General features: G+C 31.6%; 7 protein-coding genes and 1 long non-coding RNA gene across 15 annotated transcripts; 2 read left to right on the plus strand and 6 right to left on the minus strand.

Moving 5' to 3' along the window:
* Positions 1 to 5298: 5298 nt before the first annotated feature.
* Positions 5299 to 14388, minus strand: LOC114714821 (probable LRR receptor-like serine/threonine-protein kinase At1g53430). Its single transcript, XM_028899600.1, has 25 exons — positions 14255 to 14388; positions 12896 to 13070; positions 12476 to 12547; positions 12285 to 12353; positions 12072 to 12143; positions 11915 to 11986; positions 11703 to 11774; positions 11530 to 11601; positions 11096 to 11167; positions 10903 to 10977; positions 10753 to 10824; positions 10404 to 10475; positions 10237 to 10305; positions 9798 to 9857; positions 9664 to 9702; positions 9536 to 9582; positions 8936 to 9291; positions 8204 to 8402; positions 7953 to 8093; positions 7633 to 7745; positions 7273 to 7483; positions 6401 to 6638; positions 6094 to 6244; positions 5605 to 6007; positions 5299 to 5379 (listed from the first exon to the last, which is right to left on the minus strand). Exons 1-24 carry the CDS (start codon positions 14367 to 14369, stop codon positions 5642 to 5644), a joined length of 3000 nt encoding a protein of 999 aa, XP_028755433.1. The 5' UTR covers positions 14370 to 14388; the 3' UTR covers positions 5299 to 5379; positions 5605 to 5641.
* Positions 14389 to 23015: 8627 nt separating this feature from the next.
* Positions 23016 to 25944, minus strand: LOC114714826 (FK506-binding protein 4). The gene is made up of 3 exons (XM_028899604.1): positions 24956 to 25944; positions 23639 to 23756; positions 23016 to 23513 (listed from the first exon to the last, which is right to left on the minus strand). The coding sequence occupies exon 1, from the start codon at positions 25871 to 25873 to the stop codon at positions 25043 to 25045; it is 831 nt and encodes a 276-aa protein (XP_028755437.1). The 5' UTR covers positions 25874 to 25944; the 3' UTR covers positions 23016 to 23513; positions 23639 to 23756; positions 24956 to 25042.
* On the minus strand, positions 23298 to 23911 carry LOC114714807 (uncharacterized). The gene is made up of 3 exons (XM_028899577.1): positions 23907 to 23911; positions 23639 to 23756; positions 23298 to 23513 (listed from the first exon to the last, which is right to left on the minus strand). The coding sequence occupies exons 1-3, from the start codon at positions 23909 to 23911 to the stop codon at positions 23298 to 23300; spliced, it is 339 nt and encodes a 112-aa protein (XP_028755410.1).
* Positions 25945 to 27806: 1862 nt separating the features above from the next.
* Positions 27807 to 28793, plus strand: LOC114714809 (aspartic proteinase CDR1-like). The gene has a single exon (XM_028899578.1). It carries the CDS (start codon positions 27807 to 27809, stop codon positions 28791 to 28793), a length of 987 nt encoding a protein of 328 aa, XP_028755411.1.
* A 14150-nt stretch (positions 28794 to 42943) lies between these two features.
* LOC114714822 (probable LRR receptor-like serine/threonine-protein kinase At1g53430) lies at positions 42944 to 62093 on the minus strand. Its single transcript, XM_028899601.1, has 26 exons — positions 61959 to 62093; positions 59922 to 60099; positions 59521 to 59592; positions 59344 to 59412; positions 59140 to 59211; positions 58984 to 59055; positions 58768 to 58839; positions 58595 to 58666; positions 57863 to 57934; positions 57674 to 57748; positions 57509 to 57580; positions 57247 to 57318; positions 57082 to 57156; positions 56238 to 56297; positions 56105 to 56143; positions 55974 to 56020; positions 55329 to 55690; positions 54525 to 54726; positions 54278 to 54415; positions 53953 to 54065; positions 53601 to 53811; positions 53003 to 53240; positions 52430 to 52580; positions 52113 to 52323; positions 43117 to 43191; positions 42944 to 43019 (listed from the first exon to the last, which is right to left on the minus strand). Exons 1-26 carry the CDS (start codon positions 62071 to 62073, stop codon positions 42952 to 42954), a joined length of 3003 nt encoding a protein of 1000 aa, XP_028755434.1. The 5' UTR covers positions 62074 to 62093; the 3' UTR covers positions 42944 to 42951.
* Positions 62094 to 73838: 11745 nt separating this feature from the next.
* On the minus strand, positions 73839 to 74488 carry LOC114714830 (uncharacterized). Its single transcript, XR_003737483.1, has 3 exons — positions 74468 to 74488; positions 74043 to 74114; positions 73839 to 73907 (listed from the first exon to the last, which is right to left on the minus strand). It is a non-coding gene; the product is annotated as an uncharacterized LOC114714830 (long non-coding RNA).
* Positions 74489 to 98069: 23581 nt separating this feature from the next.
* LOC114714810 (probable aspartic protease At2g35615) lies at positions 98070 to 99973 on the plus strand. Its single transcript, XM_028899579.1, has 2 exons — positions 98070 to 99012; positions 99786 to 99973. Exons 1-2 carry the CDS (start codon positions 98070 to 98072, stop codon positions 99971 to 99973), a joined length of 1131 nt encoding a protein of 376 aa, XP_028755412.1.
* Positions 99974 to 114716: 14743 nt separating this feature from the next.
* LOC114714820 (probable LRR receptor-like serine/threonine-protein kinase At1g53430) lies at positions 114717 to 125298 on the minus strand. 8 transcript variants are annotated; one of them, XM_028899591.1, is made up of 24 exons: positions 125037 to 125298; positions 122927 to 123101; positions 122523 to 122594; positions 122342 to 122410; positions 122121 to 122192; positions 121965 to 122036; positions 121750 to 121821; positions 121577 to 121648; positions 120821 to 120892; positions 120630 to 120704; positions 120465 to 120536; positions 120204 to 120275; positions 120038 to 120112; positions 119209 to 119268; positions 119079 to 119117; positions 118949 to 118995; positions 118299 to 118660; positions 117497 to 117698; positions 117250 to 117387; positions 116928 to 117040; positions 116578 to 116788; positions 115981 to 116218; positions 115412 to 115562; positions 114717 to 115305 (listed from the first exon to the last, which is right to left on the minus strand). In XM_028899591.1, exons 1-24 carry the CDS (start codon positions 125149 to 125151, stop codon positions 114982 to 114984), a joined length of 2970 nt encoding a protein of 989 aa, XP_028755424.1. In that variant the 5' UTR covers positions 125152 to 125298; the 3' UTR covers positions 114717 to 114981. The 8 variants fall into 8 exon arrangements, with proteins under 8 accessions (XP_028755424.1, XP_028755425.1, XP_028755426.1 ...); XM_028899592.1 differs by lacking the exon at positions 122342 to 122410; XM_028899593.1 differs by lacking the exon at positions 121750 to 121821.
* Positions 125299 to 144179: the final 18881 nt, after the last annotated feature.

The raw sequence follows: 144179 nt of genomic DNA on the forward strand, positions 1-144179 counted from the left end.
TTCTATTATTCATAATAGGACATTGCCGCCAACATTGGGTTTCTGTCTTTAGAAATAGCAAAATGCATGGCTTCCGCTACTACCATCACCCCACTATTCTGCATAGTACTCTTATCGTCTTGGGTTTTTGTATAAAAAGAATAACCATTTATATCATATCCACCCCAACACAAAACCTCAAAAGAAGGCCCTGCAGCTAGCCTCTGTATTGTCTCAGAAGGATTGCCATCTTTTAACACTTCTCGCTTGAACCACTCTGCAAATGACTTATTATGTTCATTAGCTAGTTGCATATCACTCTTTCTTGGATTCAAGTTCCTCAGCATATTCTTGTGAGCATTTAAGTAAGGCAAAACTTCATCCGTGTTGTTTAAAATGTATAGATGTGCCTGCATTACAACTTCTCTTGACATAGACCTCACTATGACACCCCGTGTTCCCTTGCTTCTTCTCCCCTGATCATGTCGAGATTGAGGAAGACCAACTGCCTTTACCCTATCAAGATATGCGTTACAAAACTCAACTGCCTCCTCAACTACATATCTCTCAACAATTGATGCCTCAGGCCGATAAGGATTCTTAGAGTACCCTTTTAGGATTTTCATGTATCTCTCAAAAGGGTACATCCATCTTAAACACACAGGGCCACAAAGTCTTATCTCTCGTACAAGATGAGCTATCAAGTGGACCATAATATCAAAAAATGATGGAGGAAAATGCATTTCCAATTGAGAGAGTTCATTTTCTAATTCATCCAACTCAGCAGGATCAATGACTTTGCTGCAAATGGCACTAAAAAACATACAAAGTCTTGTAATAGTATTTCTCACATCGGTTTTCATAATGCCTCGAATAGCAAGTGGAAGTAATTGTTGCATCAACACATGACAATCATGAGACTTCATTCCCGTTATCTTCAAATCTTGCATTGAAACAAGTTTGCTTAAATTAGAAGAATAACCTTGTGGCACCTTAATACTATTGACAAAACCACAGAAACTTCTTTTCTCTTCTTTTGATAATGTGTGCGCAGCTGGATGTAAATAAGCCTTCTTACCATCTCTTTCTTGTGGGTGAAGGACATTTCTTATTCCAATTTCGACTAAGTCTCGTCTTGTATTGATTCCATCTTTAGTCTTTCCACTTATATGCAAAAGTGTACCAACAAGGCTCTCACATACATTCTTCTCCACATGCATCACATCTAGACTATGCCTCACATCAAGACTTTGCCAATATGGAAGATCAAAAAAGACAGATCTTTTTTTCCATATATTTCTCTCACCGACAGTCTTCTTCTTCTTCTTCTTACCGAAGACCACATTAATTCCCTCCACCCGCTGATAAACTTCTTCTCCAGTTAATGGTCTTGGAGCCATTTCATATTCTTGTGAGCCATTAAATGCCTTTTTCAATCTACGGTAAGGGTGATACCGACTAAGAAACCTTCTGTGACCAAGGTATACTGTCTTCCTGCCATGTTTAAGTTGCATATAGTGGGTGCCTTCTTCGCATATCGGGCATGCTTTATGCCCCTTAACACTGTATCCTGACAAATTTCCATATGCTGGAAAGTCATTTATCGTGGTGAAGATCATGGCACGTAAATTGAAGGTCTCTTGTTTATATGCATCAAACACATCAACACCTTCCTCCCATAATTTCTTCAGATCCTCAATCAAAGGTGCCAAATACACATCGATATCGTTTCCCGTTGTTTTGGCCCCGAGATCATCAAAGATAGCATGATATACTTTCTTTTCATACATAACCAAGGAGGCAAGTTGTAAATTACGAGGAGCACTGGCCAAGCACTGTGTGTGCTACTAAGATTACCATATGGGTTAATTCCATCCGTACAAAGCCCTAGCCGAAGGTTTCTTGGCTCGCCACCAAATTGAGGAAATTTTTGATCTATTGTTTTCCATTGAGGAGAATCTGCTGGGTGACGAAGCTTTCCATCACATATTTTCTCATCGAAATGCCATCTCAAGTTCTTTGCATCTGTGGCATTAGCAAATAGATGCTTAAATCGTGGTATTATTGGAAGATACCACAGAACCTTTGAAGGAGAACCTTTGGTCATCTCATTATAATCACCATCATCTTTCTTCATTTTGTATCTTGAAGTCCCACATTTAGGGCACTTATTCAACCCTTCATAATCATTTCTGAATAATATGCAGTCATTAAGACACGCATGTATCTTCTCATATTCCAAACCCATCGGACACAAAATCTTTTTTGCCTCATACATTCGTTTCGGAAGTGAATTCCCTTTGGGAAGAATATCACTCAGCAATTCAAGCAATTCCGTAAAACTAGCATCGGTCCAACCATTTCTTGCCTTCAAATTCATTAGTTTCAATACGGTTGTCAATCTTGTGTAATCATCTTTGCACCCTGGGTATAAAGGTGTCTCTGCATCACTACACAAAGTTTCAAAGGTGGAAGAAAACTGTGTAGAGGATTCAGACCTTATATCACGAAACATATCTGAAATTCTATCACCAAAGTCTTCTTGATGCCATATCCAATTTGTATACCTCAAATTTATCCCATCACAGATAAGATGCTCTTTTATCTCAGAAATACTCCGTCGACTATTGTTTAAACATTTGACACAAGACAATAGTACAATCCATCTTTTTACTAGGGGCATTTCTCTAAGCAAACTCAAGAAACTTTTCAACCCCATCCTCATATTCCTTGCTAATTCTCTTAGCTTTCATCCAACTACGATCCATTGTTCTACAGATTATTTAAACACTTTACTATCAATCAAAATTCATAACGAAGAAAAAAACCACAAAATAACAAACAGATTATTTATTACTAAATTCTTATATTTATTACAAGAAAATTACCAAAAATTCGAAATAAATATCAAAAAATTATAAAAAAATTTAAAAACTTCACAACTAGTAACTCCAAACATTTAAACATGTTTCTAATACAGTATATAAGAAGGAATTAAGGTTTTCTCACATCCAATACCCACCAATCAACACCAATCCACAGTTCAACCACATAGAAAATGCAAAATGAACAATACAAGCCAATCATAATGTAAAACTAACAAACTCATTTCATATATAACAGATTTTCATGGCCAAAATATTCAATAAAACAAAAAAAAATTGAAAAGAATGAAAGAAGAGGATACTCACAGAGAGCAGAGAAGACTCAAACGCGAAGTGAGGGCTTCAAACGGCGGCGGACGGCGGCGAACGGCGGTGGACGCACCACAAGCTCAATGCAGGAGTTTCAATGGTGGGATAGTGTGGGGTATGACCGGTTTTCGGTGGTGGGATGGAGAGGACCGCGGCTGAGCAAGAATGAGGCGAAATGAGAGGCGTTCGGACGGCGGTAAGGCACCGCAAGCTCAATGGAGGAGTTTAAACGGTGGGATAGTGGCGGGAATGGCCGGTAATAACAGTTTTTCGGTGGTGGGGCAGAGGGGGACCACGGCGCACTGAAGAAATGAGAAAGAAAGTGAAGCAACTCGAGCGCCGCGGGTTTAGAAGAACACACTTTCCATGGCGGTTTTCTTAAAAACCGCCGTGGAAAGTTTAGCCCCTCTTCATTTTATTTACAAAAATGACACCGCCTTTTTTTCCACGTCGTTTTTCTGCTTAACCGCCGTTATTTTGCAACGTTAAAAGTCTTTTTTCTAGTAGTGATAATATAATAATCTCCCATTAATATGGAAAAAAAAGACAACAAACATGTCAGGAAAATGTGGATGTGTGAGGGAGTAATTTACACTAAGTTTCCGTTAAATATTTATTTCAAGGATGATACGGACAGGTCAATGGTCAAAGTATTCGCCTTCTACGACAATTCTCTGGAGAAATAAATATGTACGATTACCATTAGATGGCTCGAGATTCTTTTTATCAAAACATTACGAGGAAATAAAACTCAGTATTAGTTTATAAGATGATGGTGTTAAAACTATTAAAATATAAAGTTAATGTAAAGTCATAATACTAATTATTATGATGCATAATTTTGCTCCTTTTATTACTAAATAGAAACGTTGAAGTATAGCTGGGGGAAAAAACACTCATAAAGGTCTAAACTCTAGCTGCTTGGGGTAAGTGCTAAGTGGACCTCACGCCATAAGTCACTCCTTTGCCTCTTTTTCTAATTACAAGTCCTTTGCGGTTAATCCATCCCTACTCATCTCATTGTTTCTTGGGATTTTTTTTTTTGCAAAAAAATTTATAAAATCTATTCTGTAGTGAAAAGGGATCTTATATTTAGAATTAGAGGGATAAAATACTATCTTAAGATACTTCATGCATTAATATGTACGTGGCCTATCCCTAAATAATGGAAAAAGTATAGATGTGAATAATTGCGATGATCATGTTTAGTTTAAATTTGTAGGTTATTGTTGTGTATCCCCTCTTAATTTGCAAGAGATGACGAATTTTGATTATTTACAAAAGAAAAATTAGCCATGAGTCTTGGATCAACCAGAAAAAGCTTGTTGCTTCTCAGTCGGTAGGTCCCACCCAACATTGTATCCAAATGCCAAAGGATGCTTCCCTCTCAATTATCACCAAATTTTAACGTTGTTAGGTTCTTTAGTCTAAAGTGCAATTCTTGCTTTTGATGTTCATGGAAAAGCCTCAACCATATTTAATTTGATAGAAACTTAAACTATTATTACATGTGAGATGCCAGTTGCCTTCTTTTAATTCTCTTTTCTTTTTGGCTGTCTCTTAATTTTTTCTGATTTTCAAAATATTATTTTCTTTTTTATTACCAAATTATATGTAAAATGAGTCACATTTAAAAGTTTATGAACAAGAAATGGTATAATTTTGAATTTTTTACATTTTTAAAGAAAAAATATTCTAAAATTGTTTAGTTTCTTATCTAAAAATCATAAGAAAAAAAATCAAAAACTACATTTTTTTTTTTTTGCCCATAAAATATCAAAATGTCATTTACTTTTTTTTTTGTTAAGAATCTAGTGACAAAAAGTAAGAAAATGCATTTAGGAAGTGATGAAAAACTAAAAAGAAGCTAAGAGGGAGCAGCGGACACCCAAATCTATGGTTACTAGGAAGGGCAAGAGATGTTGAAGGAACATATGAAGATGAAAGGGGTTTAGCTAATAAGGTTTATCATAGGTTTCTGATTGGGCTTGGGCACTCACTCTTTACCAAAAACAAAACTCTCCGTCACACAAGAAAACTAAACAAGAATGAATTAATTAGCATTTTGCATTAGGGAAGTTCAATAAGAAAAAAAAAGATATATATATGTGTGTATATATATATATATATATATAAAGACAATGCTGTGCATTGTGCTAATTACACATCACATTTAAACTGCAAAACAGAGGAACTAATTAGCACATGTAAATTCTTCTCCACATTTCACGTTAGATTTTCCTTCTTCAAATAATATCTACTCGTTTATGAAAGATTGCAGTTTCATGCTTGTTTTCCAACCTACATTCTAATCAAATTATATGGAGTTGGAATTCTTGAGAAGCCTACCGGATGAAGAGAAATCTTTATCACACGGAAGAGAAACAGAGGAATCAAACCATTGAGCCATCCATTACTTTGAACCCTTTCTTCACACTTTTATATGAGAATGCAGAAGCAGCTAAGGTTTAACTACTACAATTGTATTGTGATGATGCACAATCCGTTGCTTCAATCATTTGCTTCACATTTTCATGTGATTTTGATATAGAAGAAGAACTAAAGGTTTGGGTATGGCTTTCTTGAGATGATTGTATCTCCAAGGCCTTGAATCTGGAAACCTGTTGATCACTCTCTCGACGTAGGGCTTGGATTGGCAACTTTCCTTCAAGCATGCAAACGACAGAGGCCATGGATGGCCTCAGAGTTGGAGATGGGTTAGTACATAGGAGTGCCAGCTCCAGCATTCTCATGACTTCTTGTGAGGAGTAGCTTGAACCAAGACATGGATCCACTAGCTCAAGCAGGTTTCCTTGCTCTTGAAGAACATAGGCCTTCAATTACATGAAGGTATATATGCAGTTGTTAGAAATTCAATCAAACCATTGATTTTATAAAGAATGTTGTACATATCACTAACCCAGTCAAGAAGGTAAACAAACTCCTCTTTTGGCCTGTAAACTTGTGTTGCTTTTCCACTGGCAACTTCTAAGGCAACAACTCCAAAACTATAAACATCTGCTTTGTCAGTCAAGTATCCTCGCATTGCATATTCAGGAGCCATATAACCACTAGTAAGAAAAAACATACAATGTTAATAATCAAGTCATGAAACAAAGAATGTGCAAGGAAAGTGAAAGAAGAAAAAACCTATTAATATTATTACTAAACCAAATATGAGAATTATATTGATCCAGTGAAAAAGATGTAGTAGAATATATACTGACATTGTTCCTGCTATTCTTGTGCTTATATGAGTATTCTCATCTTCATTAAGTTTGGCTAATCCAAAATCCGAGATCTTGGCATTCAAATCTTTATCAAGTAAGACATTTGTTGCCTTAATATCTCTATGCACAATTTTCAGCCTTGATTCCTCATGAAGATAAGCTAATCCTCTTGCTATTTCTACGCATATCTTCATTCTTGTAGGCCAGTCTAAGTGCATCTTTTTTCCTTGGCCACCTATCATTAATATTAATGGTATATTAGTTAATAACAAACTACTATCAAGTCATTCAATAAAAATTAAATATTTGTAGAAGTTGTTTCAAACTATTAAATGTATTTGAATTAGGAAAAAAAAAGCCTAAAATACAGCATCTAAATTTTGTCTTTTAAAAAAAGATATAACTAAAAGTTGTTGGCAAATAATATAAGCAAGATTTTACATTTGTATGATAAGCGATGTAATACTGTAACACACACACACACAATAAGAGTATGTATATCAAAACAATTTTCTATTTGTTTATACTCAATCAATTTTATCTTTTCCTTATAATATATTAATACTAAATATATGGTATTCCTCTTATCCTTAATACAAAACCTAATTACTAAGTTAATTTTGGTCCTAAGTATAGATGTATTTCTTATATTTATCAATTTTTTTTAGATTATTCTATCAACCATAATTAAGTAGAAAAGAGACGGATGATATTAAGAAAGATAATTATGGTATTTTAAAAAAAATGCCATACTTCTTATAATTAACTAGTTTACTTAACTTTGTTAATCTAATCAAATTAATTAAATGGGTTTTATATGAAGGACGGGAGGAGTAATTTTTTATTGTAAAAAAAAATCAAGTTCTTACCAAAAAGAGCACTAGCAAGACAATTGTTCTCCATATACTCATATATCAGCAACAATTGGTTTCCTTCAACGCAACATCCATAAAGCTTTACAAGATTTGGATGTTGCAAAGCAGATATCATTCCAATTTCATTAACAAATTCACGATTCCCTTGCTTTGATTTAGAGGAAAGCTGTTTCACAGCTATGACAACACCATTTGAAAGTATACCCTGCAATTCAATGAATTATCTAGTCTCAATTTTCATAATCTTCCTTAGATCAACACACACCAAAATTTTAATCTCTTTATAAGTGTATTCGGTACGCTATTTAATCATGTAATCTTGGTTAAATATAAATATGATACATTAAAAATCACCTTGTACACCGGTCCAAAACCTCCTTCACCGATCTTATTTTCTAGGGCGAAGTTATTAGTGGCATCTTTGATTTGTTTCAAAGAGAAATAACCCGTCTTTAGATCCAAAAGTTCTGCATCAAAAATAAAAGTTACATAAATACAAAGCAAAATACATTGAAATTACAAGAAACTTGGAAATAATTATGTATATGCAAAAATCATTATTTATCCATTTGACTTGCATGATAGAATTCAGGCATATAAAAAAAAAAATTCACTATATTATACCAAATGATCAATAGATATACCAGTTTTGTTAATTTTGATTTTGATCTTACGTTTGTCTTTTGAATTGCTGCCACCTAGTAAGCCCATTTTTCGGAGGACGAATATTATTACTATTAGTATGATGAGGAACACACATGACCCAACCACAATTCCAGCAATGACTCCACCAGAAATCCAAGAAATTTTGAAATCTATATGACAAAAAAGTAGTAATAGTTATGATTCATATCAAAGTCAAAAGCATCATCTCTTAGCTTAAGCTAGAAAGAGTATAAACCAATAAATATGAGATTTGACTTACTTGGGGTGACTGAAATAGCAGATATAAGAGGTCCATACACACCATTATCATAAGGAATAGAGGTAGTTCCCTTTCCAGCCCAGTACAGATGAATCTCCAAGGTGTTATCTTTAACATGAACATTAAAGTCCTTGACAATGCCCTTACCAACGCCGCCAGCTTCCCTCATAATGTTGAAATCATGCAAATAGTTCTTACCCTGTCAAGATGTACATACAAAGGTTTCACCTTTCAAAACTTTTGTTAACATACGCAGTGAAAACAATTGAAAGCATGTTAAATCATTATATATAGTAATAGTACTTGTCTTTATAATGAGAAATTCTTGCATACTCCTCGAGTGTCACATAATCCATGCTCCATCGATGAAAATGCTCCAGGTGTCCTTTCTTATGGATCCCACAAATTTTTTATCATTATAGGTCATGGAGGGATAAAAATAATCAAGAGAAATTTGTGGGATACACTTGAAACATTTTCATTGGAGAGGGTACTGATGACGGGGCATTCCAAGAGGATGTAAGTATTTCTCATTTATAATTAGCCATTTGGCCACCCATTAAAGAGATAAATAAACATAGTGGTGAGCTTACTTGATAGTGACACGTCCCACAATATTTATTTCTCTTCAACTGTATGGCTTCATGGGTAGAGAGTCTTATTTTCTTACTATTCATGGAATTCTCTAATCATTAGGGGGAAAAAAAATAAATTCAACATAGTGAGACTTACTTGGATTGAAACATCAAATACGCGCCTTCCAGTGTGATAGAAATTTTGGTCAGAAGAATACATAATCTCAGCAAAATATAGCTTGACTTTATAATGTCCATTAATCATACAGAGGCCATGGTACTTGAGAGACAGAGGAGAAACGCGAGCTGTTTGGTAGAGGTCAGAACTAGTGTTGAGGGAATATATGTTTGTTACTATGTAACTATCATAGTAATATACTCCTGCTGTGTTGCTATAAGCCCATTTATCTTCATTAGGAAAGAATGAGTCATCGCCAGGATTGTTGTCTCCTTCATATTTATTCCCCTTATATTCAATATCTTTTCCTCCACAGTTTATGAACAATGAATGATCTACATATAGGGACAACCTCTTCAAAAATCACCTCTATAAGAGAATCCAAATGATCAAATTCATAAGATCATGATCTCTCTATATATATTGTCATATGATATTGATAGTCATTTTACCATTACGTTCACTAAAATCTACATTATTTAGTTAAAAATCTTGAAAAGGTTTGTGAAAGAAAAATAAAATACAACTAAAAAAACATAACGTCATGGGAAACTCCGAAATAAGCAAGAAGACACTCACATTTGGGTTTTCCTTTACAAGGAAGGCCCCTTTTTAGGCAAGTATGCCTGCAAGATGAATAAAAGTTACAAAACATGAATCAAAAGCATTTAGAATGAGTGAAACAAGAGCCAGAAGTGTAATCTTACGAGGTGTTTGCTGTAGATGATAGACTAGAAACTAGGTTTCTGTATAACCAAAAAAAGGAAAAGGCTTACAGTTGTTGCATAATGTCTTTAAGAACAAGAAAAAAGTAGTTTGGAGTTGGAGAAGAGGAGCTCACATATCTCCATACTGACAAGTAGTCGCAGAAGTCTCTAAAAAATTGTTGTAAGAGAAATCACTACAATAGAAAGTAGTGTGAAATTACACGTAAGTTTTTTCCTTTTTATATATACATATATACATATATATATATATATATATTATTAGCTAAAGTTTAGACGAGTTGGTTGGCCAGGCTCTTCTTCTTATCATTACATGCTGTTTTATTGTCATTGGGACTTATATTCCTTCCTTGAGATTTCATAACAATTCTCTCAAATTTTTTCATATGTCAAAGCTCAAATCAAAATGACATTATGCAAAGGGGATTAACTAAAAATGATGAGAGATTTAAAGGCTAAAGATGTTTTTGTCAATAAGATTTATGGTAATTAATTTCAAATAGGAATGGCATTGAACTATATTTAGTAATGACAAATAAAATTAAACTATTTTACTAATTATAATTTTGCCGTCGCAATATCCAATCAGGAATATTTCCAGTCAGAGAATTCTCGTTTAGAAACCTACATAAATAATTAATAAAGATCCATTAAAAAAAGAGCAATTAAGTTTTAAAAAAAAACAAAATCAAGTTATATATGTGTGTAGAATGCTCCCTTACATGTAATTTAGGTAGCTCAAGCTACTTATACTATTTGGGATTTTACCGGTCAACTTGTTGAAGCTCAAATCTCTGCAATTAATACACGGGGCCACAAATATTGCTTCATAAAAATAACTGAAAAACAATACTGCTAGTAATAAATAGTCCATAATAAAACTGCAATTAATACATGAGGCCACAAATATTGCTTCATAAAAATATCTGAAAAAATAATATTGCTAGTAATGAATAGTCCATAATAAAAGCAAGTAGCTCTAAGTTAGGAATCAGGTTGTCGATTAAACATTAAATTGGGAATAGTATTTAGAGGATTTTGGATTCGTAGTTTGAGGATGAAGTAACTTACACTTTATATAATTTTTCCATTTTACCAATATAATTTGGAATGGAATCATGGATGGAGCAATTTCTCAACACCCTAAGAGAAAAACAAAGTATGAAAATTCATTGAGAATATATATATAGCTCATTTTTTATTAACAAATTCTCAACTTACAGGTATTCCAATGACTTCAAATTTGTCAAATTAGGAAATCTCATTATCGCTGGTCCATGCAAATCAGATATCATGCTGAATCAAAAATTAAATAAAAAAAAGTATCAATGACAAGAAAATATTCTTCTGTTGAAATTGAATTTCATAACCATCAAGCAGTATGCGGATGAATTACAAAAGACCAAGTACTCACAAAGAAGACAAATTTGTTAAGTGAGATATGGTTGTAGGAATGGGGCCTTCCATGGACGTTCCCTGCAAATGCCTGCCCAAATATGTTTTTTTTTTTAGAGTTATTTGGGGTCCTAGAAAAATATATAAATCCAAATGACAAGTGATCAACATAAATCTATGGGCATTTTTCTACTAAATCTTATCACTACTCGTTGCTTAATTGTTGTTGTCTGAATTTTTAGTGATTACATTCTTTTGTTGGAGTCCTATAATAATTCTCTCTTTTTTCTTTGTTTTCAACAATATCCAACAAATTAAATAGAGCAATATAATGGAATGGAGGAGTAATTAAAAATAAAAGCACTGAACTTCATCAAGCTTGTTAATCAAAGTTCATAAGGTAGCATCTTATCTAAAAGGAAAGCATTATGATAGATAGTATATTAGACTCACATTGTTTGGAGTTGGGTCCAGTTCCCAATAAAATTGGGTAATTTTCCTGATATGTTGGTGCCATCTAAAGAGCTGCAAAAGTGTTAGGAGAGAAACTTTAGAATTTAAAAGAGACCAACACAACATCAAAAATAAAATATAATGAAATGATTAAATCATATTATACCACTCACATATATTCTAGTTTTTTCATATTACCAAAACTTTCAGGTATTGCCCCTAAGAAGTTATTTCCAGAAAGATCCCTACAAGTTCCAAATCCTTAGAAACAAATAACACATCCAAAAGCAATATGAAAAATTATCTATAACAAGACTAATGTCGTAGTCACAATGCAACTAATAAGATAAAAGAAAATTATTTGCACTTGAAATAATATTCTTACAACATGCGTAGCTGCGTCAATTTTCCGAGACTAGAAGGAAGAGTTCCTTCCAACAGGTTATCTTCCAAATCTCTGTAGAGAGTAGCAAAAACCATAAAATTATTTCTCAATACAACAATAAGTTTTTAAAACTCAATGTGTAATGATTTATACTTACAAAACCTCTAAAGTTGTAATTTCACCAAAAGCGTTTGGAATTGAACCACTGATTGCGTTAGCCGTAAGACGTCTATGACGTGTGTTTAAGAGATGAACAATGCATAGGGTCAAATAATTTGAGCTTGTATATACAGAAGCATGCATGAATAACATACATGAAAATAACCATATATATATATATATATTCATTCACAACTCCATGATTACTTACAATGTAACAAGAGGGAGTCTAGCAAAGCTCCTTGGGATTGATCCATTTAGATAATTGTGAGACAAATCACTGTGCCGTATATAAAAGTTACATTTTAGATCACAAATTCTCATATTTCAACTAAGCATACACACACACACACACACATATTTTAACCAATAATAAAATTAAAAAAAAATTTCATTACTTACAGTTCTTGCAGATAAGTAAGGAATCCAAATTCACTTGGTAAAAGTCCCGATAAATTGAGACCCGTGGCAATGCTATCATAAAAGAAAACACATTACTACAACTATTTACACAGAGCTAAAATAAAATAAGTTGTGTTATAATTAGCGCCAATATGTTGGCCAAAAAAAATAGCACCAATATGCATTTGAATATTAATTTTATTCCGACGCAGCCAGAGCTAACTTATTCTAAATATCATAGAAATGTATCTCAATATCAAATCAACTAGTTTCAAATCAAGAAAGGAATAAAAAATAATAGAGAAAACTTTTCGACATTATTTGTAACTCGTTAAACACAACTTATTAATTCAGATTGGAGCTTGATTCGTATCCAAATTGAAAGGGTTACATTATAACCATATACATAGATGAACTTACATATTTGTAACATGACAAACTTTGCCAAATGAGAAACTGCAATTGCATGTTACATTCGTCACGCTATTTGCTGTATTAAAGGCCTCATTTTTGAATCCTTCATCGACACAGGAACGGGGGGTCGCATTCCATTTCAAGTTCTCTATCTTCGATGATATTGTTTTTAGAACTTTCACTGCATCAAACACAATTCAGTTTTTTCAAAAAATAAAAAGTAAAAGTAAAAACCATGCACCATAAAGTAAGAACCTCAACATCTATATTTTATGTTCATAGACATCTGTAATCCTTATATGTATGTATAAAGAAATTTCAAAGTACTTGCCGTACGTGGCCCACTTCGTTTATTTTTGACATGTATTGGTATGTTGATATTGATGAACATGTCCAACAAAATTTGTTTTGGGGCCAACAACTTGTCCAACATATGGATCACGCAAAGATAGTTCAAATTCAATTTAAAATGCTAGTAATGGCTAAGCCTATAAACTTGAGCCATCGTAAATACCTATCTATTTTTTTTAAAAATCTTATCTTGATTCTTATCCAGAACAGCATCAGTGATGCCAAATATGAGAGCAGAAATCACGTTTTCCCTAATATGCACATCGACACTAAATATGAAAGTATTTTTTAATAAGCCAAAATACACAAAATTTCCTAAACTTTAAGTCAATTGCACATTACCTCCCTAACCTTTAAAAGTTTAAATTAAGGACCCTGATATTTAATATTTTGACCATAAACTCCCCTACCATTAAAGTTGCTATTAACATTAACAGTTTTTGTCAAGTCATATTTTTTATATTTTTTTATTATATACCATTTCATTTAAAAAAAGAGATTACTAAGCTTTATTCATCTATCCAGGTTGGCAAAAAAATATGATTGATTACTTATATATGGTTCTTTGAATGGAATATGTTCGTCGTTAGATAACCAAACTGTGCAAACGAGAAGAGTGAATTTAATCTTAGCATTAAATTAAAGTATTGACAAATAATGAGTAAAAGAAATCACTATAGTTTTCAACCATTGGAATCTTGTTGGCCAAAAAAGAAAAGAAAAAAAAAAAAGAAAGAAGGAAGGAAAACGTTCGAATCAATTTAATTACTTAGTTCCCTCTTTTTTTTTTGGTGGGTGGGATCAAGTCTCGAAAGTGATGACGGTTTTTTTTATCACTGCTTTGTTCAAGATCAACCATCATGTTCAGCCCTTTCTTTTGTGTGATTTTCTTTGGACAGTAAGAAAACAAATGGAAATGGAAGAATTGATCATAATGCTAAATAAAGTAATATATATATATATATATATATATATTAAGGAGTAAGAAATATAGAAAGGGCTTAATTAAGAAACCTTCATCTTCTGGTATGAGTTGAGCAGTGGATCCATAGTTTGTGAAAGCTTCCAAACCGAAGCATCCAAATAAGAAAAGATATAAAAGTTTAGAGATTGAGATCCCAAACTCCATTTATGTTGGCTGTTGCAGTTTGGAGAGAATAACTCTGTGAGGGAGCGAAGTAAGGAGGAGGAGGAAGAAGCAGCTTGCAGAATCACGTAGTAGCAAAGCACAAGAGATAAAAGGAGAAGCTAAGGATGTTGCAGTAGAAATAGTGGCAAGAAGAAAAGAAAAGCAAGTCAAGATTTCTACAAGTCTTCTACTTTTTTGCAAAGTAACAAAAGGCATTTCTCTTGTGTGAAAAAGAGGTAACAAAGCTGTTGATATTTTGGCAGGATGAACCACAATGAGTGGCTAGCCTATGCCCCGTCGTGTTTTTAGCTCATGACGCGACCAAAGGAAGGGAATCCAAGGGTAGTGTAGGTACTTGCAAGGCTCCAAGGGAAGGCATTGGCTGACGTGGTCCATGTTTCTTTTTCTTTTTCTTTTTTTTTTACCTGAATCCGTGTTTCTAGTTGGGTTCTAATTGTTTTTGTCTTGTTTGTTTTTTTTATTTCCAGTATTTTGTGTGTTTGGTTGTATCTTAGGTTTTTAGAAAAATAACAAATAAAAAAGGTAGAATATATGATATTTCAATTTGAGAAGTTAAGAAAATATAATGATAGAGAGGAAAATCCTTTCCAAATTGAAATTTTGAAATTCACTGAAATGATAAAAATACTTTGACTTTTTTTTTTAAAAAAAGCTCAGCCCCTCATTGGCGATCGGCCACCTCCGACGGTGGGCCACCGTCATAGGGAGTCAGCAATGAACATTTTGTCACAGGTTTTTTTTTGGCATGGGAGAATAATTCAAGAAAGTAGTGGGGGTAGGATTTGATCCCACTAACACTTGGTTATTTTGGCCAACAAAAAGAAAGATGACTATTGGGCCACCAAATATTTCTTAAACATATAATGTAAACAAAAATATAAGTTAACTCTTTTACTGTGACTCCAATCCGTGACAACAATTTATCTAGGGATGACAAGTCTTAATTGAAAAATAATAAGTCTAAATTTGATATTAACAAATCAACTTTTCCTAGTACATAACAAGAAGTAGCATGTACATTAATTAAAAATTACCATAATTTATTTGAAAATGACATGTCGTTACTGGAAAATGACAAGTCTAAACTTAATATTAACAATGTATCTTTTCCTGATACATAACAAGAAATAACATGTACATTGATTAAAAATGACAATAATTTATTTGAAAATGACATATCTTTATTGGAAAATAACAAGTTTAAACTTGATATTAACAAAGCAACTTTTCCTGATACATAACAAGAAATAACATGTACATTTCCAAATAAATTGTTGTCATTTTCCACTAAAGACATGTCATTTTTCAGTAAAAATGTGTCATTTTCAAATAAATTATGGTCATTTTTAATTAACATATATGTTACTTTTTATTATGTATCAGGAAAAGTTGTTTTGTTAATATCAAATTTAGATTTGTTATTTTTTAATTAAAACTTGTCATCCCCAGGTAAATTGTTGTCATGGGCTGGAGTCACAGTAGAAGAGTCAACTTATATTTTTGTTTGTATTATAAGATTAAGAAATCTTTGATGGCCCAAATGGCCAAGGAGTAATGAGATCAAATCCCACCCCTACCACTTTCTTGTAATATTCTCCCAAGTCAAAAAAAAACTATGACAAAAAACCTTCACCTGTGGCCGGCGCAGGCATTAGTAGCAATGGCCGGCCGCCGATAGGTAGTCGTCAGTGGTGGCCGGCCACTGGTGAGGGGCTGAGCTATTTTTTAAAAAAAAAAAACAAAGGGTATATTTGTTATTTCACTGAATTTCAAAATTTTAATTTGGAAATGACTTTATTCTCTATCCTTACATTTCTTTAGCTTTTCAAATTAAAATATTATATGTTCTACCTTTTTTATCTGTTATTTTCTCTAGAATCTTATGTAAAGTTAAAGACAAAAGATATACTTTTGTTAAAGAGAGACTTTAAAAAAGAAAAAAAAAAGCAGATGATAATAATGATCTTATTAACCAGAAAACATAAAGTTAATGAAAATTGAGAGCCAAGTGTCAATAGAGTGTACGCCAAACTCACCATCAACAATCCTTGCTTTCCAAAAGGGGTTTGCAAAAATCTTTGCTTTCCAAAAGGGATTTGCGTTGATAACAATGAGGATGGAAACACTCTAAATTTAAAATTTTTTAATTTGTAATTTGTGATGATAATAAATTTATTTTTTAAAATGATAATTATAAAATTATCTTTAGGGTTAATGTTGATATATTATATGTGTCCAACAGGCTAAAAACTAAAATATACTTTAAAATGGTTGATGCACATTCATTTAATGAATTTTTTGAGGACTTAATAAAAAAAATTAAAAATTGCTCCTAAAAAGATATTTTAAGAATATAATTGATTCTGAAAAAATCAATACATCAAGGGCGAAATTGTGCCATTAAATATTTTAGTATGCTAAAAGGCTAAAAACATGTAAAGTTGGATGAGTTACAAAATACTTTAAGATACTCGATACATCTAAAAAGATATGTCAAAATGTTGGACGCACATTAATCCTTATTTTTATTTAGATTTCATATTTATCAAAAGTAAAACTTAAGTTTTCAAAAAATCTGAAAAAATGAGTAACGTGAAATATGAAGTTGTCCAAATTTAATTTAAATAACCCCACATTCATGGTAAAATAATATGAAGCCACATATGTAACTTTCAAGGTATTAAAAATTGAACAAGTTGGATAGGGCAAAACAATGGTTCAATAATCAAGGCCAAGGTTTGGTCATTGTTAAAATGGACTTAAGTAATTTAACATATGTTTAATTATTCAAATATTAACTTCAATAAGATATATTTTAAATCATAATAAAAAGTACAATATAAAAACTAAGCCTTTATTTGATTTCCTTTTTTCAAAACAATTTTCTTTTATAATTAATTTTCAGTTAAGTGTTTTGTAAAAGTAATAATAATCTGTTTTTAAAAATAAAAAATAAGAACAATTTTTTCCATGGAATTGTGATGGAACTTGTAAATTTTTCTTATAAGGTTATGTTAAAAGACCAAACCGAAATCAATGGATAAGGTTTTATTGCTGTTATAATATGTTAAAAACCCAAAATAAAATTCACGGTTTCCTTTAGCATAATTTACTTTTGATTTTGGTCTTTTAACATAATGTTCCCCAGAATTAATCATATATAAATTATTAAGGGTACAAATTATTGTGCAAACTCTAAATAATTGAAAGATGCTTCTAGATTCTAATTTTTCTAAAAATATTTTATGATATTAATTAATCATATACATTTTTTAAAAAAAAATCATTAATGGAAAAAAAAAGGGTTAAAACTCATACTCTTAAATTGCATGCTTCTTTCTTGTTATCATGAGTTCTTTTACACTTCTTTGGTCCTTAATATAAGACCCAATTGTTGAGTTGGTTTTAGTTCTAAATAGACTTATTTATCATATTTATCAATTTTCTCTAAATTACCCCTATGGATACTCCTTCAATCATAATTAAGTAAAAGAGGAAGATAGGATATTAAGAAAGATGATTATGGTATTTTAGGAAAAACATGTCAAATTTTTTATAATTAACTAACTTACCTAACTTTTTTAATCTAATCAAACTAGTTAAATAGGTCTTATATTAAAGATTGGAGAGTACTTAAAATGCTATATCATTTTTGAGGGGGAAAAGTTATCCTTCTTGTGATATTTTAATGATTATTACTCTTTATGAGTCTGAGTTATTTTACGCCGTCATTTCATATGTTACCCTTCACAGATCGATTAAAATGAGCAAAGAATATAATTGGAAAAAAATGGACAAAAATATATGTATAGATAAAGCACAGTGCGAAAATGAAATTAACTGTCAGCAAAATATTTTTAAAAAATTATTCTTTTGTTCTTTCAAATTTTAACATAGTTATGACTCAGTTTTTTAAACTTTTAACTCATTAAAACTTAGTTGTTAATTTTTTTTATTTAACAAATTAATTAATTTTTATCATACATAACTCATCCTTGGGGGAAAAGAAGTTTTTGGCACTGTTAAAAAACAAGCTGACGTGTTTGTTTTGCTTGCATACCCTGAGCTTGAGCTGGCTCATGATGAATAACACTATTTTCTTAAATGAGTTTCTCATTTTGTTCAGAGCTGCGCGCAATAATTTCAACTTTTTTTTTTTTGACAAAGAGCAATAATTTCAACTTTAATAAAGAAAAAGGCCGTAGTTACCGACTAGTCGACGATATTTGTCTCCTTTAGTCAATTATGCTTGTTTGTTTCTTTTTGTAATTACTTTTCTTAGGCGGATAGTGGTTTACACTGGGCAGTGTTCTGTATTAATGAAACTTCTGTCTTATTCCCAAAAAAAAAAAAAAGCTGATGTGACTTCTAAGGGAGCCTAACATGACTGAGAATATAATTACTACCTCATATTCTCACACCAGAGTTAGTTAACTAATTTAATTAAAAAAGTAATTAAATTAATTATTTATAATAAAGAGTTATGGTTTTTTCAAAAATATTTTTACTAATCAAGTATCTTGATTAGAACTACTATTATTATAAAAACTATCTTAAAAAAACATATGAGTACGTCAGACAAAGTACATTACATTCTTTTATTTAGGATCAAAATAAAAACCAAACAACCTCTTATATTAAGGATTCTGCATCTGCTACGTGGCTGGAGATAATAGAGGGTTGTGATAAAATCAATTTTTACATATTTTATCCCACATTAATCTAGGATTTAAATGATATTTGGGCTTAAAGGTTTCTTATGTATTATTGGATTAATGGATTGACTTTAGGATTTTCATAAAAATTGAGATGGATTGAAAATATGAATATTTTGTGATTTTTTATTTTTTTCTCCGAATTAATATTGTCTATTTTTTTAGAAACAAGTCTCATATTTTTAAAAAAATTGATATTTGGAGAGTTGTACAATTTCTTGTCTTATTTTTGTGTATACCTAATATTTAATTTTGATGTAGATTATATTATATTTAGATATAATCTCTATTAATAGATGCATTTAAATTTTTGTTAGTTAAAGAAAAGCATATAAAAAATCTAATAGTGCAAGATTTTTTTAAGAATTCAAATACAATCCAATGATTAATATAAAGTGGATCAATTAATTATTAATGAGTTTAAATTTTTGATCCAAATTTTTTTTCCTCCCATTAAAATATTTCCTTCATTCCATGGCCAGCATTGGCGTAAAATCTCTCCCTTCATCTCCGTTCCTCTGGTCTCACGCAGCTTCATCCATCAATCTCTTCCTTTTTGCCATTCAACTCATTAAAAAAATATCATTTTGTCCCACTTTTCCTATTGCATTCGACACACGTCACGCACCTACAATTCCTGTTCTTGATTCTAGGAGGAGACCACGTCATCGTCATCTTCCGCTTTTCACTCCTCATGGCCATGGCTTTTGACGACTTTAGAGTAAGAAGGATAATTTTTAAGGTAGCTTGAGCTTTTTGAGAGACAATTTGGGATAAGCATAGAGGAAGCTGAAGCCTTGAACTAGCACCTGAAGATCACAAGAAAGTAATATTCTACTTATCTTTTTAATTCAAAGATTTAAGATATTTAGTTTTAAATAATTTTGAGTTGTATTTTTGTGAGACAATTTAATTCTGGATTATCATTTTTATTCTTGAATTAGATTGATATGTGAATTTTATTTGTGTTGAGATACTTGCTAGAATTTTTGTTTATGAACCTTTGTATTGTTAGTTGAATTTATAATTGAATTTTCATTATAAATTTAATTATCAATGTAATTTGAGTTACACATTTTTTACCTAAAAAAAATTACAAATTTGGGTTCTTTGGAGTCTTGATTGTTTAATTGAGTTAGTAAATTATCTAATTGTTTGATTGGATAATTTTAAGCATAATTTTCACAATTAATTTAAATTATTTGTCATTGTCTTTAATGAGTTTAATTAATCAAATTTACATCATTATGAGTTTTCTAATAGTTAAGGGTTTTTTAAATTAAAGGTTTCTTTTGTTTCAAATAGATAATTAAACTTATTAATTTCATTCTCTTATCACTTTCTTTTCGTCTAATTAATTGATTTAGATTATGAAAGTTAACTTTATAAAAATCTTAAGTTGTTTCCTTTACTGTATCTGAAGAGAAACCTCTCACTTTTATTTGTTAATTTTTTTTGCTTTCCAGTTAATTTTCTTTATTTATCATTTTAATTTTTCCTTTAAAAAATCCCCCCAAAAAATTGTATTTGCATTCATTTAGTTTAATTTAATTTTTATAGAAATTTTAGGATATTTGCATCTTGTATTTAGAATTGGAATTTTGTATTTTATTTTAGGTCCATGTTATTGCATTTTTCATCACTTATATTTTTATCTAATGAAACTTATAACTTGCTCCTTAAAAGTAACAACCTAAGTTGATCATAAATTACAAATTAATTGGGACCTATTCTAATTAAGTGCTTTAGTAACAAAAGCATCATTATTGTGTTTAGATTAGTTGTGGTAAAATTAATTTTTATTTCGACTGACTTTTGTAAATTTAAGTTATGATCAAAATTAATTAACATAATGTGGTTTATATTTGAATTGGTGTTTATAAAAAATCATTTGAAAAGTTGAAACTTGTTTGTATAGACAATAAAAAGTATATTTAAATGTAAAATGACTAAAAAATTGCATGAGTTTTGTTAAATTATTATGTATATAATATAAGAATTCTAAGAAAAATATTAAAATTAAGATTATAAAAACAGTTAATATATTATTGAGAAAATTTGAAAATATTACATATAAAGTATCAATTCATTTTATTTCTAACATTTATCCATTTTACCTCAAATAAGTTTATGGTGATTATACATACTAAGGAGTTTTTGTCAACAGGTAGTTTTAATATATATGATTAATAATCATATTTTAAGTAAGACAATATCAATTTATTATAAATAAATGATTTAACTATTTTTTTAATATCCTCAAATTAAGTCTCAGGCTTTTATATTAAAGATAGATAATATCAAATTATTAGGTTTTTTAAGAATAATTTTGTCCCTTTTCCTTGTCATCTTTCCTTATTTCACGGTGCGTTAGTAAAGTTCCTCGTATCAGTTTTAGCATTAGAATGCCTTTTATCGAAACACACGCTCTGAGTCTCACTGGGACAACCAAACAAATATTGACCGAGGGAGACCGTGCTGGCTCTTCTTTTCTTTCTCTTTCCCTCTCCTTTCCGTGAACCTCCCCACAATGGAGAAGGACTAAAGAAAAAGGCGAATTTATTCAAAAAAGAGAGAAAGAGAGGGGAATTTTTGGAGGGGAATGAATGAGTCGGAAGCACATGAGCTTTTGTTGAACAGTGTCAATAATCTCTTCTATTACCTTGGACGAGTTACATATGATAAGAATTAAATTATTGCCTGTCTGTTTGGTTGAGCCTGTAAAGTGACTTATTAACTATTTATTGACTAAAAACTAGATTGAACAATTTTGATTGTATTTGGTTTCACTTTTAACCCAACTGATTTATAGGCCAAAAACAGTTTTTTTAAAGTACGATTATAAAAATATCTAAAATTTACTTACGACTTTTGTAAAATTAATTTTTTTGAATCAAAAAGCATTTTTGACTCTATATTTATGTTCTTCTTATATTTTTCTGTGCATATTTCTTGTGCTTCTCAATCAGTTTTAAATTATTTATTTATTTTTATTCTCTTAAATGAAAATAATTTTGAACATGGTTTTTATAATGTTTTTAATTTTTAATATTATTTTTTATTTTATAATTATATAAATTGTGTAGAGTATATCATCGAATTAATTATACTCTTCCTATCATAAATATAAAACCTATTTTATCATGTAAATCACACATACTACAAAAAAATATCTTATATTTAGAATCGGAAGAGTATAATAATGCTTTATTCAAAAATTTTCACATTAATATGATTTCTAATTTAAATATATTTTATTCATTAAATATACTTTTTTATTATAATAATTTAAAATTATATTATGTAAAATCTTATTTTTAATCATTTTTTATTATTATCCATTCTGATCATTCTACAAACTAAACCTACTAATTCAATCATTATCAAAACAACTTTTTTACTTTACAAATGAACTTTCGTAAAAATCAATCCAAATGTAAATCACATCACCGTATCTAACTTTTACCCAATCTAACTTTTATCAAAACCAAATTGAAAACAAGTTATTTTTTTTAGTACCAATCCAAACAGACCCTAAATAAAAACAAAAGTAAGGACTGAGTTTTAACTACATTCATAATTGAGGGATTTTGATCAATTTACATCCATAACTAAGAAATTTTGACCAATGTTCCCAAATTCTTATATTTAAGAACTTATAATTCATGATATTAAGATTTAAACATTTCAATAAAATTTACCATAACTTGTCTTTCCTTTGGCATGAAAAATAAACAAAATCTACAGAGTAAGAAATGAGGAATGAAAGAGGCAGAAAATGATCACTTGCCTCAGCATATAAGTTTACCTCAATCTTAAAGGTCTAAACATTCAGTGCAAACAGCAAAAATCAGCTAACAGAGCAGACGTCCACATCCATGTCCCATCAAAAAATTGAAGGAATTCCAGATGTGAGAATTTTTTTTTTATTTATTAATTTTGCAGACATGGGATCATTTTTTTCTTGATTTGTATTGCAAATATAATGCTTGGCTAGTCGGAAAAGCAATCTTCAAAAGGATTTGTAAGGCCTGATTACATTTGCAACCGATCACAGATGAATCCCCTATAACTTGAAGGCTGTAATTCATCAGGTCATCACATGTTCTGTATATATCTTAATTCTTCAGATAAAATTGTGAGGTAGGGGGAAAAAGGCGTATCATTTTTGGTTATATACCCAGAACCATTATCATAAGGTTTTACTCAGTTTCAGAACCTCCTTTAGCAACTGGTTGACTGAATTGTTTACTTTATCTGGAACAACCAGCTGAGGATGCACTAAAGACAAGGCATAAGAGCAAATGACCTTCATTGCCATAGCCAGATCCAAATTGTTGCTATCAGTCCGCCAAACACTTTGATCCGCAAACTTGCATGAATCTCTCAGCATGCATCTACTGCAAACCTGACGGATAACAAAATTGAAAATTTTGAAGTCAAGCAATTACAGCTTTATATAGTATTTTCTTTTTTTTTAAAAAAAATTTTTTGACAAAAATGCAGAAAGTATGTATACAAGATGTGCCTTACAGTGTTCTCTGGAATCTTAAAAAAGTATCGCAGTCTTTTGCAAGGATTGACTTGAGACCTCTTGGCAGACGGGCAGCCAAACATTGCCACCTCTTTCAGATGACTTCCTGAAAGCCATCTGTAAAATCCAACTTCATATTAGCACATATAAACATGGACATATAGAACTCAACCTGCTTATGTTCACAATATGAATATATTTTGCACATATTAAATAATCACGTTGATACAACACAATTGGATCGTATGACCTAGATGACCAGACTACCGCATATCACAAGCAGGACTCTTAAACGTGCAAGTTTCTTAGCATGCAACAAAATTTCAATCCTTTATGCTTTTTTATTGCCAAGAAACTGCATGCAATATTTGCTTTTCTTACGACTATTTAGTCTTCACTACACTGACTAGATTCTTAGGCTGTGAGTACCAGCTTAGGCCAAGATGAAATTGAAAACTACAAAGCCACTGATTAAACATCAATATTGGCAGCCTCCTCCTGCAACAAATTAATTTACCTAACTTCATGCAAACAGGATAATATAACTTTTCTAAGTTCATCGGTTGAACAATCAGAACAGCACTCATAAATTATCAAAGAGTCACTAGCAGAAAGCTAGACTTAAAAATGTCAAAGAATTAAGTTTGTGATATTATTGATAGCTAGATCTACATTCATCTTCTTATTCTGAGGCAAGGTCAGTTTTGTGGATCTTTAGCATATGCTGAAGGTAGCAAAAGTATCACAATGAAACTGCACCAGTTAAAAAAGAAAAAGATGGAAGGAAAAAAAAATCATGAACCAAAGAAACTAAAATGGATAGATGCCGCAAAAAATGCTCCAACTAGATGTCAAACAAAATGCACATCTAGAAGTCTAGAACAAACATACTCAACTCATCAAAATACACAGAAAAGATACGAGGGAACCCTGAAATATTCATATTTCTGGCTTAACACAAGCCACGAAACCCTATATTCAGCATCAACCACGTTTGGATAAGTCAAGTAGTAGACCAAGTATATACAAAACGAAAAAACGGCCCATCAGGAAGAGTGGAATAGGGCAACCTTTAAGCTACTCCCTTACAGGGTTTAAGCCTTGAAACTCAAGCTTCTAAAATCCAAAAGATCATCCCTAATCCCTATGGCAGAAATAATTGACAATCAACACCAATAGTCAAACGAGTAAACTCAAGTATCACAACAGGAAAGAGATCAAGGCCAAGAACTGAAGGAAGACATAAGTTTAAATGTTCATATTCTTCTATATGCATCTTCTCCATGAGTCCAACAAATGTAAGAGCGTTATCTTACTTGGAGATTTCTTGCTTGTCTCTGCAGAACTTCTGCACCGCTGACAATGTATAATGCCGGGCGTATTCAATATCGAACAAGCTAAGATCAAACTGTTTTGGCATCTCTAAAATACCCTTCTTTGTATAAATAAGATAGAAACGTTTCCATGTCCAACGAAAGCTTCTTTAAACCAACTGGCTCCCTCTGTTTCACTTCTTCATGCGTTTCATCAACAGGAGTGATTCCATGACTTAATCTCCCCAGATTAGCTTCCTTCGATTCCTCCCCTTGACCAAACAAATCATACAATCTCTTTGGTTCAGGTTTCTTTGGCTGCTCCACCTTAACTACCCCCTCCTCCTCCTCTATGAATTTTACTTCCCTGGGTTTCTTCAATTTCTTCTTCGGCTTCTTCTTTTTGTCTTCTACGCGTCCAACTTCACTTTTCTTATGCTCTGTCTTCTCCGACAAACCCCCGGCTTCACCTTCTTTCGGATTTTCCTGGAGCTCCCCCTTACCGATCTCCTCCTCTTCTATGAATTTTACTTTCGATTGCCTGGATTTCACCAATTTCTTCTCCGGTTTCTTCTTCTTCTCGACGTCTTTTACGGTTCCAACTTCACTGCCCTTGCTCCCTGTTTTCCCAGATAAACCAGCGGCTTCATCCCGTTTCAATTTTCCCTTGAGCTTCTCGTTTTTCGGAACGCTTCTCCGTTCTGGAGGTCTCTGAAAAAGAGAATGCAACGACTTTAAGGCATGCTTTCGGTCTGATTCTGCGAGGGCTTGAGAGGAAGAGGCGAAGGGTCTGCGATGAGACGGAGGGATTTTGTAGGAGTGAGGAGGGTTTGAAAGGATAATGTGATAGACGAAGGCGACATTTTGGGGCTCCAGAAGCGAATGCAAGCGACGAAAGAGAAGGTTTCTTGCTAAGGCCATGGGGTTTAGCTGACTGAGCTGTAGATCACAGCATTTGAGGAACTAGGGTTTAAGGGGGGTTCTCACTCGGACCAGAAAGGAGCAAACTTGAGAATGCCTTCTGGGAAAAAAAATAAAAAATACAAATTAAAGCACTCCTTTCTCTTCAATAACAACTGGGCTTCTTCCAAAAAGCGAAATCCAAACATCCCTGGCCCATTTTAGATTTTTTTCCAGGCCTGCCTGCCTACCACTGAAGTGAAGAAAAGAGGCAACAAGAAAGACAAAGCAGGAGATGTAATGGACATACTGGTGAGAGTTGAACCTAGTAGAAGAGATTAATTTCTCACAAAATGAATATTTAAATTCCAGTTAAAAGAGGTGTCTATATTTAATATCTAATAATTTCTTGAGCGGCATTACTTCCAATAAAAAGATATATGTGTCTACCAAAATAAACAGAGATGTAATGAAGAGAAGAAAGTAACTTCTGGGGGAGTTGAGAAATGCGCTGCAGTGGAGAAGCAGTTTCACCCCTGGGGAAATGAATATTTATTAATTAATAAGTACTGGTTTTTGAAATTTTTTACCACTAGAATGATTTTAAAAAAAAGGTAAGATTTCCTCTTTTTTATGCATAATGAGATTTACTTTTGTAATATTAGTTTTGAATTTTCTAGTTATATTGTTAATTTATTTTTCAAATTATTTTTGCATAAAGAAAGATAATGACGTGTGGAAGAAAGATGACTCCAGGTTTCATCAAGCATTACCAGAGGGATTGTTTCCCCTTCGTTCATCAGAAGCGAGGATTGAAGCCGTCGCCGGTGGGAGCTCTAGTTTGGTCTTGGAACGTGATGCTGCATGTCTTTGCTTTGTTTTGTTTTGTTTTGTTTTTTTGTTGCTAAAGTATAGGTATTCTCCTATTAGAATCAATCCTATTCGATGTACTGTTGGGTACTAGGGATAATAGTTTACTAATTTGCAAATTGTTTTCTCACTACATGCTTAAAAAATTTCATATGCCGATTTATTTACGAACAATATCTCCCCTTACATATGGTTTTGTTTACCCAACATTGAGATATACACATTTAACCAATTGTTCATTGAACACAAAATGATCGATATACGCATCTCTGTAAATTCATTAAATAAATCAATAAACATTCACTTATCACATACTATCTAATCATCATCAATACATGTCCACCCACTACCTACGAAATATTGTTCATTGAATGTAAAATACAAACTTCACTTTATATATATATATATATATATATATATATATTTATTCATCTGCAAATCTGTTCACAATACATGTATTGGAAATTAGAGAGAAGCCACAAAAGATGATTGCCAAAAGACGGGATAAAGACTGATATAATAAGCATTCAACTGAGAAAATTCATCTAACAATAAAAATTTCACCTTAATTCACTTAAAAAATATTATAAAATATAAAATTACAACACCAACAAGATTCCATAATATATACTCCTTCGATCTTTGATATAGGATCTAATTATTGAGTTGATTTTAATCTTAAATATAAAATCGCTTTCTCATATTTATCAGTTTTTTCTAAATTACTCATATTGATACTCGCTTAACTATAATCAAGTAGGAAAGGGAGGAGAATATTAAGAAAGATAATTATACTGTTTGAAGCAAAACATGTCATATTTCTTATAATTAACTTATTTACCTAACTTTTTTATTTAATCAAATTAATTAAATAAGTTTTATATTAAGGATCAGAAAAGTGTGTATATATATATGTTCTCGCCATGGTCATCTGTCCAATAATATACTACTTTTGGTCCTAATTATAAGATTTTATTTGTAGACTATAAATGAGTTCTTATAATTAGGATAGGAAGCTAGTGTGCGTGTATATATATGTGTGTATATTCTCCCGATCGTCATCTGTCCAGTAATCACTAATAGTATGGCAGAAGCTCATAATCCCACTGTTCCTCTCTCCCTCTCCTTCCTCCTCGTCACCTGCATTTCTGGCTTTTTATTCCTTACCGAAGCAACCAACCATGGCTTTAGTGTAGAACTAATCCACCGAGACTCTGCAAAATCTCCACTCTATACTGAATCATCACAGGTGCAGAAACTTCACAGCTCCTTCCTTCACTCCATCAAACGAGCCAATTGCTTCTACCCTAATACTGAAACCGATGAAGCCGAGGAAGATTTACCAGAATCTGAAGTAATCCCTATTACAGGAGAATTCATCATGGCCTATTCCTTAGGAACACCACCTTTCAAAATCTTTGGAATAGCAGACACAGGCAGTGACCTTGTTTGGTCACAGTGTTTACCTTGTCGTAATTGCTATAACCAAATAGCCCCCTCATTCGATCGTTCTAAATCCTCAACCTTCAAAAACATCTCTTGCTTCGACCAAAAATGTACATCCATAGTTCCCCGTGAGGTTCAGACATGTTGTGAGGATGGAACAAAACTTTGTCAGTACGACGTACAGTACGCGGATCACTTAGTTTCAATCGGAAACATCACATCAGGCACACTGACACTTGGCTCTACCAGTGGTCGCCAAGTGGCGTTTCCTAACATTGTGGTTGGTTGTGGGTATATTGATGGTCCATTTAGTGAAACAACTTCTGGGATTGTTGGTCTCGGAGGAGGTTCGATTTCTTTAGTTTCTCAGATAAGTTCTTCCATTGATGGTAAATTCTCATACTGCTTGGCCCCATTGTCGAGTAATCGAACGACCAAGTTGAATTTTGGAGCAAACGGTGTCGTTTCTGGAGCAGGGACTGTTTTTACTCCAATGTTTTGGAAAGATCCAGCGGCTTTCTATTACTTTACGTTGGAAGCAATTAATGTTGGAGACAAAAGGATAGCCTTTACATCATCAGGTGATTCGATTTTATCTCATCAATCACTAATTTATGTTTGTTAATAATGAGAAATAAGAAAAAAAAAAATTAAGTCAAGATAGCTATCAATTAAGTTATGAATGCTTACCCATTAGCGATACACTTTTGGACATGTGAGACTCGTTTTGACAGTGGATATAATTTCTTTTAATGAAAAATGAGCGAGTAAATTGATGAAAATATTTGTTTTTAATTCGTAGAATTGTATATATGCACTGTAATAATTTGATCAGATAGAACTCATGTTCTTGTCTTATTCGAATTATTTATACCAGGTCATTAATTTGATTTCTTTGGTTCACGCCCTCTTCTTTAGTTACATGATCATATCATCTCAAAGCAATGTTTTAATTAAAAAAAATGGCCAAGGTTGACTTACAATTTGATCATACTGATTTGTTAAACGACACCACACACAGCAGAATTATCCATAACCATATATTTAGGCGTGATGTAGATTAGATTATAACCCAAATTTTTAATTTTTAATTAGGTGCATTATATTATTTGTGTTGATGCTATAAGAAAAGGACTTGGTTTGCATGTAGGTGGCTCAGTGGAGGGGGGGGGCAAATAATTGATTCAGGAACAACACTGACTTTGCTTCCACAAGACTTCTATTCAAAACTTGAAGCAGAAGTTGCTTCACAAGTGAAATTACAACGTGTTTAAGACCCATTAAAGATTTTGAGCCTTTGTTATAAGTCTTCGTCGCAAAGCATTGAAGCTCCCTTAAGGCTGCTCATTTTAAAGGTGCAGATGTAAGGTTAAGTACACTAACAGCTTCACTAAAGTTTCTGGGATGTGTTTTGTTTTGCTTTCCCTCATTTTCAAGTGGTGCTGTGTTTGGGAACATCGCACAGACGAACTTCTTGGTGGGTCATGATATTCAGAAGAAGTTGGTTTCCTTCAAGCCACTGGATTGCACCAAGCTTTGATTTTTATGTTTTCTGTCATTAATAATTATTAAACTGTTTTTCTTGGCCAGATTATCATGTGTAAACTCGATTATTTACGTGGAAATTGGAACTTTGTTTGTTTTGACTACTGAGAAGAATTAGTACAACTCGAACTGTATCTGAAGTAAATAATAGTAATATACAATGCCTAAACTGTGATTCTCTTTTTTTCGTTAATATTGACGACGTATATGAGAATATGAACTTAGCTCAAAATTACTAAATTCCAAATAAAGAATTGCAACAAAAATATTATATTTATAAGTCCAGTCTTGTCAAAACCTATTAAAATGTTATTATTAATAATTTCAGTTTTTTTTTTGTGTAACTCTTTTAATTTAAAACTTTATATGACAGTAGCATGATGGATTGAAAGACATAGCGTGAATCTTAACGACGAAACATTTTGATATGGATGATTTTGATTTATTTTTATTATTGAAGGTACTATATAGAGATAAGTGTAGACTAAAGTATATATTTACTTAAATTGCTGTTTAATCACCCAATTGATAAAGTATATTTTTAGTCTATTACTTTTAAAACTGTTAATCTTATTGAAGGAAAATGCTCACTCAACCAATTAGATGATAACATATGCAATCTAATAGCCACTAAACATACTTAAATTTTAATTATTTAATATAATGGTGTTTTTTCCGGTAAATATATGTATTTTTTAATTGGAAGCAATCCTATTGAAAGTACTGTTATGTACTAAATATAACTACTTCTCTTAACAGAAATTCAAACTTAATTTATCATATTGTGATGGACTAGCATTTTTTGCCGTTAGACTAACTCTGTTGGTAATATAACGATATGTTTTAAAATTAAAATATACAAATATGCAAATTTGTACAATTGAAGCCCACATTGAGGTCTTCGGCTTTTTGTTATTGGGCCCGAAACAATTATACTTTTGATCCCATAAGAACTTTCCAGAGAAAGGGGAGAAAAACAATCAAATTGGTGCAAAGAAGATAAGAACAAGTTCACGTGAGACCGATGTACAAGATCAATTAATGTTTGCCACTTTGCTTCTGAATATGTCACTGGTATGTAGCAGGGAGAAGTTTTAGTCCAAACTGTAAGTTATTTGTAATATATTTAATCTTTTTTTTTTTCAATTTTATCCTTATAATTTGATTCTTGTTGAAAAGAGCAAAAGAAGAGAGATATATGTCAATGATTTATAAATATAGGGAAAGTGAACGTGGACAATAAGGGAAAATTTAAAAAATCATTGCATTACTTAATACTCCCTTCAGTCAATAATATAATAAGTTGGTTAATTTTCTCACGTATTAAAAAATAAAATTTTAATAATTAAATTGTTTTTAAAATGACAGAAATTTTCCTATTTTATCCCTAAAAAATGATAAAGTTGCTTCTAATATTATATTTTTTATTATCTATCATCTCCCTCCTATATTTAATAGGAATGAAAGTGAAAAAATTATATTAATTGTTCCGACAAAGTTATATTTTTAGATCATAAATCATAATTTTCCTAACAAATTTCTTATATTACGAACCAGATGGGGTATATAAAAATGTGCTATACATAACTTGTATCAAGGATTTATAATATAATCAAAACAAAAGACGCATGCAGGTAGCTAGGTGCTATTAATTGCCCGTGTGAACTGTGGAAATTGATCAAATCTTTAAGAATAACACTGGATTATTGTTATGTTGCCCAAAAAAAAAATTGAATTATCAAAAGACTACTGAGACTGTTGACTTAAATAGTTAATGTATAAAATATGAATCAATCATTATCTATGTAGCTAATAATAAATAATCCTTATAAAGCTTCTCATAAAATATTGCTTCTAGCTAATAATAATGTTGGTTCCTCTTCCTGCCCAGCATAATAAATGAATCTCCAACATGTTATCATGGACATCAACATCAAAATTCTTCACAATAACACCCTTACCAGTGCCACCAGCTTCCTTTATACGTTAAAGTCTCTCAAGTATTTCCGACCCTATCAATACATGCGCACAAAAGCTTCAGATTTTAAGAAATTAATTAACATACATCGCAAAAGCCGCGTTGTTGAATTATATAAATCAGTAATCATTTGCATGGCTAGAGAGGGTCTTATTTCCTCACTCTTCATTGGATTCTCTAATCGCTAGAAGAAAAATTAGATTCACTCACTTGCATTGAAGTGTCAAATATACGCATTCTAATGCCGGTGAAATTTTGGTCATGCGAATACATAATCTCAGCAAAATATAGCTGGACGTTTGTAAACAATGAATGATCTGCATGTGTGGTGACAATCCTTAAAAAAAAAAAAAACAAGGAGAAGAAAAGGGTTCTGTCCAGCAACCCAAATATCATTATTAGTCCGTTACACGTATTTTCATTTTTAGGTTTTGGTATTAACTCTAAAAATAAACAACACTTTCATATGAAAAATAGAAAAGCACGAAAGACTAGAGCATCAAGAAATAAAGAACAGCACCTAACCAAGAAAAGTTAACAGCAAAAGAATGTAGCATTAACTATTAAAAATCAAAGACTAGAGAATAACATTTGCCGGAAAGAAGAAGAAGAAGAGAGAACAGCAATAATGCTCTCAGTCCTCAGAAGCCCATTCTTCTCCAATCTCTCAGTAGCTAATCTAAACCTCCACTTTTCTGAGGAGATTTGCTCTCAGAAAGTGTTGAGAGCAAAATCAAAAAACAGAAAAGCTTAGAGCTCGTAGGGAGGAATGGTGGAAGGTGAGGGAGAGATCAGCAAGGTGGAGGGAGAGTGACGAGAAGAAGTGGTGATGAAATAAATAACAAAAAAAATGAAAGAAAATAGAAAGAGATGGATAGGAAATAGAAGAACGAACCGGTGGAAAAGGAGGCATTCTCAGGGATGTTGAAGACACAAAGCACCTTGAGAGGCACTGTGAGAGAAGGGAATGAGGAAGGAAGAAGGCAGAGAGGAGGAATTTTGGAGTTGTGGGCATTTAAGGATAAAAAAGGTAACGCTATGGGATGGGATCTACCCACCGAATATTCTCTCCATGTTGTCCTAAATCTAATCCGTCTTGTTTGCTTGCACGAAACCTGCATGAAGAGAAGAAGCCTAGTACTCAGCTATGGCTTAGCCTTTTTCCTATTCTTTATTTGTTTTTCCATTTGAGATATAATCCTTATAATGCTTATCCCTTTCGAATTAGATTCCCTTCCACTACACTGCAAATCATCCTTATATAAACAAAGGGAATCCCCTCTAACATTCAGTTTTAGAACTGCCTTTAACAGCCTGTTGACCCAAAAATCTATTGTTTTTTTTTTTAGAGTTCATGTGGAACCTCTTGATCAATGCTGCTTTTTCTTACGTAATGAAATACTAGCAGGTAGTTAAGTTTTTCTAATGTTGTTCCTATTTAAAGCCATTAATTATGGGGGAAAAAGTAATACAAGTCTATAACTTTTCTACTTAAATATGGATAAAATAAAAAAAAATTCATTTGTAGGCAAAGCTAATAATAAAATAACCTCCCATTGATATTAAATAATTATTTCAAGGATGATGTATACAGGTCGATGGTCACAGTATTCGTTGATTTTATTTTTGCTTTCTCCTTCGACAATTCTCTAGAGAAATAAATATGTACAATTACTATCAGAGTCTCAAGATTCTTTTGATCAAAATATTACGAGGAAATAAAAATCAATATTAATTTAAAAGATGATGGTGGTAAAAACTCTTCAAAATATAAAGTTAATGTAGAGTGATAATACTCATAATTTTGATGCATAATTTTGCTCCCTTTTTTTTTTGTTTTTTGGTACAAAAGAGGGCAAAGCCCAATTAGAATAAATTAAATAAACTGGGGACTTAATCCATACTCTCTCTCTCTGCACAGTGTCCTCAATGAAAGCAGGACAAACCTTGTAAAGAACAGAATTTGTAGTTCCTTGCTTAGCTAGAGTATCCGCCACACCATTGCAGGATCGAGGTGCATAGATCAGCTTTAGTTCCCATGGTAGAAGAAGTAAGTAAGTCCTTGATTTGGACAAACATCATACTACAATTCCGAAGCATTCCTTTATACAGTAACCGATCCACCAACTCTTCAGCATCAGACCCCACTATTAGTTTCTTAAAACCAAGATTCCACGCCATCTTCAAAACTTTGAACAACGCCCACTCTTCTGCCTCAAATGCACTACACAAACCAATCTTATGAGAGAATCAAGCTATCCATGTTCCAGTCGGATCTTTGAGAACGCCTCCACACCTGCCATAGCTGATCTGCGATCCCTCGCTCCATCAACATTCAGTTTTCCCATCCACAAGGAGGTGGCTTCCAAATAGAGCTGCCCAAAGTCACCTCATTGCAACTCTTTTCACAATCCGTCCTCATTATATAGTTTTTCCAGCTGTTTTTAATTACCATCAACGGTTTCATTGGTCGTTGATAGTTCAGATCAAATTCCGCCTTGTTTGTCCAGCACCATAACTCCCAAATAATCACCCCCCCACAAAAGATTCCAGTCGGCCACTTCTGAGTTTCTTACATGACACTTCAAATTGACTGAAAACCAATCTCACAGAGGTAATGCAAAAAAATGCTGAATATTTGCGGGCTCAACTAAGTCCATCCAAATTTGCCTTGCAAAGCTACAGTCTCACAAAATATGGATGGTATCTTCATTATCTGTATGACAGTAAGAGCACTTTGGGGAATCTGTAGACCAGGAACTTCGCCACACTTTGGTTGGGAGCTTATTATTGAAAGCCCTCCATAAGAAAACTCTCACCCTCTCCACACCCTGCCAATTCCATATCAGCTTATAGGTCGGGTGGTAAAAATCTTCAGGATGCTGTTGCAGCAAAAAATAGGCACTTCTAATCAAGAATTCTCTGTTTGGATATGCTTTCCAACATATAAAATCATTGCCGGCCTCAGCCATAGGAGGAAGAATGCTTAATACTTTGAATAACCTCCTTTCTTACTGCAGACCTTAATTTCGTAAGGTCCCAGAAATTGTGGGTTGTCCAGTCAGCTAGCACACTATTTTCTTCTTCGCTGGTAATAGGCCGTATGCACATCGAATTGATAGTCTTATCAGTAAATAGCCAGCAATGGTTAAAGAAATTTACTAACTTCCCATCTCTTATGTGCCATTGGATCCCTTTTTCTGCTAGTTTGCTGCATTCACATATAAAACGCCACAGCTTCGAGGCATCATTGCTGTATTGGAAAAGATTTTCCTCATTAAGTAACATGTATTTCCTGGTCAAAATATTAGTCCACAAATCGGATCTCCAGTTAAAAGTTTCCAGGCCAGCTTTGCCCCGCAGCCGTGTTCAAAGCTGTGAGTTTTTTAAACCCCAATCCACCATGGGACTTGGGCAAAGTAATCTGGTGCCATCCTATAGGGTGATAGCCTCTCTTGTCTTGTCCATGGCCCCAAACAAAATTTCTTTGCAATCTTTCAATTTCAGAGTAGATCTGTGTAGGCACACGAGCAACCTACATAGGATAGACGAGGATGGTACGTAGAATAGACTTTGCAAGCATGATTCTCCCCGCCATTGATAATGACTCTGCCTTCCAAGCTGATAATTTCGATCTCACTCTATCCACCATATAATGAAATGATTCTGTGGTTATTTTACCCCTAAACAGTGGGAAACCAAGATAATTGCCAATCTCGCCACTAACTTTCATCTGGGTTATGTCCCTGATTTTGGCTTTTGTTCTTACATCTACTCTCGGTGAGAAAAAAAATAAATGACTTACTCTTACTCATCAACTCTCCAGAAGCCTCACAAAACAGATTGAGGCCGTTCATCATACAAAAGGCCTGCTGTTTTGAGGCAGCACCAAAAAGTAGAAGATCATTAGCAAACTGTAAGTGGGAAACACTAGGTCCATTACGAGTAACATGGATCGGCTTCCACTTATTCTCGCTCACAGCATCACAAATCAGGTGTGAAAGACGATCGATGCATAAGACAAATAAAAGGGGGAGTTGGATCTCCTTGCCTAAGCCCCCTTTGAGAAGTCAATTCCGTAGTCATCTCACCATTCCAAAGAACATTGTAGGTCACCGAAGTTACACAAGCCATGACTAGATTGATGAAATCATGCTCAAACCCAGCCTCAATAAGAACCTCTTTCAGAAAAGACCATTTAATTCCGTTGTATGCTTTTTCAAAATCAATTTTCATAGCAAGAAGGCCCTTCTTATCTCTTGACCTTTTCATTATGTGGATTAACTCTTGCCCAATAATAATATCATCCTGAATATGCCTTGCTTTAATGAAACTAACTTGAAAGGGGGAGATTAACTTGTTCATTGTGTCTTTGAGCCGCCTTGTGATTGTCTTCGTAGCACACTTATAATGAACAGCACACAGGGATATAGGTCTGAAATGAGCCACAACCTCTGGGTCCTCTCTTTTTGGAATTGAGGAAAAAGTTTTGTTTGCTTCCTTGACCTCTACTTTTTCCTGGAAAATGTTGTGAACAAAGGTGCAACCTGCCTAACCAACCACTTTCCAATTCTTTTGATAGAATATCGGGGAGAACCCGTCAATGCCAAGGGCCTTATAGGGACCCATAGCGAAGATAGTCTCCTTTATCTCTTCATTCGAAGGTGTCTCTATTAGACGATTCCAATAGAGATCATCCACTATGAGAAAATTCATGGTAGTACAAAGCCTAACTTCCCCAGAGTTGTCTTTAGTATAGAGCTTCTTGAAGTAATCCGTAACTAGAATTGTAAGCTCATTTCCATCATCGATCCACTGTCCATGATCATTTTTCAAAGTAAGCACTGTTTTGTTTCCTTCTCACACAAGTCTTCAAATGATAATAGCATGTATTCCTATCACCTTTAGCAATCCATTGAGTTCTAGCTTTTTGAAACCATTTTACCCCCTCTAGATGTAGAAGCTCTTCTAATTGCTTTTGAAGATCCAATTCCAGTTCGCACAGAAACTCAGAGTAAGGATAAGCATTGGAATTTTGTATTCCCTTTAATCTTGAGAGGATAATACTCTCCTACCCTTCTTTTCTCCATTCTCTGTGAGATTGAAGAGCTGATGAGAAAATGAAATTTCTGGGTTATGAAGAAATGGGAGAGAAAAAATGAAATAATGATGGAACAAGTAGATTAAAGCTTGTATAAGTGAGTTTAAGTGTTGCATGTTGATAATTGTGGGTGCATGTGGATTTCCTTGCTCTGTTTTTGTTGACCGAAACAGGGGTTAAAAGATTCATTAAAGTGGAATCGAATTGTGAGGGTTGAAGGAGAGGATATATGTACACACACTCATAAACCAATCTGCTTGAATGGTCACGGATACCTGATATATGTGTATGTGGGCGTGGTTGTTAAGACAAGGAATTTTTGAATTTGGCCTTTTTCTTTTTTGCGCTGCAGCGTCAGATTCCGCAGTGGGGGATGGAAGAAAGCTTAAATGATGAATATATGAAGTGTCGGATATGAGATATATAAATATATGTTTGTTTGTGATTAAAATGCTAAAACTGAATGATCAATATTAAAAAAATCTTTGGGACGGTTACTGTTTTGTGCTTTTAAATGCTTTATATTTATTGTCGATGGTCTAGCTAGGTGTGGAGACTTTAGAATGATGAATTAAATTTTGTTTTTGAGCTTTCTGGAAATTAGAAGGAGGTGCCGGAGAAATCAAGGACATTATAAGCTATGAAGATTATATATGTCTATTTCTTTAGGCCTTTATGGCAACTAAAAGAGGAAGAAGTTTGAAACTTATCAAGTATCCTTAGGTATTAAAACGTGATTAAAGTTTCTAAAGTGATAATTAAAGATGGCGTAATGGTTGGAAGCTTTAGAGATTGGATGGTTAAGTTGAATTAAATTAATTAGGCTGTAGTTTACATTGTTAAAAGTCGAATATAATTTGTTTATGTGTGTCAGATCAAGTTTGGGAGCATTTCAAAGGTGACTTAAGCATTGTTTGAAATGTGGAAAATTTCCAGATTTACGTAAGGGGTTGAATAGAGGAGTTACATAAAATCTTCATAGGAAATATAGCATAGGTTATGGTACTGATAATGTAAAACCGTGACGATGATAGTTAGGAAAGCTGAAAATTTTATGTAGCTTACTGTTGGGGTTTAAGAACGTTAATCTTAAAATATTACTGGAGAATTAGAAAATAATTAAGAAGCTAGAAATCTAAAGAATGGTTTTTGATGTTCTAAAGTTACTCAAGAAAATAGTGGGAAACTTATGTTCCATAATGAAAACTGAATAAAGGAAGGAAGGAGTTATAGATCAGATAAAGCTATGCCATAATTGATTGGTGAATTAATAAGGAGTGTATGTATGTATACATACACTCACTATCGATTAGTAAGCTTTTAGGGGACAATAATATCTAAGGGCTAATAGAGTCCTAATATACAAAGTTGTGAAATATGGTTAGAAGTTTATTAAAGTGCTGTGATGATGATTTTCAAAGCTGGAAATAATTTCCAGATTTAATATGAAGTGTTAATAGAAAATATTTTAAAGATAGAATGAAGTTGAGATTTGTAGGACTTGTATGTGTGTGTTCTTGGAAGTTAGGAAGTTCAAATAAAGAGTCAAAGGATATGAGGAACTTATTAGTCAAAACTTGGAATTTTGAGCAAGTATTTAAAACTGTTGGAATATACTTATAAATGTTGACATTGTTAAAGATTAAACAGTGTTATCAAGTGGGCTATGAGAAGGACACATTAAATGTCCATAACTATAGTATATAAAATAATATTTTCAACCAAGATGTCTAGTTACTAAGTAAACTAATTGTATAGGTTGAGATAAGGGAGAAAACTTTCCAAAGAGAGTAGTTTGAATAAAAAAAATTATCCAAGGACTAAAGTATAAAGATTAAAAAAGATTTGAGAATTAAAGAGATTTATTTAATTTATGAATTATAGTTTGACCAAACATTGATCTATCCTTACGAATACCATAGGTTTTGATATCTGCTCCAGCCTTCAAAGAAAGTAAAAGAAGAAGAAATTTGCAAGGTTTGATTTGGAGGGAAGCAGTCTAGGTAGTAATTCTTTCCTATCTTACACTTGCATATGATTGATGCATATCTGTTTGTGCCACATTGTTGTTTTAAAGCATGAGAACATGTAATCCTCAATTCCTTGCATGGATTATTTAGCCGTGATTACATGTAGCTAGGGCTATGCAAAAACCTGGTGGTCTGGTATGGTCCAGTCTAACTCGAGCAAACTCGGTCCAGTCTGGTCCAAAAAAAATTGGCCAGAAACAAGACTGGATCCTACTGGTCTTATCGAGCTGGATTGGACTAGGGACTAGCCCCTCCAACTAGTTAGTCCAGTCTAGTCTCGCTCGATTTTTTTCCTTCAATTCTTAACTGTTATTTATATAATTTTAATTTGTTTTAATTCTTCCATGTAAGTTTTTTGTCAATTCAAATAATCAAGATTTATCTATTAACTTTCTAAGTAATGAACATGTGTATATATTTTCTACAACATAAGATCTATATTAATGAGGATTAATAAATAAAACATCACATTATTGAGAAATTGAAGGGAATGATCAAATTTGATGAAGTTTGGATTCAAGTATGTGCAAAATTTTATATATTAAGTCACAATCTTGCCTACTATTAAAGAATTTTTTTTTTAAAAAATAAATTTAGGTCCTAGACTGGTCCACACAGTTCAGAGGACCAAGTCTAGTCCAACCTATAACAATGAAACTACTACATTTTTAGATTAATTGTTATTAAAAAGTTAACCATAATAGAAAAGAATAACCATGATAGAAAAAAAAAACTTTGTAAAACATTTAAAAATACTATCATGGTTATATAAGCATGCTAAATCACATGAGATTAACTATGATAGAAAAGAGTTAAACCAATATATAAATATGTCTATCATGGTTAAAAGAACCTTTCTAAATCAACTTCGTGCAAATCAAGATTCACAATGAATAGGGCTTTGGGCATTATGAATCCTGAATGTCATTTTCAACCATAAACTTATAACACAATTTTACTGAATAATACCTTTCATAACTTTTTAAAATAAAAAAGATCACGTGCAAATACCTAGAGGCCTTTGACCTTTTACCAGCATATAATCCAGTAACAATTATCAAAAGTATACTATCAAAATAATCAATCTCAAACATATCAGAGTATGTGGAATGGGCCTATTTTGGCAATATACATCTATCAAACATAATCAAAAGAATGGAAATGCTACAATTTTGCAGTAGTAACTCAAACTTCCGGAACCTTTCCTGACTGACCTGAACGAGAACTATCACCTAGAAAAGTGTTAAATCAACAGGGTGAGACAAAAGCCTTAATAACCAATAATCCTACTTATCAAGCATACAAGTAAGTGCTCATGAGGTGTCAAATGCGATAATTGCAAATTCATAGTATTTAAATAAATTTCATATTGTCAAAGCATATACCAAAGTACAATCAATAATCCTCTCACCTCCCTTATATCCACCCACCTTATATCCTCTGACTGAACTCATAGGCTAAATCCTCATCCATGTGACTGGTAATAATACAAGCTCACGGATTAAGTGATATGGACCAGCCAAAATATAATCCATAGAGCACAAGACCAGACCATGGGTTCTGCTTTTAGTCTACTAGTGGGATGTCAATGCCCTATAATGAGTAATTGGGCCAAAGGACCAATCAGTGTACACCTGATAGCCCTACCACCTTATATTCTCAAATGTACATAATTCACCCCCTTATATCCTCTTTGGTATGATTCCCATCATCAACATTTGCCATCCCTTACATATCAATACTCAAAATATTGTAGTCACAATAAATCATCAACACGTCAACATCTATTCGAATTTCCAATTCCCAATTAATTCATAGTACATGAGATCATCATAATCGTAAACACATATATTTTGTAAAGAAAGTCTTACAAGACAATTTCAATAACAACATAATTTCATAGCTCATATCATAATTCAATAATATTTCATAAATCCTGTATAATTAAAAATCAATCACAAAAAACCTACAAGTATGAATAATAAGTGGAAAGTGGTTACCTCTTATCTAACAGGACAAGGATTACCACAAGGATAACCCGTGCTCAAACAAACAATCCAATAATTTAATCTACATAATCAATACATTCACATATCAATACACAAGCTATTTAATTAATTACTTGAGCTAATACATATGTATAAGTTAAAGTTTCTAATTCTATGCTAAAACCCAAACCTCTCATAACCCATAATTAAGTCTTTTAGCACAAAAATTAATATATCCTAACAATTCATAATTTTCATTTAAACCTTTCAAAATATTTCCTTTAATAAAGATTTTTCTCAATTTTTTAAAAAATCTGAAATTAGCATATTTAAAATTCAAAAATCCTAACTCAAGTTTAAATCTAAAAAATAAACTATTAGAAATTCAATATACATCAAATACACTTAAATAAATAATTTAAATCAAAAGTTCCATAATAGAAATATCAGATTTTCCACAAATAAATATCTGTTTAACTAAAGTAATTCATTTAAAAATATTAGATCAATTAATAAATAAAACTAAACAAATAGAAATGATCTACAAAAATAATTCTATAATACTATGCTTATTTATCATCAAAACTCAACACTTGCTTCAAATCCTAAATCTGAATTTTTTTTTAAACAGCATAAAATTACCATCATTAGATAGATTTAGATGAGTAGAAAAACTTCTGTGAAGGGAGTTTGATTAAAAGAAATTTTTTGACTTACCAAAATGATTTGTAAATATCAAAATCCTGCTAAAAAAGAGAAGGGAACGGCATTGCAGGAGGGGAGCAAGAAAGACCACAAATACAAAACGCTGACTCTCTCACCCCAACGGTTAAAATATAATATTTGGGGTAAATTTTAGTTAAAAACCCCATATAAGGATGGGATAAAATTACAGTATAGAACCCTTTTTTGCATTTTCTTCTTTTTTAAATCCATTTTATTATTATTATTTAATAAATTTTCTTATATACTTTATAAATTTTATTTTCAATAATTCTCTTTTCTTAAATAACTAGAGAATAAAACTCATTTATTAAGCATTAAACTTCTTCTGAAATTAATTAAACACTAAGAATAAAAACTGGGATGTTACATAACTCAACCTCAGGTTGGTACTGGATTGGACCAGACCTTGGGTTATCTTTTTCAGCCTGAGGTCTCTATTAGACCAGACCTCAGGTTGATAACAAACCCAGTCCAGTCTGGTCCATGCACACCCCTATGTGTAGCTGATAGATATGGGATAGTATCTGCTAATTACTTGCGCATTATTTATTCAACTTGTCTATCTGTCATCACATATAAATTCTTAACCACATTAGCTTCCAAGGTTTTGTTCCACTTTGGCTTGTTTTGCATGTTTTATGTAGTCTGCATATTTGTTTGATGGAAATTACTACTACAAGGATTCTCTAGAATTTCACCCTCCCTTTCATGATATATAGCAGAGGCAAGCAACTCTAAGGGAAAAGAAGTTATATAAGAAGAAGGTAGGTTGATTGAAGAGTAGAGATGTCTGCTATATTCTGTACATAGTAGTAAAATGTTTTGATAAGTTAATATTTATACTATTATATATGTTATATGGGCAAGTAACTTTACTTGCTTTATATAAATATAATTATGTATACTTCATAAGGAGGAGAGCACTACTAGCTACAAGTAAACACCATCTTTTGAGATGGTTGCCATATTATAATGTGATATTATAGATTTAGATGGTTTGAAACAAAAAAAAATTGCCCCATTTTTCCCAAATTGGAAACCAGGGGTTAATGATTCACATCATTATATTCACTCTATTAATATATAGAAAGTTAGGTGTTGCAAAGCAAGGAAGAATGAATTAATTAGCATTTTGCATTTAGGAATGTTAATAAAAACAAGATTTATATACACAAAGAGGAGGCTGTGCGTTGCGCTAATCACACATCACATTTAAACTGCAAAACAGAGGAACTAATTAGCACATGTAAATTCTTCTTCACGCTTCATGTTATATTTCCCTTCTTCGAATAATATCTACTCATTTATGAAAAATTGTAGTTTCATGCTTGTTTCCCAACCTACATAGAATTCTTAAGAAGCCTACCAGATGAAGAGACATCTTTATTACATGGAAGAGAAACATAAGAATATAATCAAACCATTGAGCCATCCATTACTTCAAATCTTTTCTTCACACTTTCATGTGAGAATGCAGAAGCTACTGCAGTTTAACTACTATGATTGTTGTGATGATGCACTATTCGTTGCCTTAACCCTTTGCTTCACATGTTCATGTGATCTTGATGTAGAAGAAGAACTATAGGTTTGGCTATAGCTTTCTTGAGATGATAGTATCTCAAAGGCCTTGAATCTGGCAACTTGTTGGTCACTCACTACAAAAAAATATGTCAATTGTAGCGGTTAGAGTGATACATTTCTAGCGGTTTTAACCGCAACAAATAACATTTGTAGCGATTAACAAAACCGCTAGAAAAACATGTGCAAGAAAAAATTTCTAGCGGTTATGGCAACCGCTACACATCATGGTCAAAACGCTAGAAACTTTCTAGCGGTTTTTAACCGCTAGAAAATATCTGAAGGAGAAACATTCCTAGCGGTTATAAAACCGCTAGAAAATGTTCCCGGAATAAAATTTCTAGCGGTTTTATAACCGCTAGAAACATGCTAAACCAAATCTATTTTGCCGGGAATTAAATAATTTCAGTAGCGCGTGGAAATTTCTAGCGGTTAGGGAACCGCTAGAAATGTTTGGAAAATTAAATTTTCCCACCAATTAAATTTTTGGAATGGCGGCAAAAAAATTTTCTAGCGGTTTAAACCGCTAGAAATTTTGGCGCAAAATTTAAATTTGACGAAATATTTCTAGCGGTTTGGAATCGCTAGAAATGTTTACCGTGCCAGAAAAAAAAAATTTATGGTTTTTCATATTATAATTTTAAAAACCATTAAATAAATTATGTTGAAGAATTTTTGTTAATTTGTATAATTAGTTATATGTTACATTTTATATATTTAAATTTTGTAATAAACAATATGTAATTAAATTATGAATGTGTCAAAAGAAGTGAATTTAATTTAATAAGATAATTTAATTGAATATTTAATAAGATAGTTGAATTGAAGATGATATATTTTGTAATATTGAACCTATAGTGTTAGGTTGATGAGTATTTGAATCAGTTGAGGAGGGCATGACAAGTGTGGAGAAGAAAAATCTGAAAGAAAAGGAGAAATAAATATGTTAGTAAATTTTAAATAAAAACAAATAAAAGATATAATGAATTATAAAATAAAATTCACTTACCATACAGTAAAGAGAAAAAAACCACCATATGAGATAGTAAGAAAAAAAGAGAAATTATGAAGAAGAATAGAGAGGAAAGAAAAGAGATGGAGTAAATGAATGTAGAGAAGATATGGTATTTATAGAGATCAGCGACACATTTGTAGCGGTGTTTTTGTAGCGTTTTATTGCATTTTGTAGTTGTTATTCATTTTCTAGCGTATATATAACCGCTAGTATTTTGTAGCGGTTATATTTGTAGCGGTTATTAACCGCTACAAATTAATTTTTTTTTATTTTTAAAAATCTGAACGAATTTTAATTTATAGATATGTATTTGTAGCGGTTAATAACCGCTACAAATTACAATTTTGTAAAATAAATTTGTAGCGGTTATGTAACCGCTACAAATTAAATTTTTTTATTTTTAAAAAAACTGTACGAATTTTAATTTATACATATGTATTTATGGACGGAAAATTTTTTAATAATTTATTTTGGATGCTGCTATTCTCCATCATCATCCGGCTTGAAAGGACACATTTTAAAAAAATTTGTTAAATTTATAATGTATTTGGAAAAAATTAGTAATTAGTAGTTAATTATTTAAATAATTTAAGAAAAGACGTGTACCTGATAATTGGCAAATTATCATCTCCTTGAGGAAAGAAGTCTTCAAAATTCGAGGGTTGGAAGGGTTCACTGTCGTAAATAATGTCACCATCACCCATATCATAAAGATCCCGTGGCTTGAGGTGAACGACCATATTCCAGTCTTTATGTTTCTCGTCCTCGACATAGTAAATTTGGTGTGCCTCAGAAGCAAGGATATATGGCTCATCATCTTCAGATGCCCCCGTATGAATAAGTCTAGAGAAATTAACTGAGGTGATGCCCAAATGGTCAGTAGCGAGTCCCCGTGAAGTTGTCGTATTTGCCCAGGAGCACTTGAACAGTGTCACGGTGAAAAGCTGGTAACTCAACTCAATAATGTCAATTAGCTTTCCATAGTAAGTGACGCCTCCAAAGCGCATATCGCCATCACTACTGCTAGCATAACATCTCGTTCCAATGTCCCGCAAACTCCAGAGTTTTGTGTGAGCAATCCCTGATCACGTCCAACCGTACAGAACTTGAAGCCGTTGACATTGTACGCGGTAAACCTTCGTGCATGGTCTAACGGACCGAGAGAAAGAGCTTTGAATTCATCTGTGTATGGGCTGTTGTCATTACGTATTCGACGTGTAAACCAACTGGGAAACTCTTTGTGGACTCTTTTATCAATGTCAGCAGAACGCGCACGGCCCCGTAGCTGACGCCTGAGATAACTCCTAAACTCACTATAGTAAAGTGTAATTTGTTAGAAGAGTCAGTAAGAAACAAATATAAAGTGTAAAAGCTAGTGAGCTTATATGATATATATACTTACTGCATGAAGGGTTCAACTTGGCTGCAATTTATCAAAACGTGTCTGTGTGCCTGGAGTTTCTCTGTAGGAGTGAGTCTGAAGAATTCATATCCTCCAACTGGTTTCCCAACAGGAGGAAATAAAGTTGACGTGGAAGGACCAGGAGGAGAATCATCTACGCGACGCGGGCGGTTAAAAGATGTCTCCATGTCATCAAAGTACCTCGAACAGAAAGTTAGGACCTCATCTCCGGAATAACCTTCTGCTATTGACCCCTCAGGCCATGCCTTATTCCTAACATATGATTTTAATTTTCCCAAGTACCTGTAAGTTAAAATTGCATTAATAATTACGAGTAAATGAAAGAACAATGTGAAATTTAAAGAGGCGGGAATAAAAGATAATCTAGTACCTCTCTATAGGGTACATCCATCGATAGTGAAACTGGGCCAGCAACCTTTGCTTCTCGAACAAGGTGGACAGTCAAGTGAACCATAACAGTAAAGAATGATGGAGGAAATATCATCTCCAAGTGACAAAGTGTAAGAATAATTTTATTTTGCAGCTGATCAAGCTCTTCCGCTACCAAGACCTTCACACACAACTTCTTGAAAAATGAACATAATTCTACCAAAACCACCGATACATCAGAAGGAAGTGTGTTTTTCAAGGCCAATGGAAGTAACTGTTGCATAAGAACATGGAGTCATGACTTTTCAACCCAGTAACCTTTCGAGCCTGCAGATCGATACACCTTGAGATGTTGCTAGAATATCCATCTGGTACTTTTATGTTCTTCAACGTCGAGAAGGAAGATATCCTTGTTCTGCTTTGTCAAGGTGAATTTAGCTGGTTGAAACTTGTCGTTTTCATCAGGCCAAGCCTTCACGAATTCCCCAGGCCCGTAAATCTTTTCTAGCTGCGAGATGGTCTTTGGACTTTCCAGCTTCATTGAGCAACGTATATAGCACATTATCGCACACATTTTTTTCAATGTGCATAACATCCAAACTGTGTCGTAGCAAATTAGATTCCCAATAAGGAAGAGTGAAAAATATGCTTCTCTTCCGCCATTGCATAGGTTGCGTATCAGATGTCCCACGAGATCGTCGTCCCAATCGTTCGGGATCCACACTCTTACCAAACTCGACATGAACATCTTCTAACTGCCGCAAAATATCCATACCAGACAAAGTAACAGGAGGATCTCTCTTCTCCTGTTTCCCATCAAAGCGAATCCGTTGCAATCTAAGTCTGTGCTTGGAATCAAGGAACCGTCGATGTCCTATGAAGCACCACTTGCGACTGTGTGGAAGGCGACATGGCACAGAATCAAAATTGCACTCAGGACAGGCCAACCCAGTATGCACATTCCAGCCAGACAAAGTTCCCAAACCGGGAAAATCACTTATTGTCCACATCAAGGCTGCACGGAGATTGAATAGTTGCTTGTCATGTGAGTCATATGCCTCAACACCATTCGTCCATAGGTCGATCAATTCATGTATCAACGGTTGCAGGTATACGTCAATATCATTTCCTGGTGCTTTCTTGCCAGGAATGATCATGGAAAGCAAAAAGGAGCTCTGCTTCATGCACATCCAAGGTGGTAGATTGTATGGAATTAACACCACCGGCCAGATACTGTAACTTGTGCTCATGTTTCCGAAGGGATTAAAACCATCGGTTGCCAATGCAAGACGTACATTTCTAGGATCATTGGCAAAGTCTGGAAATTTCGCATCAAATGCTTTCCACGCCTCCGAGTCTCGTGGGTGCCTTAACCTACCATCTAGATTTTCCTCAGTCGCGTGCCACCTCATGTGCTGAGCCATTTTTGATGACATATACATTCTTTGCAACCGTGGTTTCAAAGGAAAGTATCTAAGAAAATAATATATTAAAAATTTAAAATACCAAATATTTAAATACTAAATATCGACTCAATTTAAAAAAATTGATGACATAATCAATTGTTTTAAGAATTTCAAATATCGAATATTTAGAGACAGAACAAGTAACACACTGTAATAATTTGTACCTGAGAATTTTGGCCGGTTTCTTCTTTTGCTTCTTGCCCTTCCGTACCGACTTATAGCGTGACGTCTTGCATCTCGTACAAATCTCTTTGTTGGCATCATCTCCCCAGTATAGCATACAGTCGTTTGGCATGCATCTATCTTCTTATAGTTCAAGCCAAGCTTGTTAATAATCTTTTTTGCTTCGTAAAAAGATGAGGGAATTCAGCTTGGGGGAAAGCATCTCCCAGTAATTCCAGCAACATGGACATCGCCTTGTCAGTCATACCGCACAAGCATTTGATGTGATACAGCCTCACCAAGAATGACAACTTCGAATACTTTGTGCACCCAGAATAAAGAGGCTTGTCAGGTTCGGTCATGAGGTCAAAAAATTCCCGAGCAGTTTCGTTTCTTAGAAACTCCGGTTGAGGTCCCTCTACTTCATCTTCGTTGGGATTCGGGCTTTCGTGAACACCAAAAGCATCACGTACAGCATCATTCACGGCATCGGCTTCATCCACTCGAACTCCCATCCGTGAAACTACTGGAACTGACTCAGCACCCATATCTAGTCATTCCCCATGTAGTTGCCAAAATACGTACTCTCGCGGAAAAGGCTTAAAGATTAAATGTTCCCTAACAATATCTTTGGGATGCCACTTTTTGAAATTACATTTAGGACAGGGACACTGAATCTTACCATTTACGGCAGCATTGGCGAAAGCAAAATCCAAGAAATAGTTTAGACCAGCCAAGTATTGCGGAGTCGACCGGTGCAAGTTGATCCACGACCTATCCATCACTAATAATGCTCAATTTCGTGAAAATATGACACAGGAAGCTCAAAGAGAAGTTAAATGGAATTCAATTGGAGTGCTTCAGCTTATAAAGGAGGCTGTCAATGTAGTGGAACGGTCATTTTTTTGTAGCGGTTACAAAACCGCTACAAATTTGTAGCGGTTTTAACCGAAAGTTTCATTTTCCAGCGTTATTAACCGCTAGAAATTCAAAATATCGGTTACAAACCGATAGAAATTTCTAGCGGTTTTAACGGGAATTTTGTCTCCAACGGTTTTGAAATTTCTAGCGGTTACAAAACCGCTAGAAAATTACCTAATTTTCTAGCGGTTTTGTAACCGCTAGAAAGTTTCACGATGTAATGAAATTCAGTTGAATTTTCTAACGGTTTTAGAACCGCTACAAATAATATTATTTTTAAATATTAAATATAAATACTGCACAATAAATTGATAACATTACAAAAATAAATATTTATTAAATTAATAAATGATTATAGAATTATTTTGATTAATTAACATGTTTAACGTGTTTATTAAATTGTAATGTTGATGTTGTAATAAATAAATAAATATTTCAATATTAATTAATACCTGACATAAATAAAATTATAGAAATAAATAAATAAAGTAAACAAATAAATATAAAATTTAAATAAATATCTAAATAGTATATAAAACCATAAAATCAAAATTCTCATAAAATCCCATACAATGAAAGCAAGATAAATCATGGGTGAGGGGCAGAAGCAGCATCATCGTGATCATCCTCTGCTGGATCCTCCCGCTGGGGGTGGGCAGGCCGCTCAACCTGCTGGAACTAGACTGGCGGATGGGGGTAGTGGCGGGACTGGTAGCAGGTGTAGATCGGGGATCTCAGGAATCGAGATGTTTGGAGCTATACTGACCACCACATGACGCAGAGCCGTAGCAGCTGCCAAGAGCTGGTCAAGCTGCCCCTGGAGCTGACGATCACGCTCCTGCAGTTGACGATCACGCTCCTGCAGCTGACGATCACGCTCCACGATCCTGGCCTCCATCCTGGCCTTGAACTCTTGTCTGAGCTCCTCTCGCAATTCCTCTGAGGATGAGGAACCCAGCCGCTTCGCACTCGCATGAGAGCTTCCGGCAGTATATGAAGGGCCAGCGCCACTTGAGCGGGGCAACCTAGTTGGTGTAGGTCCAAGTCCAAGCCCGCTAACTCGACCAGGGTGCTGCGGCCGGCCACGACCCGCTAAAAGTGAGGCGGTGGGATCCAAGGCAGACCCCTGAGACTCACACAACTCGGAATCGACCTGAGTCATCTGTGCCTACCAAAATTAATATAAAGAAGTTAATTATAATATAATGATATCTACACTGTGATATTATATTAATATTTAATTTATTACTTACCGCTATCTCCTCAACCTCATCCGATGCACGCCCGTCTCGAGGTCTATACACCATCGGCCACATCTCGCCATAAGTGGCTGTGTATCCCCGCTCCTGCCATATCTTTTCCCTCTGTAAATGAAATCAAAGAAATAATTAGTTACAAATTAAATACATATACATATTTAATAAATTTATTTCAAGTACTCACAATCTCGTCATAAGTGATAGCAAAGCTCCTAGATCCAGCCCTATGACATATCGTCTGATGCCTGACGCTCCCAGCATTTCTCCTAGAAAGAGCCTGAAGCAAAATGTAAAAAAATTAAATCAAATGAGTCAAGTCGGATAAAAAATAAAGAAATTATAATTAATACAATATTATCATACTATCTGGTCAGCCGTCATCCTAAAATAGACGTAACTAGACCAGTCTTGGTCCGGGACTCCACCAGGTACATCTGCCAGTATCTCCTGGAGGGGCCTCGTCCCGTCACCTTTATTCTCCCTCCACAGGTCGGCCCTCCTGTTCTTCCATGCCATCCCAAGCCTCTTGATCGTGTCAGCCCTCAACTCCTCCCCCAGAATAAATTTACTCTATGATTAAAATAATAAATTAACTAAATAACAAATTATAAACAAATAATTAAGCAATTTCAATAATAAAAAACAAATAATTAGTTTTTAACTAATTTAAGAATATTATAAATAAAATATAAATTAATCAAAAACAAATAATAATTAAACAATTAAGTAATTTAAATGAAAAAATATTTTTACTCAACTAAATTTAAAATTATTATAAGTAATAAATTAATGAAATCAATAACAAATTATTTTCATTTAACTACTTTTAAATAATTTAAATAAAAAATATATATTCATTTAACTACTTTTAAAAATATTATAAATAACAAACAAATTAAATAAATAAAAAATTATAATCAAACAATTAACTTATTTGAAAATAAAATATATAATCATTTATTTAAATTAAAAAAAATTATAAATAACAATTTTATATTACCTTCATCATTTCCCAACCTTGCTGCTTCTTGTCTGAGGTGATCTTCTTCCAGTCCTGCACGTAGATGGGGAACAGCGTCTACTGCTGACCAAGGAGGCGCACGTACTTGTTGTACAACTGGCCACCTTTCTTCGTCGGTTGGCCCAACTCATTGAGCGGCACAACCACTCGTCCGCTCGTCATCATAGACAGCTCTCTGGCTGTCAGCCTCCGATAGGACCTGTTCCCCTCAGTGTCTACAAAATTTAATTAAGAAATAAATTATATATCAATAAATTAATACAATTTCTATATAAATTAAATACTGATCAAAATTTTAAAAAGTTAAATAAATACTTACCGACAAATTCCACCTCAAAACCAGCCTGACGTCTCGGAGCAGGACGCTGCGCAGCCTGGGGATTCTCATTCCCCTGATCCTGCTCCTCCTCCTCCTCCTCGTCAGCAGCATCAGCATGGGGTTGCTCATCCCCAGTAAAATGAGCCTCCTCAGTCCGCTCAACATCATCCTGCTCCATAAAACTGAAGATATCCTCCTCGCTGAGATCGTAGTCATGAATGCTGGGGAATGGCTCACCAGCATCATGATGAACCTCACTGGGTCCAGCTCTCTCAAGATCAACTGGGTCTTTCCCGTGCTGACGACTCATCCTAATAACAACAAATAGTAATTATTTATAAATAAAATAAAAAGAAAAATTATTTATAAGCTACAACATAATAAATTAAATAAAATAAAACATAAAATAAAAATTATTTATCAATAAATTACTATTTTTACCTGAAAATAAGGATCTGCAACTGAATCAGAACTCGAATATGTTTTGTGGAGAAAATTAAGCAGAGCTTCGCTTCCAGAACGATTGAAGAAGTGAAAGTGGAGGGGGGTATATATAGGCCGAGAATTTCTAGCGGTTTTATCCAAAACCGCTAGAACATCCTAACGGTCACAAGTGCCTCGGGAATTGGCAGATATTACTGCTAGAAATTTCTAGCGGTTCTTGCCCGAACCGCTAGAAATTTCTAGCGGTTTATAGGGAAACCGCTAGAAATTGCTAAACTCCTCGGGAAATAAAAAATATTTCTAGCGGTTCATGCATCAACCGCTAGAAATTTTCAGTGTCTAGCGGTTTATTGGCCTAAACCGCTAGAAAATAAACGCTACAAATTTGGCGCCAAGTTCCTGCCAAAACCCGGGAAATTTTCTAGCTCTAAATTTCTAGCGGTTAGGTGGTAACCGCTAGAAATGTGCGGGCAATGGTCAAACCGTCTGTAATTTGCAGCGGTTTTTATAAAAACCGCTAGAAATGTTTGGAATTTCTAGCGGTTTTGTTGAACCGCTAGAAATGTTCTGCTGCTAATTCAACATTTTCTTCTAGTGACTCTCCTTTCGTTTGATTGCTAGGGCTTGGATTGGCAACTTTCCTTCAAGCATGCAAACAACAGAGGACATGGATGGCCTCAGAGTTAGAGATGGGTTAGTACATAGAAGTGCCAGCTCCAGCATTCTCATGGCTTCCTGTAAGGAGTAGCTTGAACCAAGACTTGAATCCACTAGCACAAGAAGGTTACCTTGATCTTGAAGAACATAAGCCTTCAATTACATGAAAGTATGCAAGTGTTAGAAATTTCAATCAAACCATTAATTTTATGAAGAATATTGAACATCACTAATGCTAAGCATAAGTAGAATAACTAACCCAGTCAAGAAGATAAACAAACTTCTCTTTTGGCTTGTAACTTGTGTTGCTTTTTCCACTAACAATTTCTAAAACAACAACTCCAAAACTATAAACATCAGCTTTCTCAGTTAAGTGTCCTCGCATTGCGTATTCAGGAGCCATATAACCACTAGTTAAAAAAAACATATAACGTTGATAATTAAGTGACAAAACAAAGAATGTGCAAGGAAAGTCTAAGAAGAAAAAACCTATTAACATTACTACTAAACCAAATATGAGAATTACTTCTCTGCTTCTATTTATAGAGCAAAGAGAGAAGATATTTTTTTGGTCATATTTATAGGGCGGAGAGAAATTTTTTATATAGATGTACAATTTTACCCACGATTTATTATTGTGTTGACTTTGTTTACATAAGGTTTACTGTATATTAAATAGTAATAAAATTAAAAAGTTGTTGAATTTTAAATGAGAATTAATAAAGTTTAAGATTTTTTTTAATCTGTATGAAACATGATAAAAGTGACTTATAAATAAAACTAGGTGAGTGTAATGATCCACTAAAAAATATGTAGTAGAATATATACTGACATTGTTCCTGCTATTCTTGTGCTTATATGAGTATTCTCATCTTCATCAAGCTTAGCTAATCCAAAATCTGAGATCTTGGCATTCAGGTCTTTATCAAGTAAGACATTTGTTGCCTTAATATCCTTGTGCACAACTTTCAACCTTGATTCCTCATGAAGATAAGCTAATCCTCTTGCTATTCCTATGCATATCTTCATTCTTGTAGGCCAATCCAAATATATCCTCTGTCCTTGGCCACCTAACATTAATATCAATGATATCTTAATCAATAACATATTACTATCAAGTCATTCAATAAAAATTAATTAAATATTTGTAGAAGTTGTTTCAAATGAGTAAATATGTTTGAATTAAAAAATCCCAGAATACATCATCTAAATTTCATCTTCCATAACTAAAGATACAACGAAAAGTTGCTGGCGAATAATATAAACACAATTGTACATTTGTTGTCATAGTGATGTAATACTGTAACACACAGAAGAAGAGTATGCATATCAAAACAATTTTATTTGTTTATACTCAATCAATTTTATGTTTTCCTTATATATAATAATACATATGGTAATTTTTTATTGTGAAGAATTCAAGTTCTTACCAAAAAGAGTACTAGCAAAACTATTGTTCTCCATGTACTCATATATCAGCAGCAATTGGTTTTCTTCAACGCAACATCCATAAAGCTTTACAAGGTTTGGGTGTTGCAAAGCAAATATCATTCCAATTTCATTAACAAATTCACGATTCCCTTGCTTTGATTTAGAGGAAAGCTGTTTCACAGCAATGACAACACCATTTGATAGTGTACCCTGTAATTCAATTTACTTTTAATCTCAATTGTGATAATCTGTCTTAAACAAAATCAATATGTCTCAAAGAGATAATCTCTTTATAAGTGTATTCAATCATGAAATCTTGGTTAAAGATAAGTATGATACATTGCAAATTACCTTGTGCACTGGTCCAAAACCTCCTTCACCAATCTTATTTTCTGGGAAAAAGTTATTAGTGGCATCTTTGATTTGTTTTAAAGAGAAATAACCTGTTTTTAGATCAAAAAGTTCTGCACCAAAAATAAAAGTTATATAAATACAAAGCAAAATACATTGAAATTACAAGAAACTTGGAAACAATTATGTATATGCAGAAATCATTGTTCATCCATTTGATTTGCATGATAGAATTCAGGCATATAAAGAATCATTTTTTTTTCACTATATTATACCAAATTATTAATAGATATACCAGCTTTATTAATTTTGATTTTGATCTTACGTTTGTCTTTTGAATCTCTGTCAGCTAGCAGGCCCATTTTTCGGAGGACAAATGTTATTATTAGTATGATGAGGAGCACACATGATCCAACCACAAATCCAGTAATGGCTCCCCAAGAAATCCAAGGAATTTTGAAATCTACATAACAAAAAGCAATAATGGTTACAATTCATATCAAAGTCAAAATCGTCATCATTAAGCTTAAGCTAGAAAGAGCGTAAACCAATAAATATGAGATTTGACTTACTTGGGGTGACTGAAATAGCAGATATAAGAGGTCCATATACCCCGTTATTATCATTAGGAATAGAGCTAGTTCCTTTCCGAGCCCAGTACAAATGAATCTCCAAGGTGTTATCATTAACATCAACATTAAAGTCCTTGACAATGCCCTTACTGATGCCACCGGCTTCCCTCATAATGTTGAAATCATGCAAATATTTCCTACCCTATCAAGATAAACATACAAACATTTCACCTTTCAGAGCTTTTGTTAACATACATAGCGAAAACAATTGAAAGCATGTTAAATCATTTTATATGGTCATAGTCCTTGTCCTTTAAGAGTTCACCTATGACAGATAGGGGGAAGCTCAACATAGATAGGGCTGGTCTTTATAATGAGAAATTCTTATATACTCCTGAAGTGTCACATCATCCATGCTTTATCCAATGAAAATGCTCCAAGTGGCCTTTCTTACCCACAAATTTCCATCATATAATGGGTCATCGAGAGAGAGAAAAAAATCAAGAGAAATTTATGGGTGTGAGATCCACAAGAAAGGACACTTGGAACATTTTCATTGGAGAGAGTATGAATGACATGCCACTCTAGGAGTATGTAAGTATTTCTCATTTACAATTAGCCATTTAGCCACCTATTACGGAGATACCTAAACATAAAGGTGATCTCGCTTGATAGTAAGACATGCCACAATATTTATTTCTCTTCGACTATATGGCTGTATGGATGGAGAATCCTATTTTCTCACTATTCATGGAATTTTCTAATCATTAGATAACAATTCAAATTCAACATAGTGAGACTCACTTGGATTGAAATGTCAAATATGCGCCTTCCAAGGTTATTGAAATTTTGGTCATGAGAATACATAATCTCAGCAAAATATAGCTTGACGTTGTAATTGCCATTAATCATACAGAGACCATGGTACTTGAGAGACAAATGGGAAATGCGAGCTGTTTGGTAAAAGTCAGGACCGGTAATGTTGAGGGAAAATCTGTTTTTTGCTATGTGATTATAGTATGTTGTGATTCCTACTGTGCTGCTATAAGCCCATTTATTATCACTAGGGCAAAAGAATGAAATACCCTGAGAATTGATGTCGCCTTCATATTTATTCCCCTCATATTTAATTTCTGGTCCTCCATAGTTTATGAACAGTGAATGATCTGCATCCGTAGGGACAACCTCATCAAAAATCATATCTATAAGAGAATCCAAATTAATTAATCAAATTCATAAGATCATGATCTTCATGATCTTCTCTTGTGAGAGTGTATATATTTATTGTCACATGACATTGATTGTTATTTCACTGTTATGTTGACGTTTTTTAGCTGATTTATTTGTTTTTAATTGAAAATAAAATACAACTGAAAAAAGATAATGTCATGGGAAACTCTCAAACAAGCAAGAAAACATTGATGTACAGAAGTTTAATTAACCACTCACATTTGGGTTTTCCTCCACAAGGAAGGCCCCTTTTCAGGCAAGTACATCTGCAAGATGAATAAAGGTTGCAAAAACATGAATCAAAAGCATTTAGAAAAAGTGAAACAATACAGCCATAAGTATAATCTTACGACATGTTTACTGAAGATGATAGACTCGAAACCAAGTTTCTATATAACAAAGGGGGAAAAAGGGCTTAGAGTTGCCCCATGATGCCTTTAAGAACAAGAAAGAGTTGTTTTAGGGTGAAGGAGAGGAGCTTACAAATTTTCGTATTGACAATTTGTCGCAGAAGTCTCCGAAAAATTTTTGTAAGATAAATCACTGCAATATAATAGAAAGTAGTGAGAAATTACACATGTAAGTTTTCTTTTCCCTGTTTTATATATATATATATATATATATATTCTTTATTAGATAAAGTTTAGATGAGCTGGGTAGGCTGTTCATGTTTAAACTTCAAACGCTTATTATAAGCGATTAAAGTGGGGAAGAAGTTTTTGGTAGTATTTGAATTGAATTATTTCATTTCTTTTTTAAAAAATCTGATTTGAATTGGCATTTAGATAATTTTTTGTTTTCACTCAAGACAAAATGATAATTGGTAAATAAAAGTTTGACAAGTTAGATATAATGAGAGCACCAACATGAAAATTGAAAAACTTAAGAAAATAAGGTAAAGTAATGGTCATACAAGTTTTAGACATCTTGCATTATTACGATAGTTCAATCAAAAGTATTGTGTGTAGAAAACTGTGCAGATTAAAATTTTAATGTACAATAGCAAGGAAAAAATTACTGCAAAATCTAGTGACAAGTAAACAGTTATTATTTTTTACATTGAAACTTGCCGTTACATGCTATTTTATTATTTTTGGAACTTGTGTTTTTTCCTTGAGACTTCATAACAATTCTCCTAAATTTTTTTATATCAAAGTTCAAATCAAAATGACACCATGCAAAGGGGATTAATTAAAAATGATGAGAGATTTAAAGACTAAAGATGTTTTTGTCAATAAGATTTACGGTAATTAATTTCAAATAGTACTAGCATTGAACTCTATGTAGTAATGACAAATAAAATTAAAATAAAAAATATTTTACTAACAGAGAACCGTAATTATATTGCTGTTGTAATATCCAATCAGGAATTTTTCCAGTCAGAGAATTTTCAGTTAGAATCCTGCATCCATAATTAATAAAGAACCATTAAAAAAGAGTAATTAAGTTTAAAAAAAAATCAGTTATCTACGTATGTTGAATGCTCCCTTACATGTAATTTAGGGCGGTCAAGTTACTTATATTGTCTGCGATTTTACCGGTCAACTTGTTGAAGCTCAAATCACTGCAATTAATACACAGGGCCACAAATATTGCTTCATAAAAATAACTAAAAAGATAATATTGCTAGTAATAAATAGTCCATAATAAAGGTAAGTAGCTCTAAATTAGGAATTAGGTTGTCAATTAAACATTAAATTGGGAATATTATTTAGAGGATTTTGGATTCGTAGTATGAGGATGAAGCAACTTACAATCTATATAAGTATTGCATTTCACCAATATAATTTGGAATGGAATCATGGATGGAGCAACTTCTCAACACCCTGAGAGAAATACAAAGTAGGAAAATTCATTGAGAATATATAGCTCATTTTTTATAAACAAACTTTCACCTCACTATTAAATTCTCAACGTACAGGCGCCGTAAGGATTTCAAATTCTCCAGATTAGGAAATCTGATCATGGCTGGTCCATGCAAATCAGATATTCTCCTAAATTAAAAATTAAATAAAAGTGTCAATAATAGGAAAATATTCTTCTGTTGAAATTAAATTTCTTAGCCATCAAATAGTGTGTAGATGAATTACAAAAGACCAAGTACTCACAGTTCAGACAAATTTGTTAAGTGAGATATGGTTGTAGGGATGGGACCTTCCATAGATGTTCCCTCCAGAGACCTATCCAAATTTTCAAAAAAAAGTAGTGAAAACAACAATGTTGAAAGTAAAGGAAATACTTAATGTTTGGATTAATTTTAATTGCAAAATTTAAAATTATTGGATTTACTTACTTACTTACTTAGCTTAGCTTAGCTTAGACTAACATACATAATTATATCTCGGTTCAATTTTTGTTCCTTATTTTCACTCCATGAATATCTCCCACATAGATTGTTTTTTGTCTCTCATCCACTGCTATCGGGAATTTAACTAGTTATTAACACCTGATTAGATTATGCATTACACAACCTCCCATCCTTTTCTGGGTTACACAAAAAAATTTTGGAGGTCCCAAAAAAATATAATTACTAATAAATCCAAATGACAACGATCAAAATAAACCTATGGTCATTTTCTACTAAATCTTATCACTACATGTTGCTTAATTGTTGTTGTTTGAATTTTTAGTTATTGCATTCTTTTATTGAAGTACTATAATAATTCTCCCTTCTTTCTTTGTTTTCAACAATTTCCAACAAATTAAATAGAACAATATGATGGAATAGTAGAGTAAATGAAAATCAAAACACTGAACTTTATTAAGCTTGTTAAGTTCGATATATTAAGTTCATATTATTTAAGAGGAAAGCATTATGATAGAGAGTATATTAGACTCACATTTCTTGGAGTTGGGTCCAATTCCCTATAAAATTGGGTAATTTTCCTGATATATTGGTCCCATCTAAATAACTACAAAAATGTTAGGAAAGAAATTTTAGAACATAAAAGAGATCAACTCAACATCAAAAATAAAATATAATAAAATGATTAAATCTTATTATGCCACTCACATAAATTCTAGTTTTTTCAGGTTATCAAAACTTTTGGGTATTGCTCCTAAGAAGTTATTTCCAGAAAGATCCCTGCAAGTTTCAAATCCTTAGAAACAGATAACACATCTAAAAGCAATATGAAAAATGATCTATAACAGGACTAATGTGGCAGCTAGTCATAATGCAACTAATAAGATAAAAGAAAATTATTTGCACTTGAAATAATATTCATACAACATGCGTAGCTGTGTTAATTTGCTGAGACTAGAAGGAAGAGTCCCTTCCAATAGATTATCTTTCAACATTCTGCAAAAAGTAGCAAAACCACAAAATTATTTCTCAATACAGCAATGAAATCTTAAAGCTCAAAGTGTAATGATTTATACTTACAAGTCCTCTAAAGTTGTAATTTCACCAACAGCGTCTGGGATTGAACCACTGATTGCGTTAGCCGTAAGGCACCTAAGACATGTGTTTAAGAGATGAATAATGCATATGGTCAAATAATTCAAGCTTGTATATAATGCGTGAATGACGTACATGAAAATAACCATACATATGTATACATTCATTCACAACTCTATGATCACTTACAATGTACCAAGAGGGAGTCTAGCAAAGCTCCTTGGGATTGATCCATTTAGATAGTTGTGAGACAAATCACTGTGCCGTATATAAAGGTTACATTTTAGATCACAGATTCCCACATTTCAACTAAGCATACATACACATATAAACCAATAATAGAATTAAAAAAAATTCATTACTTACAGTTGTTGTAGATAGGTAAGGAATCCAAATTCACTTGGTAAAAGTCCAGATAAATTGAGACCCGTGAGAACACTATCGTAAAAAGAAAACACATTACTATAATTATTTGCATAGAGCTAAAATAAAATAAGTTATCTTATACTTAGCACCAATATGTTGGCAGGAAAAAAAAAAATAGCACCAATATGCATTTGAATATTAATTTTATTGTGATGCAGAGCCAGGCCTAACTTATTCTAAATATCATATAGAAATGTATCTCAAGATCAAATCACCTAGTTTTAAATAAAGAAAGGAACAAAAAGTAAGAAAGAAAACCTTTCAACATTATTTAGATTGGAGCTTGATTAATACCCAAATTAAAAGGGTTACATTGTAAACATGTACACAGATGCACTTACATATTTGTAACATGACAAACTTTTCCATTTGAGAAACTGCAATTGCATGTTACATTCCTTATGATGCCATTCGCTGTACTAATGTTCTCATTTTTGAAGCCTTCATCGACACAAGAATGTGGGGTCACATTCCAATTCAAATTCTCTATCTTTGATGATATTGTTTTTAGAACTTTCACTGCATCAAACACAGTTACGTTCAGTTTTTCCAAAATAAAAAATAAAAATCATACACCATAAAGTAAGAACGTCAACATCTATGTTTTATGTTCATAGGCACCTGTAAACCTTATATACAAAGGCTTAGCCTATAAACTTAAAACGTGGCAAATATATGTCTAAATTGTTTTTTTCATTCTTATATTGATTAAGAAATGTCTTCTTATCTCGAACAGCATCAGTAATACCCAAAAATCACATTTTCCCTAAAAAGCGCATCGGAAACTAAACATAAAAATATTTTTTAATAGGTTAAAATACACAACAGAAACTAAACATAAAAAAAAATTTTAATAGGTTAAAATACACAAAACTTCCTAAACTTTATGTCAACTCCACATTACCTTCCTAACGTTTAAAAATTTAAACTAATAACCTTGATATTTCATGTTTTGACTATCAATTCCCCCACCATTAAAATTAACGGTTTTCATCATGCCATATTTTTTATTTTTTAATCATACAGCATTTCATTTTTTATAAAATTAGTATTCGGCATGTAATCTTATATAATTTTTATACGTAAAAATATAACATACTTAAAAAAAATTAAAATATTTATTTCACAATGTCTTTTTAAAATAAAAAAGGTAGAAAAATGTTTGAAATATTCATCTCAAAAGCCAAATATTATTTTTAAAGGAAATGGTATATAATAAAAAATATAAAAAATTTGTGACATGTCAAGAAGCGTTAACTTTAACTGTAAGTTTAACAATAGGGGAGTTGAGATTCAAAACATAAAATATCAGGGTTCTTAAATTAAACTTTTAAAAGTAAGAGAGGTGATGTGCAGCTGACTCAAAGTTAAAAGGGTTTTACCTATTTTAGCCTATTTAATATACAATAATATAATTAATTAATTTATCATTTTCATAGTTGGTTTACAAGTTTTCAAATTATTAATTAAAACGTAGCTTTTATTTTCTCTTTATAATGACATATCTCAAAGTATAAAAACTATTAAAAATTATTACTATAATTTTTGGAAAAATTTTTGGTTTATTTTTTTTAAAAAAGAAAGATTGATAAACGACTATTAACACATTTTATAAATTATAAATACGAGAAGGCTGCACCGAATACTATACATAGTAATAGCATGAAAAATCAAAATGAATTGGGTGTTATGGAAATATTAAAGTAGATTTTTCATATTTATTTCAGTTTCATGGGTATGAGGACTAAATTATTCAGAAATTATGAAAATCATATAGATTAAGCTAATAAGATCTTTTGTAGTAATTAACACATAACAGCTAATTGATAAAACCTTTTTTTATCTTTCTTTTTTTTGCATGCACAAGAGATCACTAAGCTTTATTCATCTATCCACGTTGCCAAAAAAAATTTAGATATAATTTACATCTATGTATGATATAGAAATTTAAATAAATCGTATTCCTCATAGAAAAAAAATATTATCATTGATGGCTTTGTTTTTGGAATTCAATATTAGCATAAAATTAAAGCACCGGCAAATAAATGAATAAAATAAATCACTATAGTTTTCAACCATTGGAATCTGGTTGGTAAAAAGGGAAAACAACAAAGAAAGAAGGAAAGAAACATTTGAATCAGTTTACTTAATTCCCTCTTTTTTGGGGGGAGGGGGAAGTCTCGAAAGTTACAACAGTTTTTTTATCACTTCTTGTTCAAGAAGACGAAATAGTCAACCACGTTGACCCCTTTTTTTTGTGTAATTTTCTTTGAACAGTAAGAAAACAAATGGAAATCAAAGAATTGATCATAATGCTAAATAGAGTAATATATATGTACTAAGGAGTAAGAAGAACAGAAATGGGTTAATTGAGAAACCTTCATCTTCTGGTATGAGTTGAGCATTGGATCCATAGTTTGTGAAAGCTTTCAAAGCGAAGCATCCAAATAAGAAAAGATATAAAAGTTTAGAGATTGGGATCCCAAACTCCATTTATGTTGGTTGTTGCAGTTTGGAGAAGATAACTCTGTGAGGGAGCGAAGGAAGAAGGAGGAGGAAGAAGCGGTTTGGAGAATCACACAATAGCAAAGCACAAGAGACAGGAGAAGAAGCTAAGGATGGTGCAATAGAAATAGGGGTAAGAGGAAAAGAAAAGCAAGTCAAGATTTCTACCGGTCTTCGACCTTTTTGTAAATTAATTAAAGACGTTGAACAGCTGCAAGCTCTACATGTTTCATAGGTAATGTGATTTTAAATATTACAATAATTGGATCGCTTATTAGACTAATTAAATCACTGGTTAGTGGTTCGGTGATAGTAAGATTATCGTTAAATTTGCTATTTTAAATTAAGATATTTTAATTTTTATATATTAAAATAATATAGACAAAAGCATACTTTTAGTTATTAATTTTACACAAAGTTTTAATTTGATTTCTTTAAAAGGTAAAAATGCACATTTGGTCATCTAATCTTATTATAATAGTTTCGAATCCGTTCCTTCATAATTTTATAAAATGTCTTTTTAGTCCTCTAATTAGCTGCAAGTAATTATTTTTTTATCAATCATTATTATTTTAAAAGGTTAGATTAGTATTTATGAATATTTATGAACGTTCATGTTTTTATTAACATTTTAAATTATAATATCAATATTTTTTTCATTTCAAGGGTGGATTGAAAAGACCATTTTTAAAACTAAATTACGGTAGTGATATTATGAATCGGAAAAGATAAAGTTAATGAGAAATCAAGAGCCAAGTGTCAACAGGGAGTACGCTAAACTCACCATCAAAAATTGTTGCTTTCCAAAAGGGGTTTGCATTGATATATAGAAACGAAGATTGTAACAACCAAAAAATTTTTTAATTTGTAATTTTATAATAAGTAATTTATTTTTTAAAATCATAGTTATAAAATTATTTTTTGGGTTAAGGTTAATCTACGACTTCAAGTTTTTTTTTTTATGTGTCCAACGGACTAAAAACTACAAAATATTTTAAAATGTTTGATGCAGGTTCATTTAACGAATTTTTTTTAGGGTTTGTTTGGTTGGAGGGGAGGGGAGGGGAGGGCAAATGAGCCCCTCCCCTCATTTGGTTAAAAATTTTGGAGGGGAGCTCCCCTCCCCTCCCCTCCCCTCCCCCTCTCATTTTAGCTCCCCTCCAAATTAGGGTTTTTGGAGGGGAGTCAAATTTTTGGACCATTATACCCTTATAGTTTTTTTAATATTCCACTTCTACCCATAAAATATATTATTATAATATTTATTTCAAATAAAAAATATATTATCCTAAGTAAAAAAATAAAAAAATATACATTATTATAATTAAAAATATATTATAAAAAATTATTTAAAAATAAAAAATTATTTAAGTAAAAAATTATAATATTATAAAATTAATTGTTTTTTATAAATATTATTTATTAAATATATTTTAAAGCTGGAAAAAAGATAGCCTAAAGAGAATAAAATTTCATTTTTCTTAGAGCATATAAAATTTGTTAATTTGATTATTTTAAATATATTATTATATTAATTAGAATAAAAAATTATTGTACCAATTTTTTAATACACATATTAACATGATAAGATTGAATTTTTATTAAATTATATAATTTAAATTAAGATGTAAATTAATTTATATAATATATCAATAAAAAACATAAACTAATATGTAAGGGTAAAATAGTAAATTGATTATTACTATCCCTCCCCTCCTCTCCTTGAACCAAACAAGGGATCATTAAATATCCTCCTCTCCCTTCTTTTTTAATCAAACCAAACAAGATGAGGATAAAACCTCCCCTTCCCTCTCCCTCCCCTCCCTCCCCTCCCTCCCATCAAACCAAACAGACCCTTAGGAGTCAAGGATAGAGTTTAAAATTGCCCCTAAAAAGACATTTTAAGAATACAATTGCTTCTAAAAAAATCAATACATTAAAGGCAAAATTGTGCGACCAAATATTTTAGTATGCTCAAAAGTTAAAAGCACACGAAGCTGGATGAATCACAGATGATGCTGAATACACCTTGACCTTTGTGTATTTTAAGATTTCTCATTTATCAAAAATAAAAATTAAGTTTTCAAAAAATCTAAAAAAATGAAATACGTAAAATATGAAGTTGTCCAAATTTAATTTCAATAATCCCACATTCATAGCCACATATATACATTTCAAGATATTAAAAATTGAACAAGTTGTTGGAATTGTTAAAACAATGGTTCAATGATCAAAGGTCTGGATGTCTGGTCATGGTTAAAATGAACTTAAGTAAATTAACATATGTTTAATTATTCAAATATTAACTTACATAAGAAATATTTTAAATCATAATAAAAAGTACAATATAAAAACTAAGGCTCTGTTTGATTTCGTATTTTCAAAACAAATTTTCATTTTTGAAAACAAAAAATAAACAAATTGTTTGATAATTAATTTTTATTTAACTGTTTTTTAGTAGTAGTAATAATAGTAATCTGTTTTTAAAAATTAAAAAAAAGACCAATTTTTCTATGTTTTCATCCTTTTTTGGGTAGAGAATTGGAATTGTGACGGAACTTGTGAATTTTTCTTAGGTTAGAGTATATGTTTGGTCCTTTAATTTTATATAAGATTTCAATTTAGTTCCTTAACTTTAAATATTCAATCATTTAATTCTAAAATTGTTGATCTTAAATGATGATTTTTTTGTAACAATAATAGTTGTTTTGAAAATGAAACTTAATATGTTAGTATTTAATGATATTTTTCAATATTTAAGAACTCAATATCCTCATTTTTTATTAACAGTTTTAGGATTAAAAGAGTAAAAGTTTATTTTTTAAAGTTAAGGGATCAAAACAAAATATTATGTAAAGTTAAAAAATTAAAAGTATATTTTAGGCATTTTTCTAATAAAGTTATGTTAAAAGACAACCGCAGTAAATGGGATTTTGGTCTTTTAAAAGTATATTTTAGCCATTTTTCTAATAAACTACTGCTATAATATGTTAAAAAAAGGCAAAATAAAATTCACGGTTTTCTTGAGCATAATTTACTTTTGATTTTGCTCTTTTAACATAATTTTCCCAAGAATTAATGAGGGGAAAATGTTTGGGACGCTTGGAAGATTATTATTATATGCTAATATATTGCCTTTAATTTGATATAAAGTTCTGGTTTGGTTTCTTTAAAATTATAAAGTATTTTAGGTAATTTTCCAATTTAAAATCAAGTTCTTATATTTTTTTAATTAGATTCTTCGAATTTACATCATTGGTACCCGTTTAAAATTGTTTGATAAAAATTAACGATGTTAAAAAAAAAATTGCAATGATGTGAATTCCAGGAGATTCTTGTACTCGTGTGTTCTGATTCTGAGCAACGAAGTCATGGGGAAATCTATAATAGTAACAAATTCGTGAGATAGCAGTTTAAAAAGCCACCTTGGTGCCTTTAATTATTATACTAGTTCCGATTCTTAATATAAGAACTAGTTGAAAATTGAATTTGATCATAAATATAAGACTTTAATATATTTTATTCCTATCTTTTTCAAAATGTCCTTATTCATTGCAAGGGGTTCCTACCAAATGATAATTCTAATCATTCATTGCACATGATTGAAAAAAATAATTTAACATGAAAAAAATAATTTAACATCAACGTAACAGATAACAAATTTAACTAAGGGGATAGTACGTTAAAAGCATTTTGCACTATGGCTTTATTGTTTCGCTTCCAAAGATTAAATCTTTGGCAGCCAACCCGTGCGTCAGCTTTTAATATTAATAGGAGATGAATGCGAGTGAAGGGATCAGGTGGCAAAGGACGCTGGGAGGGAGAGAGAAGAGGATGAGAAACTCTCTTTTTATATCCAAACGATGCCATATTGATATTTCATCCCTCGATCTTTAAAAGGAAAAAGCAAGAAGAAGAAATGCTGCTAGTATTGGTCTGTTATTTAACTTGATTATTTTTATCTAGTTTTCAGAAAATAAAATAAAATCTATTTTATTCTACGAACAGGCGGTTTACTGGTTACTGGCTCATGAATGATATATATACCAATCATCCAAATGCCATGCTTGTATTTGAAATACTAATGCTGATTAATATTTCTCATCATTTATTTGATGAGATATAAAAAAAACTTGAAAAGCCCGACGCGGGCCACGTCACATCAGAGAAAGACCAAAAATTAAAGAAAAAGCAAACAAAGAATATCTCTTGCTCCTTTTTTCCTTCTCTGGGCCGAGGACTTTTCTTTTGAGCATCCAATGTTCCAAAATTCCAATCACTAGATCTTGCTTGAGTCGATTATTGAATGCCTCACCAGAAATCACAGCATAATTAATCTACTAATAATAACGCAACTTCTATTTAAAAATATAAAAAAATACAAACCTCCCAGAGATAATGCTTCTCATCTCCTAAAGTTATATTTATACTACTTTCAACTACGTTTTCGTTTTATATATGTGCGTGTGTGTGTGTTCATCTGCATGATTATATACAATTATACATGTGTGTCTATATATGATTATTAAATTAGAATTTCTAACAAAGATTTTAAATTGTTAAGTTGAATCATGACAATTCAATGTGCGGGCAGTTCAAACATCATAGAATTTAGAATGCCATAGTATCTCAAACACTACAAAAAAATAGACTTTAGGCGACGACTTTCGACGGCGACAAAAAAAGTCGCCGCTGAAACTAAGACTTTCAGTGGCGACAAAAATGTCACCGCTGAAAGTTCGCCATTGAAACCAAGACTTTTAGCGGCAACAAAAGTGTCGCCACTAAAAATGGACCTTCAGCGGCGACTTTTTTTGTCACCGCCGAAAGTTGACTTTTAACGGTAACTTTTTTAGTCGCCGCTGAAGTGGACCTTCAGCGGCGACTTTTTTTGTCGCCGCTGAAAGTTCGCCATTGAAACTAAGACTTGACTCATTGACCAATGAAACAACAAATCAGCCTCCAATATTGACAAATCACAAGAATTTACCCAAAAAAAGGACACGAAACCAGCGGCACTTCTGGTAGCACACGGCATGTAAGTTAATGGTCCCTTTGAAATTTTTTATTAGAGCCTTCGAATTTACATCATTAGTACCTGTTTAAAATTGTTTAATAAAAACTAACAATGTTTTAAAAACTCAAGAGATGTGAATTCCAGGAGAGTTTTGTACTCTTGTGTGTTCTGATTCTGAGCAATGAAGTTATGGGGAAATCCATAGTAATAACAAGCTCGTGAGATAGTAGTTTGAAAAGCCACCTTGGTGTCTTTAATTATTATACCACTTACGTCTTTTATTCCTTAATATAAGAGTTAGTTAGGAGCTGAATTTGATTTTAAATGTAAGACGTCAATCTATTTTATCTCTTATTTTTTCCAAAATGTTATTGATTGCAAAAAGTTTCCACCAAGTTATAATTCTAATCATGCACTGCATATGATTGAAAAGGATAATTTAAAAAAATCAATGCACATTTGTAACAAATAATTAACTTAATTAATTTTTTAATATGTCCAAATTAGTTATCTAGTTCTTATATTAAAAATCTGAGGTATCATGTTAAAAGCATTTTGCACTATGATTTCATTATTTCACTTCCAAGGATTAAATCTTTGGCATCCAACCTGTGCATCAACTTTTAACATTAATGGGGGATGAATATGGGTGAAGGGAGGTGGCAAAAGATGTTGGGGAAGGGGGGTGACAAACTCAATTATTTTTATATATTTTGATATCTTTTTTATGGGTTTTGTTAACTTAATTAGTCTTTCTGGTATTATTTGATTGTTAATTAATTTAATATGTTTTATTTTGAGTTATTATTTTATAGGGGCAAAATTGTCATATTTTGGTTTAATTGTGACTAATTGATTTTTAAGGACAATTAATGCACCTTATTGAATTTTTGATTGCAGGTTTTTGGAGAATTAAAAAAATAATGAAGAAAAGAAAAGAGAGAAAAAAGAAGAAAAAATATAATAAAAAATAATTTTTTTAAAAAAAAAAGAGAGAGAGAGAGGACGTTTTGCTCCCTCCCCAAAACCTACTGTTCATCATCACCATGAAGAGTCGCGGTGGGAGAAAGACACGAGCAGGGGGTGACGGCGGGAAGAAAGAAAAGGAGGTCCAGTGCGCGCGAGAGAGACCTTGAATCATTCTTGACTCTCCATATTCTTCGCTTTCGGCCAATTCCATCATCTTCCATCAATCCAAAGCGACCTTCTTCCTCAATCACTTCCATCATCAGTGCCGCGCCGCGAGACAGGTGGAGACCAGATGAGTGCGACAGGACCAGAGGGCTTGAACGGCGAAACCGCAGCAGTCTCATTCTCTCTGAAATCATCATCTCTCATCAACCCAAAGCCACCGCCTCTTCAACTTTCTCAGCGTTCCTCCATGGCAGCCCGTAGCAGAATGTTGAATGTGGCATTTTTCATGGCTAAGCGTGGTTAGAGCTTTATAATTCTCTAATTCAGCAGCAATGGCAGGAGCTTGAATCATCAAGAGGAGTTTTAGTTACTTTAATTTTCTATCCAATAGTTATTTAACAATTTCTTGATCTTAGGATAGTTTCTCTTATTACTAAAAAATTTATATTGTTTAATCTGATTATATTTGGAAATTATTGTGACTGGATTACTGTTTAACATTTGATATTGGGTTATTTATAACTTTAGTTTCAATTATAATGTTGTGGTTATGACATTTGCATTGATTTTGGAGTTAATATATTGTGATTTTCTGAGATAGCTTGGAATCTTGGATCATAATGTCTCTTATTAACTTTAATTCTATTGTTTTGGAGTTAATAGTTCTAATCAAGTATTGGTTTTTACCATCTTTAATTCTATTTTACTATTCTAGTTGCAGTTAATAAGTTAGGATTTTGGAAAATAATTTGTGGTAATTCGAGTTGGCTCGGTTGTTAGATTAAAAGTTTAACTATAATTCTTAATTCATTGTTTTAACTTTCGCATCTATTGAAGTGAGTATTGCCCACGCTGTTAAGTTGAAGGATTGATTATTATTGTTTACCTGTGTGTTTCATTTCAATTCATTTACCATCATTTGCTACGAAATTATTTTCATATAAAAACAACAAAAATAAGTATTTTAATTTCAATTTAATTGATGACATTTAGTTAGCAATTTATCAAATTAAAATCTTTTTTGTAGTTTAGGTTGCTTGCATTCATTTACTAAGATTTAATTTCGTTTTCGGTTCCTCAAAGTGAATATGACCTTGACAATGCATTATATTGTATTAATTCGGTTAATTTTTGAAGTAACCCTAAAATGACAAATTAAGAGTATTACTTCAGGGTGAGAGAGAAGGGAGAGAAGGATAAGAAACTATTTTTAGATTCACAAAAAGCAACAATGCTTACAATTCATATCAAAGTCAAAATCGTCATCACCAAGCTTAAGCTAGAAAAAGACGTCAACCAATAAATATGCATGAGATTTGACTTACTTGGGGTGACCGAAATTGCAGATATAAGAGGTCCATATACACCATTAATATAATTAGGAATAGTGGTAGTTCCTTTTCCAGCCCAGTATAAATGAATCTCCAAGGTGTTATCATTAACATGAACATTAAAGTCCTTGACAATGCCCTTACCAACGCCACCAGCTTCCCTCATAATGTTGAAATCATGCAAATATTTCTTACCCTGTCAAGATATACATAAAAAAGTTTCACCTTTCAAAGCTTCTATTAACGTACATAGCAAAAATTAAATTCAACATAGTGAGACTGAGACTTACTTGGATTGAAACATCAAATATGCGTCTTCCGACGTGATTGACATCTTGGTCATGAGAATACATAATCTCAGCAAAATATAGCTTGATGTTGTAATTTCCGTTAATCATACAAAGGCCATGGTACTTGAGAGAAAAAGGGGAAACACGAGCTGTTTGGTAAAATTCAGGACCAGTAATGTTGAGGGAAAATCTATTTGTTGTTATGTAATTATAGTTTTTTGCATCTATTTTGCTGCTGCTATAAGCCCATTTATCATCACTATCGCAAAAGAATGAAACAGGCTCAGGATTGATGTCGCCTTCATATTTATTCCCCTCATATTTAATTTTCTGTCCCCCACAATTTATGAACAATGAATGATCTGCATACATAGGGACAACCTCATCAAAAAGCATGTCTATAAAACTCTTATTTCGCCGTTATGTTGACTAAGATCTACATTATTTAGTTAAAACTCTTGAAAGGGTTCATGATGGGTTTTTTTTAGGTGATTTATTTGTTTTTATTAAAAATAAAATACAATTAAAAAAAGATAATGTCGTGGGAAACTCTCAAACAAGTAAGAAAATATTGATGTACAAAAGTTTAATTAAGAACTCACACTTGGGTTTTCCTCCACAAGGAAGGCTCCTTTTCAGGCAAGTACATCTACGAGATATATAAAAGTTACATAACATGAATCAAAAGCATTTAGAATAAGTGAAACAAGACAACCATATATAAGTATAATCTTACGGGGTCTTTGCTGAAGATGATAGACTCGAAACCAAGTTTCTATATAACCAAAAAAAAGGCTTAGAGTTGCTGCGTGATGCCTCTAAGAACAAGAAAAAAGTTGTTTTAGGGTGGAGGAGAGGAGCTTACAAATTGTTCTTCTGACAATTAGTCGCAGAAGTCTCCGCAAAATTATTATAAGATAAATCACTGCAATAGAAAGTAGTGTGAAATTACACAATTAAGTTTTTTTCCCGTTATATTTATATATATATATATATATATATATTGTTAGATAAAGTTTAGATGAGTTGGTTGGCCAAGCTTTTCTTGTTTTAACTTCCACCGATTATTAATTATAAGCGATTGAAGGGGGAGGGAATTTTTTTTTAGTATTCGATTGAATTATTTTTTAAAAAAAATTAAAAAATTCTGATTTGAATTGGCATCTAGACATGTTTTTTATTCAAGACAAAATGACATTCGGTGAATAAAAGCTTGACAAGTTACACATAGTAAGAGCACCAACATGAAAATCTAAAAACTTAAGAAAATAAGGTAAAGTAATGGTCATACAAGTTTTAGACATCTTGAATTATCAAGACAGTTTAATAAAAAGTAGTGTGCGTAGAAAATTGTGCAGATTAAAATTTTATTATGGCATCTCAAGTAAAAAAAAATTACTACAAAGTCGTAATGATAAATAGACGGTTGTTATTTTTTATATAGAAACTTATAATTGCATGTTGTTCTATTGTTATTGGGATTTATGGTCCTTTTTTGAGACTTCATAACAATTCTCCTAAATTTTTTTATATGTCAAAGGTCAAATCAAAATGACATTATGCAAAAGGAATTAATTAAAAATGATGAGACATTTAAAGGCTAAACATGTTTTTGTCAATAACATTTACGGTAATTAATTTCAAACAGTAATGGCATTGACCTATATGTAGTAATGACAAATAAGATTAAAATAAAAAATATTTTACTAACAAATAATCATAATTGTTTGGCGGGTCCAATATCCAATTAGGAATTTTTCCGGTCAGAGAATTTTCAGATAGAATCCTGCATACATAATTAATAAAGATCCATTAAAAAAGAGTAATTAAGTTCTGAAAAACAATCAAGTTATGTACATGTGTAGAGTGCTCCCTTACATGTTATCTAGGGGGGTCACATTACTTATACTGTTTGGAATTTCACCGGTCAACTTGTTGAAGCTCAAATCTCTGCAATTAATACACGATGCCACAAATATTGCTTCATAAAAATAACTAAGAAATAATATTGGTAGTAATAAATAGTCCATAACAAAAGTAAGTAGCCCTAAATTAGGAATTAGGTTGTCAATTACACATTAAATTGGGAATATTATTTAGAGGATTTTGGATTCGTAGTATGAGGACGAAGCAACTTACAAGTGAAATAAGTTTTCCATTTTACCAATATAATTTGGAATGGAATCATGGATGGAGCAATTTCTCAACACCCTGAGAGAAAAACAAAGCATGAAAATTCATTGATAATATAAATAGCTCTTTTTTTTTAAACAAATTTTCACCTCACTAGTAAATTCTCAACTTACAGCCAGTTCAAGGATGTCAAGTTCTCAAGATTAGGAAATCTCATTATCGCCGGTCCACGCAAATCAGTTATTGTCCTGAATTGAAAATTAAATACAAAACAGTATCAATAACCATCAAATAGTGTGCGGATGAATTACAAAGGAACAAGTACTCACAAATAATGCAAATTTACTAAGTGAGATATGATTGTAGGAATAGGGCCTTCCATGGACGTTCCCTGCAAAACCCTGCCCAGATAAAAAAAAGTAGTGAAAACAGCACTTTTGAAATTAAAGGAAATACTTTAAAAGCCCAGTCCACATAATCTATTTGTTTGGATTAATTTTAATTGTAAAATTTAAAATTATTGCATTATTTTATTTTATTTATTTACTTACTTAGCTTGGACTAACATACATACTCATATCTCGGTTCAATTTTGTTCCTTATTTTCACTCCGTGAATATCTCCCACATAGATAATTTTTTTCTCTCATCCACTGCTATTGAGAATTTAACTAGTTATTAACAACTGATTATTTTATACATTACACAACCTCCCATCCTTTTCTATGTTACACAATAATTTTTTGGAGAATTATTTGAGGTGCAAAAAAAATATAATTACTAATAAATTCAAATGATGAGTGATCAACATAAGCCTATAGTCATTTTCTACTAAATCTTGTCACTACATGTTGCTTAATTGCTGTTGCTTGAATTTACATTCTTTTATTGGAGTCCTATAATAATTCTCCCTTCTTTCTTTGTCCAAAAATTTCCAAAAAATTAAATAGAACAATATAATGGAATAGTGGAGTAAATGAAAATAAAAGCACTGAATTTCATTGAGCTTATTAAGTTCGATACATTAGGTTCGTAAAGTGGTATCTTATTCAAAAGGAAAGCATCTTATTTAAAAGGAAAGCATTATGATACAGGGTATATTAGACTCACATTTCTGAGAGTTGGGTCCAGTTCCTAATAAAATTGGGTAATTTTCCTGATATATTGGTCCCATCTAAAGAACTACAACAAAAATGTTAGGAACAATTTAAAAGAGATCAACACAACATCAAAAATAAAATATAATGAAATGATTAAATAATATTATACCACTCACATAGATTCTAGTTTTTCCAGATTACCAAAACTTTCGGGCATTGGCCCTAAGAAGTTATTTCCAGAAAAATGCCTACAAGTTCCAAATCCTTAGAAACAGATAACACATCTAAAAGCAATATGAAAAATTATCTATAACAAGACTAATGTGGCAGTCACAATGCAACTAATAAGATAAAAGAAAATTATTTGCACTTAAAATAGTATTCTTACAGCGTGCGTAATTGCGTCAATTTTCCGAGACTAGAAGGAAGAGTTCCTTCCAATAGATTATCTTTCAACTGTCTGTAGAAAATAGCAAAACCATAAAATTATTTCTCAATACAACAATAAGTTGTTAAAACTCAAAGTGTAATGATTTATACTTACAAATGCTCTAAAGTTGTAATTTCACCAATTTCGTCTGGGATTGGGCCGCTGATTGCGTTCGCCCCAAGGTGTCTAAGACGTGTGTTTAAGAGATGAATAATGCATATGGTCAAATAATTCAAGCTTGTATATATAGATGCATGCGTGAATGACATACATGAAAATAACCACATATATATTCATTCACAACTCTATGATCACTTACAATGTGACAAGAGGGAGTCTAGCAAAGCTCCTTGGGATTGATCCATTTAGATAATTGTTAGACAAATCACTGTACCATATATAAAAGTTATATTGTAGATCACAAATTCCCACACTTTATCTAAGCATACACACACACACACACACACACATATATATATATATTTAAACCAATAATAGAATTAAAAAAAAGTTCATTACTTACAGTTTTTGCAGATAGGTAAGGAATCCAAATTCACTTGGTAAAAGTCCCGATAAATTGAGACCCTTGACAGAGCTATCATAAAAAGAAAACACGTTACTACAACTATTTACATAGAGCTAAAATAAAATAAGTTGTGTTATAATTAGCGTCAATACGTTGGCCAAAAAAAATAGCACCAATATGCATTTGAATATTAATTTTATTGTGACACAGCCAGACCTAACTTGTTCTAAATATCATAAAAATGTATCTCAATATCAAATCAACTAGTTTCAAATCAAGAAAGGAACAAAAAATAATAGAGAAAACTTTTCGACATTATTTGGAACTCATTAAACACAACTTATTAATTCAGACTGGAGCTAGCTTGATTTGTACCCAAATTGAAAGGGTTACGTTATAACCATATACATAGATGAACTTACATATTTGTAACATGACAAACTTTGCCAAATGAGAAACTGCAATTGCATGCTACATTCCTCATGATATGCATATCAAAGATCTCATTTTTGAAGCCTTCATCGACACAGGAACGTGGCGTCGCATTCCAATTCAAGTTCTCTATCTTCGATGATATTGTTTTTAGAACTTTCACTGCATCAAACACAATCCAGTTTTTTCAAAAAAATAAAAATAAAAAAAAATCATGCACCATAAAGTAAGAACCTCAACATCTATATTCTATGTTCATAGACATCTGTAATCCTTATATATATATATATATATATATATATATATAAAGAAATTTCAAAGTACTTGCTGCACGTGCAATTTTATAATTTTTTATTTTTAAAAAATACAACATGCTTAAAAAATATTTAAAATATTTATCTGACCATGTCTTTTTAAAATAAAAAGCTTGAAAATCTTAAAATATTATATTAAATATTTTTTAAAAAATAAAATGGTATATAATAAAAAATATAAAAAAACTCCTGACATGTTAGAAATCGTTAACTTCAAAGCTAATTTTAACAGTAGGGGAGTTGAAATTCAAAACATGAAATATCAAGATCCTTAAGTTAAATTTTTAAAAGTCAGAGAGGTGATGTGCAGCTGACCCAAAGATAAGGGGGTTTTACGTATTTTAGCCTAATTAATATACAATAATATAATTATTTATTTTACCATTTTTTATAACTGTGGTTTACAAGTTTTCAAATTATTAATGAAAACATAGCTTTTATGTTCTTTTTATAATGATATATCTCAAAATATATAAAAATATTAAAAATAATTAATATAACTTTTCAGAACTTTTTTGGTTTATTTTATTTCAGAAAAAGAAAGATTGATAAACGACTATTCACACATTTTATAAATTATAAATACGAGAAGACTGCGGCGAATACAATATATAGTAATAGTATAAGAAAATCAAAATGAATTGGGTGTTATGGAAAGAGAGAATGAGTTTAAATTAAAGTAGATTGTTTATATTGATTTCAGTTTCATGGGCGTGAGGATTAAATTATTCAGATATTATAACAATCATATAAATTAAGCTAATAAAATATTTTGTATTAATACATTACAAGTAACTGATAAAACATAATTTTCTATCATATTCTGTGCATGCAAAAGAGATTACTAAGCTTTATTCATCTATCCAGGTTGCCAAAAAAATATGATTGATTACTTATATATAGTTCTTTGCATGGAATATGTTTGTCGTTAGATAACCTAACTGTGCAAACGAGAAGAGTGAATTTAATATTAGCATTAAATTAAAGCATTGACAAATAAATGAATAAAACAAATCACTATAGTTTTCAACCATTGGAATCTTGTTGGCCAGAAAGCAAAAGAAAGAAAGAAGGAACGAAAATGTTCGAATCAGTTTAATTACGTAGTTCCCTCTTTTTTCTTGGGGGGGGGGGGGGAGTCTCGAAAGTTACTGCAGTTTTTTAATCACTGCTTGTTCAGATCAACCATCATGTTGACCCCTTTCTTTTGTGTAATTTTCTTTGAATAGTAAGAAAACAAATGGAAATGGAAGAATCGATCGTAATGCTGAGTAATATAGTATATACTAAGGAGTAAGAAAAACAGAAAGGGGTTGATTAAGAAACCTTCATCTTCTGGTATGAGTTGAGCATCGGATCCACAGTTTGTGAAAGCTTTCAAAGCGAAGCATCCAAATAAGAAAAGATATAAAAGTTTAGAGATTGAGATCCCAAACTCCATTTATGTTCGTTGTTGCAGTTTGGAGAAAGTAACTCTGTGAGGGGCGAAGGAAGAAGGACGAGGAAGAAGCAGTTTGCAGAATCACGCAGTAGCAAAGCGCAAGAGATAGAAGAAGAAGCTAAGGATGTTGCAATAGAAATAGTAGCAAGAAGAAAAGAAAAGCAAGTCAAGACTTCTACAAGTCTTCTACTTTTTTGTAAAGTAATAAAAGCGCTTCGCCTGTCTCAGAAAGAAGTAATAAAGCCGTTGATTTTTTGGCAGGATGTACCACAATGAGTGGCTAGCCTATGCCCCGTTCTCTCTAAGCATGTTTTTAGCTCATGACGTGACCAAAGGAAGGGAATCTAAGGGCAATGCATGTACTTGTAAGTTGTAAGGCTCCAGGGGAAGGCATTGGCTGACGTGGTCCGTGTTTCTATTTTTTTTTTTTTAACCTGAATCCGTGTTTCTAGTTGGATTCTAATTGTTTTTGGGTTCTAGTTGTTTATGTCTTGTTGGTATTTTTTTTATTTTCATTATTTTGTGTGTTAGGTTATATCTTAGGTTTTTTGGGAGTTTATTTTGATCTTTGGTTATTGGTGTTTGTACTATTTTTTGATATTAATAAAATTGATTTTTTTGGCCCAAAAAAAATTAAAAGGTGTTGAACAGCTGCAAGCTGTTTCATAGGCGATGTGATTTATAGTATTATAATAATTGGATCTGTTAGACTGATGAATCCCTAGTTAACGGCTCAATGTGATAAGATTATCATCAAAATTGCTGTTATTAAATTAAGATATTCTTAGTTTTATATATTAAAATAATATACACAAAAGCATAGCTTTAACTATTAATTTTATGCAAAGTTTTAATTGGTTATTAATTTTATAAAGTACTTTTTTTAATCCTCCAATAGCCACATTTTTTTTTTACCAGCCCAATCGTCACATCATTTTGTTATTTTAAAAAGGTAAAAATGTACATTTGGTCATTTAATCTTATAGAAGTTTCGAATTCGTTCGTTAATTTTATAAATTGTCTTTTTAGTTTTCTAATTAATCCTAACACGTTGACTGCAAATAATTATTTTTAAATCAATCATTAGTATTTTAAATAGTTAAATTTAATATGTGAGTATTTATGAATGTTCATGTTTTTATTAAGATTTAAAATTATAATATCAATATTTTTTTCATTTTAAGAATTGATTGAAAAGACAATTTTTAAAACTAAATTATTAAAATAGAATTTTGCGTAAAATTAAAGAAAAAAAGATATACTTTTGGAAAAATTACAAATAAAGACCCCGAATATGTAAAATTACGATTCAGAACTCTCAATTTGAAAAATAGCAAATAAAAACCCAGTCTTATTTTTGCAAATATAAAATCGTGGTGAAATGTCTGAAATGCCCCTCAAGCAAATGACAAGTTGACTATGAGAAATGACAAGTTCACTTTAGCGAATGACAACTTCAGTAGACTAAATCACAACTTGACTGAGGGTATGTCAAATGACAAGTTGACTATGGGAAATGACAAGTTCACTTTAGTGAATGATAACTTCAAATTTAATAGATCAAATCACAATTTGACTAAGGAACATTTCAAACATTTTATCCATATTTCAAGAGAGATTTAAAAAAGTTAAAAGAAAAAAGGAAAAGGAAAACAGATGATGGCAATGAATGATATTATCAACCGAAAAAGATAAAGTTAATGGGAAATCAAGAGCCAAGTGTCAAAACTCACTATCGAAAAATTATTGCTTTCCAAAAGCACTTTGCGTGGGTAGAAACGAGGTTAGTGAGACTCTAAATTTAAAGATTTTAATTTGTAATTTTTGATAATAATAAATTTATTTTTAAAAATCATAGTTATAAAATTATTTTCAGAGTTAAGGTTAATCTACTACTTCAAGTATTTTTTATGTGTTCAACAGACATAAAAATATATTTTAATGCACATTTATTTAACGAATTTTTTTTAGGAGTTAAGGGCAGGGTTAAAATTTGTCCCTAAAAAGATATTTTAAAAATGCAAATGCTTCTAAAAAAATCAATACATTCAAAGTAAAATTACGCTACCAAATATTTTAATATGCCAAAAGGTTAAAAGCACATGAAAGCTGGATGAATCATAAAATATTTTAGGATACTCGATATATCTGAAAAGATATTTTATGATGCTGAATGCACTTTGACCCTTGTTTTTATTTAGATTTCTTATCTATCAAAAGTAAAAATTAAGTTTTCAAAAAATCTAAAAAAATGAAATAACTTAAAATGTGAAGTTGTCCCAATTTAATTTCAATAATCTCACATTCATGACAAACAGCAGATGCTCACAACTCATGCCGGGAAATGGCTTTGTCATCTTTGTTGCCTTTATAATTTACTTTTCCAATGGCTTTGTCTTCCTTTGCTAGTTGTTTAAAATATGAAAATGGCAAGAAATTATTAAAAAATTACAATGAGTACTTTAGTGAATTTAAATTAAAATGTAAAATAATATAAAGTTTTTTTTCGGCCTTGACATATGGACCTTTCAAGATATTAAAAATTGAAGAAGTTGTGGGAATTGTCAAAACAATGGTTCAATGGTCAAAGGTCTGGACGTCTGGTCATGGTCAAATATTAACTTAAGTAAATTAACATATGTTTAATTATTCAAATATTAACTTAAATAAGATATATTTTAAATCATAATAAAAAGTACAAAATAAAAACTAAGGCTTTATTTGATTTCCAATTTTCAGAACAAATTTTCGCTTTTGAAAACAAAAAATAAAAAATTGTTTGATAATTATTTTTCATTTACCTGTTTTGTAGTAGTAGTAGTAATAATAATCTGTTTTTAAAAATAAAAAAGAATCATTTTTCTATGTTTTCTCCTTTTTCTTTTGTAGAGAATTGCAGAATTGTGATGAAACCTGTGAATTTTTTTTTAGATTAAAATATATATTTGGTCCCTTAATTTTATGTAAAGTTTTAGTTTGGTCCCTTAACTTTAAGTGGTATACTTTTGGTCTTTTAACCGTAAAATTATTAGTCTTAAATGATGATTTTTTATAACAATCATAATTGTTTTGAAAATTAAATTTAATATGTTAGTATTTAGTAACATTTTATTAACACTAAAGAGTTCAATATCATTATTTTTTGTTAATAGTTTTAGAATTAAAGGATTAAAACTTTACTTTTTAAAATTAAAGGACTAACAAAATATTATGTAAAGTTAAAAAACTAAAAGTGTATTTTGGTCATTTTTCTTTTAATGTTATGTTAAAAGACCAAACCGCAGTCAATGGGATGAGGCTTTATTCCCGACATATAAAATTCACGCTTTTTTTTAGCATAATTACTTTTCATTTTGGTCTTTTAAGATAATTTTCCCAAGAATTAATGGGGGAAAAATGTTTGGGACGCTTGGAAGATTATTATTGTATCTCAATATATTGTCTTTGATTTTAGGAAAAACTAATCTGGCACTCCTTATAGTTTTACCTGATTTTGAATGCAGTCCTTCTAGTTTGTTTTTTTTTCTTTTATGAAATCCTTATAATTTATTACATTAAATGAGTAAGTACTTTTGTTAAAAATAAAATTACTTTCAACGCCGTTAATGCTGTGTGACATCGCATTGAAAAGGTTTGCTTTCTCTTTCTTTCCAGCGCCAAGAATGATCTTTCTCTTTTCTCTTTCTTCCCAGTAAAAACTTCTGCCCTCTCCATCATCAATCATGGGCCAACCACGCCGATCGATAAGGAGAAGAAAAGCTCCATCTTAAACTGTATTCACACGCACTGCTTCTATGCTGTTGCGAATTTAGGATAAAGTCGCATGAATATTGGGATTCAGGATTCCATAGTCATAATGGCCATCAGAGCTTTCGGTGGCATTCCTTGCTTCTTCTCCGGCGATATGACTGGGTTTGCCCTGTTCTTTCTTGCTTCCATTAGAAAGCATCTCTAGATGTGATAACATGTGAAGTCAGCTCCTTGAAGAACCATTGTTTCAAAGGCCTTATTTTGTCGCTATGCTTGAATCAGAATTAAATACCCCAGTGGCAATATGACAGGCTCGTAATTAAATCAGAATTAAAAAATGGCGTATTATATGTTAAGCAAATTTTTTAAAATAACAAATTAAGGTGGTTTTTTTGTTAAAGTTTTCCAAAAAGAATATCAGCTGTATATAATGCAATTTGTCATATTGAGTAGACTTTCATTTGCAAAGTTACCATGTTTGGGACAAAACTGCCATCGCCAAAAAGGAAGCGAGGAGCAAAGCTTTGATATTATCACTTCAGAATGCAGAACCCCAATATTCATATGATTTTATCCTAAATTCTTTAATGCTAATGAAGAGGAATACAATTTGAGAAGGAGCCTTATCCTTGTTGGCGTGAGACTGGTGTGGCTGGCTCTTGAGGGATTGAAGAGAGAGAGCCACGAGCTTTTATTGGGAAGAAGAGAAAACAAGTCCATATATCACTTTTTCAATGTACAAATGGTGTTAGGAGTAATTTTAATGAAAGGACTTGCTCACTTAATGTAATAAACTATAAGGATTCCATAAAAAGAAAGAAAAAAATTAGAGAGACCTGATTCAAAATCATGTAAAACTATAAGGACTGTTAAATTAATTTTCCCTTGATTTTATATAAAGTTGTAGTTTGGTTTCTTTGAATTTATAAAGTATTTTAGGTAAATTAATTTTCCAATTCCCTTGACTTCCTTGAATTTTAAATCAAGTTCTTCTATTTTTTTTAATTAGATCCTTCGAATTTACACCGTTGGCACCTGTTTAAAATTGTTTAATAAAAACTAACAATGTTTTTAAAAAATTCCAATAATGTGAATTCCAGGAGAGTCATGCAGTACTCTTGTGTGTTTTGATTCTGAACAACGAAGTCATGGGGAAATCCATAATAGTAACAAGCTCATGGGATAGCAGTTTGAAAAGCCACCTTAGTGTCTTTAATTATTATACTGCCTCCGATCCTTAATATGAGAACTATTTGAAAACTGAATTTGATCCTAAATATAATATCTTAATCCACTTTATCTCATATCTTTTTTCAAAATATTCTTATTCATTGCAAGGGGTTCTCACCAAATAATAATTCTAATCATTCACTGCATATGATTGAAAAAGATAATTTAAAGAGATGAACGCAACAAATAACCAACTTAACTAATTTTTTTTAATATCTCCAAATTAGTTATCTAACTTTTAAAAATAAAAGCATCAACGTTAAGAGCATTTTGCACTATGGTTTCATTTCCAAAGATTAAAATCCTTGGCATCCAACGCGTGCATAAGCTTTTAACATTAATGGGAGATGAGTGTGAGTGAAGGGATCAGGTGGCAAAGGGAAGAGAGAGAAGAGAGAGGGATAAGAAACTATTTTCAGGTTCATAAAAGAATATTTCAAACCCTCACATCGTGGGGAAATTGAAAGGATTTGATAAAAGGAAACAAAGAGTGGGACTTGATTCAAAACTCAAAAAAAAGAAATTATAAGGATTGAGAAATTAATTTTCTCAAGTATTTTTTTAATCTTCTAGCCCTCACATCGTTGATCTCACATGATAATTTTTGTGCTAATTATTATTATTTTAAAAAGATAAAAAATCTCATCTGCTTTTATAAATGTTTGATTTCGTTATTTAATTTTTTAAAATATATTTTTAGTTCTTTAATTACTCCTGACATATTAATTGCAAATAATAATTTTTTATTAGTTATTGTTATTTCAAAAATTAAACATAATATGTCAGTATTTATAAATGTTTCGTTAACATTTGAAAAATTGGTTGAAAGGATAATTTATTAAATAAAATGATTAAAATAAAATTTTTAGTAAAGTCAAAAAATAAAAAAATAGGATAAAACTCGTCAAACTCATTAGATTCATTAAACCTAGTGCGATGTGCACCACCCATACAAATGGTAGAATTTTATTGGCTACTCAGATTTAATAAACTTCACCTAAGTTTTGTCTTAACAATTTTTGCTAAAGAAGAAATTGAGAGCAAAGTGTCGGCAGTTTTATTTGGACTTCACATTTATCAAAAGTAAAAAGTTTTCAAATAATCTAAAAAAAATAAAATAACATGAAATATGAAATTGATCCCACATTCATGATAGACAGCATATGCTCATTAATCGTGAATCATACCAGTGATGGCTTTGTCATCTTTGCTCCCTTTACTTTTCCAAGGACTTTGGTGTGATGGCTTTGTCATCTTTGCTGCCTTTACTTTTCCAATGACTTTATCTTCTTTGTCTGGTCGGTCAAAATATAAAAGTGGCAAATAAGGATTAAAAAAAAAAAACTCATATGATTCTTAATATAAGAGTTATTTAACTAATTTGATTAGATTAAAAAAGTTAGGCAAGTTAGTTAATTGTAAGAAATATGACATGTTTTTCTTAAAACATCATAATCATCTTCTTTAAGGTCATCTTTTCCTCTTTTACTTAATTAAATTCGAGGGAGATCCACCAGGGTAATTTAGAAAAAACTGATAAATATGATAAATAGATATTATATTTAAAATCAAAATTAACTTAATAATTAGATCATATATTAAGGACAGGAGGAGTACAATGATTACTTAGTAAATTTAAATTTAAATTACATAAAGCTACATATATAACATCCTTGCCATTAAAAATTGAACTAGTTGTCGTGTTGATATTGGTCAACACACTGGTTCAATGATCAAAGGTCATCTAATCATGGTTAAACTAAACTTAAGTGAATTAATACTGTCTCCGGTGTTTAATATATGAATAAAATCACTAATTTATAAATATTAAAAAAATTAGTTAAGTTATTTGTAATAAATAAGTGTCGTCTTCTCTAAAATATCTTTATTAATCATGTGCATTAGAATGAAAACCATTTAATATGTGCAATCACTATAAGAACTACTTTAAAAAAAAAGAATAAATATGAAAAACAAAATTAATCAAGTTCTCATTATGATCAAATTAAATCTATATCTAATTCTATTTAGGACTAGAGATAGTATATGTTTAATTATTCAAATATTAATTCGAATAAGATACATCTTAAATAAGAATAAAAATTACAATATAAAAACTATGGTCATTTTTAATTAATGTACATGCTACTTCTTGTTATGTATCAGAAAAAATTGCTTTGTTAATATCAAATTTAGACTTGTTATTTCTCAATTAAGACTTATCATCCCCAGCTAAATTGTTGTCACAGGCTGGAATTATAGTAAAAAAGTCAACTTATATTTTTGTTTGCATTATAAGGTTAAGAAATCTTTAATGGTCATCTGCTTTTTTGTTAGCCCAAATGGCCAAGGGGTAATGGGATCAAATCTCACCCCCACTACTTTCTTGCAATATTCTCCCATACCAAAAAAAAAACTGTGACAAAAAAACTTCACCGATAGCCACCACACCGGCGGCCGGCCACCGATGAGGGGCTGAGCTTTTTTAAAAAAAAGACGAAGGACATTTTTATCATTTTACTGAATTTCAAAATTTTAATTTGAGAAGGATTTTCCTCTCTGTTATTACATTTCCTTAGCTTCCCAAATTAAAATATCACATATTCCACCTTTTTTATAGGTCATTTTTCCTAGAATCTTATGTAAAATTAAAGAAAAAAGATATACTTTTGTTAAAGAGAGACTTTAAAAAAGAAAAAAAAAAGAGAGCAGATGACGATAATGATATTATTAACCAGAAAAGATAAAGTTAATGAAAAATTGAGAGCCAAGTGTCAACAGGGAGTACACCAAACTCACCATCAACAATCTTTGCTTTCCAAAAGGGGTTTGCAAAAATCTTTGCTTTCCAAAAAGGATTTGCATTGATAACAACGAGGATGGAAACACTCTAAATTTAAAATTTTTTAAATTGTAATTTGTGATAATAATAAATTTATTTTTTTAAAATGATCGTTATAAAATTATTTTTAGGGTTAAGGTTGATATATTATATGTGTCCAACAGGCTAAAAACTAAAATATACTTTAAAATGGTTGATGCACATTCATTTAATGAATTTTTTGAGGACTTAATAAAAAAATTAAAAATTGCTCCTAAAAAGATATTTTAAGAATATAATTGACTCTGAAAAGATCAATACGTTAAGGGTGAAATTGTGCCATCAAATATTTTAGTATGCTAAAAGGTTAAAAATATGTAAAGTTGGATGAGTTACAAAATATTTTAGGATATTTGACACATCTAAAAAGATATCTCAAAATGCTGAACGTACATTAACCCTTATTTTTGTTTAGATTTCATATTTATCAAAAGTAAAAATTAAGATTTCAGAAAATCTGAAAAAATGAAATAACGTGAAATATGAAGTCGTCCAAATTTAATTCAAATAACCCCACATTCATGATAAAATAATATGAAGCCACATATGTAACTTTCAAGATGTTAAAAATTGAACAAGTTGGATAGGGCAAAACAATGGCTCAAGAATCAAGGCCAAGGTTTGGTCATAGTTAAAATGGACTTAAGTAATTTAACATATGTTTAATTATTCAAATATTAACTTAAATAAGATATATTTTAAATCATAATAAAAATTACAATATAAAAACTAAGGCTTTATTTGATTTCCTATTTTCAAAACAATTTTTCGTTTATAATTAATTTTCATTTAAGTGTTTTGTAAAAGTAATAATAATCTGTTTTTAAAAATAAAAAATAAGAACAACTTTTTCTATGGAATTGTGATGGAACTTGTAAATTTTTCTTATAAGGTTATGTTAAAAGACCAAACCGAAATCAATGGATAGGGTTTTATTGCTGTTATAATATGTTAAAAACCCAAAATAAAATTCACGGTTTCCTTTAGCATAATTTACTTTTGATTTTGGTCTTTTAACATAATGTTCCCGAGAATTAATCATATATAAATTATTAATGGTACAAATTATCGTGCAAACTCTAAATAATTGAAACATGCTTCTAGATTCTAATTTTTCTAAAAATATTTTATGATATTAATTAATCATATACATTTTTTAAAAAAACTAATCATTAATGATAAAAAGGGTTAAAATTCGTACTCTTTTAAATTACATGCTTCTTTCTTATTATCATGAGTTCTTTTATACTTAAAATGCTATATCATTTTTAAGGGGAAAAAGTTATGCGTCTCGTGATATTTTAATGATCATTACTCTTTATGACTCTGAGTTATTTTACGCCGTCATTTCATACGTTACGCTTCACAGATTGATTAAAATGAGCAAAGAATACAATTGGGAAAAAAAATTATATTCTGGCAAAAAAATGGACAAAAATATATGTATAGATAAAGCACAGTGCGAAAAAGAAATTAACTGTCAGCAAAATATTTTTAAAAAATTATTCTTTTGTTCTTTCAAATTTTAACATAGTTATGACTCAGTTTTTTAAACTTTTAACTCATTAAAACTTAGTTGTTAATTTTTTTATTTGACAAATTAATTAATTTTTATCATACATAACTCATCGTTAGTGGGAAAAGAAGTTTTTGGCTCTGTTAAAAAAACAGGCTGACGTGTTTGTTTTGCTTGCATACCTTGAGCTTGAGCTGGCTCATGATGAATAACACTATTTTCTTAAATGAGTTTGTCATTTTGTTCAGAGCTACGCGCAATAATTTCAACTTTTTTTTTATACAGAGCAATAATTTCAACTTTAATAAAGAAAAAGGCCGTAGCTATCGACTAATCGACGAGATTTGTCTCCTTTGGTCAACTATGCTTGTTTGTTTGTTTTTGTAATTACTTTTATCACACGGATAGTTGTTTACACTGGGCAGCGTTCTGTGCATATTTTTTATTAATGAAACTTCTGTCTTATTCCCAAAAAACAAAAAAAAAGCTGATGTGACTTCTAAGGAAGCCTAACATGACTAGGAATATAATTACCACCTCATATTTTTATAAGTTAACTAATTCAATATATTAAAACAAATTAGTTAAATTAATTATTCATAATAAAGAGATATTGTCTTTTCTAAAATATCTTTACTAATTAAACATATTAATTAGAACTACTATTATTATAAAAACTATCTTGAAAAAAATGAATAAGTACGTGAGACAAAATATATTACAGTCTTATATTTAGGATCAAAATAAAAGACAAACAAATTCTTATATATTAAGGATTCTGCATACGTGGCTGGAGATAACAGAGGGTATGTGATAAAGACCAATTTTTATATATTTTATCCCACATTAATCTAAGATTTAAATGATATTTTGTGCTTAAAGGTTTCTTATGCATTATTCGATTAATGGATTGACTTTAGGATTTTTCATAAAAATTGAGATTTTGGATTGAAAATATGAATATTTTGTGCTTTTTTATTTTTTGCTCAGAATTAATATTGCCTATTTTTTTTGGAAACAAGTCTCATATTTTTAGAAAAATTGATCTTTGAAAAGTTGTGCAATTTCTTGTCTTATTTTTGTGTATACCTAATACTTAATTTTGATTCAGATTATATTATATTTGGATATAATCTATATTAATAGATACACTTAAATTCTTATTAGTTAAGAAAAAACATATAGAAAATCTAATTGTGTAAGATTATGTTTTTAGAATTTAAGCACAATTCAATAACTAATATAAAGTGGATTAATTAATTATTAATGAGTTTAAACTTTTGATCCAATTTTTTTTCCTCCCAGTAAAATATTTCCTTCATTCCATAGTCGCCATTGGCGTAAAATCTCTTCCTTCGTCACCGTTCCTCTGGTCTCACGCAGCTTCATCCATCAATCTCTTCCTTCTTGCCATTCAACTCGTTAAAAAAAAAAAAAAAAATTTTGTCCCACTTTTCCTATTGCATTCGACACACATCACAGCACCTACAATTCCTTTTCTTGATTCTAGGAGGAGACCACGTCATCGTCATGTTCCGGTTTTTACTCATGGCCATGGCTTTTGACAACTTTAGAGTAAGAAAGATAATTTTCCCGGTAGTTTGAGCTTTTTGGGAGACAGTTTCGGATAAGCATAGAGGAAGCTGAAGCCTTGAAGAAGATCATTTATTTTTTTAATCTAAGGATTTAAAATTATTTAGTTTTAAATAATTTTGAACTGTATTTTTGTGAGACAATTTAATTCTGGATTGTTATTTTTGTTCTTGGATTAGATTGATATGTGAATTTTATTTGTGCTGAGATACTTGTTGGAATTTATGTTTATGAACCTTTGCATTGTTAATTGAATTTATAATTGAGTTTTCATTATAAATTTAATTATCAATGTGATTTGAGTTACAAATTTTTTGACAAAAAAAAAAAGAATTACAAATTTGGGTTCTTTGGCGTCTCAATTTTTTAATTGAGTTGGTAAATTATCTAATTATTTGATTGTATAATTTTAAGCATAATTTTCACAATTAATTTGAATTATTTGTCATTGGTTTTAATGAGTTTAATTAACCAAATTTACATCACTAAGAGTTTTCTAATAGTTAAGAGTTTTTTAAATTGAGGATTCCTTTTGTTTCAAATAGATAATTAAACTTATTAATTTCATTCTCTTATCACTTTTTTTTGGTCTAATTAATTTATTTAGGTCATGAAAGTTAACTTTATCAAAATTTTAAGTTGTTTCCTCTACCGTATTTGAAGAGAAACCTCTCATTTTTATTTGTTAATTTTTTTTGCTCTCTAGTTAATTTTCTTTATTTATCATTTTAATTTTTCTTTTAAAAAAAATCCCCCCAAAAAAATTGTATTTACGTTCATTTAGTTTAATTTAATTTTTATATAAATTTTAGGATATTTGCATCTTGTATTTAGAATTAGAATTTTGTATTTTATTTTAGGTCCATGTTATTGCATTTTTCATCACTTATATTTTTATCTAAAAAAACTTATAACTTGTTCCTTGGAAGTAACGACCTAAGTTGATCTTAAACTACAAATTAATTAGAACCTATTCTAATTAAGTGCTTTAGCAATAGAGGCATCATCATTGTGTTTAGATTAGTTGTGGTAAAATTAATTTTTATTTCGACTGACTTTTGTAAATTTAAGTTAGGATAAGAATCAATTAACGTAATGTGGTTTATATTTGAATTGATGTTTATAAAAAGTTATTTGAAAAGTTGAAACTTGTTTGGATGAATAATAAAAAGTAAATTTAAATGTAAAATGACTAAAAAAAGGCATGACTTTTGTTAAATTATTATGTATATAATATGATAATTCTTTGAAAAATATTAGAATTAAAATTATAAAAAACAGTTAATATATTATTGAGAAAATTTGAAAATATTAAATATAAAGTATCAATCCATTTTATCTCTAATATTTATCCATTTTACCTCAAATAACCAAGGTACTAAAAACCGGACCGGTCACTGAACCGGTCGAGACAGTGGGTTAAGGGTTAGTGGGTTAAACCGGGGTCAGATCGGAGTCAGACCGGTGTTAATTAAAATAATATATTTTCAAATTTATACTGGTTATTTTAAATAAAAGTAAAGATAAGATATAAAAACAAATATCAAATAATAATAAATACATAATATTTACATATAAAAATAAAATCAATACTATGTGACTTATTTTGTAATTATAATAATATATATAAAATATTTCTTTCCATCAATAATATGTATAAAATAAACTATATATATTTTGAGAACTATATATAATAAATGATACTCTGTAATATAAATATTTATTAATCAAATTGGTCCCCAGTTTAAATTGTTTTCTATTCTGTCAAGCCGTGCGGTTAGCAATTAATATATTATTAATATTAATTTAATATATTTCAAATTTTATTCTTCTCTCTGAGAGTCCCAATTTTGGTCCTTTCCACAGCTTCTCACGTTTTCCGAAGTCTGAATCCATTAATGCAAATGGGCAAATCACATAGGAGGCTCTGCTTTTTCTAATTATCTTCTTTCCTCCGTCCATTCTGCTCTCTTTCTTTAGTTCTCTCTCTTTCTTCTTCGTTTCAAATTCTCTACTTTCATTCTTCATTTTCATACCTCCGCAGTCCACATCTCCTCACTTTCGTTTCAGAGACGCTCAAGGGAAGTGAATAGATTAAGGTCATAGACTTGTAGTTGCACAAGGCAAAAGGTAAACTTGTAGAACAAGAGTCAGGCGGTTGTCTCTCTTTTATTTCTGTGTTTCTTCTTTCTCTGGGCTCCAGATTTGTCTGGTTCTTCTTTGTTCGGTTTATTTTTCCAAGCCACCGGGCTAAGCCGCCCAACCCAACGGGTTGTCCGGTTTATTCCCGGTTCATACCGGGTTTGGACGGTTCACACTGGTTTGAGATTTTTCTGATTCAGGCTGCTAACCGAACCGGACAAATGGCCGGTTCGCCGGTTTCCGGCCTGAACCGGCCGGTCCGGTCCGAGTTTACAAACATTGCAAATAACTTTATGGTGATTATACATACTAAGGAGTTTTTATCATACATATGATTAATAATGATATTTTAAGTAAGACAACATCAATTTCTTACAAATAAATAACTTAACTATTTTTTTAGTATTCTCAAATTAAGTCTCTGGCTTTTATATTAAAGATAGATAATATCAAATTATCAGGTTTTTTAAGAATAATTTTGTCCCTTTTCCTTGTCATCTTTCCTTATTTCACGGTGCGTTAGTAAAGTTCCTGGTATTAGTTTCAGTATTAGAATGCCTTTTATCCAAACACACGCTCTGAGTCTCACTGGGACAACCAAACAAATATTGACCGAGGGAGACCGTGCTGGCTCTCCTTTCCTTTCTCTCTCCCTCTCCTTTCCTTGAACCTCCCCACAATGGAGAAGGACTAAAGAGACGGGAATTTATTCAAAAAAGAGAGAAAGAGAAAGGGGAATTTTTGGAGGGGAATGAATGAGTCGGAAGCACATGAGCTTTTGTTGAACAGTGTCAATAATCTCTTCTACTACCTTGGACGAGTTACATATGATAAGAATTAAATGATTGCCTGTCTGTTTGGTTGAGCTTGTAAAGTGACTTATAAACTATTTATTGACTAAAAACTAAATTAAAAAATTTTGATTGTATTTGGTTTCACTTTTAATCTAACTGATTTATAGGCCAAAAACAGTTTTTTTAAAGTACGATTATAAAAATATTTAAAATTTACTTACGACTTTTGTAAAATTAATTTTTTTGAATCAAAAAGCATTTTTACCTTATATTTTTGTTCTTCTTATATTTTTCTGTGCACATTTCTTGTGCTTCTCAATCAGTTTTTAATTATTTATTTATTTTTATTCTCTTAAATGAAAATAATTTTGAACATGGTTTTTATAATTTTTATAATTTTTAATATTATTTTTTATTTTATAATTATATAAATTGTGTAGAGTATATCATCGAATTAATTATACTCTTCCTATTATAAATATAAGACCCATTTTATTATGTAAATCACACACTACAAAAAATATCTTATATTTAAAATCGGAGGAGTATAATAATGCTTTATTCAAAAATTTTCATATTAATATGATTTCTAATTTAAATATATTTTATTCATTAAATATACATTTTTTATTATAATAATTTAAAATTATATTATGTAAAATCTTATTTTTAATCATTTTTTATTATTATCCATTCTGATCATTCTACAAACTAAACTTACTAATTCAATCATTATCAAAACAACTTTTTTACTTTACAAATTAACTTTCATAAAAATCAATCCAAATATAAATCACATTACCGTATCTAACTTTTACCTAATCTAACTTTTATAAAAGCCAAATTGAAAACAAGTTATTTTTCTACTACCAATCCAAATAGACCCTAAATAAAAACAAAAGTAAGAACTGAGTTTTAACTACATTCATAATTGAGGGATTTTGATCAGTTTACATCCATAACTGAGAAATTTTGATCAATGTTCCCAAATTCTTATATTTAAGAACTTATAATTCATGATATTAAGATTTAAACATTTCAATAAAATTTACCAGAACTTGTCTTTCCTTTGGCATGAAAAATAAACAAAATCTACAGAGTAAGAAATGAGGAATGAAAGAGGCAGAAAATGATCACTTGCCTCAGCATATATGTTTACCTCAATCTTAAAGGTCTAAACATTCAGTGCAAACAGCAAAAATCAGCTAACAGAGCAGACTTCCACATCCATGGCCCATCAAAAAATTGAAGGAATTCCAGATGTGAGATTTTTTTTTTTTTTTATTAATTTTGTAGACATGGGATCATTTTTTTCTTGATTTTTATTGCAAATATAATGCTTGGCTAGTCGGAAAAGCAATCTTCAAAAGGATTTGTAAGGCCTGATTACATTTGCAACCGATCACAGATGAATCCCCTATAACTTGAAGGCTGTAATTCATCAGGTCATCACATGTTCTGTATATATCTTAATTCTTCAGATAAAATTGTGAGGTAGGGGGAAAAAGGAGTATCATTTTTGGTTATATACCCAGAACCATTATCATAAGGTTTTACTCAGTTTCAGAACCTCCTTTAGCAACTGGTTGACTGAATTGTTTACTTTATCTGGAACAACCAGCTGAGGATGCACTAAAGACAAGGCATAAGAGCAAATGACCTTCATTGCCATAGCCAGATCCAAATTGTTGCTATCAGTCCGCCAAACACTTTGATCCGCAAACTTGCATGAATCTCTCAGCATGCATCTACTGCAAACCTGACGGATAACAAAATTGAAAATTTTGAAGTCAAGCAATTACAGCTTTATATAGTATTTTCTTTTTTTAAAAAAATAATTTTTTTGAAAAAAATGCAGAAAGTATGTATACAAGATGTGCCTTACAGTGTTCTCTGGAATCTTAAAAAAGTATCGCAGTCTTTTGCAAGGATTGACTTGAGACCTATTGGCAGACGGGCAGCCAAACATTGCCACCTCTTTCAGATGACTTCCTGAAAGCCATCTGTAAAATCCAACTTCATATTAGCACATATAAACATGGACATATAGAACTCAACTTGCTTATGTTCACAATATGAATATATTTTGCACATATTAAATAATCACGTTGATACAACACAATTGGATCGTATGACCTAGATGACCAGACTACCGCATATCACAAGCAGGACTCTTAAACGTGCAAGTTTCTTAGCATGCAACAAAATTTCAATCCTTTATGCTTTTTTATTGCCAAGAAACTGCATGCAATATTTGCTTTTCTTACGACTATTTAGTCTTCACTACAATGACTAGATTCTTAGGCTGTGAGTACCAGCTTAGGCCAAGATGAAATTGAAAACTACAAAGCCACTGATTAAACATCAATATTGGCAGCCTCCTCCTGCAACAAATTAATTTACCTAACTTCATGCAAACAGGATAATATAACTTTTCTAAGTTCATCGGTTGAACAATCAGAACAGCACTCCTAAATTATCAAAGAGTCACTAGCAGAAAGCTAGACTTAAAAATGTCAAAGAATTAAGTTAAGTTTGTGATATTATTGATAGCTAGATCTACATTCATCTTCTTATTCTGAGGCAAGGTCAGTTTTGTGGATCTTTAGCATATGCTGAAGGTAGCAAAAGTATCACAATGAAACTGCACCAGTTAAAAAAGAAAAAGATGGAAGGAAAAAAAATCATGAACCAAAGAAACTAAAATGGATAGATGCCGCAAAAAATGCTCCAACTAGATGTCAAACAAAATGCACATCTAGAAGTCTAGAACAAACATATTCAACTCATCAAAATACACAGAAAAGATACGAGGGAACCCTGAAATATTCATATTTCTGGCTTAACACAAGCCACGAAACCCTATATTCAGCATCAACCACGTTTGGATAAGTCAAGTAGTAGACCAAGTATATACAAAACGAAAAAACGGCCCATCAGGAAGAGTGGAATAGGGCAACCTTTAAGCTACTCCCTTACAGCGTTTAAGCCTTGAAACTCAAGCTTCTAAAATCCAAAAGATCATCCCTAATCCCTATGGCAGAAATAATTGACAATCAACACCAATAGTCAAACGAGTAAACTCAAGTATCACAACAGGAAAGAGATCAAGGCCAAGAACTGAAGGAAGACATAAGTTTAAATGTTCATATTCTTCTATATGCATCTTCTCCATGAGTCCAACAAATGTAAGAGCGTTATCTTACTTGGAGATTTCTTGCTTGTCTCTGCAGAACTTCTGCACCGCTGACAATGTATAATGCCGGGCGTATTCAATATCGAACAAGCTAAGATCAAACTGTTTACCCTTGGCAAAGTTGGCATCTCTAAAATACCCTTCTTTGTATAAATAAGATAGAAACGTTTCCATGTCCAACGAAAGCTTCTTTAAACCAACTGGCTGCCTCTGTTTCACTTCTTTATGCGTTTCATCGACAGCAGTGATTCCATGACTTAATCTCCCCAGATTAGCTTCCTTCGATTCCTCCCCTTGACCAAACAAATCATACAATCTCTTTGGCTCAGGTTTCTTTGGTTGCTCCACCTTAACTACCTCCTCCTCCTCCTCCTCTATGAATTTTACTTCCCTGGGTTTCTTCAATTTCTTCTTCGGCTTCTTCTTTTTGTCTTCTACGAGTCCAACTTCACTTTTCTTATGCTCTGTCTTCTCCGACAAACCCCCGGCTTCACCTTCTTTCGGTTTTTCCTGGAGCTCCCCCTTACCGATCTCCTCCTCTTCTATGAATTTTACTTTCGATTGCCTGGATTTCACCAATTTCTTCTCCCGTTTCTTCTTCTTCTCGACGTCTTTTACGGTTCCAATTTCACTGCCCTTGCTCCCTGTTTTCCCAGATAAACCAGCGGCTTCATCTCGTTTCAATTTTCCCTTGAGCTTCTCGTTTTTCGGAACGCTTCTCCGTTCTGGAGGTCTCTGAAAGAGAGAATGCAACGACTTTACGGCATGCGTTCGGTCTGATTCTGCGAGGGCTTGAGAGGAAGAGGCGAGGGGCCTGCGATGAGACGGAGGGATTTTGTGGGAGTGAGGAGGGTTTGAAAGGATAATGTGGTAGACGAAGGCGACATTTTGGGGCTCCAGAAGCGAATGCAAGCGACGAAAGAGAAGGTTTCTTGCTAAGGCCATGGGGTTTAGCTGACTGAGCCGTAGATCACAGCATTTGAGGAACTAGGGTTTAAGGGGGGTTCTCACTCGGACCAGAAAGGAGCAAACTTGAGAATGCCTTCTGGGAAAAAAAATAAAAAATACAAATTAAAGCACTCCTTTCTCTTCAATAACAACTGGGCTTCTTCCAAAAAGCAAAATCCAAACATCCCTGGCCCATTTTAGATTTTTTTTCCAGGCCTGCCTGCCTACCACTGAAATGAAGAAAAGAGGCAACAAGAAAGACAAAACAGGAGATGTAATGGACATACTGATGAGAGTTGGACCTAGTAGAAGGTATTAATTTCTCACAAAATGAAAATTTAAATTCCAGTTAAAAGAGGTGTCCATATTTAATATCCAATAATATCTTGAGCGGCATTACTTCCAATAAAAAGATATATGTGTCTATCAAAATAAACAAAGAGATGAAATGAAGAGAAGAAAGTAACTTCTAGGGGAGTTGAGAAATGCGCTGCAGTGGAGAAGCAGTTTCACACCTGGGGAAATGAATATTTATTAATTAATAAGTACTGGTTTTTGAAATTTTTTACCACTAGAATGATTTTAAAAAAAAAGGTAAGATCTCCTCTTTTTTTTATGCATAATGAGATTTACTTTTGTAATATTAGTTTTGAATTTTCTAGTTATATTGTTAATTTATTTTTCAAATTATTTTTGCATAAAGAAAGATAATGACGTGTGGAAGAAAGATGACTCCAGGTTTCATCAAGCATTACCAGAGGGATGGTTTCCCCTTCGTTCATCAGAAGTGAGGATTGAAGCCGTCGCCAGTGGGAGCTCTAGTTTGGTCTTGGAACGTGATGCTGCATGTCTTTGCTTTGTTTTGTTTTTTTTTTTTTTTGGCTAAAGTATAGGGATCCTCCTATTGGAAGCAATCATATTCGATGTACTGTTGGGTACTAAATATGGACACCTCTCTCAGTGGGGATTCAAATCTTGGTTCGTTATGTTGTAAGAGACTAACCCCTTCCGTTAAACTTAGCCAACTCCCGTTGGTTGTTTTGCTTTCTGTTTCGTTAGTTTTTTACGGTTGTTTGGTTAGCTGGGCAATCTGTTTCTCTGGGCCGGCCTTTGCTCATGGGTTATTTGGAGATAGCCCAAATGAACCATCTATAATAGGCCCACCTTTTGTTACCTTGTAATCTTTTTATCTTGGTTAATGAAGTTGAAGTTGTCATTATTTCAATATATATATATATATGATATTATTTTTTATTTAATTTTTATGTTATTGGTTCCACCACCTGTTTTACCTATTTGATCGTTTGAACTAGGACCCAGTTAACTCTCCAATTCAATATCTAGTCCAACTTTTACAATGTTGCATCAAATATAGGTAACTTGAATTGGAATGTAACCCATGTTCTTGTATCGATGGAGGTTTTTCAAAAATGGTATCACCTCCCATCATAAGTATAAGAGATAATTAGAAATTTAATTTGGTACTAAATATAAGATGTCACCTTATTTTATCTCTTATATTAATTCATTTCAAAATAGTTCTCATGATGCATGTTAAAATGATTTTATTCTAATACACATTATTAATAAATATATTTGAAAGAAGACAACACTCATTTATTATAAAAAAATAATTTAACTTATTTTTTTAATATTCATAAATTAGTTATTGAGTTCTTATATTAAAAATTGAAAGTAGTATTTTATGGGACAGAATATGAAGAAATGTTTCTTGGAATTGAACTTTCTCAGGTCAAAAAATTTGGGACGACTTGACCCTTTCAATTTGGGTCTAAATATCAAGCTCCAATAGGGATTAAGTCATGTTTGGGTCCAAGCTAGGTAAAGTGAAAAGGTTTTCCTCTTTATAATTTTTTGTTCCTTTCTTTTGATTTGATCTTGGAATATATTTCTATAACATTCAGGATAAGGGCTTATCACATTGCAATGAAATTAATGTTCAAACATATATTAGAGCTCATTTTTATGACAACTCTATGATTAGTCTCAATTTATCTGGATTTTTACCAAGTGGATATTGGGTTCCTTACGCACTACATAATAAAATATTTTGGTTCTATATATTATTGGTTTATAAAGTATATATAATAGCTTAGATGTGTATATATGTAACGTTGAAATGTGGGAATTTGTGATATGAAACGTACTAACTTTTATATGTCACATAATGTTTGTCTCAAAATTGTCTAAATGCTTGATCATGGAATTCTACAGGCTGCGTCATGTGTTTTCCTCATACTAGTACTGTTTAGTTGTTTGAAAGATGAATTTTCTCTGTGACAGAGATTTAAAAGACAAATGTAATATCAAAATCTAAGACAATAAAATCGGTACATCTATATACTGACATTAGATGATACTGCATCATGTGACTAACTGGCTTGCTTTTTTTTTTAAAAAAAAATTGGGTTACTTATGGTCATCTTGCCTACGATTTTCATCAATTCAAGCTCTAAATGGTTTTATTTTGTTAAGGATTTAATTGGAATTATGTTACGCCACTTCAATGTAAACTTCTATTGACATTTTAGATCACACTACCTCCCATTTTAAACGTAAAAACTAGTTAGATTTAATTTGATCTTAAATATAAGATTCATTACAATTCATTTTGTCTCATATATTTATTTATTTTTAAATAATTCTCATGGTGATTACATATGTTGAAATGTTTCTATTTTAATACGCATGATTAATAATAATGATGTTTTAGAAAAAAATAAAATTTATTTATCACAAATAACTAATTTAATTAACTTTTTGAATATTCTTACGTAATTAGTTATCTAACTTTTATATTAAGCACTAGGGATAATAGTTTACTAATTTGCAAATTGTTTTCTCACTACATGCTTAAAAAATTTCATGTGGCGATTTATTTACGAACAATATCTCCCCTTGCATATGGTTTTGTTTACCCAACATTGAGATATACACATTTAACCAATTGTTCATTGAACACAAAATGATCGATATACGCATCTCTGTAAATTCATTAAATAAATCGATAAACATTCACTTATCATATACTATCTAATCATCATCAATACATGTCCACCTACTACCTACGAAATATTATTCATTGAATGTAAAATATAAACTTCACTTTATATATATATATATATATATATTCATCTGCAAATCTGTTCACAATACATGTATTGGGAATTAGAGAGAAGCCGTAAAAGATGATTGCTAAAAGAGGGGATAAAGACTGATATAATAAGCATTCAACTGAGAAAATTCATCTAACAATAAAAATTTCACCTTAATTCACTTAAAAAAATATTATAAAATATAAAATTACAACACCAACCAGATTCCATAATATATACTCCGATCTTTGATATAAGATCTAATTATTGAGTTGATTTTGATCTTAAATATAAGACCACTTTCTCATATTTATCATTTTTTTAAATTACTCATATAATACTCTTTAAGTATAATCAAATAGGAAAGGAAGGAGAATATTAAGAAAGATAATTATACTGTTTGAGGCAAAACATGTCATATTTCTTATAATTAACTAATTTATTTAATTTTTTAATCTAATCAAATTAGTTAATAAGTCTTATATTAAGGATCAAGTGTGTATATATATATGTTCTCGCCATGGTCATCTGTCCAATAATATACTACTTTTCCTAATTATAAGACTTATTTGTAAACTATAAATGAGTTCTTATAATTAGGATAGGAAGCTAGTGTGTGTGTATGTGTGTATATTCTCCCGATCGTCATCTGTCCAATAATCACTAATAGTATGGCAGAAGCGCATAATCCCACTGTTCCTCTCTCCCTCTCCTTCCTCCTCGTCACCTGCATTTCTGGCTTTTTATTCCTTACCGAAGCAACCAACCATGGCTTTAGTGTAGAACTAATCCACCGAGACTCTGCAAAATCTCCACTCTATACTGAATCATCACACGTGCAGAAACTTCACAGCTCTTTCCTTCACTCCATCAAACGAGCCAATTACTTCTACCCTAATACTGAAACCGTTGAAGCCGAGGAAGATTTACCAGAATCTGAAGTAATCCCTATTACAGGAGAATTCATCATGGCCTATTCCTTACGAACACCACCTTTCAAAATCTTTGGAATAGCAGACACAGGCAGTGACCTTGTTTGGTCACAGTTTTTACCTTGTCGTAATTGCCATAACCAAACCGCCCCCTTATTCGATCGTTCTAAATCCTCAACCTTCAAAAACATCTCTTGCTTCGACCAAAAATTTACATCTATAGTTCCCCGTGAGGTCCAGACATGTTGTGAGGATGGAACAAAACTTTGTCAGTACGACGTGCAGTACGCGGATCACTCAGTTTCAATCGGAAACATCACATCAGACACACTGACACTTGGCTCCACCAGTGGTCGCCAAGTGGCGTTTCCTAACATTGTGGTTGGTTGTGGTTATATTGATGGTCCATTTAGTGAACAAACTTCTGGGATTGTTGGTCTCGGAGGAGGTTCGATTTCTTTGGTTTCTCAGATAAGTTCTTCCATTGATGGTAAATTCTCATACTGCTTGGCCCCATTGTCGAGTAATCGAACGACCAAGTTGAATTTTGGAGCAAACGGTGTCGTTTCTGGAGCAGGGACTGTTTTTACTCCAATGTTTTGGAAAGATCCAGCGGCTTTCTGTTACTTTACGTTGGAAGCAATTAGTGTTGGAGACAAAAGGATAGCCTTTACATCATCAGGTGATTCGATTTTATCTCATCAATCACTAATTTATGTTTGTTAATAATGAGAAATAAGAAAAAAAAAATTAAGTCAAGATAGCTATCAATTAAGTTATGAATGCTTACCCATTAACGATACACTTCTGGACATGTGAGACTCGTTTTGACAGTGGATATAATTTCTATTAATGAAAAATGAGCGAGTAAATTGATGAAAATATTTGTTTTTAATTCGTAGAATTGTATATATGCACTGTAATAATTTGAGATAGAACTCATGTTCTTGCCTTATTCGAGTTATTTATACCAGGTCGTTAATTTGATTTCTTTGGTTCACGCCCTCTTCTTTAGTTACATGATCATATCATCTCAAAGCAATGTTTTAATTTAAAAAAAAAGGCCAAGGTTGACTTACAATTTGATCATACTAATTTGTTAAACGACATCACACACAACAGAATTATCCATAACCATATATTTAGGCGTGATGTAGATTAGATTATAACCTGAATTTTTAATTTCTAATTAGGTGCATTATATTATTTGTGTTGATGCTATAAGAAAAGGACTTGGTTTGCATGTAGGTGGTTCAGTGGAGGGGGGCAACATAATAATTGATGCGGGAACAGCACTGACTTTGCTTCCACAAGACTTCTATTCAAAACTTGAAGCAGAAGTTGCTTCACAAGTGAAATTTTAACGTGTTGAAGACCCATTAAAGATTTTGAGCCTTTGTTATAAGTCTTCGTCGCAAAGCATTGAAGCTCCCATTATTACTGCTCATTTTAAAGGTGCAGATGATAGGTTAAGTACACTTAACAGCTTCACTAAAGTTTCTGGGGATGTGTTTTGTTTTGCTTTCCGCTCATTTTCACGTGGTGCTGTGTTTGGGAACATCGCACAGATGAACTTCTTGGTGGGTCATGATATTCAGAAGAAGTTGGTTTCCTTCAAGCCACTGGATTGCAGCAAGCTTTGATTTTTTTATGTTTTCTGTCATTAATAATTAAACTGTTTTTTCTTGGCCAGATTATCATGTGTAAACTCGATTATTTACGTGGAAATTGGAACGTTGTTTGTTTTGTCTACTGAGAAGAATTAGTACAACTCGAACTGTATCTGAAATAAATAATAGTAATATACAAATGCCTAAACTGTGATTCTCTTTTTTTCGTTAATATTGACGACGTATATGAGAATATGAACTTAGCTCAAAATTACTAAATTCCAAATAAAGAATTGCAACAAAAATATATTATATTTATAAGTCCAGTCTTGTCAAAACCTATTAAAATGTTATTATTAATAATTTCAAGTTTTTTTTTTGTGTAACTCTTTTAATTTAAAACTTTATATGACAGTAGCATGATGGATTGAAAGACATAGCGTGAATCTTAACGACGAAACATTTTGATATGGATGATTTTGATTTATTTTTATTATTGAAGGTACTATATAGAGATAAGTGTAGACTAAAGTATATATTTACTTAAATTGCTGTTTAATCACCCAATTGATAAAGTATATTTTTAGTCTATTACTTTTAAAACTGTTAATCTTATTGAAGGAAAATGCTCACTCAACCAATTAGATGATAACTTATGCAATCTAATAGCCACTAAACATACTTAAATTTTAATTATTTAATATAATGGTGTTTTTTTCCGGTAAATATATGTATTTTTTAATTGGAAGCAATCCTATTTAAAGTACTGTTATGTACTAAATATGACTACTTCTCTTAACAGATATTCAAACTTAATTTATCATATTGTGATGGACTAGCATTTTTTGCCGTTAGACTAACTCTGTTGGTAACATAATGATATGTTTTAAAATTAAAATATACAAATATGCAAATTTGTACAATTGAAGCCCACATTGAGGTCTTCGGCTTTTTGTTATTGGGCCCGAAACAATTATACTTTTGATCCCCTAAGAACTTTCCAGAGAAAGTGGGGGAGAAAACAATCAAATTGGTGCAAAGAAGATAAGAACAAGTTAACGTGAGACTGATGTACAAGATCAATTAATGTTTGCCACTCTGCTTCTGAATATATGTCACTGGTATGTAGCAGGGAGAAGTTTTAGTCCAAAATGTAAGTTATTTGTAATATATTTAATCTTTTTTTTTTTCAATTTTATCCTTATAATTTGATTCTTATTGAAAAGAGCAAAAGAAGAGAGAGATATGGCAATGATTTATAAATATAGGGAAAGTGAACGTGGACAATAAGGGTGAAATTTAAAAAATCATTGCATTCCTTAATACTCCCCTAAGTCAATAATATAATAAGTTGGTTAATTTTTCTCACGTATTAAAAAAATAAAATTTTAATAATTAAATTTGTTTTAAAATGACAGAAATTTTCCTATTTTATCCCTAAAAAATGATAAAGCTGCTTCTAATATCATATTTTTTATTATCTATCATCTCCCTCCTATATTTAATAGGAATGAAAGTAAAAAAATTATATTAATTGTTCCGACAAAGTCTTTTATTTTAGATCATAAATCATAATTTTCCTAACAAATTTCTTATATTACGAACCAGATGGAGTATATAAAAATGTGCTATACATAACTTGTATCAAGGATTTATAATATAATCAAAACAAAAGACGCATGCAGGTAGCCAGGTGCTATTAATTGCCCGTGTGAACTGTGGAAATTGATCAAATCTTTAAGAATAACACTGCATTATTATTATCTTGCCCAAAAAAAAACATTGAATTATCAAAAGACTACTGAGACTGTTGACTTAAATAGTTAATGTATAAAATATGAATCAATCATTATCTATGTAGCTAATAATAATATAATCCTTATAAAGCTTCTCATAAAATATTGCTTCTAGCTAATAATAATGTTGGTTCCTCTTCCTGCCCAGCATAATAAATGAATCTCCAACATGTTATCATGGACATCAACATCAAAATTCTTCACAATAACACCCTTACCAGTGCCACCAGCCTCCTTTATAACGTTAAAGTCTCTCAAGTATTTCCGACCCTATCAATAGATGCGCACAAAAGCTTCAGATTTTAAGAAATTTAATTAACATACATCGCAAAAGCCGCGTATTGAAGCATTATATAAATCAGTAATCATTTGCATGGCTAGAGAGGGTCTTATTTCCTCACTCTTCATTGGATTCTCTAATCACTAGAAGAAAAATTAGATTCACTCACTTGCATTGAAGTGTCAAATATACGCATTCTAATGCCGGTGAAATTTTGGTCATGCGAATACATAATCTCAGCAAAATATAGCTGGACGTTTGTAAACAATGAATGATCTGCATGTGTGGTGACAACCTCTTTAAAAAAGAAAACAAGGAGAAGAACAGGGTTCTGTCCAGCAACCCAAATATCATTATTACTCCGTTACACGTATTTTCATTTTTCCGGTTTTGGTATTAACTCTAAAAATAAACAACACTTTCATATGAAAAATAGAAAAGCACAAAAGACTAGAGCATCAAGAAATAAAAAACAGCACCTAACCAAGAAAAGTTAACAGCAAAAGAATGTAGCATTAAGCATTAAAAATCAAAGACTGGAGAATAACATTTGCCGGAAAGAAGAAGAGAGAACAGCAATAATGCTCTCAGTCCTCAGAAGCCCATTCTTCTCCCATATCTCTCAGTAGCTAATCTAAACCTCCACTTTTCTGAGGAGATCTGCTCTCAGAAAGTGCTGAGAGCGAAATCAAAAAACAGAAAAGCTTAGAGCTTGTAGGGAGGAACGGTAGAAGGTGAGGGAGAGATCAGCAAGATGGAGGGAGAGTGACGAGAAAAAGTGGTGATGAAATAAATAACAAAAAAAATGAAGGAAAATACAAAGAGATGGATAGGAAATAGAAGATCGAACCGGTGGAAAAGGAGGCATTTGCAGGGATGTCGAAGACATAAAGCGCCTTGAGAGGCACTGTGAGAGCAGGGAATAAGGAAGGAAGAATGCAGAGAGGAGGAATTTCGGAGTTGTGGGCATTTAAGGATCAAAAGGGTAACGCCATGGGAGGGGATCTTCCCACCGAATATTCTCTCTGTGTTGTCCGAAATCTAATCCGTCTTGTTTGCTTGCACGAAACCTGCCTGAAGAGAAGAAGCCTACTACTCAGCTATGGCTTAGCCTTTTTCCTGTTCTTTATTTGTTTTTCCATATGAGATATAATCCTTATAATGCTTATCCTTTTTGAATTTGATTCCCTTCCACTACACTCCAAATCATCCCCTCTAACATTCAGTTTTAGAACCGCCCTTAGCAGCCTGTTGACCCAAAAATCTATTATTTTTCTTTTTTTAAGAGTTCACGTGGAACCTCTTGATCAATGCTGCTTTTTCTTACATAAAGAAATACTAGCAGGTAATTAAGTTTGTCTACTGTTGTTCCTATTTAAAGCCATTAATTATGGGGGAAAAAGTAATACAAGTCTATAACTGTTCTACTTAAATATGGATAAAATAAAATAAAATTCATTTGTAGGCAAAGCTAATAATAAAATAACCTCCCATTAATATTAAAAAAAGACAACAAACATGTCTGGAAAAGGTGGATGTGTGAGGGAGTAATTTACGCTAAGTTTCCATTAAATAATTATTTCCAGGATGATGTATACAGGTCGATGGTCACAGTATTCGTTGATTTTATTTTTGCTTTTTCCTCCAAAAATTCTCTAGAGAAATAAATATGTACAATTACTATCAGAGCCTCAAGATTCTTTTGATCAAAACATTACAAGGAAATAAAAATCAATATTAATTTAAAAGATGATGGTGGTAAAAACTCTTAAAAATATAAAGTTAATGTAGAGTGATAATACTCATAATTATGATGCATAATTTTGCTCCTTTTTTTTTTTTGGGTACAAAAGAGGGCAAAGCCCAATTAGAATAAATTAAATAAACTGGGGACTTAATCCCATACTCTCTCTTTGCACAGTGTCCTCAATAAAAGCAAGACAAACCTCGTAAAGAACAAAATTTGTAATTCCTCACTTAGCTAGAGTATCCGCCACACCATTATAGGATCAAGGTGCATAGATCAGCTTTAGTTCCCATGGTAGAAGAAGTGAGTCCTCGATTTGGACAAACATCATACTACAATTCTGAAGCATTCCTTTGTGCAGTAACTGATCCACCAACTCTTTAGCATTAGACCCCACTATTTTAAAACCAAGATCCCACGCCATCTTCAAACCTTTGAACAATGCCCACTCTTCCGCCTCAAATGCACTACACAAACCAATCTTGTGAGAGAATCAAGCTATCCATGTTCCGGTCGGATCTCTGAGAACACCTCCACCCCAGCCATAGCTGATCTGTGATCCCTAGCTCCATCAACATTCAGTTTTACCCATCCACGAGGAGGTGGCTTCCAAATAGAGCTGCCCAACGTCACCTCATTGCAACTCTTTTCACAATCCGTCCTCATTATATAGGTTTTCTAGCTGTTTTTAATTATCATCAACAGTTTCACAGGTTGTTGATATTCCGGATCAAATTCCGCCTTGTTTGTCCAGCACCATAACTCCCAAACAATCACCCCCCACAAAAGATTCCAGTCCGCCACTTCTGAGTTCCTTACATGACACTTCAAATTGACTGAAAACCAATCTCGCAGAGGTAATGTGAAAAAATGCTGAATATTTGTAGGCTCAACTAAGTCCATCCAAATTTGCCTGGTAAAGCTATAGTCTTGCAAAATTTGGATGGTATCTTCATTATGTGTATGACAGTAAGAGCACTTTGGGGAATCTGTAGACCAGGAACTTCGCCACATTTTGGTTGGGAGCTTATTATTGAAAGCCCTCCATAAGAAAACTCTCACCCTCTCCACACCCTGCCAATTCCATATCAGCTTATAGGTTGGGTGGTAAAAATCTTCGAGATGCTGTTGCAGCAAAAAATAGGCACTTCTAATCTAGAATTCTCCATTTGGATATGCTTTCCAAGATATAAAATCACTGCTAGCCTCAGCCATAGGAGGAAGAATGCTTAATAATCTTTGAATAACCTCCTTCCTCACTACAGACCTTAATGTCGTAAGGTCCCAAAAATTGTGGGTTGTCCAGTCAGCTACCACGCTATTTTCTTCTTCGCTGGTAATAGGCCGTATGCACATCGAATTGATAGTCTTATCAGTAAATAGCCAGCAATGGTTAAAGAAATTTACTAACTTCCCATCTCTTATGTGCCATTGGATCCCTTTTTCTGCTAGTTTGCTGCATTCACATATAAAACGCCACAGCTTCGAGGCATCCTTCCTGTATTGGAAAAGATTTTCCTTATTAAGTAACATGTATTTCCTGGTCAAAATATCAGTCCACAAACCAGATTCTCCAGTTAAAAGTTTCCAGGATAGCTTTTCCCCACAAACCATGGGACTTGGGCAAAGTAATCTGGTGCCATCCTATAGGGTGATAGCCTCTCTTGTCTTGTCTATGGCCCGAAACAAAATTTCTTTGCAATCTTTCAATTTCAGAGTAGATTTGCGTAGGCACACGAGAAACCTGCATAGGATAGACGAGGATGGTACTTAGAATAGACTTTGCAAGTGTGATTCTCCCCGCCATTGATAATGACTCTGCCTTTCAAGTTGATAATTTCGATCTCACTCTGTTCACTATATAATGAAACGATTCCGTGGTTTTCTTACCGCTAGACAGTGGGAAACCAAGATAATTGCCAATCTTGCCACTAACTTTCATCTGGGTTATGTCCCTGATTTTTGCTTTTGTTCTTGCATCTACTCTCAATAAGAAAAAAATAGACGACTTACTCTTACTCACCATCTCTCTAGAAGCCTCACAAAACAAATCGAGATAGTTCATTATACACAAGGCCTGCTATTTTAAGGTAGCACCAAAAAGTAGAAGATCATCAGCAAACAGTAAGTGGGAAATACTAGGTCCATTACGAGTAACATGGATCGGCTTCCACTTATTCTCGTTCACAGTATCACAAATCTGGTGTGAAAGACGATCGATGCATAAGACAAATAAAAGGGGGGAGGTGGGATCTCCTTGCCTGAGCCCCTTTAGAGGAGTCAATTCCATAGTCATCTCACCATTCCAAAGAACATTATAGGTCACTGAAGTTGCACAAGCCATGACTAGATTGATGAAATCATGCTCAAACCTAGCCTCAATAAGAACCTCTTTCAAAAAAGACCATTTAATTCTGTTGTATGCTTTTTCAAAATCAATTTTCATAGCAAGAAGGCCCTTCTTACCTCTTGACCTTTTCATTATGTGGATTAACTCCTACCCAATAATAATATTATCCTGAATATGCCTTCCTTTAATGAAACTGACTTGAAAGGGGGAGATTAACTTGTTCATTGTGTCTTGGAGCTGCCTTGTGATTATTTTCATAACACACTTATAATGAACAGCACACAGGGATATAGGTCTGAAATGAGCCACAACCTCTGGGTCCTCTCTTTCCGAAATTAAGGAAATCAAAGTTTTGTTTGCTTCCTTGACCTCTACTTTTTCCTAGAAAATGTTGCGAACAAAGGTGCAAGCTACCTGACCAACCACTTTCCAATTCTTCTGATAGAATATCGGGGAGAACCCGTCAATGCCAGGGGCCTTATAGGGACCCATAGCAAAGATAGTCTCCTTTATCTCTTCATCCGAAGGTGTCTCTATTAGATGATTCCAACAGAGATCATCCACTCTGGGAAAATTCGTGATAGTACAAAGCCTAACTTCCCCAGAGTTGTCTTCAGTGTAAAGCTTCTTGAAGTAATCTGTAACTAGAATTGTAAGCTCATTTCCATCATCGATCCACTATCCACGATCATTTTTCAAAGTAAGCACTGTGTTTTGTTTCCTTCTTACACAAGTCTTCAAATGATAATAGCGTGTATTCTTATCACCTTTAGCAATCCATTGAGTTCTGGCTTTTTGAAACCATTTTAACTCCTCTAGACGTAGAAGCTCTTCTAATTGCTTTTGAAGATCTAATTCCAGTTCGCACAGAAACTTAGAGTAAGGATAAGCATTGGAATTTTGTATTCCCTTTAATCTTAAGAGGATAATATGTTTTTGCTTTTCCACCATACCAAAGACCTCTTTATTCCACTTTGATAGTGATTCCTTCAAACCACACAGATCCTTGTTTAAATTGCCATGGCTCGACCAAGTAGTAGATAGGAAATCACTAAAATCTTCATGCTCCATCCACATAGCTTCAAAATGGAAAGGCTTGCCACTCTTCCACCGTTCATCTCCTCCAAACAACTTGATAACAATGGGATTATGGTCAGAGAAAGAAGTTCTGGGCCATACTTTAATCTGCCACTTAGGGAAAGACGACATAAAAGGAGTGTTTCCCAATGCCCTGTCTAGTGTTTCAAAGAGTCTTGTACACCCAACAAATCTTGGACCCTTTCAAGTAAATTTGGGCCCCACAAAGCCCTGATCTGATAGTTGACATTTTTGAATTTTTTCATTGAACCACCTTGTATGGTTCTCACTCTAACGCAAACCCCCAACTCTTTTTATGATTGCGGATATATCATTAAAGTCACCACAGACTAGCCATGGCTCCGTAATCAGGCTAGCCATGTCCTTCAACTTGGTCCAAAGTTCTGGTCACAAATTACTGTGGGGTATTGCATAAACTGCTGTACACAGAAAGGTAGGTTATCTTGGAAAACCACATCTCAAATGGAAGAACTGACGATTTTTGATAAGTACATCCACTGTCACGCGTTCACTCCTCCAAGCTATAATGATCCTGCCAGAATGACTCACACTTGGTACCATTGAAAGGTTATCAAAGCCAAGCTTGGACAAACAGCTCAGGCGAGATTCTTCCTGACAACATGTTTCTACCAAAACTATAATACTAGGCTTTGCCCCTCCAAAAACCGTCTTCAAGTTATTAGAGAGGCCTTTACTACAAGCCCCTCTTGTATTCCAATAAAATAAATGATCCATAAAAAACCAAGAGAGATAAAATGAGGGCCCGATTAAAAATGCACCGGAAACTGTGTTTTTGGTACTCTCAATTCTCCACTTTGGTTGCTCGTCTGGTCCACCTCCTCTATTGGCCTTTGTATATCTAGCCCAATGATATCCATCCTATCTCTAGTGCCTACCTCCTCCTCGGCCCCTAAACCATGTAGCAGGGTAGGTACTTGAGGAGGAGGTTCCAAGTAGTCACCCTCTTCAATATCCTCTAAGTGACCTAGGCCCATTTCTACCTGCGTCTTTCCCTATGAGGCATCATCCTCCCTAGAATCCTAGAGGGTAAGCATCAACACCTCGTTATTCCTCACATGGTTTGTAAACATCTTGCGGGACCTCTTTTCTCTCTTCCCACCAAATTCCCCCTTCGCTAACGACTTGTTCGTACGCATAGGGACCAAATTTTCTGCCACCCCATTAGGCGCCTTTGCTGTACCAATTTTTTCCCTTTCGATCTTCATACATTGATAGTGGTGGGCGTTAAGAAGGATACGTCCTGCACCTCTGAATTAGCCAGTACCACATTATCCTCCATGTTTTTTATTAAATTAATTCTATTCTCCACATCAGCAAGGATGTTGAAACGTGTTCCAGTCCCCTGCTGTTGGCTCGTCTCCCCCTGTTTCTCCTTCAACCGGGTGACCTTCTCGGTTTCTGGACAACTTTTCAGGTTTCCTGTTCAAATCCATTTCCTTCTTTTCCTATCTCAGACTGTTGCATTCCACGTAACTGAGCACTATCATCATCTCTGTTTACCTCTATTTTGTGAGCTGTGACCCGACAACCCTCGCAATGGTTCCCATATAATCCACAGCTATTACAAAGAGCATGCAAGCCTTTATATTCTAAGTAATACTCCTCATTATCCAGTTTAAACCCAGAGATCAGTTGCTTACTCAAATCCATTAGCACACAAATCGTCGCGTAATGCCCACTTAGCTGACATGATAGAGTTTCTCCAATTCTATTCCCGATGATAGTCAGAGCCTCCTGATCATAATACTCCAGAGAGACTCAAGGAAGTCTCACCCAAACAGCAACTTTGTCAACTTTTGCTTTGCTAGGATTAAACCTAGGCTCCCATAGTCACACTGTCAAATAGTGATAAAAAATCATCCGGGGCCCACCAGTCAAAGCATTAAAGTAGTCCTCTTTGTTAGATAGTTTAACTATGAAGTAACCATAGCCAATATTTATCAGGCTAAGAACTCCTTTCTTCGCCCAAAACGTCTGTAGTCTAGCTTCCAGTGCCTTAAAGCCAATGTGGAAGTCTAGTAGTTTCATAATAACTGCCTTCTTCTATGCCCGAAACAATCTCTTCTTCACTCTTCTAGAGAAATGGAATGTTGGAAAGTTTCTTTTAGGATCCTCTCTAATCCTCCATCCTGTCATTTTCAGCCTCTGACATTGCATCATCCAAGGAATCATCTCCTTCATCCTCTTCATCACTTGAAAGAACATTCTGCATATGCTCCCCTTTCAGCATTTCAGCAAAAGAAATCCCCCTCCTCCGACGGGAGCCTTCCTTATCTCCTACTTTAGGCCACTCATTCATAGCTGAACATTCCCCCTAACCAACCACATTTGCATTCTTAATCTTCTTGGACCTTCTCTCTAGTTGATCCTCTTCCTCATTAAAGGGAGGAGTGGTCTCGATTTTCCTAGAGAGTATCAGCGCCATTATTGAGGAGTTGGACAAAAAATTTTGCTCCCTTTATTACTAAATAGAAACGTTGAAGCAAGTATAGCTGAAAAGGAAAAAAAAACTCATAAATGGTCTAAAAAGTGTTTGGGGTAAGCCCCAAGTGGGCCCACACGATATGTCACTTTTTTGCCTCTTTTCCTAATTATAAGCCCTTTGTGATGAATCCATCCCTCCTCATCTCATTTTTTTGTTTTGGGTCTTTTTTGTAAATAAATTTATTTATTACTACTCCAGTCTTAAACATAAGACCCATTTTATAGTGAAAATGGATCTTACATTTAGAACCAGAAAGACAGAATACTATCTTAAGAAACTTCATAGATGTGAATAATTGTGATGATCATGTTTAGCTTAAGTTTATAGGTTCTTCTTGTGCATTCCACTTAATTTGCAAGAGAGACGACGAACTTCAATTACTTACAAAAGAAAAATTTGCCAGTCTTACATCAGCCAAAAAAAGTTTTTTGCTTTTTCAATTACTATTTCTCAGCCGGTGGGCCCCCACTATGAAGGGTGACCAACGTTGCATTTGGATGAAATTCAAAGGATGCTTTCCTTTCAATTGTCACTAAATTGTCAACAAGAATTAGTCCAGTATATAAGGAATTGGCTTATAATCTACAAAGTTGTAAGTTCAAATATCACTATCAATATGAATAACTTGTTAGTAAGCAATCTGTAAATGCCTTTATAAACACTCTCTGAGCATGGAAGCTTGCTTTAGCCCTAGTGAGTACCAGGACCCAACTCACCTAAATTTTTCTACAGCAGAATGTTGTCAGATTTTTCAGTATAAATGCAACTCTTGTTTTTGACAAGGTCAAAAAAAAAAAAGTCTTGCTTTTGACGTTCATGGGAAACGAATGGGAAAGCCACTACCATGTTTTATTTGATTAACAAAGATAGAAACTATTATTGAATGTGAGATACCAGCTACCTCTTTTCAATTGTCTTCTCTTTTCTACTGCTACTTTTTTTACTTTCAAAATATTATTTTCTTGTTTTTTTAATCATTAGATCCTATGTAAAATAAATGATATTTTAAAATCTTATGAAGGAAAAATGGTGTGAAAAAATACTCTCAAAAAATAAAAAAGATACTTATTTTTTGTTCATAAAATATCAAAATGCCATTCATTTTTGTAGAATCTAATGACGAAGAACAAGAAAATGCACTTGGAAATTGATGAAAAACTAAGCGGAAGCTTAGAGGGAGCAGTGGACACCCAAATCTATAGTTACTAGGAAGGGTGGAGATGTTGAAGGAACCTATGAAGATGAAAGAGGTTTAGCTAATAAGCTTTGTCATGAGTTTGTGATTGGGCTTGGGCACTCACTCTTTACCGAAAACAAAATTCCCAACATTGGCAACTTTGTTTGAATAATTCTATTATATATCCATCATCATGAAAAAAAAAGTATGTAACATTCCAAATTTTAGGGCTCTGGAAAATAGGCTATTAAAGAATTATGAGGTCCAAAAGAATTATTTTCATGACCAAAAAACCTGTTTTCTGATGAAATTTTAAAGAGATTAGAACCTTTTTCCTAAAAATTTAAGGAAAAATAGTTAGAGGTTTATATTTGAGTTGGAACTTTTAGGATAATTATTTTATGAGAAAAAAGAACTAGTCGAGGCATAAAATCCTTAAAATGAATTAAGGATTGATTTATGAAATTAAAGCCTATTTTCTTAGAAAATTTAAGAAAAATAATCAGGAGTTGATTTTTTATACAAAATTTTTAGAGGAATTATTTTATGAGTCAATGTCTCAATGAAGTTAATGGATAAGGAAAATCCATATAAAATATTACGGGTTAATCTTTAGATTTATTTTATAATTTCAGAATTATAGAGGAAGGATGAGATTGGAATTAAGGAATGAAGAGAAGGGCACAATGGTCATTTCGCATGCCCTTCCCACTTATATTCTGCCAACACACCTCTCCCAATTTATTTTCATCATGCCAAGCTTCTGGAAATAGAGAGTGACGGAGAGTGAGAGTTGAGAGAGAGCCAGAGATCGGCGAAGCTAGAGGAGTAACCGGAGGTGGTAAGCTTACATGCAATTGCAATTTTCGGCCAAGTTGAGCATCCTAGATACTCTCCTACCCTTCTTTTCTCCATTCTCTGTGAGATTGAAGAGCTGATGGGAAAATGAAATTTCTGGGTTATGAAGAAATGGGGAATAAAAAAATGAAATAATGATGGAACAAGTAGATTAAAGCTTGTATAAGTGAGTTTAAGTGTTGCATGTTGATAATTGTGGTTGCATGTGGGTTTCCTTGCTCTGTTTTTGTTGACCGAAACAGGGGTTAAAAGATTCATTAAAGTGGAATCGAATTGTGAGGGTTGAAGGAGAGGATATATACACACACACTCTCATAAACTAGTATGCTTGAATGGTCATGGATACCTGATATGTGTGTATGTGGGCGTGGTTGATGTTAAGACAGGGAATTTTTGAATTTGGCTTCTTCTTTTTTGGTGCTGCAGCGTCAGATTCCGCAGTGGGGAATGGAAGAAAGCTTAAATGATGAATATATGAAGTGCAGGATATGAGATATATAAATATATGTTTGTGATTGACACGCTAAAACTGAATGATCAATATTAAAAAAAAATCTTTGGGACGGTTACTGTTTTGTGCTTTTAAATGCTTTATATTTATTGTCGATGGTCTAGCTAGGTGTAGAGACTTTAGAATGATGAATTAAATTTTGTTTTTGAGCTTTCTGGAAATTAGAAGAAGGTGCCGGAGAAATCAAGGACATTATAAGCTATGAAGATTATATATGTCTATTTCTTTAGGCCTTTATGGCAACTAAAAGAGGAAGAAGTTTGAAACTTATCAAGTATCATTAGGTATTAAAACGTTATTAAAGTTTCTAAAGTGACAATTAAAAATGGTGTAATGGTTGGAAGCTTTAGAGATTGGATGGTTAAGTTGAATTAAATTAATTAGGCTGTAGTTTACATTGTTAAAAGTCGAATATAATTTATGTGGTTAGATCAAGTTTGGGAGCATTTCAAAGGTGACTTGAGCATTTTTTTTAAATGTAGAAAATTTGCAAATTTAAGTAAGGGATTGAATCGAGGAGTTACATAAAATCTTCACGGAAAATATAGCATAGGTTATGGTACTCATAATGTAAAGCCGTGAGGATGATAGTTGGGAAAAATGAAAATTTTATGCAGCTTACTGCTGGTGTTAAGAAGGTTAATCTTAAAATATTAATGGAGAATTAGATAATAATTAAGAAGCTAGAAATTTAAAGAATGATTTTTTATGTTCTGAAGTTACTCAAGAAAATAGTGGGAAACTTATGTTCTATTATGAAAATTGAATAAAGGAAGGAAGGAGTTATAGATAAGATAAAGCTAAGCCATAATTGATTGGTGAATTAACAAGGAGAGTGTGTGCGCGCGCGCGCATACACAAACTATCGATTAGTAAGCTTGTAGGGGACAACAATATCTAAAGGCTAATAGAGTTGTAATATACAAAGTTGTTTTGAAATATGGTTAGAAGTTCATTAAAGTGCTGTGATGATGATTTTCAAAGCTGGAAATAATTTCCAGATTTAATATGAAGTGTTAATAGAAAATATTTTAAAGATAGAATGAAGTTGAGATTTTAGGACTTGTATGTGTGTGTTCTTGAAAGTTGGGAAGTTCAAATAAAGAGTCAAAGGATATGAGGAACTCATTAGTCAAAACTTGGAATTTTAAGCAAGTATTTAAAACTGTTGGAATATGCTTACAAGTGTTAAGACGTTGTTAAAGATTAAAAAGTGTTATAAGGTGGGGTATGAGAAGGACACATTAAATGTCCTTAACTATAGTATATAGAATAATATTTTCAACTAAGATGTCCAGTTACTAACTAAAGTAACTGTACAAGTTGAGATAAAGGAGGAAACTTTCTAAAGAGAGTAGTTTGAATAAGAAAAATTATCCAGGATAACTAACTACTAAGTAAGGGTGGAGATTAAAGAAGATTTGAGAATTAAAGAGAGTTATTTAATTTATAAATTATAGTTGGACCAAGTGTTGATCTATCCTTATGATACTATAGGTTTTAATATCTGCCCAAGCCTATAAAGAAAGCAAAAGAAGAAAAAATTTGTAAGGTTTGATTTGAAGGGAAGCAGACCAAGCAGTAGTTCTTTCCTATCTTACATTCGTGTATGATTGCTGCATGTCTGTTTGTGCTATATTACTGTTTTAAAGTATGAGAACATATAACCTTAATTCCTTGCACAGATTATTTAGCGGTGATCACATGTAGGACAGTATTTGCCAATTACTTACGCATTATTTATTCAACTTGTCTATCTGTCTTTGCGCATACATGTATAACTGCATTAGCTTGTAAGGTTTTGTTCCACTTTGACTTGTTTTGCATGCTTTATGTAGTCTGCACATTTGTTTGATGGAAATCACTACTACAGGGATTGTTTAGAATCTCACCCTCCCTTCCATGATATACAGCAAAGGCAAGCAGTTCTAAGGGAAAAGAAGTTGTATAAGAAAAAGGTGGGCTGATTGAAAAGCATGGATGCCTGCTATATTTTGTATGTAGTAGTGGAATATTTTGATAAGTTAATATTTATATTATTATACATGTTATATGGGCAAGAAACTTGCTTTATGTAAATATAATTATGTATAGTCTATAAGGAGGAGAGCACTGCTAGGCGCAGGTAATTGTAACGTAATATTATGTATTTATATGGTTTGAAACCAAAAAAAAAATTGCCCCATTTTTCCCAAGTTGAAAACCTGGTGTTAGTGATACACAGCATTATATTGACCCTATTAATATATAGAATGTTAGGTGTTGCAAAGCAAGTCAAAATGAATTAATTAGCATTTTGCATTTAGGAAGTTCAATAAAAACAAGATTTATATATATAAAGACAAGGCTATGCGTTGCGCTAATTACACGTCACATTACATTTAAACCGCAAAATAGAGGAACTAATTAGCACATGTAAATTCTTCTTCACACTTCATGTTATATTTCCCTTCTTCGAATAATATCTACTCGTTTATGAAAGATTGCAATTTCATGCTTGTTTCCCAACCTACGTGCGGAGTTGAAATTCTCAAGAAGCCTACTAGATGAAAAGAAATCTTTATTACATGGAAGATAAACACAGGAATATAATTAGACCATTGAGCCATCCATTACTTCAAATCTTTTCTTCGCACTTTCATGTGAGAATGCAGAAGCGGCTAAGGTTTAACTACTACAACTGTACTGTGATGATGCACTATTCGTTGCCTCGACCCTTTACTTCACATTTTCGTGTGATCTTGATATAGAAGAAGAACTAAAGATTTGGCTATAGCTTTCTTGAGATAATTGTATCTCAAAGGCCTTGAATTTGGCAACTTGTTGGTCACTCTCCTGACGTTTGGTTGCTAGGGTTTGGATTGGCAACTTTCCTTCAAGCATGTCAACAACAGAGGACATGGATGGCCTTAGAGTTGGAGATGGGTTAGTACATAGGAGTGCCAGCTCCAGCATTCTCGTGACTTCCTGTAAGGAGTAGCTTGAACCAAGGCTTGGATCCACTAGCTCAAGAAGGTTTCCTTGCTCTTGAAGAACATAGGCCTTCAATTACATAAAAGTATGCAAGTGTTAGAAATTTCAATCAAACCATTAATTTTATGAAGAATATTGAACATCATTAATGCTAAGCATGAGTAGAATAACTAACCCAGTCAAGAAGATAAACAAACTCCTCTTTTGGCCTGTAACTTGTGTTGCTTTTTCCACTAACAATTTCTAAAGCAACAACTCCAAAACTATAAACATCTGCTTTCTCAGTTAAGTGTCCTCGCATTGCATATTCAGGAGCTATATAACCACTAGTAAAAAATATATAACATTGATAATGAAGTGACAAAACAAAGAATGTGCAGGGGAAGTCTAAGAAGAAAAACCTATTAACATTATTACTAAACCAAATATGAGAATTACTCCTCTGGTCCTATTTATAGGGCAAAGAGAGAAGATATTTTTTGGTCCTATTTATAAGGCACTGAGAGAAATTTTTTACTTGGATGTAAAATTTTACTCTTCATTTATTATTGTGTTGACTTTGTTTACATGAGGTATAATGTATATTAAAGAGGAATAAAATTGAAAAGTTGTTAAATTTTAAATGAGAGTTAATGAGGTTTAAGATTTTTCTTGATCTGTGTAAAACATGTTAGAAGTGACTTATAAATAGGACCAGATGAGTATATTCATCCACTAAAAATATGTAGTAGAATATGTACTAACATTGTTCCTGCTATTCTTGTGCTTATATGAGTATTCTCATCTTCATCAAGCTTGGCTAATCCAAAATCTGAGATCTTGGCATTCAAATCTTTATCAAGTAAGACATTTGTTGCCTTAATATCCCTGTGCACAATTTTCAGCCTTGATTCCTCATGAAGATAAGCTAATCCTCTTGCTATTCCTACGCATATCTTCATTCTTGTAGGCCAGTCCAAATGTATCTTTTGTCCTTGACCACCTAACATTAATATCAATGGTATCCTAATCAATAGCATATTACTATCAAGTGATTCAATAAAAATTAATTAAATATTTGTAGAAGTTGTTTCAAATGAGTAAATATGTTTGAATTAAAAAAAGCCCAAAATACATCATCTAAATTTTGTCTTCTAAAAAATAAAGATATAAAGAAAAGTTGTTGACAAATAATATAAATACAATCTTACATTTTCTGTCATAGCGATGTAATACTGTAACACACACACTAAGAGCATGCATATCAGAACAATTTTTTTTTGTACTCAATCAATTTTATCTTTTCCTTATATATAATACTACATATGGCAATTTTTTATTGTGAAGAATTCAAGTTCTTACCAAAAAGAGCTCTAGCAAGACTATTGTTCTCCATGTACTCATATATCAGCAGCAATTGGTTTTCTTCAACGCAACATCCATAAAGTTTTACAAGGTTTGGGTGTTGCAAAGCAGATATCATTCCAATTTCATTAACAAATTCACGATTCCCTTGCTTTGATTTAGAGGAAAGCTGTTTCACAGCTATGACAACTCCATTTGATAGTATACCCTGTAACCAATTTACCTTTATTCTCAATTGTCATAATCTTTCTTAAGCAAAATCAATGTGTCTTAAAGAGATAATCTCTTTATAAGTGTATTCAATCGTGTAATCTTGGTTAAAGATAAATATGATACATTAAAATTACCTTGTGCACCGGTCCAAAACCTCCTTCACCAATCTTATTTTCTAGGGCAAAGTTATTAGTGGCATCTTTGATTTGTTTTAAAGAGAAATAACCTGTTTTTAAATCTAAAAGTTCTGCATCAAAAATAAAAGTTATATAAATACAAAGCAAAATACATTGAAATTAAAAGAAACTTGGAAATAATTACGTATATGCAGAAATCATTATTTATCCATTTGAATTGCATGATAGAATTCAGGCATATAAAAAATCATTTTTTCACTATATTATATCAAATTATCAATAGATATACCAGCTTTATTAATTTTGATTTTGATCTTACGTTTGTCTTTTGAACGTCTGTCACCTAGTAAGCCCATTCGTCGGAGGATGAATATTATTATTAGTATGATGAGGAACACATACGATCCAACCACAATTCCAGCAATGCCTCCCCCAGAAATCCAAGGAATATTGAAATCTACATGAGAAAAAGCAGTAATGGTTACGATTCATATCAATGTCAAAATCGTCATCACTTAGTTTAAGCTAGAAAGAGTGTAAACCAATAAATGTGATATTTGACTTACTTGGGGTGACTGAAATAGCAGATATAAGAGGTCCATATACACTGTTATTATCATTAGGAATAGAACTAGTTCCTTTTCGAGCCCAATACAAATGAATCTCCAAGGTGTTATCATTAACATCAACATTAAAGTCCTTGACAATGCCCTTACCAACGCCACCAGCTTCCCTGATAATGTTGAAATCATGCAAATATTTCCTACCCTGTCAAGATATACATACAAAAGTTTCACCTTTCAAAGCTTTTGTTAACATACATAGCGAAAACAGTTGAAAGCATGTTAAATCATTATATATGGTAATAGTCCTTGTCCTTTAAGAGTTCATCTATGAGAGAGAGGGGGAAAGCTCACCATAGATAGGGCTAGTCTTTATAATGAGAAATTCTTATATACTCTTAAAGTGTCACATCATCCATGCTCTATTCGATGAAAATGCTCCAAGTGGCCTTTCTTACCCACAAATTTCCATCATAATAGGTCATCGAGAGAGAAAAATAATCAAGAAAAATTTGTGGGATGTGAGATCCACAAGAAAGGACACTTGGAACCTTTCATTGGAGAGAGTATGAATGAGGTGACACTCTAGGAGTATGTAAGTATTTCTCATTTACAATTAGCCATTTAGCCACCCATTACAAAGATACATAAACATAGTGGTGAGCTCACTTGATAGTGAGACATGCCATAATATTTATTTCTCTTTGACTGTATGGCTGTATGGATGGAGAGTCTTATTTTCTCACTATTCATGGAATTCTCTAGTCACTAGAAAAAAATTCAAATTCAACATAGAAAGACTCACTTGGATTGAAACATCAAATATGCGCCTTCCAAGGTTATTGAAATTTTGGTCATGAGAATACATAATCTCAGCAAAATATAGCTTGACATTGTAATTTCCATTAATCATACAGAGGCCATGGTACTTGAGAGACAGAGGGGAAATGCGAGCTGTTTGGTAAAAGTCAGGACCAGTAATGTTGAGGGAAAATCTATTTTTTGCTATGTGATTATAGTATGTTGTTATTCCTGCTGTGCTGCTATAAGCCCATTTATCATCACCGGGGCAAAAGAATGAGGTATCCTGAGAATTGATATCGCCTTCATATTTATTCCCCTCATATTTAATTTCTGGTCCACCACAGTTTATGAACAATGAATGATCTGTATACGTAGGGACAATCTCATCAAAAATCATATATATAAGAGAATCCAAATTAATTAATCAAATTTATAAGATCATGATCTTCATGATCTTCTCTTGTGAGAATATATATATATATTTCTTGTCACATGACATTGATAGTTATTTCACTGTTATATTGACATTTTTTAGCTGATTTATTTGTTTTTATTGAAAATAAAATACAACTAAAAAAAAAGACAATGTCGTGGGAAACCCTCAAACAAGCAAGAAAACATTGATGCACAAAAGTTTAATTAAGCACTCACACTTTGGTTTTCTTCCACAAGGAAGCCCCCTTTTCAAGCAAGTGCATCTGCAAGATGAATAAAGGTCACAAAACATGAATCAAAAGCATTTAGAATAAGTGAAACAATACAGCCATAAGTATAATCTTACAATGTGTTTGCTGAAGATGATAGACTCGAAACCAAGTTTCTATATAACAAAGGAAAAAAAAGGCTTAGAGTTGTTGCGTGATGCGTTTAAGAACAAGAAAAGAGTTGTTTTAGGGTGGAGAGGAGCTTACAAGTTTTCGTACTGACAATTAGTCGCAGAGGTCTCCGAAAAATTGTTGTAAGATAAATCACTGCAATATAATAGAAAGTAGTGTGAAATTACACATGTAAGTTTTTTTTCCCTGTTATATATATTTTTTATTAGATAAAGTTTAGATGAGTTGGTTGGGCTCTTCTTGTTTAAATTTCGAACGCTTATTATAAGCAATTAAAGTGGGGAAGAAGTTTTTGTTAGTGTTTGAATTGAATTATTTCATTTTTTAAATAAAAAAATCTGATTTGAATTGGCATCTAGACAACTTTTTTTTATTCAAGACAAAATGATAATTGGTAAATAAAAGTTTAACAAGTTACATATAGTAAGAGCACCAACATGAAAATTGAAAAACTGAAGAAAATAAGGTAAAGTAATGGTCATACAAGTTTTAGACATCTTGAATTATCAAAGATAGTTCAGTCAAAAGTATTGTATGTAGAAAATTGTGCAGATTAAAATTTTAATGTGGGATATATATATCAAGGAAAAAATTACTACAAAGTCTAGTGACAAGTAAACAGTTGTTATTTTTTAGATTAAAACTTGTCATTACATGCTGTTTTATCATTACTGGAACTTATGTTTTTTATTTGAGACTTCAAAGCAATTCTCCTAAATTTTTTATATCAAAGTTCAAATCAAAATGATATCAGGCAAAGGGGATTAATTAAAAATGATGAGAGATATAAAGGCTAAAGATGTTTATGTCAATAAGACTTACGGGAATTACTTTCAAATGGTAATGGCATTGAACTCTATGTAGTAATGACAAATAAAATTAAAATAAAAAATATTTTACTAACAAAGAACCATAATTGTATTGCTGTTGCAATATCCAATCAGGAAATTTTCCGGTCAGGGAATTTTCAGTTAGAATCCTGCATACATAATTAATAAGGATCCATTAAAAAAGAGGAATTAAGTTCCAAAAAAAATCAAGTTATCTACATGTGTAGAATGCTCCCTTACATGTAATATAGGGCAGTCAAGTTACTTATATTGTTTGGGATTATACCGGTCAACTTGTTGAAGCTCAAATCTCTGTAATTAATACATGGGGACACAAATATTGCTTCATAAAAATAACTGAAAAATAATATTGCTAGTAATAAATAGTCCACAGTAAAAGTAAGTAGCCCTAAATTAGGAATTAGGTTGTCAATTAAACATTAAATTGGGAATATTATTTAGAGGATTTTGGATTCGTAGTATGAGGATGAAGCAACTTACACTCTATATAAGTTTTCCATTTTACCAATATAATTTGGAATGGAATCATGGATGGAGCAATTTCTCAACACCCTGAGAGAAAAACAAATTATGAAAATTCATTGAGAATATATAGCTCATTTTTGATAAACAAATTTTCACCTCACTACTAAATTCTCAACCTACAGGCGCCGCAAGGATGTCAAATTCTCCAGATTAGGAAATCTCATTATCGCTGGTCCATGCAAATCAGATATTCTCCTAAATTAAAAATTAAATAAAAAAGGATCAATAACAGGAAAATATTATTCTGTTGAAATTTATTTTCATAGCCATCAAATAGTGTTCAGATGAATTAAAAAAGACCAAGTACTTACAGTTCAGACAAATTTGTTAAGTGAGATATGATTGTAGGAATGGGGCCTTCCATGGACGTTCCCTCCAGGGACCTGTCCAAATAAAAAAAAAAAAAGTAGTGAAAACAATAATTTTGAAAGTAAAGGAAACACTTAATGTTTGGATTCATTTTAATTGCAAACTTTAAAATTATGGCATTATTTTATTTTATTTATTTACTCACTTAGCTTGGACTAACATACATAATTATATCTCGATTCAATTTTTGTTCCTTATTTTCACTCCATGAATATCTCCCACATAGATAATTTTCTCTCTCTCATCCACTGCTATTGAGAATTTAACTAGTTATTAACACCTGATTAGATTATACATTACACAACCTCCCATCCTTTTCTAGGTTATACAATATATTTTTTGGAGAATTACTTGAGGTCCCAAAAAAAATAATTACTAATAAATCCAAATGCTAGTGATCAAAATAAACCTATATATGGTCATTTTCTACTAAATCTTATCACTACATGTTGCTTAATTGTTGTTGTCTGAATTTTTAGTTATTGCATTCTTTTATTGAAGTACTATAATAATTCTGCCTTCTTTCTTTGTTTTCAACAATTTCCAACAAATTAAATAGAACAATATAATGGAATAGTGGAGTAAATGAAAATAAAAGCACTGAACTCCATTAAGCTTATTATGTTGATACATTAAGCTCATAAAGTGGTATCTTATTTAAGAGGAAAGCATTATGATAGAGAGTATATTAGACTCACATTTCTTGGAGTTGGGTCCAATTCCCAATAAAATTGGATAATTTTCCTGATATATTGGTCCCATCTAAATAACTACAAAAATATTCGAAAAGAAATTTTAGAATTTAAAAGAGATCAACTCAATATCAAAAATAAAATATAATGAAATGATTAAATCATATTATGTCACTCACATAGATTCTAGTTTTTTCAGATTACCAAAACTTTCGGGTATTGTCCCTAAGAAGTTATTTCCAGAAAGATCCCTACAAGTTCCAAATCCTTAGAAACAAATAAAACATCTAAAAGCAATACGAAAATTATCTATAACAATACTAATGTGGTAGCTAGTCACAATGCAACTAATAAGATAAAAGAAAATTATTTTCACTTGAAATAATATTCTTACAACTTGCGTAGCTGCATCAATTTTCCGAGGCTAGAAGGAAGAGTCCCTTCTAATAGATTATCTTTCAACTCTCTGCAAAAAGTAGCAAAACCATAAAATTATTACTCAATACAATAATGAGTTCTTAAAACTCAAAGTGTAATGATTTATACTTACAAATTCTCTAAAGATGTAATTTCACCAAAAGCGTCTGGAATTGAGCCACTGATTGCGTTAGCCGTAAGGCGTCTAAGACATGTGTTTAAGAGATGAATAATGCTTATGGTCAAATAATTTGAGCTTGTATATATCGATGCATGCATGAATAACATACATGAAAATAACCATATATATATATATATATATATATGTTCATTCACAACTCCATGATCACTTACAATGTAACAAGAGGGAGTCTACCAAAGCTCCTTGGGATTGATCCATTTAGATAATTGTGAGACAAATCACTGTGCCGTATATAAAAGTTACATTTTCGATCACAAATTCCCATATTTCAACTAAGCATACACACACATATATTTAAACCAATAATAGAATTAAAAAAATTTCATTACTTACAGTTCTTGCAGATAGGTAAGGAATCCAAATTCACTTGGTAAAAGTCCCGATAAGTTGAGACCCGTGGCAATGCTATCATAAAAAGAAAACACATTACTACAACTATTTACATAGAGCTAAAATAAAATAAGTTGTGTTATAATTAGCGCTAATATGTTGGCCAAAAAAAATAGCACCAATATGCATTTGAATATTAATTTTATTGCGACGCAACCAGACCTAACTTGTTCTAAATATCATAGAAATATATCTCAATATCAAATCAAGTAGTTTCTAATCAAGAAAGGAACAAAACTTTTCGACATTATTTGGAACTCATTAAACACAGCCTAATTTAGATTGGAGCTTGATTTGTACCCAAATTGAAAGGGTTATGTTGTAACCATGTACACGGATGCACTTACATCTTTGTAACATGACAAACTTTTCCATTTGAGAATTTGCAATCGCATATTACATTCCTTGTGAAGCTATCCGCTGTAATGGTCTCATTTTTGAAGCTTCCATCGACACAAGAATGTTGGGTCACATCCCAATTCAAGTTCTCTATCTTCGATGATATTGTTTTTAGAACTTTCACTGCATCAAACACAGTTCAGTTTTTTTTCAAAAAATAAAAATGAAAAATGAAAATCAAGCACCATAAAGTAAGAACCTCAACATCTATATTTTATGTTCATAGACATCTGTAATATCATAGACATTGATATTGATGAACTTGTCCAACATATATATGTGTGTGTGTGTATTTTGGCCGACAACTCATCCAACATACGGATCATGCAAAGGTGGCTCATATTCAATTTAAAACGCTAGTAATGGCTTAACCTATAAACTTGAGCCGTCTTAAGTATCTATCTATTTTTTTTTTTTTAATTCTTATCTTGATTAAGAAATGTCTTCTTATCCAGAACAGCATCAGTGATGCCAAATATGAGTGCGGAAATCAAGTTTTCCCTAATAAGCGCATCGGACACTAAATATAAAAATATTTTTTAATGAGCTAAAATACACAAAACTCCCTAAACTTTAAGTCAAATGCACATTACCTCCCTAACCTTTAAAAGCTTAAATTAAGGACTCTGATATTTCATATTTTGACTATAAACTCCCCTACCATTAAAATTGCTATTAACATTAACAGTTTTTGTCATGCCATATTTTTTATATTTTTTTATTATATACCATTTCATTTAAAAGAATATTTAGTATTTGACGTGCAATTTTATAACATGCTTAAAAAATATTTAAAATATTTATGTGAGCATGTCTTTTTAAAATAAAAAAGGTAGAAAAATCTTAAATATTTATATCAAACAGTCAAATATTATTTTTTAAATAAAATGGTATATAATAAAAAATATAAAAAAAACTTGTGACATGTTAAAAACCGTTAACTTTAAAGGTAATTTTAACAGTAGGGGAGTTGAAATTCAAAACATGAAATATCAAGATTCTTAAATTAAATTCTTAAAAGTGAGAGGTGATGTGCAGCTGACCCAAAGATAAGAGATTTTACGTATTTTAGCCTATTTAATATACAATAATATAATTAATTATTTTATTATTTTTATACCTGTGGTTTACAAGTTTTCAAATTATTAATGAAAACACAGCTTTTATATTCTTTTTATAATGATATATCTCAAAATATATAAAACCATTAAAAATAATTAATATAAATTTTCAGAAATTTTTTGGTTTATTTTATTTCAGAAAAGAAATATTGATAAACGACTATTAACACATTTTATAAATTATAAATACGAGAAGACTGCGGCGAATACAATATATAGTAGTAGTATAAGAAAATCGAAATGAATTGGGTGTTATGCAAAGAGAGAATGAGTTAAAATTAAAGTAGATTGTTTATATTTATTTCAGTTTCATGGGCGTGAGGATTAAATTAATCAGAAATTATAACAATCATATAAATTAAGCTAATAAAATATTTTGGTATTAATACATAACAAGTAACTGATAAAACATAATTTTCGATCATATTCTGTGCATGCAAAGGAGATTACTGAGCTCTATTCCTCTATCCAGGTTGCCAAAAAAATATGATTGATTACTTATATATAGTTCTTTGCATGGAATATGTTTGTCGTTAGATAACCTAACTGTGCAAACGAGAAGAGTGAATTTAATCTCAGCATTAAATTAAAGCATTGACAAATAAATGACTAAAACAAATCACTAGAGTTTTCAACCACTGGAATCTTGTTGGCCAAAAAGGAAAATAAAGAAAGAAAGAAGGAAAACGTTCGCATCAATTTAATTACTTAGTTCCCTCTTTTTTGGGGGCCCGGGGGACCAAGTATCGCAAGTTATGACAGTTTTTTTATCACTGCTTGTTCACGATCAAGCACCATGTTGACTCCTTTCTTTTGTGTAATTTTCTTTGAACAGTAAGAAAACAAATGGAAATGAAAGAATCGATCATAATGCTGAATAGAGTAATATAGTATATACTAAGAAGTAAGAAATACAGAAAGGGGTTGATTAAGAAACCTTCATCTTCTAGTATGAGTTGAGCATCGGATCCACAGTTTGTGAAAGCTTTCAAAGCGAAACATCCAAATAAGAAAAGATATAAAAGTTTAGAGATTGAGATCCCAAACTCCATTTATGTTGGTTGTTGCAGTTTGGAGAAAGTAACTCTGTGAGGGAGCGAAGGAAGAAGGACGAGGAAGAAGCAGTTTGCAGAATCACGCAATAGCAAAGGGCAAGAGATAGAAGAAGAAGCTAAGGATGTTGCAGTAGAAATAGTGGCAAGAAGAAAAGAAAAGCAAGTCAAGATTTCTACAAGTTTTCTACTTTTTTGTAAAGTAATAAAAGCGCTTATCTTGTGTCAAGAAGAGGTAATAAAGCTGTTGATTTTTTGGTAGGATGTACCACAATGAGTGGCTACCTATGCCCCGTCCTCTCTAAGCGTGTTTTCAGCTTATGACGTGACCAAAGGAAGGGAATCCAAGGGTAGTGCACGTACTTGTAAGGCTCTAAGGGAAGGCATTGGCTGACGTGGTCCGTGTTTCTAGTTGGGTTCTAATTGTTTTTATTTTGTTTGTATGTTTTATTTTCAGAATTTTGTGTGTTAAGTTGTAGCTTAGGTTTTTTGGGAATTTATTTTGACCTTTGGCTATTGGTGTTTGTATTATTTTTTTATATTAGTAAAATTGATTTTTTTGGCCAAAAAACTAAAAATAAAAAGCGTTGAACAGCTGCAAGCCTTTTCATAGGTAATGTGATTTTCAGCATTATAATAATTGGATCTGTTAGATTGATGAATCACTGGTTAATGGCTCAATGTGATAAGATTATCATCAAATTTGCTGTTATTAAATTAAGATATTCTTAGTTTTATATATTAAAATAATATAAACAAAAGCATAGCTTTGGCTATTAATTTTATGCAAAGTTTTAATTTGGTTTATTAATTTTATAAAGTTTTTTTTTTCAATCCTCCAATCGTCACATTATTTTGTTATTTTAAAAAGGTAAAAATGTACATTTGGTCATATAATCTTATAGAAGTTTCGAATTCGTTCGTTAATTTTATAAATCGTCTTTTTAGTCTTCTAATTAATCCTAACACGTTGATTGCACATAATTATTTTTTTAATCAATCATTATTATTTTAAGTAGTTAAATTTAATATGTGAGTGTTTATGAATGTTCATGTTTTTATTAACATTTAAAATTATAATATCAATATTTTTTTTCATTTTAAGAATTGATTGAAAAGACAATTTTTTAAACTAAATTATTAAAATAGAATTTTCCGTAAAATTAAAGAAAAAAGATATACTTTTGAGAAAATTGCAAATAAAGACCCTGAATATGTAAAATTACGATTTAGAACTTTTAATTTGAAAAATAGCAAATAAGAACTCGATCTCATGTTTGCAAATATGAAATCATAATGAAATATCTGAAATACCCCTCAATCAATGACAAGTTGACTATAATAAATGACAAGTTCACTTTAGCGAATGACAACTTCAATAGACCAAATCACAACTTGGCTGAGAGTATGTCAAATGACGAGTTAACCATGGAAAATGACAAATTTACTTTAACAAATGAGGATTTAATAGACCAAATCACAATTTGGTTGAGGGATATTTTAGGTATTTTACGCACATTCCAGAGAGATTTAAAAAAAGTAAAAAGAAAAAGGAAAAAAGAAAACAGATTATGGCAAGGAATGATATTATCAACCGGAAAAGATAAAGTTAATGAGAAATCAAGAGCAAGTGTCAAAACTCATTATCGAAAAATTATTGCTTTCCAAAAGCACTTTGTGTGGGTAGAAACAAGGATAGTGACACTCTAAATTTAAAATTTTTTATTTGTAATTTTTGATAATAATAAATTTATTTTTTAAAATCATAGTTATAAAATTATTTTGTAAAAGTTAAGGTGAATCTACTACTTCAAGTATTTTTTTTTATGTGTTCAACAGACATAAAAAAAAATATTTTAATGCACACTTATTTAACAAATTTTTTTAGGAGTAAAGGGCAGGGTTAAAATTTGTCCCTAAATAGATATTTTAAAAATGCAAACGCTTCTTAAAAAAAACCAATACATTCAAAGTAAAATTGCACTACCAAATATTTTAATATGTCAAAAGGTTAAAAGCACATGAAAGCTGGATCAATCATAAAATATTTTAGGATACTTGATGTACGTGAAAAAATATTTTATGATGTTGAATGCATCTTGATCCTTCTTTTTATTTAGATTTCTTATTTATCAAAAGTAAAAATTAAGTTTTCAAAAAATCTAAAAAAATGAAATAACTTAAAATGTGAAGTTGTCCAAATTTAATTTCAATAATCTCACATTCATGACAAACAGCGGATGCTCATTGATCACAACTCATGCCGGGAAATGGCTTTGTCATCTTTGTTGCCTTTATAATTTACTTTTCCAATGGCTTTGTCTTCCTTTGCTAGTTGGTTAAAATATGAAAGTGGCAAGAAATTATTAAAAAATTACAATGATTACTTTAGTGAATTTAAATTAAAATGTAAAATAATATAAAGCCACATATGGACCTTTCTTTTTTCTTTTTTTTTTGCCTTGACATATGGACCTTTCAAGATATTAAAAAGGAAAAAAAGACAGAAAAATGACAATTTAATTTCAAAATGACAGAAACGTCTGCCAATTTGGAAATCCCGTTTTGGTCACATGAGACCAAATTGGGATTATCTTGTTAAATGAAAAGACGAAACTGCCCTCACCATAAACAAAACGTGGGCATCACATTAAGCTGCATTCCAGACAAAGATAGGTGGGAAGGAAAAGAGAGAAACGTGCACAACGGAGGCTGCTCGAGGGTGATGAGAAGGTGGTGGTCCGAAAGGGTAAGTGTTTTTTTGAAATCATATGACTCTTTCATCCTAGTAGCATCACTGTGGCAGTGCTTTTTTTGGTTTTTGGTGGTCTTGTGTTCCACATAAGTCGTCGAGGGTTCAGGGGAGGTAACGTGCAACATTACGTAATTAAGTACTGTCATCAAGGATCTGGTTTTAGGGAAATGTCTTTACTGAAGTTGTTATTTCTTTTAATTGTGTTGTTAACTATGACAGGAGCTGCAAGACGAGTCTACTTATTATTCATGTTTGATATTCTTGACTTATATGTTATGTTTTAAGTATGATCTTCGTATAAGCTGAGTTTTAAAAATTAGCATTAATGATCATTTCCTTTTATGATAGTTGTTAAAACTTATATTTGAGTTGTTAAAAACTTATTTTGGAGTTGTTATCTGGTTTACTGAAGTTGTAATGTGGTGGGTTTATTCATTATTGGAAATGTTGATCCATAGACTGAAGTTGTACAACACTTAACCGAAGTTGTGAAATGGTTTTTTTTTTCTTATCTTGAAAATGCTGTTGTGAATAAACATACTAAAGTGGTAAATATATATAAAACTGTTGTAAATCCATACACTGGATTGTAAGATTCTCCCCAGATGTTTAAGCAGGCCGTCCAACCAAGGTGTAAGGAGGTAAGAAACCAAGTGGTTAATGAGTATACCTAAGTTGTTAAAATATTATACTGAAGTTGTTAAACGCTTAATAGATGTTGTGAAAGGGGTATATTTTTTCTATCTTGAAAATACTGTTGTAAATACCGATACTGAAGTTGTAAACATATATAAAGATGTTGTTAATCTATACATTGGAGTTGTAAAATTCTCCCCGAATGCTTAAAATTCTCCTCTTCTCTCTTCTTTCCCTTTGATCGACTCCCACAATGTATCCCTTCGGTCCTTCTTTTTCTTTTCTCTTCTTCCACGATGACCACAGCACCACCAACACGCTCTTCCTTCTTCTCTTCTCTCTTCTTCTATGGTGACCACAGCACCACGAACGCGCCCTTCCTTCTTCTCTTCTCTCTTCTTCCATGGCGACAACTTCCTCCTCTGCTCCCTTCTCCTATCTTTTCCGTTCTTCGCACCGTCAGTTTCAACCAAGCATTCCCAAGTTAAACCTCGCCTCTCTCCCCCACTTTTGTTTCAAATAATACAAAGGGTAGTTTCATCTTTCATTTAACAAGATAATCCCAATTTAGTCTCTGGGCAGATGTTTTTGTCATTTTGAAGTTAAACTACCATTTTCCTGTCTTTTTTCCTATTAAAAATTGAAAAAGTTGTTGGAATTGTCAAAACAAGGGTTCAATGGTCAAAGGTCTGGGCGTCTGGTCATGGTCAAATATTAACTTAAGTAAATTAACATATGTTTAATTATTAAAATGTTAACTTAAATAAGATATATTTTAAATCATAATAAAAGTACAATATAAAAACTAAGGCTTTATTTGATTTCCAATTTTCAGAACAAATTTTCGTTTTTGAAAACAAAAAAATAAAAAAATTGTTTGATGATTAATTTTCATTTAACTGTTTTGTAGTAGTAGTAATAATAATAATAATAATAATCTGTTTTTAAAAATAAAAAAGAACCATTTTTCTATGTTTTCTCCCTTTTCTTTTGTAGAGAATTGCATAATTGTGATGTAACTTGTGAATTTTTCTTAGGCTAACGTATATATTAGGTCTTTTAACTTTATGTAAGGTTTCAGTTTGGTCCTTTAACTTTAAATAGTATAACTTTGGTCTTTTAACCATAAATTATTAGTCTTAAATTATGATTTTTTATAACATTAAACTTAATATGTTAGTATTTAGTAATATTTTATTAACACTAAAATGTTCAATATCATTGGTTTTTATTAATAGCTTTTGAATTAAAAGACTAAAACTTTACTTTTTAAAATTAAAGGACCAAAACAAAACATTGTGTAAAGTTAGAAAACTAAAAGTATATTTTAGCCATTTTTCTTATAACAGTATGTTAAAAGACCAAACCGCAATCAATGAGATGAGGCTTTATTCCTGTTATACTATGTTAAAAAAACCAAAATAAAATTCACGCTTTTTTTTTTAGCATAATTATTTTTTATTTTGGTCTTTTAACATAATTTTCCCAAGAATTAATGGGGCAAAAAAATGTTTGGGACGCTTGGAAGATTATTATTGTATCTCAATATATTGTCTTTGATTTTAGGAAAAACTAATCGGCACTCCTTATAGTTTTATCTGATTTTGAATCAAGTCCTTTTAGTTTTTTTATTCTTTTTATGAAATCCTTATAATTCATTACATTGAATGAGTAAGTCCTTCTGCTAAAATTACTTTCAACGCTATTAATGCTGTGTGACATCGCATTGAAAAGGTTTGCTTTCTCTTTCTTTCCAGCGCCAAGAATGATCTTTCTCTTTCTCCTTCTTCCAAGTAAAAACTTCTGCTCTCTCCATCATCAATCATGGGCCAACCATGCTGATCGATAAGGAGAAGAAAAGCTCCATCTTAAACTGTATTCACACGCACTGCTTCTATGTTGTTGGGAATTTAGGGTATAGTCGCATGAATATTGGGATTCAGGATTCCATAGTCATAATGGCCATCGGAGCTTTCGGTGGCATTCCTTTGCTTCTTTTCCGGCGATATGACTGGGTTTGCCCCGTTCTTTCTTGCTTCCATTAGAAAGCATCTCTGGGTGTGATAATATTTGAAGTCAGCTCCTTGAAGAACCATTGTTTCAAAGGCCTTATTTTGTCGCTATGCTTGAACCAGAATTAAATACCCCAGTGATAATATGACAGGCTCGTAATTAAATCAGAATTTAAAATGATGTACTATATGTTAAGCAAATTTTTTAAAATAACAAATTAAGGTGGTTTTTTTTTTGTTAAAATTTTCCAAAAAGAATATCAGCTGTATATAATGCAATTTGTCATATTGAGTAGACTTTCATTTGCAAAGTTACCATGCTTGGGACAAAATTGCCATCGCCAAAAAGGAAGCGAGGAGCAAAGCTTGGATATTATCACTTCAGAATGCAGAACTCCAATATTCATATGATTTTATCCTAAATTCCTTAATGCTAATGAAGAGGTGAATACAATTTAAGAAGGAGCCTTATCCTTGTTGGCGTGAGACTGGTGAGGTTGGCTCTTGAGGGATTGAAGAGAGAGAGCCACGAGCTTTTATTGGGAAGAAGAGAAAACAAGTCCATATGTTACTTTTTCAATGTATCAATGATGTTAGGAGTAATTTTAATGAAAGAACTTGCTCACTTAATGTAATAAACTACAAGGATTCCATAAAAAGAAAAAAAAAATTAGAGAGACTTGATTCAAAATCAGGAAAAACTATAAGGACTGTTAAATTAATTTTCCCTTAATTTTATATAAAGTTGTAGTTTGGTTTCTATGAATTTATAAAGTATTTTAGGTAAATTAATTTTCCAATTCCCTTGACCTCCTTGAATTTTGAATCAAGTTCTTATATTTTTTTTTAATTAGATCCTTCGAATTTACACCGTTGGTACCTGTTTAAAATTGTTTAATAAAAACTAACAACGTTTTTAAAAAAATTCCAATAATGAATTCCAGGAGAGTCATGCAGTAGTCTTGTGTGTTCTGATTCTGAGCAACGAAGTCATGGGGAAATCCATAATAGTAACAAGCTTATGAGATAGCAGTTTGAAAAGCCACCTTAGTGTCTTTAATTATTATACTGCTTCCAATCCTTAATATGAGAACTATTTGAAAACTGAATTTGATCCTAAATATAATATCTTAATCCACTTTATCTCATATCTTTTTTCAAAATGTTCTTATTCATTGCAAGGGGTTCTCACCAAATGATAATTCTAATCATTCACTGCATATGATTGGAAAGAATAATTTAAAGAGAGCAATGCAACAAATAATCAACTTAACTAATTTTTTTAATATCTCCAAATTAGTTATCTAATTCTTAAAAATAAAAGCATCAACGTCAAAAGCATTTTGCACTATGGTTTCATTGTTTCATTTCCAAAGATTAAAATCCTTGGCATCCAACGCGTGCGTAAGCTTTTAACATTAATGGGAGATGAGTGTGAGCGAAGGGATCAGGTGGCAAAGGATGCTGCGGAAGAGAGAGAGAGAGAGAGAGAGAGGGATAAGAACTATTTTCAGGTTCATAAAAGAATATTTCAAACCCTCACATCGTAGGGAAATTGAAAGGATTTGATAAAAGGAAACAAAGAGTAGGGACTTGATTCAAAACTCAAAAAATAGAAATTATAATGATTGAGAAATTAATTTTCTCAAGTATTTTTTTTAATCTTCTAGCCCTCACATCGTTGATCTCAAATGATAATTTTTGTGCTAATTATTATTATTTTAAAAAGATAAAAATCTCATCTGCTTTTATAAATGTTTGATTTCGTTATTTAATTTTTTAAAATATATTTTTAGTTCTTTAATTACTCCTGACATATTAATTGCAAATAATAATTTTTTATTAGTTATTGTTATTTCAAAAAATAAACATAATATGTCAGTATTTATAAATGTTTCGTTAACATTTGAAAAATTGGTTGAAAGGATAATTCATAAAATAAAATGATTAAAATAAAATTTTTTGTAAAGTTAAAAAATAAAAAATAGGATAAAACTCGTCAACCTCGTTAGATTCATTAACCCTAGTGCTATGTGCACCACTCATACAAATGGCAGAATTTTATTGGCTACTCAGATTTAATAAACTTCACCTAAGTTTTGTCTTAACAATTTTTGCTAAAGAGACAATGATATAATATATATATATATATATATATATATATATAAAACCGGAAAAGGTAAAGTTAATTAGAAATTGAGAGCAAAGTGTCCTGCAGGTACCCCAAAGTCACTATCAAAACATTATTAAAATGATGGTTACAAAATTATTTTAATTTAGACTTCATATTTATCAAAAGTAAAAAGTTTTCAAATAATCTAAAAAAAATAAAATAACGTGAAATATGACATTGATCCCACATTCATGATATACAGCATATGCTCATTAATCGTGAATCACACCAGTGATGGCTTTGTCATCTTTGCGACCTTTACTTTTCCAATGACTTTGGCGTGATCATGGCTTTGTCATCTTTGCTGCCTTTATTTTTCTAATGACTTTATCTTCTTTGTCTGGTTGATCAAAATATAAAAGTGGCAAATAAGTATTAAAAAAAAAATACTCATCTGGTTCTTAATATAAGAGCTATTTAACTAATTTGATTAAATTAAAAAAGTTAAGTAAGTTAGTTAATTGTAAGAAATATGACATGTTTTTTTTTAAAAACACCATAATCATCTTCTTTAATATCATCTTTTCCTCTTCTACTTGATTAAATTCGAAGGAAATCTATTAGGGTAATTTAGAAAAAAACTGATAAATATGATAAATAAATCTTATATTCAAGACCAAAATTAACTTAATAATTAGGTCATATATTAAGGACAGGAGAAGTACAATGATTACTTAGTAAATTTAAATTTAAATTACATAAAGCTACATATATAACATCCTAGCCATTAAAAATTGAACTAGTTGTCGTGTTGATATTGGTCAACACACTTGTTCAATGATCAAAGGTCATCTAATCATGGTTAAACTAAACTTAAGTGAATTAATACTGTCTTTGGTGTTTAATATATGAATGAAATAACTAATTTATAAATATTAAAAAAATTAGTTAAGTTATTTGTAATAAATAAGTATCGTCTTCTCTAAAATATCTTTATTAATCATGTGTATTAGAATGAAAACCACTTAGTATGAGCAATCACCATAAGGACTACTTTTAAAAAAAGAATAAATATGAGAAACAAAGTGAATTTAGTTCTCATATTTATGATCAAATTAAATGTATAACTAACTCTATTTAGGACTAGAGATAGTATATGTTTATTCGAATATTAATTCGAATAAGATGCATCTTAAATAAGAAGAAAAACTACAATATAAAAAGTATGGTCATTTTTAATTAATGTACATGCTACTTCTTGTTATGTATAAGGAAAAGTTGCTTTATTAATATCAAATTTAGACTTGTTATTTCTCAATTAAGACTTATCATCCCCAGATAAATTGTTGTCACGGGTTGGAGTTACAGTAAAAAAGTCAACTTATATTTTTGTTTGTATTATAAGGTTAAGAAATTTTTTATGACCTAATGGTCATCTTCTTTTTTGTTGGCCCAAATGGATAAAGGGTAATGGAATCAAATCCTACCCCCACTACTTTCTTGCAATATTCTCTCATACAAAAAAAAAATTGTGACAAAAAAACTTCATCGACAGCCACCACACCAGCAGCCGGTGGCCGACCACTGGTGAGGGGCTAAGCTTTAAAAAAAAAAAGACAAAGGGTATTTTTATCATTTTACTAAATTTCAGAATTTCAATTTGGGAAGGATTTTCCTCTCTGTCATTACATTTTTTTAGCTTCTCAAATTAAAATATCATATATTCCACCTTTTTTATCTATCAATTTTCCTAGAATCTTATGTAAAATTAAAGAAAAAAGATATACTTAAAAGCAGATGACGATAATGATATTATTAACCAGAAAAGATGAGGTTAATGAAAAATTGAGAGCCAAGTGTCAACAGGGAGTACGCCAAACTCACCATCAACAATCTTTGCTTTCCAAGAGGGGTTTGCAAAAATCTTTGCTTTCCAAGAGGGGTTTGCGTTGATAACAACGAGGATGGAAACACCTAAATTTAAAATTTTTTAATTTGTAATTTGTGATAATAATAAATTTATTTTTTAAAATGATAGTTATAAAATTATTTTTAGGGTTAAGGTTGATATATTACATGTGTCCAACAGGCTAAAAACTAAAATATACTTTAAAGTGGTTGATGCACATTCATTTAATGAATTTTTTGAGGACTTAATAAAAAAAATTAAAAATGCTCCTAAAAAGATATTTTAAGAATATAATTGATTCTGAAAAAATCAATACGTTAGGGGCGAAATTGTGCCATCAAATATTTTAGTATGCTAAAAGGCTAAAAACATGTAAAGTTGGATGACTTACAAAATACTTTAGGATACTCTATACATTTAAAAAGATATCTCAAAATACTGAATGGACATTAACCCTTATTTTTATTTAGATTTCATATTTATCAAAAGTAAAAATTAAGTTTTCAAAAAAATCTGAAAAAATGAAATAACGTGAAATATGAAGTTGTCCAAATTTAATTTAAATAACCCCACATTCATGATGAAATAATATGAAGCCGCATATGTAACTTTCAAGATATTAAAAATTGAACAAGTTGGATAGGGCAAAACAATGGCTCAAGAATCAAGGCCAAGGTTTGGTCATAGTTAAAATGGACTTAAGTAATTTAACATATGTTTAATTATTCAAATATTAACTTAAATAAGATATATTTTAAATCATATTCAAAAGTACAATATAAAAACTAAGGCTTTATTTGATTTCCTATTTTCAAAACAATTTTTCGTTTATAATTAATTTTCATTTAAGTGTTTTGTAAAAGTAATAATAATCTGTTTTTAAAAATAAAAAATAAGAACAATTTTTTCCATGGAATTGTGATGGAACTTGTAAATTTTTCTTATAAGGTTATGTTAAAAGACCAAATCGAAATCAATGGATAAGGTTTTATTGCTGTTATAATATGTTAAAAACCCAAAATAAAATTCACGGTTTCCTTTAGCATAATTTACTTTTGATTTTGGTCTTTTAACATAATCTTCCCAAGCATTAATCATATATAAATTATTAATGGTACAAATTATCGTGCAAACTCTAAATAATTGAAACATGCTTCTAGATTCTATTTTTCTAAAAATATTTTATGATATTAATTAATCCTATACATTTTTTTAAGAAATAATCATTAATGATAAAAAGGGTTAAAACTCATACTCTTTTAAGTTACATGCTTCTTTCTTGTTATCATAAGTTCTTTTATACTTAAAATGCTATATCATTTTTAGGGGGGAAAAAGTTATCCGTCTTGTGATATTTTAATGATCATTACTCTTTATGAGTCTGAGTTATTTTACGCCGTCATTTCATACATTACACTTCACAGATTGATTAAAATGAGCAAAGAATACAATTGGAAAAAAAATCATATTCCGGCAAAAATGGACAAAAATATATGTATAGATAAAGCACAGTGCGAAAATGAAATTAACTGTCAGCAAAATATTTAAAAAAATTATTCTTTTGTCCTTTCAAATTTTAACATAGTTATGACTTAGTTTTTTAAACTTTCAACTCATTAAAACTTAGTTTCATTTGACAAATTAATTAATTTTTATCATACATAACCCATCCTTCGTGGGAAAAGAAGTTTTTGGCACTGCTAAAAAACAAGCTGACGTTGTAACCAAAAAAAAAAAAAAACAAGCTGACGTGTTTGTTTTGCTTGCAGGCCCTGAGCTTGAGCTGGCTCATGATGAACAACACTATGTTCTTAAATGAGCTTGTCATTTTGTTCAGAGCTACGCGCAATAATTTCAACTTTAATAAAGAAAAAGGTCGTAGCTACGGACTAGTCGACGAGATTTGTTTCTTTTTGTAATTACTTTTCTTACACGGAGAGTTGTTTACACTGAACAGTGTTCTGTACATATTTTTTATTAATGAAACTTCTGTCTTATTCCCAAAAACAAAAAAAAAGCTGATGTGACTTCTCAGGAAGCGGGACATGACTGGGAATATAATCACTACCTCGTGTTCTTATAAAGATTAGTTAACTAATTTAATTAAAAAAATTAGTTAAATTAATTATTTATAATAAAAAGATATTATCTTTTTTAAAATATCTTTATTAATTAAGTATTTTGACTAGAATTACTATTATTATAAAAACTATATTAAAAAAATAGATGAGTACGTGAGACAAAATATATTACAATCTTATATTTAAAATCAAAATAAAAGACAAATAAACTCTTATATTAAGAATTCTGCATCAGCTACGTGGCTGAAGATAATAAAGGGTATGTGATAAAGACAAATTTTATATATTTTATCCCACATTAATCTAGGATTTAAATGATATTCTGGGCTTAAAGGTTTTTTTATGTATTATTGGATTAATGGATTGACTTTAGGATTTTTCATAAAAATTGGGTTTTTGGATTGAAAAAATAAATATTTTGTGATTTTTTATTTTTTGCTCGGAATTAATATTCTTTATTTTTTTTGGAAACAAGTCTCATATTTTTAGAAAAATTGATCTTTGGAAAGTTGTGCAATTTTTTGTCTTATTTTTGTGTATACCTAATATTTAATTTTGATGTAAATTATATTATATTGGGATAAAATCTATATTAATATATGCACTTAAATTCTTGTTAGTTAAGGAAAAGCATATAAGAAATCTAATAGTGCAAGATTACTTTTTTGGGATTCAAGCACAATCCAACGACTAATATAAAGTGGATCAATTAATTATTTGAGCTTAAACTTTTGATCCAAATTTTTTTTCCTCCCATTAAAATATTTCCTTCATTCCATAGTCACCATTGGCGTAAAATCTCTCCCTTCATCACCGTTCCTCTAGTCTCACGCAGCTTCATCCATCAATCTCTTCCTTTTTGCCTCTATTGTATCTGAAGAGGCAATGGCTTTCTTTAAAAAAAAAAAAAAAAGAAATTAAAGAGGGGTATTTTGATAATTTGGCCATGATTTCATAATAGCAATTTGAGACCCGATCCTTGTGAACAATTTCACTTATTCAGGTGATCTATCCGTTATTTTGCATATTGGAGGATCTTTATTTGTTATTTTTCCTTTTTTTAAGGAAAAATTAAAATGATAAATAAAAAAATTAACTAGAGAGAAAAAAAAAAGTGAGAGGTTTCTTTTCAGATACAATAGAGGAAACAACTTAATGTTTTTATAAAGTTAACTTTCATAACCTAAATCAATTAATTAGACCAAAAGAAAGTGATAAGAGAATGACATTAATAAGTTTAATTATCTACTTGAAACAAAGGGAACCTTCAATTTAAAAAACCTTTAACTATTAGAAAACTCGTAATGATGTAAATTTGGTTAATCAAACTCATTAAAGACAATGACAAATAATTTAAATTAATTGTGAAAATTATGCTTAAAATTATCCAATCAAACAATTAGATAATTTACCAACTCAATTAAACAATCAAGAGGCCAAAGAACCCAAATTTGTAATTCTTTTCTTTTTTAGGTCAAAAATTTGTAACGCAAATCACATTGATAATTAAATTTATAATGAAAACTCAATTATAAATTCAATTAACAATACAAAGGTTCATAAACATAAATTCTAACAAGTATCTCAGCACAAATAAAATTCACATATCAATCCAAACATCAATTCAAATATAAACCACATTATGTTAATTGATTTTTATTCTAATTTAAATTTACAAAAATAAGTCGAAATAAAAATTAATTTTACCACAACTAATCTAAACGCAATGATGATGCTTGTGTTACTAAAGCACTTAATTAGAATAGGTCCCAATTAATTTGTAGTTTACGATCAACTTAGGTCTTTACTTCCAAGGAGCAAGTTATAAGTTTCATTAGATAAAAATATAAGTGATGAAAAATGCAATAACATGGACCTAAAATAAAATACAAAATTCTAATTCTAAATACAAGATGCAAATATCCTAAAATTTCTATAAAAATTAAATTAAACTAAATGAATGCAAATACAATTTTTTTGGGGGAATTTTTTAGGAAAAATGACAAATAAAGACCCTCCAATATGCAAAATGACGGATAGGTCACCCGAATAAGTGAAATTTCTCACAAGGATCAGGTCTCAAATTGCCATTATGAAATCATGGCCAAATTACCAAAATACCCCTCTTTAATTTTTTTTTTAAAAGAAAGCCACTGCTTCTCCGTAATCCGGCCGCCGGCGCCGGAGCTTCAGCGGCCGGACGCCAGAGTCCAACCAACCTAACTGCTAGCTGCCGGAGCTCCGATGCCGGCGGCTAGTTCCGGCCACTGCCAGCGGCCTTCCTTTGTTTTTTTTTTTTTTTCAAAAATAGGGGCGAAGTGAGGTTGGGGGGATTTGATCCCCAACTTAATGCTTCCCAAAATCAGGAATGACCATTGAGCCAACAAATTTTTGTTAACATTGTGATGCAAGAAAAAATATAAGTTCACTCATTTACTCTTTGTTCCAAGTGATAACAACAATATATTTGGAAATAACAAGTTCTGATTGTAAAATAATACGTGTGAAATGAAAATTTAACAATATGTTTTTTTTTATAACAACAAATTTTATTGCAGGTGATAACAACAATAAATTTGAAAATAACAAGTTCTGATTATAAAATAACAAGTTTGGGATTAAAATTTAACAATAAAAATAGTTAATATATTATTGAGAAAATTTGAAAATACTAAATATAAAGTATCAATCCATTTTGTCTATAATATTTATTTATTTTACCTCAAATAATTTTTATAGTGATTACATATATTAAGGAGTTTTTATTAATAGTTAGTTTCAATAAATATGATTAATAATGATATTTTAGATAAGATAATATCGATTTATTACAAATAAATAGTTTAACTATTTTTTAATATGTTCAAATTAGATATTTAACTCTTATATTGAGGATAGATAATATCAAATTATTAGGTTTGTTGGGAGTAATGTTGTTATTTTTCACTGTCATCTTTTCTCTCTCCACGGTGCGCTAGTAAATTCCTCGAATTAGTTTCAGTGTTGGAATGCCTTTTGCCCAAAAGCTCATCCGAAAAAAATTCCACTTGCCAAGAACGAATCTTTACCTCATTCCGATGCACTTTTTCTGTTGAAAACGTGCATCCAAACACACGAAGAGACAAGTAACAGATTAATTTTTATCATTTATGACTCATCGAATGTGGTAGAACTTAGAAGAGGTCCTTGATACTGTTCAAAAAAAGATGAAATGCTTCCGACTCATTCCAACCTCTTTTTTTATTCCCCTCTCTCCCCCTCTGTTTTCCACGAACCTCCCCACAATGGAAAAGGGCGTTTGGGTGACACCTCAAACTATGGTTTGGGATGTCAATCACCCAAACACCCCTTCCAAAAACTAAAACCATGGTTTTGGAAAAAGCAAAATTTTTTTGCTTTTGGAGAAAAAAGGGAGAGTGTGAGAGCCTATATGATATGTATCTTGTTATTTTTTTATAAACATATTTTTTGATAAACATATTTAATCTTATATTTTATAAATATATATACACATTAATTATTTATTAATTATATTATCTTATGTATTATTAATTATGTTGGTAAAAAATAAATTATTAACAATTTTATTCCTTCAAATTAAAATATATCATAAAATCTATTTTTCTATAATTATCATATTAACTTATGTCTTTTTTTTAGTAATTTGTATATATAAAAAGTGCTTCTGATAACAACTATCCAAACACTCTCACTTCTCAGAATCACTTTTTTACAAAATCTATTTTTCACAGAATCTATTCTCTCCAGAATCTATGCTCCAGAATCACTTTTCCAAACCACAGTTTGGTTTCATCCAAACACACCCTAAAGAGAAAGGGGAATTTATTCAAAAGAAAGAGCGGGAGAAAGAAGAATTTGTGGAGGGGAATAAAAAAAGAGGTTGGAATGAGTCGGAAGCACATCATCTTTTTCTTAACAGTGTCAAGGACCCCTTCTACCACATTCGATGAGTTATATATGATAAAAATTAATCTATTACTTGTCTGCTTGCTTGAGCCTGTAGCGTGACTTATAAACTACTTATTGACCAAAAGCTAGATTAGGCAATTTTAGTTGTGTTTGATTTTACTTTTGACCCATCTAATTTATAGGCTAAAAGCAATTTTTTTAAATAGAATTGTAAAAATACCAAAAATTTACTTATGAGTTGCGTAAAAGTAACTTTTTTTATAAAAAAAAAAACATTTGTGTCCCTATGTTTATATTCTTCTTATACTTTTCTGTCCATATTTCTTGTGCTTATCAATCAATATTTAGTTATTTATTTTTTATTTTCTTAAATGAAAATAATTTTGAACATAGTTTTAATAATATTTTTAAATTTTAAATTTTTTTTATATTTACATAAATTGTGTAGAATATATCGTCTGATTAATTATATAATAATACTTGATTCAAAAAATTTTATATTAATATGATTTCTAATTTAAATATATTTTATTCATTAAATACACCTTTTTCCTATTATAATAATTTAAAATTATTATATTATGTAAATTCATATTTTTAAATTAGTTTTTATTATTTAACAAAAGTTATACTCATTTTGATCATTCTACAAACTAAACTTATCTATTCAATCATTATCGAAATAACTTTTCTACTTTACAAATTAACTAATAAAAGTCAATGCAAACATAAATTACATTATCCCATCTAACTCTTACCCAACCTAACTTTTTTAAAAGCTAAATTAAAAATAAGTTACCTTTTCTACTATCAATCCAAACAGATCCTAAATAAGAACAAAAAGGAAGGATTGAGTTTCAACTATATTCATAATTGAGGAATTTTGATCAATTTTCCCAAATTCTTATATTTAAGAACTTATAATTCATGGTATTAAGATTTAAACATTTCAATAATTTTTACAAGAAATTGTTTTTCCTTTGGCATGAAAAATAAACGAAATCTACAGAGTAAGAAATGAGGGACCAAAGAAGCAAAGAATGATCACTTGCCTCAACATATATGTTTATCTCAATCTTACAGCTCTAAACATTCAGGTCCCGTTTGATACAAAACATTGAAAATGAGGATATGGACTGGGATTGTAGTTAAAAAAAATTATTAAAAAAAATCTTTAGTATGAGTCATTATTTGTTATATGAGACTAAACAAACTCATAAAAATAGGATTGGAGAATACCACTTCTCCTTGTGATATTTTCTAATCCCACATACATGACTTTATCTAATTTCATATAATAATTAACTTCTCGTGCTAAACACTATTTTCTCAATCCTAATCTCAATCTCAAACCCTCATTTTTAATGTCTCATACCATACAGTACCTCAGTGCAAACAGCAAAACTCAGCTAACAGAGCAGACTTCCACATCCATGGCCCATCAAAAAATTGAAGGAATTACAGAGACGTGACAATCTTTTTTGCAGACATGGAATCATTTTCTCGTTTCTCGGAGTGCTTCTCCGTTCTGGAGGTCCCTCAAAGAGAGAATGCAACGACTTTACAGCATGCGTTCGGTCCGATTTTGCGAGACCTTGAGAGGAAGAGGCGAAGGGTCTGTGATCAGAAGCAGGGATTTTGTGGGAGTGAGGAGGGTTTGAACGGATAATGTGGTAGACGAAGGCGACATTTTGGGGCTCCAGAAGCGAATGCAAGCGACGAGGTTTCTTGCTAAGGTCATGGGGTTTAGCGGACTTAGTTGCAGATCACAGTATTTGAGGAACTAGGGTTTAAGGAGGGTTCTCACCCGGACCAGAAAAGAGAATACTTGAGAATGAACATAAAGCAAGCAATATTAATAATTTTTCTTCAATAATAACTGGGCTTCTTCTAAAATGGAAAATCCAAACATCGCTGACCTATTTAAGATTTTGAGCCCAACGATGATTTTTTTTTTCTCCCCAGGCTTGCCTGCCTCCCCCTGAAATGAAGAAAAGAAGCAACAAGAAAGACAAAGCAAGAGATGCAGTGGAGAGAGAAGAGTAACTTCTCGGGGAGTTGAGAAGCGTGCTGCACTGGAAAAGCCGTTTCACACCTGGGGAAATGAATACTTATTAATTACTACTTTCAGTTCTAATTATAAAATCTTAATTGAAAACTATAAATGAGGTCCTATAATTAGGACCGGACGTAATAACAAGTAATGGTTTTTGAAATTTTCTAGAACTTGAATGCTTAAAAAAAGTAAGATCTCTTCTTTCTTTTTTTAATGCATAATGAGATTTACTTTTGTAATATTAGTTTTGAAGACAATAAAAACATATTTATATTGGTAATTATTTTTAGAGATTAAAAATATTATAAAAATTTGAATTATTAGGTATTTATTTTTTAAATTATTTTTGTACAAAGAAACATAATGATTTGTGGAAGAAAGATGACTTCAGGTTTCATCAAACATTACCAGAGAGGGCTTGTTTCCGGTTCGTCCATGAGTTTCGTTAGTTTTTTCTGGTTGTTTAGTTGGCTGGGCATTCTTTCTTTTTTTTTTGTTTCTCTGGGCCGGTCTTTGCTCATGGGTGATTCGGGGATAGTCCCCAAATAACCCAGGGGCAAAAGCCGGCCTTTTGCTACCTTGTAATTTTTTTTATCTCGAATAATGAAGTTGTCTTTGCTTCAAAAAAAAAATCATTATATATGTATATGATATTGTTTTTTATTTAATTATTATATTATTGATTCGACTAGCTGTTTTACCGATCTGATCGTTTGAACTGGGACCAGCTTAACTCTTTGATTCAACGTGTGGTCTAACTTTTAAAACATTGCATCAAATATAGGGAACTTGAATTGGAATGTAACCCCATGTTCTTGTATGGATGAAGGTTTTTCCGAAATGGTATTACCTCCTATCTTAAGCATAAGAGCCAGTAAGAAATTTAATTTGGTCTTAAATATAATAAATCAATTCGTTTTGTCTCTCATACTCATTCATTTCAAAATAGTTCTCATAGTGCATATTAACAGGTTTTTATTCTAATACATATTGTTAATAAGAATATTTGAAAGAAGATGATAGTTATTTATCACAAATAATTAATTTAATTTTTTCAATATTCATAAATTAGTTATTTAATTTTTATATTAAGAATTGGATGTAGTATTCTAGAAGACAGAACCAGAACCAGAACCAGAAGGAATGTTTCTTGGAATTGACCTTTCTCAAGCAAAACAATCAGGGACGACGTGACCCTTTCCATTTGGGTCCAAATATCAAGCTCCAATAGGGATTAAGGCATGTTTGGGTCCAATTTAAGTAAAGTGAAGTTGTTTTCTTCTTTATAATTTTTTGTTCCTTTCTTTTGATTTGACCTTGGAATATATTTCTATAACATTCATGATAAGGTCTTATCACATTGGAATGAAATTAATATTCAAACATATATTAGGGCTAATTTTTATGACAAGTCTATGATTGGTCTCAATTTATCTGGATTTTTAGCAAGTGAATGTTGAGTTCCTTACCCATTACATAATGAAATATTTTGGTTCTATATATTATTGGTTTATAAAGTATATATAATAGCTTAGA

This window comes from Neltuma alba, unplaced genomic scaffold, assembly GCF_004799145.2.
Source record: "Neltuma alba isolate B1F8T4 unplaced genomic scaffold, ASM479914v2 tig00011543_pilon, whole genome shotgun sequence".
NCBI classification, from domain to species: Eukaryota; Viridiplantae; Streptophyta; class Magnoliopsida; order Fabales; family Fabaceae; genus Neltuma; species Neltuma alba.

Bases quoted from the DNA above. Each gene is read 5' to 3' on its own strand.
- LOC114714821 (XM_028899600.1), bottom strand. From the start codon at position 14,369: ATGGAGTTTGGGATCTCAATCTCTAAACTTTTATATCTTTTCTTATTT. The intron at 8,403-8,935 runs GTAAGTCTCACT...ACATCTTGACAG, and splicing joins TATTTGATGTTTCAATCCAA to GGTAAGAACTATTTGCATGA. The intron at 8,094-8,203 runs GTAAGTCAAATC...TTTGTCATATAG, and splicing joins TGCTATTTCAGTCACCCCAA to ATTTCAAAATTTCTTGGATT.
- LOC114714807 (XM_028899577.1), bottom strand. The intron at 23,514-23,638 runs GTAAGGCACATC...GTTATCCGTCAG, and splicing joins TTAAGATTCCAGAGAACACT to GTTTGCAGTAGATGCATGCT.
- LOC114714826 (XM_028899604.1), bottom strand. From the start codon at position 25,873: ATGGCCTTAGCAAGAAACCTTCTCTTTCGTCGCTTGCATTCGCTTCTG.
- LOC114714809 (XM_028899578.1), top strand. From the start codon at position 27,807: ATGGCAGAAGCTCATAATCCCACTGTTCCTCTCTCCCTCTCCTTCCTC.
- LOC114714822 (XM_028899601.1), bottom strand. From the start codon at position 62,073: ATGGAGTTTGGGATCCCAATCTCTAAACTTTTATATCTTTTCTTATTT. The intron at 60,100-61,958 runs GTTTCTCAATTA...TGTTTGATGCAG, and splicing joins ACTCATACCAGAAGATGAAG to TGAAAGTTCTAAAAACAATA. The intron at 52,581-53,002 runs GTCAGTATATAT...TTTTTTAACTAG, and splicing joins ACAAGAATAGCAGGAACAAT to TGGTTATATGGCTCCTGAAT.
- LOC114714810 (XM_028899579.1), top strand. From the start codon at position 98,070: ATGGCAGAAGCGCATAATCCCACTGTTCCTCTCTCCCTCTCCTTCCTC. The intron at 99,013-99,785 runs GTGATTCGATTT...CTCATTTTAAAG, and splicing joins GATAGCCTTTACATCATCAG to GTGCAGATGATAGGTTAAGT.
- LOC114714820 (XM_028899591.1), bottom strand. From the start codon at position 125,151: ATGGAGTTTGGGATCTCAATCTCTAAACTTTTATATCTTTTCTTATTT. The intron at 120,893-121,576 runs GTGAGTCTAATA...TTATTTGGACAG, and splicing joins TGGACCCAACTCCAAGAAAT to GTCCCTGGAGGGAACGTCCA. The intron at 117,699-118,298 runs GTGAGTCTTTCT...ATATCTTGACAG, and splicing joins TATTTGATGTTTCAATCCAA to GGTAGGAAATATTTGCATGA.